General features: G+C 39.9%; 5 protein-coding genes across 18 annotated transcripts in view; 2 read left to right on the top strand and 3 right to left on the bottom strand.

Annotated features, from left to right (window-relative positions):
* The first annotated feature begins 61,090 nt into the window (after window positions 1-61,090).
* arid6 (AT-rich interaction domain 6) lies at window positions 61,091-65,298 on the top strand. 3 transcript variants are annotated; one of them, XM_084935742.1, is made up of 6 exons: window positions 61,091-61,311; window positions 61,756-61,912; window positions 62,579-62,631; window positions 62,870-62,967; window positions 63,055-63,220; window positions 63,694-65,298. In XM_084935742.1, exons 1-6 carry the CDS (start codon window positions 61,300-61,302, stop codon window positions 65,014-65,016), a joined length of 1,809 nt encoding a protein of 602 aa, XP_084791868.1. In that variant the 5' UTR covers window positions 61,091-61,299; the 3' UTR covers window positions 65,017-65,298. The 3 variants fall into 3 exon arrangements, with proteins under 3 accessions (XP_084791868.1, XP_084791867.1, XP_084791869.1); XM_084935741.1 differs by having other exon boundaries at window positions 63,691-65,298; XM_084935743.1 differs by lacking the exon at window positions 61,091-61,311 and having other exon boundaries at window positions 61,747-61,912.
* A 2,240-nt stretch (window positions 65,299-67,538) lies between these two features.
* On the bottom strand, window positions 67,539-84,689 carry LOC146384040 (rhotekin-like). Of its 3 annotated transcripts, XM_084935745.1 has the most exons (13): window positions 84,518-84,685; window positions 82,602-82,801; window positions 82,355-82,401; window positions 82,226-82,279; window positions 81,944-82,061; window positions 81,576-81,818; window positions 81,379-81,473; window positions 81,164-81,270; window positions 80,939-81,073; window positions 79,901-80,063; window positions 75,812-75,910; window positions 70,273-70,360; window positions 67,539-67,647 (listed from the first exon to the last, which is right to left on the bottom strand). In XM_084935745.1, exons 1-13 carry the CDS (start codon window positions 84,614-84,616, stop codon window positions 67,641-67,643), a joined length of 1,455 nt encoding a protein of 484 aa, XP_084791871.1. In that variant the 5' UTR covers window positions 84,617-84,685; the 3' UTR covers window positions 67,539-67,640. The 3 variants fall into 3 exon arrangements, 2 of the variants coding, with proteins under 2 accessions (XP_084791871.1, XP_084791870.1); XM_084935744.1 differs by having other exon boundaries at window positions 80,939-81,270; window positions 84,518-84,687; XR_014800799.1 differs by lacking the exons at window positions 67,539-67,647; window positions 79,901-80,063 and having other exon boundaries at window positions 80,939-81,270; window positions 84,518-84,689.
* Window positions 84,690-85,432: 743 nt separating this feature from the next.
* On the bottom strand, window positions 85,433-101,718 carry LOC146384039 (uncharacterized). Of its 5 annotated transcripts, none has more exons than XM_084935734.1 (27): window positions 101,607-101,718; window positions 100,654-100,847; window positions 99,918-100,560; window positions 99,675-99,778; window positions 99,213-99,278; window positions 97,532-97,687; window positions 97,045-97,178; window positions 96,142-96,236; window positions 95,995-96,049; window positions 95,469-95,603; window positions 95,101-95,346; window positions 94,815-94,878; window positions 94,556-94,727; window positions 94,343-94,455; window positions 93,317-93,701; window positions 93,018-93,152; window positions 91,441-91,477; window positions 91,233-91,346; window positions 88,298-91,134; window positions 88,022-88,076; window positions 87,755-87,908; window positions 87,524-87,662; window positions 87,398-87,431; window positions 87,203-87,304; window positions 86,858-87,089; window positions 86,459-86,768; window positions 85,433-86,360 (listed from the first exon to the last, which is right to left on the bottom strand). In XM_084935734.1, the coding sequence occupies exons 2-27, from the start codon at window positions 100,839-100,841 to the stop codon at window positions 86,265-86,267; spliced, it is 6,801 nt and encodes a 2,266-aa protein (XP_084791860.1). In that variant the 5' UTR covers window positions 100,842-100,847; window positions 101,607-101,718; the 3' UTR covers window positions 85,433-86,264. The 5 variants fall into 5 exon arrangements, with proteins under 5 accessions (XP_084791860.1, XP_084791862.1, XP_084791861.1 ...); XM_084935736.1 differs by having other exon boundaries at window positions 86,867-87,089; XM_084935735.1 differs by having other exon boundaries at window positions 101,654-101,708.
* A 20,453-nt stretch (window positions 101,719-122,171) lies between these two features.
* Window positions 122,172-131,683, bottom strand: dab2 (DAB adaptor protein 2). 6 transcript variants are annotated; one of them, XM_084935729.1, is made up of 15 exons: window positions 131,468-131,683; window positions 128,526-128,784; window positions 128,284-128,423; window positions 127,894-127,992; window positions 127,631-127,762; window positions 126,325-126,408; window positions 126,035-126,061; window positions 125,886-125,933; window positions 125,725-125,787; window positions 124,432-125,055; window positions 123,822-123,948; window positions 123,075-123,683; window positions 122,806-122,981; window positions 122,589-122,678; window positions 122,172-122,509 (listed from the first exon to the last, which is right to left on the bottom strand). In XM_084935729.1, exons 2-14 carry the CDS (start codon window positions 128,662-128,664, stop codon window positions 122,607-122,609), a joined length of 2,340 nt encoding a protein of 779 aa, XP_084791855.1. In that variant the 5' UTR covers window positions 128,665-128,784; window positions 131,468-131,683; the 3' UTR covers window positions 122,172-122,509; window positions 122,589-122,606. The 6 variants fall into 6 exon arrangements, with proteins under 6 accessions (XP_084791855.1, XP_084791858.1, XP_084791854.1 ...); XM_084935732.1 differs by having other exon boundaries at window positions 128,526-128,678; XM_084935728.1 differs by having other exon boundaries at window positions 131,472-131,683.
* A 9,161-nt stretch (window positions 131,684-140,844) lies between these two features.
* c9 (complement component 9) overlaps window positions 140,845-144,179 on the top strand; it is a 10,390-nt gene continuing 7,055 nt past the window's right edge. Inside the window, exons 1-5 of the mRNA XM_084935727.1 lie at window positions 140,845-140,955; window positions 141,059-141,143; window positions 141,362-141,512; window positions 141,592-141,733; window positions 142,503-142,641. Coding sequence (XP_084791853.1) covers window positions 140,879-140,955; window positions 141,059-141,143; window positions 141,362-141,512; window positions 141,592-141,733; window positions 142,503-142,641 — 594 coding nt within the window. The 5' untranslated portion in view covers window positions 140,845-140,878. The remainder of the gene's footprint in view (window positions 140,956-141,058; window positions 141,144-141,361; window positions 141,513-141,591; window positions 141,734-142,502; window positions 142,642-144,179) is intronic.

Here is a 144,179-nt window from a genome sequence, read left to right as displayed (position 1 = left end):
TTCTCTTCTGTCACACATGAAAGTCAGCTTTTCATTTCGTTGTAATAAGTAAGTAAGTAAGTGTGAGTTTCTGATCTAAATCTCGAAGTTTCTGCTGTTCTTGGCAGCGGGTTATTTTTCTTTTTACCGCCTGTAATCTCCGGAAGGACGTTTTGTTTTTGGTAGCACTTCAATGCATGTGTGTCATTCTGTCTGTAAACGAGATAGCTGGAAAAGTTTTGAATTAATTCCGATAAAACTTTGCAGGGGTGTAAGGTGTCGTTACTTAACAATCCATTAAAATTTGGCTTACATCCACCAATGTCTTTATGGTCTTCAGTGATTTGATGGGAGAAAACTGACAAAAAGCCTTATAAACTACAATTGTTACAAGTGTGCTGTCAGCATATAGAAAGTACAGTGTACACATTTGACCCCTGACTTCTCATCAAGGTCAATAGATTGATCTGAAAGTCAAAGTGATAATAATGCTATGGAGAGTTATTTAAAACTATGTTTCTCACTTCCATTGTTTGTACTGACAACATATAGGCATATAGGGAGTGACATATCATGTTAGTTTGGACCTCTGACCTTTTCTTCAAAGTCATATAAGGTCAAATGTTCATAAAATGTCTATTATTATTAACATTTAGGGAATGATACTGGCATATGGGGATTCAAACTAGCACATTATAGTTTCCATCCAAATATCATGTCACACCTGATCTCTGATTTCACTTTTATATTTCACATCTGCCTTTCTTTCCAGTTGACCCCAAAATGTATGATGTATTGCCTAGAGAAAGGGAACGAGCTGCCTAGTTAGTTAGAAATACAATGCAGTATAATATATAATAAGCTCAAGTTATTCCTGTCCAGTTATTTACAAATCAATACCTATTATCCATTACCTTTGTATATCATTTTTATATACAAAATACAATATTATTCCCTTTAAAGTAAATACTGCCCAGAGAGTTAGCTGCCTTGGGGGAGGTTTGCATTCTCTGAGTGCTTCCTCTTTTCTGATATAGATTCTTTTTTTTCCTGGAAATTTTGTTGTCATATGAACCATTTGGCATGGCTCTTTAGAACAAAGCATTGCAGCATTTTCTGCCTTTTCACTAAATTGGACCATAGGTCAAACTGGCTGCATTTGCTGTCTGAATTGGTTTGCTTTGATTCACCTCATTCAGAGCATCCACTCAGAGTGCATTGAATGCCCTGAAGTATTGATTGAATTAGACAAAGAACCCTCATGAGGAGAAAAAAGACAGAATGCAATCATATTCCCATTAGTGGCAGACTGAATGGGAGAAGCGTGTGCTGGCCTTTTCTTCTAGCCTTCCTTGTTCAGCATTAATTACTGTTCATTTCACACATTCTGTTCTTTCTTCCCCACTTTCCTGCAGCCCCCCACCCCACTCATCAGGTTGGTTTCGCTGAGCTACTTTGAATTAAATACTGAATGAGGTGTAAATGGTCAGAATTATTTAATATTGGGCTTCTTGAACCCTTCACTTCAATTTGAAGCAGATTTTAAATTCAAAAGGTTGAGATTAATTTGATGGCTGATGTGCACATAAATCAAGCCATGCAAAATAAGAGTGGCTTCAAAAAGCTACTGTAGAGAACTACGATGAGAATTGTGTTCCATGAGTGCTTACGTAAGGCAAGAGAGAATTGCATCCTTTTATTCTGCCAGTGGCACTTTAAGCTTTTGCCTCAGAGCAAATGTCTTTTTGTGTTTTCATCACTGTCACAAACGCTGCAGATTTCACTTAAGCTTCTGTCTTCCCATTTGACTCATATTCCAAATGTTGTAACAGAAGTCTTTGGTTCTCCAGCGTAACCTTGATCGAGCGCTGATGTGCTTGAGATTTATTTAGCTTAGAGTGTTGAGGTGGAAACCTGCCTGGCAAGGACTAAAGCAGACTGTAAGAAAGTTGCTTATTCCTTGTCTTTAAGGCATTTAAAAAGGAGTCTGTCCACAAATGTGTGGCTTCTATTAAAGAAGAATTTGTGTTGTGTTGCGCACAGCTTGACTCTGAGTAACTCTGGCACTGGGGGGGCGGAGGATAGGTTAGATAACCAGGGAATTTTCATTATGCCAAGTTTGATCCATAAAGGGTTTACATACACTGGTATGTTCTGCCAGCAGGAAATAATGATATGCACGCATATTTAGTCTGAATTGTCAGTGCTTTCATGTACTTGGCTTTTATATATTGCAAAACTAACTGCCAGCTGGCAGCTAGCAAGTACATATAAAGAACCTTAAATAGAAATGTTTAGCTTCCTTTAACAATCAGCACGGTGAATGATACCTGTTTACCATTTATTGCAGCTGTACTTACTGTTATTTTAAAGCAAATAAGTGTAATGCAGTTTTGATAAATTACTACAAAATAAAATTACACCACTAGGTGGCGATATTTTATTAGAAAGTCTGAGATTAGGCCGCTGCAGTGGAAGGCATTGTTAAATTTCAACAAGGTTCTGGGTTCAGATGTATTTCTGTAAAATTTCTCCCACAGTGGCATCCTTATTATCTAACTGTAACCATATTTAATATTCACATACAGAGATGAGTTGGAGAGCAACTTGGGGTTAGTATCCTGCCCAAGGATAATTGACTTGAAGACTGGAGCAGACAGGGATTGAACCACCAACCTTCTAATCAGTACGTCCACCCATCAGAGTATAGCAGGTGGCACTAGCCATGTGACTCTAAATTGGACAAACAGATACAGATCCTACTGTGAGTGGCTCCAGTGAGATTATTGTTTTCACACAACCATGAACTACTCAGATGCTGGTTTAACAAACAGCTTTAAAACCATATATCAAGATCAGTTAGAAAGTAAGACAAACCACACACTGTATACACAGCACAGCCAAAACTAGCTCTCTATAGACATTACTCAAAGGATATAAACTTAAGTCATCTAAACAGAGGCCAAATCATTTCAAACAAAGTACATAAATGGCAGCCTGGTCTCAGACAAAGGAACTGAACTAAACATACCCAGGCACCAGGGCTGGACTGGGACAAAAAATCGGCTCAGGCATTTTGACTAGAGACCTGCCCCCCAGCTATTAAAGCCATAGAGCCTTTGAATGAAAACAAACGCTGTTGTGACAGTGATGCACGCTGTCTTGTTGGTATATGTATGATTTCTATACATTTTACGTCAGATAAAAACTTTGGTTGTAAGATTCAGATAATTATTTAATAAAAGCTAGACATTTTAAATGAGAATAAGAAAGAAAAGTATTTCTTTGTGCCCCCCTCTGCCTGTTAATGCCCTACCTGCCCCCCCCTGGCAAGACTTTGCTAGACCTGCAGCTGCACAGTTACCAGCTGTCAGCTACTTAGAAAAGGATCCTGGTGTTATTTGTCTCTCAGAAACAGTTTATAACTTCCCTTCAACTCATTCATGTCACCTAAAAGGTAAACCTGTTTCTCCATCACCTGTTCAGCTCTGATGATTCAGTAAGGACATCTCCTGGTTTCATCTTCATGTTTCCCTCTCACCACACAACCAAACCAATATCAGGACCATCAGCTTTTACAGCTGTGGCTCCAGCAAACATCAGCTGATACTAAAAATTAATATTAAATAAATTCTAACAACAGCTGATCAAGCTTGAACGTGCTGCTGTTGTTTAGCGCGACATCCGCTGGTTTCCTCTTTCTGGCGCAAAGTGGGCGATAAACAAACAAGAGAGAAAAGCAGATCAGCTGATCATTGATCAGTTTCATGATTGAAGTAGCAACAGGAGAGGGAGGGGGAGAAAATTAGAGAAGAAGCAGCAGCCGTGCGGCGTAAACACAGAATAACTCCAGCTTTGTGTCTTTTTCCATCCTAGCTGAAGTCCGGGACAAACTGTGCTCCTTTTCGTCTCAAACGAAACGCGTAATATTTTCTCTGAATACGGGACGATTCCGTTTTTTGGCAACTCTACTAACTAAACTTATGAATAAAATAAGGTTCACTATCAGTAACATCATAGCACCCACCCAGCTGTATAGAAACTGTACGAGTTATTGTAACTGAGTGTAAAAAGTCAGCACAACGAAAATAAACTCCACCTAAACTTGGTTTCTATCTGACCCAGATAGACTGCAGGTCATAACTTCTTACCTGAAGTTCAGTTCACCTGGCCGCCTCGGGTCTCTCCTCCTCGTGCCTCCCCTTTGCCTCATCCACCTGCTGGCCTCTGTGGAAGCTCCGCCATAGCCACCACCAAACCACTGAGTTATTTTTACACATCAACCAGCATCTGGCCAATCCACCACCTGTCATTGTTTATACTGTTACAAAAACAAACAAACAAAAAAAAACCATCGGCCCATAAAAACGAAAAATCACCATCGGCCCACTGGGCAAATGGCCCGTTCCAGCTATGCCAGGCACTATATGACCTTATGACCTTCCCTCTCTTCACTGCATTGACAGGTGCATGTCTTCTAACTCTCCTGGTCTCATATACTACATGGAATATTTAAAATGAAATAATAGCGTAGGATAGGAATGTTGTACTTTAGGTTGGGACAGATAGAATTAAAAAAAACTAAAAAAGATGCAATCTAACATTGCCAGTTTCTGATTTTTTTCACTCAGTGCACTACTTAAAGTTTTCCGTCACGAGCATACGTGTGTGTAAGGCACTAATGATGTGCAGCACTCTGATACCACATGATGCTAGGAATGTAACTCAACCAGGCACACTAACTTTCATCAAAGTCTTCAAACATCAACACTGCAGCAGCTATGTACACGACTGTGGTGACTGTTGATCATGGTTACTCTCTGAAAATCTTGCTCTTGACAGGTTGCAAAAACAGAACTCCTGATGGACCGCTGCTTGTTATGGTAATTTTGCAAGCACTCAACTCCATCTATAACCCCTCCTCAACAACTAGAAGACGCTAACGCATCCAGAATAGGTTCTTTTTTGACCATCTTTGTGTATCTGTTTTTGTATTTTTGTTTTTAATGAGGATTACCTTCATTATCATTGCCATGAGGCTTTCCATCTCGGGAATGAAACATCTGCTGTTTGGGCTTTTTGTTTAGCTGACAATTATACACGCAAAGCTGTTTTGTACAAACATTTCTCATGCTAATCCTTTTACCCATGATCGCACATGTATCATTCTTAGTCTATTGGTGCAATATTTTTGTCAGACGCCAAAAATGCCAGTAATAAAATATATGCAAGATTTTATGTTGTTTTCTTTGTTTTTTATTTTTTTTGTGTGTGAATTATTTGTCAATCTTCCATAACTTTAACTGTCCGGATGTTTTGTGTGACATTTTTATTGTAAACAACAGCACGATTTGTGACAGACTTTGATAACTGAGGCCTCCATAACAGTAAACTGAGACTTGCATAAGCAAAAGGATGACAGACTTACGATTGCATCATTATTTTGTGCGAGTCGAGAAATGAGAAAAAGCACTAATCTGTGATGTGTCCCGGTTTTACTTTGTTTTCTGTAAGACATGCCACTGATGTTTAAATGAAGATGTACAATATGCTAGAAATGAGAAACACTTTCTAAATAATTTAATGTAGTTGTACATTTTTGAAGCCGTGCCATGATGCTGATCAAGATGCATGAGCAACACACACACACACACCAAGCGTATCTCACAAAAGCAGTCAATAAGTGATATTGAATTTTGGGGTAGGAAACAATTACTTCTGGAACCTTCGATAGAAAGAGAATGTATTTTCTTTTGTCAGTTCATAAGCAAAGAGTGTGACTGGCTCATGAATTCACATAGCTTATGCCCAACACAGCAGGGTGGTATAGGGCAAACAGTCTTTGAAGAGGTTTTTAGTTTTCTTAACTAAAAACCTCAAATGATGCAATGATGCAAGCATCATTGTCTTGCCTACAGCCTGCTAAGCTAATATTAAACACTGAATTCCACGAGAGAGGACAAATAACACACTGGCAAAAAGGAAGATTACTCTTTCCAGCGCTTGAACGTACACTGAGAAACTCAGAAGACAAATGTGTGTCAGGTGGTCTTTAGAAAATGCAACACAAATCAATTCTCTGAACTTGTTTATTCCAATCTGTACTTTAAGTAATTCAGAATTTAAAATATGACTTGCATTTCCACTTTATTAAATGCACCTTGCTAGTACTTTGTTGGACATGTGCTTTGCTACAGATCCATGATGCAAATCTCCAGTTCCGTCACATCTGAAAGGTGCTGTGTTTCACTGAAATCTGGTGAGTGTGTAGGCCATTTGAATACATTGAACTGATGATGATATTCAAACCAGCCTAACTGTTCAAAGTCACTGAAATCACATTTTTATCCTTATTTCGATGCTTGGCTTGAACTTCAGCAGTCATCTTGAACATGTATATAACCCTAAATGCATTCATTTGACTATATATTTGTGTCAATGAGCAGCTGAACAGGTGTACATAGTGAAGCGCCCATTGAGAGTACAGAACTCATTTGGAAGCTGAATCACAGTTAAAATGTACAGGGACACTTAGAGGGTGAACAGAGCCACTGTTAGTTTTATTAGTTACACCTGTGTTTAAACCGATATATATGGTAAAGTGAGTGCAGTTAAAGCTGTGTGATTAACTGCAAGAATAACACAAGCAGTAGGCAGGATGTGTTCACCATTATGAGACAAATACAGTTGGGGAAAATAGAAAATAAAAACATGATCATGCACAGTAGACAAATAACATGGATTAATACAGGATTGAATTGTGATGTGGTCCTACTGGCTTCATTGATTCGTGTCCTGTAGCTTGCTCTTTCTTTAGCACTTTGCAGATGAATTTTAATCAGAAAAGTTAGCATCCAGTTTGAAGCTGTTGTTTCTAACCAGAAATGAGTGGAATTCTTCAAGTGGGTGAGTTCAAGTAACTTGGGATACAAACGCATTGCATGAGCTTTCTCTGAAGGTTTTTTTTTTTTAACTTTTGGTGGTGAGGAAGCTCACCCAAGAGATAGAGGTAAGTTGAGGAACTCAGTCATTTGGGAGGGGCTCAGAGTAGAGTAGCAGGAGTAGCTGAGGAGGTTCTGGCATTTGTCTACAAAGCCTCCGAGGCACATCTTAGTTGAGGAGTTAGGTTCATGTCCCTGGAGCAGACATAATAGTGAGGCAGCTTTAGAGGGAAGTTTTTTCATCTTTATACTACAGATTCTTTAATTTAATTTAACCTGCAGATTTTTAATATATATATATATATGCCTAGTGTCTAGCATTTACTGCCATTGTGCTTCTTATTTGGTAATTTATTATTCAAGGTTTATATTACAAGGACAATGTTCTGTCAGGCTCAGACTTTTCTTCCTTTGAGTCTTTAAGTAATTCCACTACCCAACTCCTATCAGTCACCACCATGACCTGAAAATGTCATATTATAGGAAAATGTGGACCAAGATGCAGACTTCTGAAACAACAAAGAACTAATGCAAACTGAGGGTTTAAAAACACAGAGGTATTAAAGGAGATGGTACAAGATACAGCTAAAACAGATCAAAGAAAAGACAGGGGAAGCAAAACTGGGAACAAGTAACAAAAGATGAAAACTACCAAAACGAAACAGGAAGTGACAAAACGAGGAAACGCCTAACACAGAAAGTGAGAATTAACAACACAGAACACAGGAGTCTGGGAATTAATTGTAAACAATAACTATAATTATGAATTATAAAAGGAGACAGAACTAAAACTGAGAATAAAATCATGGTAAAGAAAACATGAGTAATATGCTAAAATGCAGAACTCAAAATGAGCAGAACAAAGAACAAGCTAAACAGGAAGCAAACACAACAGAACTAAAATAAATAAACAAAACTAAAATGTCAAACTGAAAACGCAGGGTCGAAACACAGGACATAAAAATGTCCAGTGGCACTGTTAGCTGAGTTTTATTGACTAATCATATTTGAGCTGGCTTTCACTGCATGACTATAAACAGTCCCTGTGGAGCACAAAAACCCTAAGCCATCATATGATTTATAATCTGCTATATAATCTGTCCTCACACTGCCCCTCTGCATGTCTTCCTTCACTACATAACATATCTATACATTACAATGTCTAAATAGAGACAGAGACTCTGAAGCTGGCTGAACAGTATGGCAGGGTCACAGTGTCAATTGCAGTTCATCATAGCTTGTTCAGCATCTCTTTCAGGAGTATTCGCTATCCAGTACTGATATGAACTCTATTGAATTCACAAGATAACTGATGAGTAGTTGTAGTTCTCGAGGACATTTGGAACTCTATGGCCATTCACAGTCCAGTAGTCCATATAAACATGGTATTTCTCCTGGTCACATTGTATTATTACATAAATATGCAATTCTGAAACATTTTTGATTCTGTGTAAAATAATAAATACAAATCGAAAGCAATGATTTGTAGATATAATCATTTCAGGATCTGAGGCAGGCTGGGAATTCTTTCTCGCTCTAAAAAGAATTCCCAGCCTTTCTCTGTTTTCTCTCAGATGGGTAGGTGAGTGGATTATCAGGGCCTCCACAAAGTGGAGTGGAGTGAGTGGAGCTGCCCTTATTCCAGGTTTGGTCTCGCACATGTGTAACTCATTTATTCATCAGTGCTGTGTGTCTTCAAGGACAGCTGTCACGGATTGGACTGTTGTCTTCACTGTGGTGGTAAAATGGCTGTGATTATTTGACGTTTGCAAGTTTTACTTAATAGCCCTTGTGTCCTGTCTGCTTCCTAGTTTCCTTCCTGGATTTCTTGCCTCACTATCTGATAAACCTACCTGCTATCTCATGTGGAGTCTAAGACCCACAGCTTGACCAGTACAGCAGCAGCATTCAGGTTTTGTGATTCTCTTTGCAAACATGGACTTACCTGAAGCTCACCTGCGTGCCCACTCTCCACTGAAGCACTCTCTTCTTTTCCAAACTCCTGCTTGCCTGCCAACTACACTTGTCAAGGTTCAATATTCAGTTTTGACAGGTAAGATCTCGAAGCTTCAAACTGAGGAACTGCATTCCACTACCTCTTCCCCTCTAAACAGAGCCTCTCTGGACACCACTATTGCAGTTAGCCATCACCTGAGAAACCACCTGTCCTTTAGTCGCCCAAATCCTGTTGTAAATTAACCTTACAAACTCTTCTGCTTGCACCTTGATTCTGCTCAGTGGATCTGTTTATCTGAAAAGCATGACACAAAAACCCATATTTTATTCACAATAGAACATAAAAAACACATCAAATGTTTAAAATGACACATTTACCTATTTCATGCAAAATATGACCTCATTTTGAATCTGATAGTGGCAACAAACGTTTTGATGGGGAAACAAATAGGCTGGAAACATACTTGATGCAACAAAGATACAGCCAGAGGAGCATTTTGGAAATGTTGTAATCGAGTTACCTGGCAACACATCAGTAACATGATTACGTATTAAAAAGAAATCAAAAGATTCTGGAGAAATCTCTGTGTGCAAAGCACTAGGCTGCAAATCAATATACCTGTGATCTTTGAGCACTCAAGCAGGGCTGCATGATTGTGTCATGGAAACTATCTGTGAATACAGTTTGCTGTGCTATTCACACATGCAGGTTTAAACTTTCATGCAGAGAAACCACATGTGGACAAGATCCAGAAAGACTACTGTCTTCTCTGAGCCAAGTTCATATTAAATAGGCTGACTTATTTTTTGGCCAAAGGAACAAAAATTTGAAATAATTCTTTGAACATATGGATCCTCTGAGCTAAAGAGAAGAACCATCCAACATCTTATCAGTGATCACTTAAAAAAACTATGCAGACAAAGCTCTTGCAATGGTTGTATAAGGATTGAATGGTCCGTATGGGCCAGACACCCCATACTCCCAGAGCACCCCCCACAGGACACCCCGAGGGACACGGTCGAATGCCTTCTCCAAGTCCACAAAATACATGTAGACTGGTTAGGCAAACTCCCATGCACCCTCAAGTATCCTTGAGAGGATAAAGAGCTGATCCAGTGTTTCACGACCAGGACGAGAACCACATTGTTCCTCCTGTATCCGAGGTTCGACTAACGGACAGACACAGAATGTTTCTGTGCTATAGCTGAAGACACAACTATCTGCACCTTCTTGTTTCAGTGCAAAAAATTAAAAAAAATCGAATCTCGCAGTACTCTTCAGTGTGTGAGAGCTGAGTGCTCTACCCCGATGGACCTTATAATGTGACATTATAAAAGCTTATAATGTGTCCTCATATTCACTGAGGTCAATTTAACAAAATAGAGTTTTTCATTTGCTCTGTTTGCTTTCATTAACAGCTTCAGTACTCCACATAATGAGGCCACCTTGAATAGTTTTCAATGCACAGACAATGACTTTGGGTCAGTCTCTTCATTTCAAATGCTTTCTTTTGGTACAAAAGGCTATTTATAGCTTTTCTCTACGTTAAAATACAGGCCACCTAGAACCATAGGAATTATGGAATTTTTTGTCAGTGTGCTGAGAGCTGTCATACTGTGGATACAGTCACATATTTAAATGCATTTGTTTGGACATTTCTCTGTTTATTTTCCTTTTTATGTAGTTTTTCTATTTAAATGGAAATCATTTTGAATGTACTGTAGCAGTGGTGCCCAAAATTAATTAAAGGCAACACCAAGAAGTTGATTTTATCTCATAGTCATACTGTATTTGTAATGGACTGTTTCTGATTATTTAAACCAATTCCCCCATCAATGGTATGCGCACCTTGCTAAATCTTTAAATTATGCTTTAGATAATCATTTCTCCCAAGCTATCAACTTCTCCCATCTCTAGATCCACTCATTAATGAAGGGTTTTATTAATTGAAAAACAAAAAAACCTCTTGACATGACCCTTTTAGACATCTTGAAAAGCGGTTTTACAGCTTAGTTATTTTAAAAAACGCAATTAAAACTGTTATACTTCTTAGAAAAAGTAAGAAATATAATATAACAGTTTTAATTAGTTTTAAGAAGTGAAAAAGTGGATCATTTGCAAAGGCCAATAGTACGTGGGCACAATTATTTTTTATTCTTTTTCCAAGAAATGTGTTACAGAATGCTGCAGTTCTGATCTGAGCTAAATTTGTGTCGTGCTGCTTCCAACACATTTTTGTTTCTGTGCTATTGTTTTCTATCATCCTCCCCTCAGCGCGCGCATGCGACAGTGATGGCTGACAGTGACGGATTGACATGGACAGATTAAACACTGGCTGTCAGACACTTGCTTTGCTCTGCAGTGGAGCATTTATCCAGAGCTCAGTCTTTTTGCCTCACAGTCAACTCCACAGGTTAGAAAGCATCAAACCTCTAATCGACTTCAGTTAGTGCGGGGACATATTCAAACCATGTTTCATCATTAGAAGGCAGACAGAGATCTGAAAATTAGCTTAATAAAATTAGTTGGATGCAGTTCAGAATGAGGTCATTCTCAGGCCCCGTGTCACCGACTGACAGTCAGTCGACCAGATGTTCAAAGAGAATCGTACATTTATTTTACCTCCAGAACTTTTTTCCTATGAAAAAGTGCTGGGAGAATGCTCCACATGAATAAAAATAAAAGGAAATAGAACTGTATGTGGTGGGCACACATCTAGTCTACAGCGAGGAAGCTTTTACAATTTAAAGGATAACAAGCTGTGCAGTTATCAAAAAATAATGGACCATACTACAGCATGCAGGTAAGGATTAACATTTGAGGAGTGGTAGAAAAATCTGTTAAATGATCGTGTTTCTTTGTCTCCAGGAAAGGAAAGTAGCCTGAAAAGTATACATTATGAGTTTAGATTCTCTCTGCAATGGCACATTATGAATATGAATATGTTTAAAATATACATTCCTACCAGCAAATCAAAGAGAAACTTTGCTGTTGATTTGAAGCACCATTAAAATAGAGAAGATTAATATTATTTTCTAACATCTGTGAAAACGTTGGGGAAAACAGAATTGATTAGCTTAGATTGACATAAAGACTAATAGCAAAAACAGCAGCATATGGTTAAAATGAAAACAAATGAATATTCTCAGTAGTCAGTTGATAATGGCACACTATCTCTCTGGACTTAAATAGTCAGATTCTAGAAATGTGTGAAATAATTTTGATACCGACACATATCAAATTGCACAATATGGATATACTGTTGCGTTGTTATGTATTCCAGGCAATGAAAATGTCCATGTGAAGTATCACACAGCACTCTGCTCATCAGCCAATGCAAAATCTCCCATGGAGTAAATGACTTTCCTAATATATAGCTTCAAGGCAGACTAGAGGAAATTCTGTGGCTAATTCAAGATGCCTGCCAAGCAGCAAAACAATATGGTGAGACATTTGGCTAAGCACGAGGATAATATTGAGCCTTGAAAGTGGCCAACTATTACTAGACACAGTAGCTTCTAGACAGCTTAAACAACCCCAAGCAGTAAGCATTCCCAGCCAGAAGGGAAAGCTGCGATACAGTACCAGTCAAACAAGACTTTTGATTGTTTTAGGCAGCTAAGTGGCTGTGAATGTCATTTTGCTGCTCAATGTACTGTCCCAGAGTGTTTTGCTACCTGCAAATGTCATCGTATTCAGGCTGCTGTTTGCTTTTACACAGGTGTCTGTATGACTGCAAGAGTGACATACAGGCATACAGGTATTTAATAATATGACCACTAGTATGATTTGTAGAGCAAACTGTTAAAATGCTACTAAAGAGTCAAATTGATTGGCTGTTTTACCATAAAAGTAAACATACTCCTTTTAATTTACATATTAAAAAGATGATGAGACGAGACCAAAGTGGAGATGTTTGGCCATAATGCACAGCACCACATTTGGCAAAAACCTGAACACACACTGCTGACTGTCAGGCACAGTGGTGGACGGGTGACGATGTGGGTTTGTTTTGCAGCCACAGGACCTGGGCAAATCAGGACCTCAGATGAAATCGGGTCATGTGACAAGATAAACCTGGCAGCGAATCTACAATAGAAAGGCTGAAAAGATAAAAATCAAGGTGCTGCAATGGCATAAAGTCCAAAGCTAAAATGGGAGCTCAGGATTTTTTATTATTATTTCCAAGATTGCAGATTTTATTATCTATGACATGCTGTGACTTACAGATGCATATGTTTGGTCTTCTTGATGTGTGTGTGTGTGTGTGTGTGTGTGTGTGTGTGTGTGTGTGTGTGTGTGTGTGTGTGTGTGTGTGTGTGTGGGTGTGTGTGTGACTGGAACTATCAACTCATCAGTATTTGCTGAGGACACAGATTAAGAAAGCAGTTGGCTTAGTTTCAATCCAGGGTATCTGTCAGAAAATTTACAAATCCCAGCTGCTCGGCAGGGGAGTGATTTTGCCAGCGAGCAAAAAACATAAAATAAAAAAAAACAAAAATAAAGCTAAACTGCTTGTTCACTGCTGGCAGGGATGCACTGGTTAAATCTTGCAATTAGATTTATTCTCAGTCCCTGCTGGTCATAACACAAAATGCAAATTTTAGGCAATTCATTCATTTTTATGTTATCTGATTAAATTAGTTAGAAATTAAATAACTTAATCCCATAACCCTTTCAGTGTCACTAAAGAAAGTTTCTTAGTGACACCACCAAATGTAGTGCTTGATATGTCCAATATATCATTCAGGGCAGGTTAAAGGAAACTTTAGATGCTTTCATGACAACAAATCAATATGCTGGGACACTCAGAACAAGATAATGTACTTTAACTTTTAGAAATTATACAGCTGGACAGTTTTGCAGAAAAATAACGTCATAATTAGTATTTTTTTTATCATAAATGTGCAGCCTTGCAGTGGTATGATGTTGACTAGAGGGAATAGCTTTAAAGATAGGGCTCACAAAAAGACCAGATAGCTGAACACATAGTTCCATCAAAGGAGGAGACACAGAAAATGTAGTTTCCATTATTTTCAGTGTTTTCAACCATGTAATTCTACACCCACATGCATGCAGACTCTCACATTCTCCCACATTCATCTAGCTTTCTTTTTTTTTTACCTCATGCCATTGCGCTTAGCTCTTAAATTTTATAAAATGCATTCATATATTCAACTCGCAGAAATGATCATGAGAAATGTGGGAAAGTGCTGCTTATTTATTCAACTTTTAAATAAAAAAAAAGTCAAGGGAGGTGGAAAAAACGTTAATCACAAAATGGCACCGAAGCCATCTCATATAGCACACATACAGAGCTTCTATTTGTCTAGTTGCTGATGTTCTTCCCTCACATTTTTTTTCTCACAGCAATTTAAAACCATGTGTCTTCAAAGGTTTAACACGTTACAGTATAAGAAAAAGTACGTCTATGTTATAAGAGCCAACCCTCATTTGTTTGGACTTTGCTAGAAAGGTGGGGAAAAGGTGCAAACATTTATTGAAACATTGCAAAAATAAATGTAACTAGAGTATATAAGAAAAAAGATTATACAGTTATAAACAGCCTTGAAAATGTTGTTAAAATTCCCCTTTATTCTTTATTCTTAAATACAGTCAGAAATCTTATAAAAGCGTTCTTGTAATTTCCTCATGTAGTCTTTAGAAAGAGTTCTCCAGTTTTCCTGAAGGATAGTCAAAGCTCTTCTTTGAATTCTCTGTCTGCTTCAATAATATTGAGGTCTGGGCTCTGGGGAGGCCAATCTACGACTGATTATGTACCATTGTGTGCTTTTCTATCCCAGTACATTTTTAATGTATTGTTTGGGATCATTAACATGCTGAAATATGAAGCCTCTGCCAATCAGAAATCATTATGGCTTCCCAGATGGCACTGCCTACTGACAATGATTTGATCAAAAAATTTCAGCTTTGGATCAAAACTGTTGGCACTGATTTTTATTCAGTTTCTTGTGTAATGTGGAAAACCTTAGCCTTTTCTCATTGTTTCCCTTTCTTAAGACTGGCTGCTTGACAGCCACCCTTCCACTGAAAACATTTCTGATGAGGCTTCAGTGAACAGTCGATGGATCAACTGAAGCTTTAGATGCATCTTCTCAGGTCCTGTGCCAGGTCTTTTTTGGATTTCTTTCCTATTTCCAAAATACATGATGTTCCTATACTGTTCACCTGCTGTAGATGATTTGTTAGACCTGCCACTTCTTCTTTTGTCCTCCTCTTATCCAGTTCACTCGAAAGTTTAAGGATACACAGCACGCCAAGTTTTTAGCTCTTTGAGAATTACCCTTTGCCTGTCAAACTGTCTTATCTTTGGCATTTTTTATAGATACGACTAAAGAAATGGGAACAAATGATGTGTTCTTGTAACAGGCTGCTAGCAGCAAAGTACCTGAAGATAAAATTGGTTCTTTGCTAAGTTGTCTCTTATGTGTATACATGCCTTTTTACGCTTTAATAAGTAAATGAAAAATTTAATGATGATAAAAAAAACAAACAAACATTCCTCTGAAAAAGGTCAGATACAAGGACGGGGCTTGTACCTGATAAATGTTGAAAAACCTTCAGAAAGCCCAGAGAACTATTGCTCAAAACAGCTTTAAAATATACAAGAACGTCTAACTGCATGAAAGCAAAATATAAAGAAAAGTAAATCAGAGTAGTTAGAGAATTTTGCTTAATCCTGTATAAATTAAAAAGAGTTCACAGAAGTCTCTCTATCTTGGTTTACCAAGGCTTTTTTAAAAAAAACAAACAAAAAAAAACCATATAAAGTAACCAAATGAGTTCCCTAACGATTAGTTTAAAAGTATAAACTGTATGAATGTTCAGCCGCCTACAAATGTGCCGTTACACCAACAGTACCTACCTGCAGCTTTTAAGATGCCATACTGTAACATACATTATCATCATCCTACTCAAAATAGCAATGAGAATGGGCATACTTGTTAGAGCGCATCAACTTACACAGCCAATGCTTGTTTGTCATTTACCTTGTGGGCAGTGCATTTTCATAGGTTCTTTAACACCATTAGAGGAAGACTGGGAAATGTAATGTAGACATGGTTGAATGGCGATATTACAACACTTGTATATTTTGGATTCTGAGTACCACACTAATGTGACAGTGGGAATACTGATTAGCTCAATCCAGGGTTTTAAGCTTGACATTGATGTTATGCTAATGCAGCGCCACTCTCCTGTGCCCAATCACATGGAGCAGTTTCTACCATTAGCCGCCAGTTTCATGTGATCTGTCGATAATGGAGAGCCATTTTATTCAGAGGAAGTGATGGAGGATACCAGGTATAATCATAGCTGTGAAAATTACACCTATTCATCTTTGTCTCTTACGTTTGTCTCTCGTAACTGCTCCACATAAAGATGCAGGATTCCCCTGCAGGACATAACATGATGTTTAACAAAAACGATATATGACCTCTGTATTCTGTACCCAGAACACAAAACAAGATGGATTATGAAACAAGCTCAGGCCTATGAAACATAAATCATCAGCTTGTGTGTTTAATTTTTAAAGTGAAAATGCAGGATTAACCCTGCCTTCACAGTTTTGGTGGTGGTATGTCAATATCATAGAGACAAACAACTCTAATCAGCATGACAGAAGCCTCCCCGAGGTAACCTGAGTGAGCATCACTGTGATTTTTATTTTAAAAATCAATTTATCATGCACGCATGAGGCATCAGCTAAACAAACCCAGCGTTTTAATAAAAGCGGTGGCCTGCTGGCTGGGACATGTTGCTACTTGCATGTCTTTATGGACGACTGCATGTGTGTCTCTGTGAAAGTGTCTTGATCTGGTAGTAAATCTGATTTCAACACTGAAGGGTGCTCTGCTATGAAAACAAGACAAGGTTTGAATGTACTTATTACGCATGGGTTTTTATTCAACCAATCGTCTTTCTTGTAATGAAAGACAATGCAAGTATTTAGTGTTGTGAGGATATAATTTTGTTTGATGCTGTAGCTTTTTCTCTTTTTCAGCAAAGTAATTCTACAACATAATAACTGCAAAAAGGAAAAATAAATGAAGCAGCTTTATGATTTTTTTTTTGTTAAATTGTTGTCAGGATAAATAAATGTTGGCTAAGTAGATAAAATAAATAGTAAATAAAAATGCTAATTGGGGTTATCTTTGGAGTGCTTTCTGCTTTGTGCAAAAACAGCAAGTCAGTGGGATTTTAACTAACCTCCAAGATAAACCTTCAAAGTTCTCTCCTCTGGCCATTTCCATTGCACTAATATGCTGAACCAAGCAACTGATCTAAATGTCTTAATTACTGTGCAACCTGAGATAATGCTTGCATTAGCCTCCTTGAGCAGGGATGCACAAATGCAAACGCACCCACTTATTATGCCTGAATGTTAAAGCAAGGTTAAAACATACCTTAGCGTAAACACCTTTTGTGTATACATGGTGACTGATTATTTCCTGCTTATGTTAGAGACTGATGCGTGTGTTTATTTATACACGTCCCCTAAAGTCTCAGTGCCGTTGACAGCTGTGAGTATGACTTGTAACGGGCTAGTGAAAAAAGAGCCATTTAGGAAATAGCCTCTCACATCTTATATCCCTCAGGATGCACTGCTTTCCTTGATAAATGTTGGCAATTATGTATAGATGGACTTACGTTTTAATTATAGGTGGAGATTATTTGCAACTAGGGCAAGGTATGTTGAGAAGCAACCACCATTTCTTACATAACATAAGAAATGTTATGTTACCTGACTTTATTTTGACATTTTGGGTGACACTAGCTGAATAAAAGTCAGCACAGTCCAAAACTTTGAGGAGGAGATGGCTAAAAAACTGTGCGTGGGATTGTTATGGTTTATTTCTCATACTAAGAGAAAGATCTTTAGGACACCCTTAAAGCTGATGCTCAGACACATTCATTGCTAGATGAGAAGGCAACATGATTTTTTTTCCAGAAACCGGTAAGGATCTGTTACATTCAGCACGAGCTTTAGTATTTCGAAACAAGTTCTTTTCCATCACCCCTGCAATTTAATTAAACTCAGTATAAAGCACCTATCTCAATTCAAACTGAAGTAAAAAGCAAATGTGCTAGAATAATTTACAATTTTATTTTCTCACTCTCCATTGGACACCCTATCACACTTTTAATCACACTTGATTAAAAAGTAATCCAGTATTTGGTGGCCAGTATTTAAATGTTAAAGGTAATAATTGACTACTATCAATGAAACATGGCAGCTGACCTGGGACCATGGTTCTCTCCATTTACACTAAACTGACTAAACATGCACTTTAATTTAGTTAAACATTTTCAATAAAGGTTATTTGTGTCTGTGTGTGTAACTGCGTCAGATTGACATCATATTTATGTCTTTTGCACTGCAGAAACAAGGGCCACTGATCCCCAGGGGTTCTCAGTTTATGCAGCAGACAACAGAAATGGACCCCACTCTTGCCTTTGTGTGTGTGTGTTTTGTTTTTTTGGGGGGATTGCTGTAGACTTACTTCTCTTTTTAAAAGGCATTTTTGTTTCTAGGTATTCTTTGTGGGCAGGTTAAAATGGGGCACAAACTGTATGCAAAAGATGGATGTAGCCACCACTGCATTATTCACTGAGTGCCAGCAGGAAGCCTAAGCTGATCTGATTGAGGGGTGGACCTGATGCTGCTGGTCACTACTTTAGCCTCGCTCGTTCAATAATATGAATCCATTTTTTCAACCACAGGAGTCCCCCTCTTTCTGAACATTAGAAAAATGTAGCTTTAAGCCATTTTTGCGATCTTCAGGAACTGTTGTCTTCTACTCACAACACATCAGCTCAGTCCTTAGATGTCTAGTAATGTACTCCTGCCAGCTCCAGTACAATGGAACAAAGTGAAAATGTTAGTGAAGAGCATGCAGGTAACTCACTGCAGATAGCTATGTTCAAAATTCAGGAAAGCAACCATAATTATTGCAGGTCACACAGTGTTTGCACCCTTATATTTTGCTGTTGTGTTAAGTGAGTGTACTGACTGTATAGGCTTCGTATCTTGTACCTTCGTGTACTGGGATGGACCCCCTTTGTTTAAAGAGATGCCTCAATTCCTCATGGCATAGATTCAACAAGGTGTTAGAACCAGAGATTTTCGTCCATGTCACATGACAGCATTATGTAGTTGCTGCAGTCAGCGGTGCATTCATGATGCAAATCTCCTGCTCCACCACATCTGAAGGGTGCTCTATTGGAATGAAATCTGGTGAGTGCGTTTGCAAAAAGTAAGCACATTGTCATTTTCAGGCAAAACAGCTAGAGATGGTTTAATCTTTGTGACATGGCATGTTATCCTGCTGGAAGCAGCCATCAAAAGATAGTAAACTGGTTATAAAGTGAAGAACATGCTGAAGAACAAGCAAGAACATTCAGGTAGGCTTTCTGCAGCTCTTGTGCCGTTGTAGCCTATCGCGGTTTGGTGTGTTGTGCATTCAGAGACGCTCTTTTGCATCCCTTTGTTGTAACAAGTGGTTATTTCAGGTATTGTTGCCTTCTTATCAGCTTGAACCAACTAACCTGTTGGGCACCAACAACTATACCACAATAAGTGTCACTTAAATCACTTTTCTTCCCCATTCTGATATGTTAAACTTCAGCAGGTACGTCTACATGCCTTGACGCATTTAGTTGGTGCCGTGTCAATAACCAATTAGATACTTGTATTAACAAGTATGATCAGGTGTACCCAATAATGGATAGTGGTACAGCTAAACACTACCTGTATATTATAGTTTATATTTAAATTATAGAGTGTGCTTTAGGAAAAAGTTTTACTGATCCAATCCCGTTCTCCACACTTGTGTGTCAAAGACTTTGGGGCACATTCCCTCTAAGTGAGCGAGGATTTGAAGGTGTCAACATGTCTAAAAGTTAAGTGCATGGGCTCTGATGTAGATGCATACAATTATACACGCTGTGATTCTAAATATCTGCAGAATTTCTGAAGGGACTTAGCTAGAATTCATATTTAAACTAGTGATGGAATGTATTAATTGTTCTAGTCTCCACAAAACGTACACCACACCAAGCACCGATGGTAGAGAGTTTTTCTGTTACTAACAGCAGCATCTGGTTGCTTACCCCACATTGTTCGTGTAATTTTCATTCAAATCACATGGGCTCCACTTATGTTCATGGCTTCTCTTGCTTTTGCTAGTTTGATAAAAAATAAAATAAAATAAATAGATTTGAAAAAGCTTTGAAAAATTTAATGCTACAAACAGAGAGTGATCAACAAATAAAAAGCTTTTTCGCTCTAATTGCAAAGCTTTGTTTCTAGGTTTGTCGTATTCCTCCTTTTCATGCCGTTTTGAGACTTTATGAACACACACATTCAAGCACTACAGCTGGGCACACATATGACTTCAATTAAGGCAGTGAGAACTTTAGTGATTAGGCCTTAGGGTGGAGGTTGGGGAGGGAACACTGCCTTTAGCTGCTTATTTAACACTGTCTCATTCAGAGTAGAGGTTCAGATCAGAGATAGTTACATTTTATGTAGTCAATCAGGGGTCTTCTTATTAGCATCAGTTAATTTTTTTACATTCAGTGCTGGCAACAAGGAGCCTTGTCACACTATAGATTCTAATACAACACCTGTGAAATGACAAAAAGCTGAAAAATTTGCTTTTTATTCTTCAAGATTTGGAGTTAAACATGAGCACTTGTTGTTTTGTTTTGTTTTGTTTTTTAATGCCTAAGGGATTCAGTATCCTTTTTCAACATGTTTATGCTGAGGTAGTGGTAAAGATCTATCACACAATACAGAAGTTTGCTTGTTTAATGGCAAAATAGTTAGTATATACTGATTCCATCTTTTGAATATCTTCTGGGTCTGTTATGTAAGGTTGATTTGATGTTCAAAGACAACTTTGAAGGAAGTGGTAAAAGGTAAAGAAAGTCTAACTACTGCTCTCTTAAATTGCTATCCAGTGAAGAAAAAACATTTATAAGAACTTTAGGGTTGAAGCACCTCAGCGTCTGACAGTTATTGCCTATGTTTACAGTTACAGTGACAGTTATTTCCTATTTCCTCTTTTAGATTAAACACATAAACCCTCATTACTTCACATCTACATCCTTTACTAATGATACAGGGAAGTCCCACTGATACCTATTTCAGTACACTTGGAAGCCAAAAACATGTTTTACTCCCTTTTTCACTGCAACCCACTGACAGTGAAAATATCAGGAAGCAGCACCTTCGGTGAAACGCCAGGCCATTTATTATTCTGCTCTCCGGCTGTGACGGGTCTTTTAATTCCACGAGACCTTTCACTCTGCTTGCAATCAGGCCTCCTTGGTGGGCAGTGTTGGCCTTCTTTGTGGGGTTGCTCTGCAGGTGGAGTCAGATTGTTGTCAGCATCAATAGTCCCACACAAAGCCCACCCATAACATATACATGGCCTCTGAGGTCAGAGAGACACACCCTGGATGAGACGAAATGGAAGGCTCAGCTAGACAGCTGACTCAAGGTCAAGCCTCCGTGGAGCTTTAATATTCTTTTTGAAGTCTTTCTATGACTGGCTGTCTAGAAAAATAACTTAATTTCAGGGCTGCTTTTTTTTTATTATTACTTCACTGCATCTTCTGGTTGTATCTAAAAATTAGATTAAGGCACTTCCTCTGTTATATATCTGCACAGATGTTGCACCCATGGCACATTCCTTATTTTTAAGTAGTCAAGTCTCAGTTGAGTATTGTATTTCAAGCCGAACAAATGCTTAACCTTTATAATCTGTTTACAATCCAAAACATCCCAAACCCTCTTAAAGAGCTGACATAGCATACTTAACATTGATTGATCAACTTGATACACAGAGTTTTAACATGCTTTCTGTATAAACATGATATTAAAGTGAATTTAGATTTCCTTTTAGTCTTCTTTGTGCTTGTTAGAGCTTAAAGCTGTAGGTTTCCTTTACTGCATTTTTATTTGAGACATCTGACAGTTAATAAAACTGCACAACTAGCCCAACCAGTTCTCACTCAGATACTTCCAAGGGGTTTGCCATTAAGCAAAGGTATAACTAAGCCAGATCTTCCCAAAGTGTGGCAGGGGGGGCGCGGTATGAAAAGGAAAAAAACAAAACGATTGGACACTGCTAGCACTGGGCGCCCACAGAAACGCAAAGCAGGAGATGAAGCATAGCTGAATATGTTTCCAAACCAACCTCATTCTAAGCCAAAGACTAGAAAATATAGCGAAGCATATCTTCCCTTTGGCTTCACCTGCACAAGTGCCAAGGTAGGTCTCCCCTGCAGAATTGGTTTTCCCTGCATCGGGAGCAGCGCTGGGCTCTCCAAATCACGGACAAACAGTATCCCACATTCTTGATTTTTAGTTCACAAACACTTGTTGTAATGACTAACTACTCCTGACATTTTGGAGATGTTAGCTCTTTATACAGTAAAGTTACAGCGGGATACAAATAATATCAGGCTGATCCTGCCACGATTTGTCCCCCGGTTCAAATCACAGACAAACAGTATCCCACAGTTGTTTATGTTTTTAAACCCATTTTGCACAGAGAGGCATTTTTTGAAAAATGTATTGACAGCAATGTTGAATATTATTACACAGGAAAAAAAACAACTACACGTAAAATAATTACACCGTGACGCCTCTGTCTGTGTAAATGGAGGGACAGTAGCTGCGTGTAAAACCTGCAGATAGTCAGATTAACAGTATTTTGTCTCCATCTGCCATTCCACAATTCATCTCATGTAAACAATAACGTGGCGCACAGCGTGACGTGAAAAAAGGCGCATACCTTTGACGTTGTGTGACAAACTCTGTATTCCTCGTCCACACGTAAACGCAAAAAATGAGTTTTAAAAAATCTCAGTTTTCGGTGATTCAAAATGCTGTTTATGTGTGGACGAAACAGCTGCGTTTTCAAAAATACCCGTGTAGGTGTGGACACAGCGTAACAGAGTTAGTAGTTTATTTTATTACTACCTGTAATTTATTGCAGATTACTTGTATTTGCTTAATTGTTTATTAAATGTTTGAGGTGTGAAATAAACCGCAATGGAGCAGAATATGGGTGTGTGTGGTTGGAGGATGTGTTAGTGCGTGTGAGTGGGGGGGGCAACATTTTTCATGTAAAACAAAGGGGGCCCAACAAAAAAAGTTTGGGAACCACTGAACTAAGCATTGGTGATTCTATAGCCTGTTGTGCCTCCCTTACTACTTTCACCATTGTGTTAGCATTTAGTTAGCTTGTTTGGAAACAGCTTTTATCAGTCAACTTGAAAAAAAAACCCATAGTGTTCTGTTAGCTGATTTCCCTGAAATCCCTTCCCTATTCATGTGCTATAAAACAACAGGTAAAACATTACTCCAGAAACTTCAGAGACCATCTTTACTTTGGTAACAATACCTAGTTAGACCTAGCTGACTTCTTTTAGCCTGCTAGCGACACTAACAAATCAACTGGTGGTGTCTTGATTCGGACTCCCAGCCATGGCTAGCCGACCTGGACACACTAGTTATTCAAGTGTATCTCCTCAATACTTAAGGCACAATTTTCAGCATTTAGCTATTAAGTGTTATATTTAATCATCTTTTCTTCGTTCTACTTTCACTCCCACAACGATAACTCCTCTTTGTTTTCATTCAGTGGCTTTAATTGTTGTCATAAGGTTCGCTTCAGGGGAACTCGGTTCTCTCTAACCATCTCTACAAAATTTTCACATTACCACTGGTATAGTTTAAAGTTTTTGAGCCCTATTTGACTCTTGTCTGTTTCCCCAATCAGTTGCTTCCCTTGCAACTGGCAACCGGCTTCAACTACGCATCTGAACTTATTCAGACAGTTTGTGACCAAATCAAAAACCGGTATTTCCAGTAATAGAAACTGATCCATTACCCAAAAGTTTTCCAAGCCTCCTGGTGCATTCCTTAAGAGGCTACCTAGTGCAACAATCATGGAACTGGATGTAGGAATTTTTATTTTCTTTGTATCAGCTGCTTCAGTTTATGACTAAGGATTTTTCAGAACAAGTTTGATAACTTCACTGTGTTCAGACTCGTTATTAGACTAGTCTTTACTTTTTCACCTAATTAGGAGGAAAAAAGGTCATTGTACTGGAGCTTTAAAAGTTTCACTCTGCATAAGGATAAGGGCACCTACAGTATTGTATTGTCCCAAGCAACATAACAAAAAAACTAAATGTTTTTTTGTTATGTTTGTTTTTTGGTGTTGCAGCTGTTACTGGCTAATTTTCCCCTGGTGGTTTGTAAGGTGAAAAAATGTTTCTTAAGCTTCCGATTAAGTGTTTAAAATGGTTAGAAGAAAACATATTTAAAGTAACATTGTTGATTTTGCAGCTGTTGTATATTTATATATTCACAAGAAACGAGAAGAAGTTATAGGAAAAGAAGGAAAACTTTATTATCGTCAATAAAAATCTTGCTTATTCAAGACAGATTTAATTTGCATCCTTGTCATGAAATACCTGTCATTCAATGAATATTTCCACAAGACTAAGCCTTCTTTTAACTTCCATCAGCATAACAGGCAGTCATTATTATTGATGGCTTGACAGGCACTAAATATCAGCAAAAGGTAAACTGGCAGTTATCTGAAGTGCAGTATTTACTACAATGATGTGTTTGTGAGATGAATGATAATTAGAGGCAGCACTGGAAGCCCCACAGAAAGCAGTGGCCGGAAGAATGGAAAGTTTAAAAGAGATGCGCACAGAAGGAGAGGACACTTACCCCTTAACTTGAAACTATGTGGTCTGTAATTGAAAGGATAGTGAGCAAGTCAGCTCTCAATCCCAGTATCTTCTGTCAAAAGGAGCCACACTACAAAGGCTCCCACAGTTCACTCATGCTCACTTCTTCAGTGACTTTATAACGAGGCTGTCCCTCTCTAATACACATTGGAGCTGTGAAAACAAAGCTCTTATAATTAGATATCGCCAACCCTCATACGATTAAGGTGTGAATGCACCCACATAAGCGCGCCATCACAGAAGTTCTTACCCCCTCCAAGGTAGAAAAAAAAAGTTGCTTTTCTAAATCTTTTTTTAAACCCTCCAATTTAATTTGTGTCACAGAGACCCTTCATCCTAAAAGGACTACTGAAACTGCAAGTACTGAACGCTCAGTACACTTCAGTCTCGCTTGTAAAAGGAATGTTGTGCTTTAAACTGCAAGGATGCAGTTCTTGCAGTGAATAGCCTGATCTGATTGCAGATACCTGTATAGATGCTGTATACCAAATTCCTTTATTTTGCATCATCTTAAGGTAGTAATCTGGACCCAGCACTGTAGTTCACAATGACTGAGTTTAAAAGAAAAGAGCCTTTGAGTAACTTAGTGCTCTTTTTTTTTCTTCTTGACTCTTGTGTAACTGTATTTGGCATGTATTTGGTAAGTGAAAAAGAAGAAGAAATATGATTATGATTTAAGCATAATGCTAATACATGAACTCTAAATACTTACAGGACATAATACTTAGGGACCCAGATGATTACCTAACACAACAATTCAGGTTCTGGGAGAAGAAAAAACTTAGATAAACCCAAAATAGGTTTAAGACTTTGATTTCTTTTAGTTTACAGTAGATAGTACGGTACAATATTATCTAGTGTACTATGTCCAAGGAGCCAGAGCTTCTTGTAATTTTAAAGTGGTCTGAGCACTAGCTTTCTGGGCTTTGTGGTGGTATTTAAAAGTTTTTCTTTGGGCATTTGCTGATTCCAAACATTGCCAATGCGGTTAAAGTGCATCTGGCTCGGAAAACACGCAATGGAACACTATCAGTCATAGAATGATAACATAACAAAACAAGCGGTTTGGAATGTGTGAATGTCTTTATCCAAAGACAACCTGTCCAGGGTGTAACCCGCCTCTTGTCCTGTGCTAGGCTCTGGCTCCTGTTCATACTTTTATAGTAGTGGATAGCCTTTTAGTTAGTCTGAGAAAAAAATCCAAAGAACCAGATTTTAGACCATGAAGGGACAAACCAAATCTACAACCATGTTAGCAAACATCCTGTCTTACATCTTACATCTTACAGCCACGTTGCTAGGAATGTCTTTATTTTTTCTGCTGTTATAAATATGTGACAAATTGAATTTTTGCCTGGAATTAAGGCATTAGCAAAGTTCTTATGTGTCAGAGATGTGTTATATTCTTTCCTGTGGTTGTGGTTGTTAAAGTATTTCAGTACTGGACTGTCAGGCCGACTGACATAGCCACCCAGGAGCATGACTGCCAAGTTATGTATGTGTTAACATGTGCTGTCGTTTTACCTTTTAATCATGTTGTTATTGACTGTGCTTATGCAGATAAGATATGTATAAATGCTTAAGTGTGTGCAATAACAGCTGACTGCTGCTATAACCAAGAGGAGATTGTAAAAGAAAACAGAAATTCCAAGCTCTTTTGTTTTGGGAAGTAACTTTCAACTTTCAAGTTCTCTTAAACATACCCTACAGCAACAATTTAATCTAAAGTAGAAGAATCTACTTTAAGAGCCTTTTCACCAAAATGTATTTATCAATTTAAAGCAGCACACATCCAACTGACCAAACTCTGGCTCTAACAGTACTGCAAAAAATTAGTTTTGCATCTATACCCATTGTGAACAATGTTGCAGATTTAGCTAAAAGGGAATGTGAGAAAAGAAACATAGTTTTGAATAGAAGTTTGAGGTCAGTGTAACACACATTCAGTACTAGTGTTCTGGCATATAATGAATCAAATTGTTCTGTACAGCAGCAGGTTTAAAAAGAAAATAAAGCCACCTAAATGTTGTGACTCCTGCACTGCAAAAAAGGAATGAATGGAAAGTTCACACAATGTAAGATCAGTCTGCCTATCTGCTTCATCACTGCTTTTGTGATGAGTTTGCAAAAAAGTTTAGGGTACCAGCTAATGAGCCAGGCAGTAAGTTTTATTTACACATTTAAAGTGAGTTCCAGGCAGGGTAAAAAAATCCTTGATTAAAACAGAAACACATATGCCCTTTCAGGCCTGTTATTAAATAGGTGGAGTCCCATGATTTGGTGTCAGACACTGCTCTATATGCTTTCATATTTGCAAGCTAAATATGCAATATTTAGAATTAGAGAGAATGAAACTCATTAATCTCCTAACACTGTTCAGAATGGTGACTAACATTATTAGTCAGATTACACCCTTCAGGGTCTTATGTAGTACCAACAAAAGGTAATTGAAAGAAACAAGGCAGTGCCGCAAGTAAACCAAATGAAGTCAGAGCAAGCAGGGTCTGAACATCAAAACAAACCTGCAGGTGGTTGGTGTAAAGGAAGTGCAAGAAAGGTACAAGCCATAAAAGATAGACAGATAAGGAAACTTCAAGAAATTCATTTTTTTTAATGAACACAGATCCACTTCTCTATTTTCATTCTCCTCCATTTTATTGTCTCTGAGCAGGGATGTACCCAGAGGAGGAGCAAGGGGTGGCACTGCCCCAGAAACCTGAAATATAATTATATAATTTTATTTTGTACATGAATATTATGTTTTGTACCTTTTATCATTTACTTTAAAGCTATGTTTACTTTTTCTATTATATAAATCTATTAACACATATCATCACCAGTGTAACTAAATAAAGCTACAGCATTTAGGTGATGCTCAAAGAAATGAATCAGTGATCCAAATGAACGTAACGTAATCTCCACCACATCAACTGTCCACATTCAGTATACTATGAACCTGACTGTTGTCAAATGATGCCACGTGCCACGTGAAGGAAACACCCCATCAAACAACTTACTCGAGCTCTAGTTGAATTATTTACACTATCCAAAGAAGTCAGAATATACAGATTTGTGGAGTGTGGGTAAACTGAATGTAGCTGCAGAGCTCTGGTTGAAAGATTATGCCGATGTCTTTTTACACAGCTTATACTCACCAGCCACTTCATTAGGTTCAAATATTTTTCAATGCAAGTATCTAATAAGCCAATCACATTTCAGAAAATCTGTTTGCTATAAGTAGATACAGTATTATGCACAGACATAAATGTTGAGTCAAATCGGCAAAGTGCTGCTTTAAACATATATGTTAAAGCTTAATGTGTGTAATATATTAGAATGTCATCCATTGCTCCAGTTTCTTCGTGCCCATGTGTGACCTTTTCTTGGGTGTAGTGGTGGGTGAGCTGATATACCAGCTAATAATTGAATACTATCTACAAAGAGAAGTGTAAGAGGAGCAGAGGGAAGAGAAAGAAAGTTCAAAGTTTCTAATAGCACAACCAATAAAGATGCCCGTGTGAATTTCGTTCTATAGTTATGTCGCTGTGGAAATTTTGCTCTGCCCTTGGCCTTTTATGTATCACCATAACTAACCACATTTTTTGTTGTTGTTAAAATCTAAGCCTTTGATCAGTGTTCATTTGACTGCACTTAGGTCTTTCATTTCTACTTGAAGCACAAAACTATTTCCTTCATGCTGTGTGTGACAAAACAAATGTATCAGCTCACTGGAAAAAAATAAAACGCAAAAGCAAAAGGCAGTCTGACATGAAGCAATACTTGAAAAGTCCCTTGTTTATTTCCATCTAAGGTGGAAGAAACCTTCAAATCAAGCGTTTTTTACACACCCTTTTTTGCTGCAGTTTCTTTTCCCTGGAACTCTGTCACTTTTGTAGGGTTGCTGAGCTAGATGTAGCTTTTTTCCTTTGCACACACAAATACACACACATAAGCACACTTACAGCATTGTAAAATTTATTATTTGTGTACATTGCGAAACTGTCACTACTTGCCTACACACGTTAGCAACTCGATACAAGTTGTTACCTAATTAATAAACTATGTGTAAATAATTACAGAACACAAAGATTTGGTTTGATCCTGGAAGGAGACACAAATCCCTACAGGCTTGTATCAAGAACGGCATCAAGAGTTTAAAAATCTGGATGCCCTGAGCTCCCTGCTGTATGATCCCTTGTGTGAATAAGGGAAGCAACAGAAAGTTCCTTTAAAAGACTATGTGATAATATTAACTGTGGTATTCTGCTTTGACTCTTCCAGTATCCATGAGCATTCCTTTACTAACTCTGCATGGGATTATGCTTTTATAGGTTCACTGATAGGTAGAACATTTTGCAATTAGTAACCTAGAGATTAAATACAGGACAGGAACAATAAGACCAGCCATTTGTGCCCAATTAAATGACGCCTTATCAATGTGACATGGAGTCCCAATAAAATTTGGCTTGTGGCTCAACTTGTATTTTGTCAGGGGTATATTGTTCCAGATTCCAGGGTAGGCTGAACAGTTACTAGCTATTGTACTAACTGAATTTAATAAAAAAAGTATAACTATATTAATACAATTAATACAAATACAATAATTATTTCAGAGCTTTGCATATGTTGTTGGTATTCATGAAACAGACATGCCATCTAAATTTACAATAAGTCTGAAACAAAGATACTTTACTGTCATGGTCCTGGGTCGGTGACCCAGCGCTTTAAGTTTATTATTATCATTTTCTAGTTTATTATTATGATGATTATTTTTGTTTGAGTTCTCTTCGGTCTGCCTCTGAGTCTGCGTCTGTATCTCTGTCTGTCGATGGTGTCACCCCATCTGTTTGTGAATCTGTCTGTTCAGTTCAGCGTCTTGTCTGGTTCCCTGTGTCTGAGTTTCCTGTTTTATTGTGAAGGTCTGTGTCTTATGTGAGTGTGCTCTGTTTACGTTTCCCCTGTCTCGTCAGCTGTGATTTCTCCCAGGTGTGTTCCCCTCCTGTCTCTCATCCCTTGATTACTACCGTCTGTGTATTTAAGCCCTGTGTTTCTCTGTGTCAGTGTCGCGTCGTACCCTCAACTAGCTGTGTGGTCTGCTTCTATGTTCCTAGTGTTTAGTCTCCTGCTCCAGTTTAGTATTTCTTTTCCAGTGTTTCAGTCCTTGGTTCCTCTGTTCAGACTTTTGTTTTTCTTTTGGTGAGTTTAGTTTGTACGAGGTTTTTCCCAGCAATAAAGCTGCGCTTTAAGTTTCACTTCCGTGTCTGAGTTCTGCATTTTGGGTCCACCACTCCTGCTTGCCTGCCACACAGCGATTCATGACATTTACCAAGTATCTGGAATTAAGAAACAGACATCATCCATCCATCTATTTATTTTCTTAAATGTGTATCCAGCCAGGGTAAAGCCTATTCCAGGTGACAGTGGGCAAGAGGCAGTAAAACTCTTGACCCATCCATTACAGGGCTAAAGCAGAGTACAGATATGATGGATAATCCAGGATTTGTGGGTTGGTGTTTGACTAAGGAGAAAGCATATACCCCAGCTGCAACAGAAGCATACAAAATTAAATGTTGATTAGTGAAAAAGTTAGAGCATAGTTCACGTCAATGAGAAAGAAGCACAAAGAAAATATAGAAGATCAATGGTGCACTCATGAAAAGTATTGGCATTGGCTACAGTAAACAGTTGTTAGCACTCCAGCAAGGTTCGTTGTATGTTATGACTTCTGTCTTCTCCATGGTAGGGGCTAAACTGAAGGAGTGGTTGTGTGGTTCACAGCTGCCCCCCTGGTGAAAGCACATAGCTACATCATGAAAGTATTGATCTGCAAAGCTCCGCTAGTACCTATGGACCACCATCACACCATAGCAAGCATTAACCATTCATGCTCAAACCCAGGGTTCAACAACTAAGACAATGCAGGGGTATAAAAATCCAGAAGTCGGATGATGATTCATCTTATTAGAGTCTTTCTGATGTTAATAATAATCATATTAACATTATGATAATATATAATATTAATGTTCTTAAAACATGGATTCAAAATAAGTGACATTTACCCTTTTCTCATCACACAGTGACCACATTATATAAAAACTCTAAAATCAATTGGGAATGCAAGTTCTCATTCACTGATTTTTTTTAAATGCAGCTGTATTTTGTTTAAACTATTATTTTTAGATCTAAGAATGACTAACATCCAGACCTCTGTCATGTCGTTGCTGGGTACAGTCAAGGCTTTAATTAAATGAAACATTTTCTCCACTCTTAAGGAACATGAACACCCAGAGATTATTTTTCACTTTCAGTTTACACTCTTAGGCACAATAGCAAACCCTTTCGGTCCATATGCCAACATGTTACAAAATGGTTTGTATTTGTAAATTGTACACAGGTATCTCATTTAATAAAGTGTAGTGTGTTAAAGAGAGTGTCTGTTTTTTGTTTTTTTTTTGTTGTAATTAGAAGCATAAACCTCATGCTACAGCTACAATAATGTAGTAATGTCCTGCCACAGTGCAGTAAAGCCAATACATGTTCCTTTTAAGTAACAATAACATGCATATATAGCCACATGGCACAACAGTTGTGACTTCATTATCACTGAATGAAATAAATAAGCGTCCTGTGTTCTTCTTCTAACACAACAGCTGTTACGCACAGATTTCAGGTTTACAGAGTAGAACTGTTTGAAGTAACAGAATCCTATGATCCATCAGATACATCAGCACTTTTTTGTTATTAAGATGCCAGTTATTTGCACACAAAAATTAAGTTTTAGTACTCTTGTACAGTGGAAGAGGATATTACAAAGATTTACTTTTTGGCAAGCTGTACAAGCTCTCTTCCTCATTGGTGCATTTTAAAGGTTGGTACGGCCTCTTTTTTCTCCTCTTATAACTTTATTAGTCTGTCTCCAATAAGACAGAGGATTTTCTATCCAGTAAACGATGACTGTGAGTATCATGATGGACTGTTACCAGTTAGTCACACTACAGAAAACAGCTATTAAAGATCGCAACATAGTGATTTTCTACTTTCTTTTTTGAGAAATATCTCGGTCCACATGAAAAAACAATAAAACAAGGTCAGGGGCTGTCAAAAGCAGGGCAAAGTAATAGGTAATGTTATAATTTTAACCATATAGAAAAAATGGCCTAACAGAAGCACACATACAAAAATACCATGCACGGTCTGGAAAAAAAAAAGACTTTTTTAAGTTATAAGACAAGACTTCCATTTTCCTGAGTTTGTGAAAATCCTTGGAAGGAATTTTTCATTTTTCAGTGGCATAAAAAGCTTTTCACATGCCAAACAGCTTAGAAACAGCCACACTTATCATAATACCTGTGTATAAAAGAACAAGGCCTGTGTGGCCTTTTTTTTCTAACCATCAGCCTGTGATTGATTATGGTGATATGCTGTATATGTACACCACCTCCTCAGTTTTATGGTATCTTGATTCATAGAGATGTACCATGCATCCCTGTGTTTTATTACAAATGCAAAGCCTCTGACTCACCATTGCATTCTTTATGACTTTGTGGGCTTGCCACGACTGACCACTTCCAGAACAGCACTGGTATATAATTCTTTATAAAGTGATAGCAGGTAAACTTCCAATTCACTTTAGTAACCTTTTCTGTTCCAGTACTAATGGTTACCAGATATGATCCTCTTGCCTTTTGATGTGTCTAGTGTTCTAACAGATCTGGGGAAAACTAGTTTTTATTACTATCCACTTTAAATATGTAAATTAAAACATGCTTTTATTTATTGCTGAAGTGAGCAGCACAGTAAAGTAGATGTTGTTGCTGTTTTTAAGAGATCTTGAATTTGTAAGGGTGCTACCTTGGTCAGGTCTCCCTTCTAAGAGAAATTGGATCTCAATGAGACTTCCCGAATTCTTCTTCTTCTTGGTCTTTTAGGGTTTCCACAGCAGATCATCTGTCTCCATCTCATCCTATCCCTAGCATCCTTTTCTGTCACATCAACTCTCTGCATTGTGTCATGATATGCGTGAACAGGAGGGTGGTGTTGTGCGCATAATAAAAAGTGATGGAAAAACCTAAAAGACGGTGTCATGCCTGCTCCCTGAAGCGATATCATAACATGGTGTCAGAAGTGAACTAATAAGGCTATACAAGAGTGTCGCACACATGGAAGGGCTTAAGCCGCCAGCTGGACTTGATTTGCTGCAGGGGAACCTCTCGGAAAATTGGAGACGGTTTCGGCAAAGGTTCGAGCTGTATCTCGCGGCTACAGGAGGTGCTGGCAAGCCACCCAAGGTACAGTCTTCACTATTTCTTCACGTTGCTGGAGAGGAGGCGGTTGAAGTGTACAATACCTTCACGTTTGCGGAAAATGGTGATTTGAAAGCTAACAAAAATAATGGAGAAATCTGAGGAATACAAGATACAAGTTTTTCACGTGTGTAAAGGGATATGCCAATTAGCCAGCACATCATGGAGCTAAAGCTAAGGGCCAAGTCATGTGAATTTGGACAATTGCAAGAATCCCTCATCAGAGATCGAGTAGTGTGTGGAATTACATTGGATGCAATGAGAGAAAGGCTGTTAAGAGAAGATGATATTACTCTCGAAAAAGTAACTCAGCTTTGCATTGCAGCTGAAACCACTAAAGCTCAAATCAAGCAAATGCATGAGGAGGATCCCAATGTTCAAGTCTCTGCTCATGAAAGTAAACACGTAGATGCAGTGAAGCATAAGCAGACATGCAAAAAAGACAGACAATGTAAGATGAAACCGAACGACAAAGACCAAGCAAGCATGTTTAATTGCAAACGATGTGGGACTAAGCATGCCTCACGCCAATGCCCTGCTTATGGCAAACAGTACAAGAACTGCGGGAAAATGAATCACTTCGCCAGAATGTGTAGATCGAGAAAAGTGCACACTGTCGCCGATGAAGCCACGGATTAGCAGGCAAGTCTGTTCATTGGGGCTGTAAATGTAAAAACACAGACACAGGCAGATGAATGGACTGTAGAAATAAAAGTGGGCCACAAACCTGTCAAATTCAAACTTGATACTGGTGCACAAGCCAATGTGGTTCCATACAGTCTACTGCGAAGAATAGGAAATAAGCAAATACTTAAACCCACAAATGTCAGGTTGTCAACATACACCGGAGACAAAATAGTAGTTAAAGGAAAGTGCACATAGGGAGTGAAATACAAAAAGAAAAGTTTTGTTTTGGAGTTCATTGTCGTAAAATCAGAAACCAAGCCAATTCTGGAAATTCAAACGTGAAGAAATGGGATTCATCAAGAGAGTGATGGCACTGAATAAAAGTGATGAAATGGACATCTTCAAAGAATTTGCTGATGTGTTTGAGGGCATAGGTTGCCTGGAGGGAGAGCACACCATTCAAATTAATGAGAGTGTGGCACCAAAAGTTCATACACCTAGAAAAATCCCTGTCACTTTGAGAGAAAAACTCAAAGTAGAACTAGACAGAATGGAAAAAATGGAGGTGATTTCAAAAATTTAAGAGCCTACCCAGTGGGTGAATCCAATTGTCATTGTGGAAAAGGCTACTGGACGACTGATAGTCTGCCTAGATCCACGTGATCTCAACACAGCAGTCATGAGAGAGCACTACCAGTTGCCAACAGTTGAAGAAATAACGAGCCGACTGTCAAAGGCCAGATACTTCACTGTGCTGGACGCAAGCTCAGGATTTTGGCAACTTAAATTGGTTGAAGCCAGCTCTCGTCTCTGTACATTCAACACACCTTTTGGTCATTCCAGAAAGACCCTGGCAGAAGATAGGTGTGGACCTATTCACCTTTGACCAGCAGGAATACCTCCTCTTAGTGGATTACTATTCCAAGTTCATTGAGGCTGAGTGGCTGAAGTCAGGCACAAGAAGTGCAACAGTCATCACTCATCTTAAGCCACAATTTGCCAGACACGGAATTCCTGAAACAGTGATTTCAGACAACGGACCACAGTTCAGCTCCCGTGAATTCCAAGACTTTGCAAAAAGAGTGGAAGTTTTGTCACAACACAACAAGCCCCCACAATGCACAGTCAAACATGATGGCAGAGAGAGGAGTCAAAGGAGCTTGCAAAGAAGCTCTTGTTAAAAAAGGAAAAAGCCGAGAGGAAAGACCCTTATCTGTTGTTAATGAATCCAGTACACCGTCGGAGGCCATTGGAGCGTCACCAGCCCAGCTGCTAATGGGTCGACGCATAAGGACAAGACTCCCAACAACATCACAAAGATTGAAACCCCAAATGGTCACTAAGACAGTGGAGCAGTTGTTGGAAACAAGACAACAGAAACAGAGAGAATACTTTAACCAAGGAACCAGAGTACTTCAGCAACTGCAGGTTGGTGACACTGTCAGAATGTGGCAACACGGTGTATGGAATCCAGCCCAGGTGACAGGTTTATCTGAACATCCAAGATCTTATATCGTTCAGGTGCCTAATGGACAGACGTTTAGGAGGAACAGAAGGTTTCTAAGGCGGTCAAGGGACAATGAAAACGTGACACAGCAAAACATTGCTTGTCTTTTATTGTCTCTGTGTGATAAAACACAGAGACAAAGTGAGATGGACATGCAAAGTAAAAATGTCACTCCCACTGAGTTTCCAGGTTCCCCACCCAAAACAGCAAGTGGACGTATTGTTTCCAAGCCCAGAAGGCTTATAGAGAAATAAAATGAACATTATGTTTGAACCTAAGAAAGAAAACAAAACATGGGGAAAAAAATTGTGTTCACCAGAGATGGGCAGTAACGCGTAATCCGATTACTTTTTTCAAGTAACGAGTAAAGTAAGGGATTATTATTGCAAAAAAGGTAATTAGATTACTGTTACTTTCCCGTAAGCATGCTGCGCTACTGCGTTACCGTGATTTTTTTTTTGCGAGAGTGTCTCATGACAATGATGTAAGCGAGTGCGACGTTCGTGGCAACAGCTGTGTGCAGATCAGCAATGGACAGTGTTGGGACTAACGCGTTATTAAGTAACGCGTTACAGTAATTACGTTATTATTGTGGTAACGAGCACGGTAACTAGTTATTATGCCAAAATCAGGAACGCGTTACTCGTTACTGGGATTTAGATAGGCTCGTTACTCGTTACTTCGTGTGGTGGCATCGGGGAGCTTCCACAGATTCAGTAACATTAGCAAGTGGTGGAGGCCAGCAGGTGGATGAAGGAAAGTGGAGGCAAGAGGAGAGACCCGAAGCGGCCGCCCGTCCGAGTGTCAGGTGAACTGAACTTCAGGTAAGAAGTTATAACCTGCAGTCCATCTGGGTCAGATATAAACCAAGTTTAGGTGGAGTCTATTTTCGTTATGCTGACTTTTTCGTACTGCGTACTAGCTAGCATGACGGGGTTTCTATACAGCTGGGTGGGTGCTATGTTACTGATGTTGAACTTTATTTTGTTCATAAGGTTAATTATTAGAGTTGCCAACCGTTCCCTAAAAACGGAATCGTCTCATATTCAGAGAAAATATTACGCGTTTGCTGGAGCCACAGCTGTAAAGCTGCTGGTCATGATGTCGGTTTGGTTATCTGGTGAGAGGGAAACATGAGGATGAAACCAGGAGATGTCCTTACTGAACCATCAGAGCTGAACAGGTGATGGAGAAACAGGTTTACCTTTTAGGTGACATGAATGAGTTGAAGGGAAGTTATGAACTGTTTCTGAGAGACAAATAACACCAGGATCCTTTTCTAAGTAGCTGACAGCTGGTAAATGTGCAGGGGCGGGTCTAGCAAAGTGTTGCCAGGGGGCCAGGTAGGGCATTAACAGGGAGAGGGGGACACAAAGAAATACTTTTTTTTCTTATTCTCATTTAAAATGACTAGCTTTTAAAAAAATAATTATCTGAGTCTTACCACAAACGATTGATAGATTGATACATGTATACCATCAAGACAGTGAACATCACTGTCACAACAGTGTTTGTTTTCATTCAAAGGCTTTATGATTTTTCCTATAATGGTGGGCCGGTCTCTAGTCAAAATGCCCGGGCTGATTGTTTTGTCCCAGTCCAGCTCTGTATGCAGCTCATCTGCAGTCTGGTGTTGCCTACATCTTCCTATTCAGAAGGCAGAATTTCCGAGTTCTGAGTACAATCAAAGCACCACGACTGCAGTTTTTGTGTTGGATGTAAAAAGTGCACATGACGCTGTGACGTAGGCTAGAATCATGGTGGCGGTCAACGACAGTCCAGGCGTGGGATTTCTCTCGTGGAAATATGCACATTATCTTTTCCTTTCTATTGGTAGGTGGCACAGTGCACTGTGGCAAGTAAGGAAGCTAGAAGACTGGCAATCTTGCTGGCTATCCAGTTACGGAAGCAACACATTAACAAGAGAAGTCTGAGTAAAACCAAAGTTACTTTCCCTAGTAACTAGTTACTTTGAAAGTAACGAGTAACTTGAAGTAACTGAGTTACTTTTGATGGAAGTAACTAGTAATGTAACTAAGTTACTAATTTAAAGTAACTTACCCAACACTGGCAATGGATAATATAACGAGTGCGGCAGAGAGTATGAGCGTGCAGCGTTTAAAGCGTGGAAGTACTGACCTTACTTTGAGTTTGATTCCTTAAAAAGTGACAAAAACATTAGCGTCCGCTGTTCACTGCGTGGGAAGAAAACTTCTTTTTACAGCGAAGAAAAAACCCTAAACTTCCGAGCAAGCACAGACAGTACGCTGCCACAGGAATGTGAAACTCCAGGATCCTTCCACTGACCGCTACGACACACCTGCACCAGGGCAAACCTCCGCCTGCCCCACTCCTGCTATACAGGTGAAAATAGAGCAACAGGGCTGCTGAGTCTTTGATTTTATTTATTTTCTGCTGTGTTTTACGTGCATCTATTTGAAAGACTGAGTGTAAACACAAAAAACTATTTTATTTTATATGCTGGAATGTGCAGAAAATAGGTTTAAATGTTAAACAAATTTCTTCCAGTCAGAGAATGTTGCATATAATTAAATTTTTGCTTGATGCATAAAGTTAAAAGATTAAAGCTAATAAAACTAGTTTCAAAAAGAGACTTTTTCATTTGATTACATTTTATATGGTGGATTATGCAGAAAAAATAGAATTGGGCTGAAAGATCTATTGTTTTATTACCTATTCAGGTTGTAAATCATTTTTTAAAAAGTAACTAAGTTACTAATTACTTTTGAAAATAAGTAATCAGTAAAGTAATGGGATTACTTTTTGGGGGAAGTAATCAGTAATTAGTTACTGATTACTTTTTTCAAGTAACTTGACCAACACTGGTGTTCACAAGAGAGAAATGTGAGTATGCCTTGGGTCGTGTTGTGAGTTACTTTGTTGTTTACACCTGTTGTTCGAAAAAAAAAAAAGAAAAAAAAGTGATTTAAGATTTGCTCCATCTGGCCCCTAGCTAGAATGACATCATCATAACAGATGGTTTAAAAATGAGTTATGATGGTCAGCACCTTTTCATGTGTGTTTAGTCATCTGTTTCTTATGGATGCGACTGTATCATTACCCCAATTAGGCATTATTACCCACAGATAGTGGGATTGTTATTGTAGTGGGTCAGGGCTGTTCGGGGTTCTGTTTGTACAGTTATGTTTTGTTTATGTTGCCATAATGACAGGTGACGCCCTCTCGCTGCGACGGTGTGTCCTTCCGGGGTCAGAGGGCGCCCTGTGTTGTTGTTGCCGCGCTGAGCAGTTAGCTAGCGGCAGTGTTCTTCTGCAAATGTAAATAAACGGCTGTGCTCCCTGGCTAGCTCACGGGAAGCAAGACCAAACAATACCTCCGTCTCCTCCTTGTCTGAGCTCGCCACATTGGTGTCAGAAGTGGGATAGCTCACCCTCGCCGTAATGGAGAGAGACATTCAGAGGCTGGAGCAAGCCGTCGAGGAGAACATTCCCCGCTTGGGAAACTGGCGATGGAAGAGAGAGGATGTGAGCGGCCATGTAAGTCCCCCGACGGGTCCCGATGGTGCGAGCGCACCGCGGTGGCGGCCCGTCGCGACAGATGCTAGGGCAATGCTTCATGGGCTACCTCTGTCGACCCACACGCCGAGCCCCCAACCGCGAGCAGTTATGCCTACCACGCCAGTTAAGGTACCGAAATACAACGGGCTAACCCAGTTAGAGCCCTACCTCTCACAAGTGCGGCTAGCCGCCAGACATAGTGGCTGGAGCGAAGAGGAGACTGCTACACACCTAGCACTAGCATTAGAGGGAGATGCACTGCAGATACTCCTTGACCTAGCCCCGGCAGAGCAGCATGAGCTCCAGGCCCTCACCGCGGCACTCGAGAGGCGATTCGGGCAGCGGCACTCCACTGATCAGAGCAGAGAGCAGCTAACCAACCGGAGCCGTCGACCAGGGGAGAGCCTGGGCACCTTTGCAGCAGACGTGTTGCTGTATGCTCGTCGTGGCTACCCGGAGTTTCCAGCAGCGGCCCGTGAGGAGCTTAGCCTGCATGCTTTTCTGCGAGGACTTTTCCCAGAGCGACTACGCCAACACGTCCGCCTGGCCATGCCTCAGACCCTCTGTGAGGCGCTCCTTGAGGCTGAAAGGGCAGAGCCGGTGCTCACCTCGCGACCTAACCAGCAGGTGCCCCCCCCAAACTACCCCCAAATCAGAGCCGCAGACTGCGACGGGGAGGTCGCCGAGATGTCCCAGCTGCAACCCTCGGTGCCCCGGAGGCGTCCTCGTCGACCAACCGACCGCTGCTACCGGTGCGATGAGCCTGGCCACAGCAGCGCAGCAGCGTAGGCCTCAACGTCGACCAGCGCCAGCGGTTGAGGTGCCTCCTGGACGAGAATGTGGACATCTTTGCCGCCAGTGACAAAGACTGCAGGCAGACGAGTCTGGTCCAGCACACCATCGACACCGGCTCTGCCCACACCGGCTGCCCCTCTCAAAACTGCAGGTAGCGGAAGAGAAGATCCGTGAGATGGCTGCGGCTGGGGTGATCGAGCCGTCCAATAGCCCATGGGCGGCACCCGTGGTTCTGGTGGGGAAGAAGGATGGCAGCCCGAGGTTCTGCGTGGACTTTCGCCGTCTCAATGCAGTCACCAAGAAAGACTCGTACCCGCTGCCGCGGATCGACGAGGCCCTAGATTACGTTACCGGCTCCAGTTGGTTCAGCTCCCTCGACCTACGCAGCGGTTACTGGCAGGTGGAGCTAGCCCCCGACGCAAGGCCTAAGACTGCATTCACCATTGGACAGGGGCTGTGGCAGTTCAGGGTCATGCCATTTGGGCTCTGCAATGCGCCAGCGACGTTTGAGAGGCTGATGGAGAGGGTGCTCGTGGATATCCCTCGTAGCCGCTGTGTTGTGTACCTGGATGACCTGTTGGTGCACGGTGGCGACTTCGACAGTGCACTGTCTCACCTGAGCGAGGTCTTGAGTGCCATCCGACGAGCTGGGCTGCGGCTCAACCCCGCGAAATGCCGCCTGTTGGCGAGAGAGACCACGTTCTTGGACCATGTGATCAGCGCTCGAGGTGTCGCCACTGACCCCGCAAAAGTGGCTGCGGTCCGGGACTGGCCGACTCCCTCGAACGTCCAAGAACTGCGGAGCTTCCTGGGCCTAGCCTCCTACTACCGTCGGTTCATCAAAGGGTTCGCGACAATGGCCAGCACCCTCCACCGCCTGACTGACAAGGGACAGCTGTTTGGCTGGGGGGATGCCTGTGCTGCGGCTTTTGAACAGCTGAAGGAGGCCCTCACCAGAGCCCCAGTCCTGGCCTACCCCGACGCCCGGCAACCTTTCATTGTGGACACTGATGCTAGCAATGTAGGGGTCGGGGCGGTCCTTTCCCAGCAGGACGAGGCTGGAGAACGGGTGGTGGCGTACTTCAGTCGTGCCTTGGGGTGAGCCGAGAGGAACTACTGCGTGACCCGGCGGGAGCTGCTGGCCGTAGTGCTAGCGGTGCGGCACTTCCAGCCATATCTGCACGGCTGCCGGTTCCTCCTGCGCACTGACCATGCATCTCTGACTTGGCTCCTGAACTTCAAACACCCAGAAGGGCAGGTGGCCCGCTGGCTGGAGGTCCTTCAGGGCTATGACTTCGAGATCCAGCATCGGCCAGGTCGACAGCATGGCAACGCTGATGCCCTCTCCAGACGGCCCTGCGTAGCCGTCAAGTGCCGCTACTGCCTGCGACAGGAAGAGCGGGCCCAGGAGGTGCTGGGGGTGGCTACTGCTCAGGCCACAGCCGGCGGAGGGGGGTGGCTCCCATTGACAACGCAGCAGCTGAAGCGGGAGCAGGAGGCCGACGCGACGTTGGTTCAGGTGGGGGCCTGGCTGTAGGCGGCGCAACGCCCCGCCTGGACGGGGGTGTCGGGACAGGAGCCCGAGGTGAAGGCCTACTACTCCCAGCACAACAATCTGGAGACCCACGACGGCCTCCTGTACCGGAGATGGCGGGCCCCCGGTCAGGGCAGAGATCTCCTGCAGCTGTTGGTGCCTCGGTCGCTGCGGTCGCAGGTGCTTGAGCTGGTCCATGGCTTGGTGGGGGCAGGACACTATGGGAACGCCAAAACTCTCCGCCGCGTCAGGGGATGGTTCTACTGGCCTGGCTGTCGACGGGATGTGGAACTTCATGTTGCACTGCTGTGACACCTGCACGGCACAGAAGGGCCCAACTCAACGCTCCACTGCCCCCCTTCAGCAGTACCTGGTGGGGGCCCCAATGGAAAGAGTGGGAGTGGACGTCCTAGGGCCTTTCCCCGTCACAGAGTCAGGGAACTGGTATGTGTTGGTGGCTATGGACTATTTCACGAAGTGGCCAGAGGCCTACGCGGTGCCGGACCAGAGCGCAACGACGACGGCCGAGAAGCTGGTGGAGGAGATGTTCACCCGTTTTGGGGTCCCGGCTGAGCTCCACAGTGACCAGGGGCGTAACTTTGAATCGAAGGTCTTCGGGGAGATCTGCCGGCGACTGGGGGTGGAGAAGACGAGAACCACACCGCTCCACCCACAAAGCGATGGCTTGGTTGAGCGCTTCAACCGCACGCTGGCCACCCAGCTCGCCATTCTCACCAGCCGCCACCAGCGAGATTGGGACCGACATCTGCCCCTGGTCCTTTGGTCGTATCGGACTGCGGGGCAGGAGTCCAGCCAGTGCACACCTGCCGCTCTGATGTTTGGACGGGAGCTCCGGACGCCTGTGGATCTGGTGTTCGGGTCCCCCCCCGAGCCGGAGATTGATGGTGGGCCAGAGATGGACTACTACAGGAGGCTCAGGGAGCGGCTGCAGGTGGTTCATGGCTACACCCGCCAGGCCCAGGCCAGCGCCGGAGTACAACAGAAAAGAGCCTACGACACCAAGTGCCGAGGGGGGGTTTTCATGCCTGGCGACAAGGTTTGGGTGTACTGCCCGGTTCGCAAGAGAGGAGTGTCCCCCAAACTCTGCAGTCACTGGCAAGGGCCGGCAGAGGTCGTGGAGCGGCTAACAGACGTGGTGTACCGTATCCGCATGCCGGGCCCGGGGCGCATGGTGGTGTTGCACCGGGACAGGCTCTCACCGTACCGACCGCTCGCTCCAGCAGACGCCGGAGCAGGGGATGATGGTGGCACCCCATGTTCTGACCCAAGTGACTTTTCCCCCGCCGGTCGTGACCGGCCGGTGCGCCAAAAGAAGGCACCTGGACATTTGCAGGACTTTGTGTGGGGTAATGGGGTCGTCGGGGACGACTGACCCCTTAGGTGGTGGCTATGTAGTGGGTCAGGGCTGTTCGGGGTTCTGTTTGTACAGTTATGTTTTGTTTATGTTGCCATAGTGACAGGTGACGCCCTCTCGCTGCGACGGTGTGTCCTTCCGGGATCAGAGGGCGCCCTGTGTTGTTGTTGTTGTTGCCGCGCTGAGCAGTTAGCTAGCGGCAGTGTTCTTCTGCAAATGTAAATAAACGGCTGTGCTCCCTGGCTAGCTCACGGGAAGCAAGACCAAACGATACCTCCGTCTCCTCCTTGTCTGAGCTCGCCACATTATATAAACCTTGTAATGTCTCGGGTGGTTACCATTGTGAGAATTTTTAGTTTGAAAGAACTCCAAGGACAATAAAGGTTAGAGCTCTTTATTCAAAATAATACTCCTACAGCTGTTTCACAGATATGTGTATACACACATGCACATGCTCAGGTTAAGTTGTTGAACCAGTGATGTCTATCAGCGCTCAATTACCATCGCTGAAAAAAAAAGCATATTCTGCATGAAAATATCAGTAATGACATTTTTGAAGCCCGGAGAAGAATATCAATGCATCAGATCTTACAAAGGCTTAAACTTCAGAGACGGGTGTTTGACATTTGGACTCCCTCTTTGGCATGACCTTTGCAGCAGTTCACCAAACATATCTAGTGTCAATCTAACCGTTTGCCTCTGAAATTTGAATTCATATTCCTGCTGACTAGCGTGACTGGGAGGAAGCAGCAGAGCAGACAGCAGTTTTATAAAGGATGTGACAGCAGAACAAATGCAAGGCTCATCAGTGTAAAAAGTGCAACTGTAGATATAGTAAGGTCTGATGTTATGAAATGGTACTCCAGAGGAAAATTGAATTTTTCCTAAACATTGGTGTCTGTCATGTGTTGATAATGAGGAAGAAACTACAGGCAGAAATGAAAGAAAAAAAATGTTAATTATGATATATAAGATCAGAAAAAGATAGATCCATCCATCTATTTGTATATGTATCAAATATTATATGCTATATTCCACTGGTTACTTAATGTTGAATGACTGTTGTAGTGCAGGAAAAGTAAAATGAAATGTTGAGCCACAGCTCCACTGTGTGGTGAAATAATAAACCTCCTGTAGTTTTAACTATGCCTTGACAAGACTCCTAAGGAGTAAGCAAAACCTCTGAGAGAGAAAAAAGGTTGAGGTGGATAACAAGCTTCACTTTGCACTTCAGCTAAACTAAACTGTTTGTTAAAGAAGATCAGAAGAAAAGAGGATTTAGCCTGAGGTTCACATCACTTTCAAATCAACTTCTATCCAAACAAACATCTTTCTTACAGAGCTATTTACCTTCAGATAAAATCATATTGCATTCTTGGGGAACAGGTTTGTTTGGGGTTATTCCAGCAGCCAAATGCATTGGTGGATGCTCAGACAGGTTAAATACCCATCTTCACAAAATCTTACACAATCTTACTCATTGTCTTCATATCACCATTCAATATGACTTTTAGTTGGCATATGTCACCTTAGTTGCCTGTGCAATGTGATAGTTCTGTTGCATCATCATCAGAGGCTATTAGTAAACATGTTTTCATTCCTTAAGTGTACAACAAGTTCTTCAAATGGAATATTGCTGTGCTAAAACCACTGAGTAATTATGTGTTGTGTGCGCCTGATTATAATCCTCTGTTTTATTGTCACACTCAATCATGACTCAGAAAATTCCATTTGTCACACCTCTTTCAGCCCAGAGTGGCAGTAAACAACAGCATGAACGTCTCGTTTTTTTGGGTTTTTTTTTTTTCAATTTTAATGATTCATTTTAATATGTCAGATCTTCTTAAATCTAACTCATTTGAATAACTCATTTTGACAATAGGGACATGTGTTTTTAAGTCCTTTGCTGCACACCAACATTCAAGCTGTACTGTGCATAGTCGTTTTACGGTATTCCAGTAATCCGCAGGTCTTGCCAATATTCTGAAAATGCACCAGGAAGTAAGTCTCTCAGTAAATCAAAAATTCAAGCACATAGTTAAAACGTTGTTGGAAAATTAATACCTTTCATAACTTTCTACTAAGTAACACCAAAATGAAAACAAAAACCTAAAGTGGTTTCATGTTACAACTGTCTCAATTTCCATGAGATTATACACACATAAAAACAAGATTTGCACTCGATGAGTTCAACTTCTCCCCTCACCCACAGCCAGTTGATAGCTGCCCCTCAGTGAACCTGGTTATGCCACATGTTTCTTCCACTTTAAAGGGAGATTTCTCTCTCACTGTTGCCAAGTGCTTGCTCATAGGGTGTCATCTGAATGTTGGCCTTTTCTCTCTATTTTTGTAGGGCCTTCACCTTACAATATCAAGTGCACTGAGGTGACTGCTGTTGAGATTTGGCAACATGTAAATAAAATTGAATTAATTTGAATTGAGATACCCACATTTTACAACACCAACACAAAAAAAGTCCCAAAAGAGAATCGACATTTTGGGATTTACTTACCTGGATGATTGAGCATGCATCAAGACATTTAAAAATCATGCAGAAAATGCACAAGCCCAATTCTGAAAAAGCTGAAATGACATGTAAAATCTAAATAAAAAAAACAGATTGCAATGATTTGCAAATCCCTGGGTCCATATTTTATTCACAAAAAAAAACCCATATAAAATGTTTAAACTGAAAATGTTTTAATTTGATCGCAGCAATACATTTCAAAAATGTTTTCCACTCTGTAGCATTCCCTCTTCTTTAGACAACAGTTCATAAACATCTGGGAACTGAGGAGGAAGTTGCTGGACCTTTGGCAGAGGAAAGTTGCCCCAGTCTCCTCATCCATTCCAATGTATAGGACTCTGGGTGTTCTTTGTCATATTATTTTCCTCGAGATTTGCCAAACTTGGTGGAAGGTCTAGAGAGTATGCGAGCCAGTTGAGCAACCACACAACAAAGATGTGATGTTCTAATACACATTTCGGTTGTGCCTGTACTACCCCACATGCACCCATACGCATTTAAAAATGACAGCTATGCACTGTGACAAGTGTCATCTTTATTACAGGTCAAAAGGTTCAGGACACAATGAAAAACTGATAAGAGCAGGTTAAGAGGACGAAAATGACGCAATCATGACACAGCAATATTTGAACATTTCTTGCACTAATGCAGGCATGCTTAAAGCATCATTGTTTTATGTGAGAACATTTGTTTGGGAAAAAAAAGTTTCTCAGTAGAGCTGCAATTAGGTCAGCAGGTCATCATTCCATTAGACACTGAGAAACTTTAGCAATCATCACACCGCTCAGGGGTATCGTATGAAGCAAGTTCTGCTTCAGCCAGAGACATTGTCAGAGGAACAGGTAATAGAGATATGGAAAGTACGTAAAGACTGCATCAGCAATATCTAGTATCCCAAGTTTCTACATTGCTTTGTTTCTTAGTTCATTCTTGATTCTGCAGTTCATTTCAATTGCATTAGAGCTCTGAAGCTTTAAACGGGAAGATCTAAGGGGTATATTATGAAGCATGATGATGAATGGATTAGTGAGAAATGCTGAGCTTAAAGTCAGATGTTTCCATTTTGCGAAGGGGCTCCCTTTTTACTCAGCTGAATCCAGTTCAATTCAGTTTTGTTTATGCTAAACCAATTCACAATAGTCAAACTACAGGTCTCTCAATATTAGAGAGAAAACCCCAACAATCAGACAATTGCCTTTGAGGAAGCACTTGGCGTCAGTGGGAAGGAAAAACTTCCTGTTAACAGGAAGAAACCTCCAGCAGAACTAGGCTCAGGGAGAGGCAGCCATCTGGAACTGGTTGGGGGGAATGAGGGGAAAGAAAAAAGAAAAACAGGAGCATAGGGAGACTGGACAAAAAAAGGAGACACAATTTAATGAAATGTAGTAGGACTATATAAGCACATGCAGAGTGAAAAGATGAGAGTGGATCATGGAAAGTTCTCCAGCGGCCTAGTCCTATTGCAGCATAACTAAGAGACAATTCAGGGTCACCTGATCCAGCCCTAACTGCAAGCTTTATCAAAAAGCAAGTTTTAAGCCTATAATCTTAAAAGTAGAGAGGGTGACTGCCTTCTGACTCAAAAGTAAATGGTCTGTATTTGTATAGCGCTTTACTTGGTCCTAAGGACCCCAAAGCGCTTTACACTATACACAATCATCCACCCATTCACACACACATTCACACACTGGTGATGGCAAGCTACAGTGTAGCCACAGCCACCCTGGGGCGCACTGACAGAGGCGAGAAAAGGACACAAATAACCCGAGGTAAGTAGTTTAACTGGAGATGGGCCGATAACTGAAAGCTCTCTTCCCTTTGTACTAAGAGAAATTCCACAAGTAAGGCTAAGCACTGTACCAGGATGATGCGGTCCTATGAGGTCTCAAAAATATGATGGGGCATGATTATTCAAGATCTTGCATGGGAGGAGAAGGAAGTTCAATTCAATCCTAAATTTGACAACAAGCCAGTGAAGAGAAGCTGATATGTGAGAATTATGGCCTCTCTTTCTAGTCTCAATACTCCTACTGTTGTGTTTTGGATCAGGTAACTATTAGGGCATCCTCACAATATGACATTGCAAAAATCCACACTAGAAGTAATGGTTGCACTTACTACTCACCGAAACTCTTCAAATAAACTATTCCGCTGTCAAAGGAGCTTGCAAAGAAAAGCGTCTGGACTTCTTTAAGTTTCTTCTTTAAGTAAACTTAAAGAAGTCCAGACGCTTTTCTTTGCAAGCTCCTTTGACTACGATGACCTGGATGACTGAGAACCTTCACAGACAAACTATTCCGCTGTAAATAATTCGAACCACTCTTTCTGGGGAAAAAAAGGAATATTGTAAATGAGTATATAATCAGCTAAAGCAGCTGGTTCAAGTAAAGAATATTTAGGTGATGGTTTAATTACAGAAACCTTAAAAGCCTTAAAAACAAAGATAAAGTGATGATCATATTTAAAATCAGTAGTTTAAAGGAAATAATGACTTTAACTTAGCCCATAGAGATCAATATGAGAAAAGTCCAAATAAATATAGGATGCCTTATGATTGCTCTGTGTGATGACAAACTCCAGTGGTTACATTTTTTTATAACTACATTTGTTAAGTCATTACTACTTTGAACTAAGGAAATACAAGTTTCAACAGAGCTGTGGTTCTTTGTCAGCTTGGTTGCACTGCTGAAAACAAGCCTCGGGTTATTTGTGTCCTTTTCTGTCTTTCATATTAGTGGAATGCTATTCACCTCCAGCCTATGTGTTCTTTGCTTTAAGATATATTATATTAGTGGTTCAAACTTGTCGGATAAGTTACTCTTTTTCAGAGGAGCCTGTTGTTCCTCTATGTTGTCATACGCAGTGAGCACGCTGCACTATATGCTATATACTGGACCCTAACCAGATCAAGGATGTGATTACAACAGTTAGTACCCTCATTTACATTTTAAGAGAAGCCACATTAATCTAACAGTCAAATCAAAGCACCTTTAGAATCAGAATCAGAATCAGAATACTTTATTGATCCCTGGGGGAAATAATTTTTTTGTTACAGTGCTCCATTACAAACCAACAGAAACCAACATTAACAAGACAGACAATACGCTAAGAATAGTACAATATATACATATATATATATATACATAAGTCACTCATTAATAAATAGCTGGAAAAGAAACATGTGTAGTTGTAGTTGTAGCAGTAACCAGTGTGTTAAGTGGATGAGTTGTACAGGGAGATGGCCACAGGCAGGAAAGATTTCCTGTGTCGTTCAGTGGTGCTTTTCGGTACTCTCAGTCTCTCACTGAACGAGCTCCTGTGACTGACCAGCATGTCATGGAGTGGGTGGGAGGTGTTATCCAACATTGTCTTTATCTTGGACAACATCCGCCTCTCCGACACCACCTTGAGGGAGTCCAGCTCCATTCCCACAACATTACTGGCCTTACGAATCAGTTTATCGAGTCTGTTGGCATCTGCAACCCTCAGCCTGCTCCCCCAGCATGCAACAGCATAGAGGATCGCACTGGCCACAACAGACTCATAGAAAATCCTGAGCATTTTCTGGCAGATGTTGAAGGACCTCAGTCGCCTCAAAAAATAGAGACGACTCTGGCCCTTCCTGTAAAGTGCTGTGGTGTTTTTAGCCCAGTCCAGTTTATTGTCAATGTGTACTCCAAGGTATTTATAGTCCTCCACAATGTCAACACTGACCCCCTGGATTGAAACAGGGGTCAAGTGTTTCCTGGTCTTCCTGAAGTCCACGATCAGTTCCTTGGTCTTTGCCACATGATTCTGCTCACACCACGTGACAAAGGAGTCGACCACAGCCCGGTACTCTGTCTCATCATCCCTGTTGATGCATCCAACCACCGCAGAGTCATCAGAAAACTTCTGAAGATGGCAGGTCTCTGTGCAGTGGCTGAAGTCTGTGGTGTAGAGGGTGAAGAGGAAGGGGGAGAGGACAGTCCCCTGTGGTGCCCCTGTGTTGCTGATTACCTTGTCAGACACACACTGTGGGAGACGTACATATTGTGGTCTTCCTGTCAGGTAATCAACAATCCAGGACACCAGAGAAGCATCCACCTGCATCGCTGCTAACTTATCACCCAGGAGGGTCGGCCTGATGGTATTGAAAGCACTAGAAAAGTCAAAAAACATGACCCTCACAGTGCTCGCCGGCTGGTCCAGATGGGTGTAGACACGATTGAGCAGGTAGATGATGGCGTCCCCAGTTCCGAGACGAGGCTGATAAGCGAACTGAAGGGGATCCAGATGTGGTCTTACTATGGGTCGCAGCTGGTCCAGGATGAGCCTTTACAGGGTCTTCATGATGTGGGAGGTCAGTGCAACGGGCCTGTAATCCTGGGGGCCACTGGGACGTGGCGTCATTGGTACAGGGACGAGGCATGATGTCTTCCACATCACTGGGACCCTCTGCAGACTCAGCATAAACAGTTTATGAAAGACTCCACACAGCTGGGGGGCACAGGTCTTGAGGACGAGGGGACTCACTCCGTCTGGTCCAGCAGACTTGCCTGAGTGAAGTCTCCTCATTTGCATCTCAACCTGGTATTGAGTGAAGGTGATGGGTGGGGGAGGGGTGTCAGGAATCTCACAGGAGGCAACAGCGCCATGTGAAGAGAGAGGCTGGCACAGTGGTGTGGCTCTGGATTCCAGGCTGACTACAGGTGAGGTTGTGGGGGTGGGAGCAGACACTGTGGTGTCGAATCTATTGAAAAACAGATTCAACTTGTTAGCTCTATTCTCACCTCCCTCAGCTCCCCTGCTGTTGGTTGGCCTGAATCCAGTGATGGTCTTCATGCCCCTCCACACCTCTCTCATGCTGTTCTGCTGGAGTTTCCACTCCAGCTTCCTCCTGTAATTGTCCTTAGCCTCTCTGATCTTGTCCTTTAGTAACACCTGGACCTTCCTCACCTCCTCTTTATTGCCCCCTCTGAAAGCCCTCTTCTTGTTGTTGAGGAGGGCTTTGATGTCCTTAGTCACCCACGGCTTGTTATTTGGGTAACAATGAACAGTCTGAGCTGGAACAATGGAGTCGGTGCAGAAAGTTATGTAGTCTGTGATACACTCAGTAAGCCCATTGATGTCCTCGGCGTGAGGCTCACAGAGTGTTTCCCAGTTGGTCACCTCGAAACAGCCCTGTAGTTCCGCTGAGGCCTCCTCTGACCACCTCCTAACCGTCCTCGTGGTCACAGGTTCCCTCCTCACAATTGGCACATAGCGGGGGGTGAGGTGAATCAGATTATGATCTGACCTACCAAGTGGGGGGAGGGAGGAGGAGCTGTATGCATCCTTGACATTAGCATACAGTAGGTCTAGAATTTTTTCTCCCCTGGTGGGACAGTCCACATATTGTTCCGTTTTTGCAGAAGTGGTGCAGTCTAATGAAGCAGTCTAGTGACAAAAGTTACAAATAGTTGTTTGAAAGATGTTTGTTTAAAACAAAAATTACTGAAGGATTCATTGTGGATTCATTGTGAATGAATGTATCTAAATAAAGTTGCAGCCAGGCTTTTCTGTCATTGTTTTGTTTATATGGGGCGTGAAAATATTTCTTCGTGCCATGTGGGGAATGATGTAAAAAGTTTGAGAACCACTGACTTAAACAGTGTGTGTACTTTTTTTCCAGAATTGGCTGCAGCAACTGTAGTACTTTTAAATTGTTGATATTTATTGGCTCTTCTTGTGGAGAAATGCAGGCTTAGATCTGTTCATTGTAACTGGTTATGTGTCGCCAACAACGCCTATTACTCACTGGTGTGGTAGCATGTAGATTAGTGGTTCTGGTTTTGTTTCATTATGCAAATATACTTTTCATGAGGTTGGGGAAACCTGCAGTAAGAAGAGTCTGAAAAAGTCACTTGGATGAGTGAAATGTGAAATGTTTCTCGCACTGAAAATACTACATTCAAATGAAGAGAATCAGCTTTCCTTGCCTGGATGACTTAGCATGCATGATGAGGCTAAAACAGTTTTACACATCATAAGGAAACATTTAAGCAACACTTTCATTTAATAGTATCTGATCTATTTCTATTCTAATAGGAGAACCTATTAACTTACACAGTGCATGTTCTTTTTTCTAGAATTGGCTATAGCAACTGTAGTACTTTTATATTGCTAATTTATTGGCTATTGTGGAGAAATGCATGCCTGGACCTGTACATGTTTGCAATTGGTCATGTGTCGCCAACAACTCCTATTACATACGTGTGCACACCTCCTACTTTATTAGAGCAAGCCTAAATTCCAGTTGAGTTACCAGCTAACCAACATCTTACTCACTGTTGTGTCCGTATGCAAATTTGCAATCAGTTGAGGGAGGTGTGGCAGATTTGAGGCCTGAGACACTGGTTGCTTTCTTTCATTTGTATTTTCAAAATATTGCAGGAGATGAGCCAACGGCAAAAATATGGAGGCAAAATATTCTAAGAGAAAGTGAGCCTTTATTACCTGAAAAAAGTCCAATGAGGTAAATACGTAGAAATCCAACAGTTTGATGGTCCTGGACGCAACAGGAAGTTAAAAAACGAAAGAATAACTCATGCTAAACAAAACAGAAACAGATAGTAGGAGAAAGATAAGACAGAAAGACTATAATAATAATGTCAATTACAATTATTTATACCAATAATAATAATATCACATGAAATAAAACTCAATGTATACTAGAAAGACAAGTCTAAGACCTGCTAAATAAAAACTTGATGCACTGTATACAGCAACTGGGTTTAATGTAAAGAGAAGATGTAGTTTTCAGTAAACATATTCTTCTCTGATAAAGTTGTTGGAGTCTTGTGCTTGAAAAATAAGAATTATTATTTTTAAAAACTATTTTTGTTATTTTTTGTTGTGTTCTCAGTTATGTTGTTACTTTCCTTTGTTAAAATTCCTGCTTGACAAAAAAATGAAATGAGTCATTGAGTATTTGCTGAGTAGGGATCATTTTATCCTCTTAAATATGTGCTGTACAAATTCGCACCCTTTCAGAATGAATTGCATTTTAGTTCTATGTTGTGAAACCCCGAAAGGAGTAAAAATGTCAGGATTCATTTGGGTCTGTTCCCATGACCACCCTACACATTATTCAATCTCTTGCAGGTTCATGTAATAAAATTACATTTTTTGGTAACACAGCAATGCCACGCATTACTGTATTAAATCCAGTAAGAACATTAAAGTTATAATTATGTTATTACTTGCTTTACAAAGGCTCTTCATCTGCACCTTAGGCAGATAGAGGAAGACAAAAGAGAGTGACAAAATCTGCAGCATCAGAATCTGTGAGATGCTTTCAGCACTGACGAACGTGTACGTACTATATACGTGCCATCAGGTGAACGATCCACATCTTTGTGCAGAATCCATTTACCTGCTTTCATTTGCTGTTTTAGCTGTTTGGTGGTTGTTGAAATTATTTTTATTTTTTTTTAGCTTTGACCTGAGATTCTGGCGTTTCTGGCAAAATACCTTTATATTTAAAAATTGATTCAGGATTCAACAAATCGATATCCCATTATTCAAGCTTGAATCGGAAAACTAAATTTTTAAACCTACCCCTAGATCTGAGGAGTAGAAATTTAGCCAGTACTTTTATTTTTACTGTATGAAAGGACAAGCGCTTGTTGGTGAAATGCAAACTCCACCCAGCACAGAAATAGTTGTATTATGCTGCTAACACATTGTCTCTTTACCAATATGTTAGCCAATGTGTTTGCCATTGGCTCAGAGCACATGCTAACACAAAGCTAGTGAAGAAATCAGAATGATGGTAAAGCCAGTGCACGCAGACCCCAGCCCAGCAAAGGCAGCGATGGGGAGTCAGGCTTGCAGCGCTTTAGCTTTCATTTCTATCTTTATATGTTTCTACAACAGTTGAATCACTATGGCAATCGCATTAAAGTCTCTTTGGGCTGGTTTCATCGTTGCATTGTGTTGTTGGCTTTGTGTTCATACTTAAAAACTAAAAGAAAGATCATCTGTTATCATTAGGATAGGGATTTGTGTTGGTATATAGACTGTTACATAGTAGGGTTTGCCCTCTTTGTATTTGTCCACATTTTTTACCAAGAAGACAGATTTGTTTGAAAGAGGGATAGTAGGCCATCTATGTCCACTGTGGACAGAGGTGGTGGTTTATGACATCAGTTATCAGCCACCTACAATGCAGTGTTGAAAATCTTTCGCAGGGGGGTTGGGCAATGTCTCAGAGGTTTCATTCTGAAACGCCCAGCGATGGTGATGACCATCTGTTACACCGCCTTTTTTTCACATTTTGACTTACATGAAATATTTAGTAACATATTGAACTGCTTTGAAAACACATGTATGTATTACACATAACAAGTAATGTGTAATACATACACATACAATAACTGGTATGTGTAACAGCCCCAGGTGGTAACCGACATTGGTTACCAGTTGTTAATTATAAACAGAACCCTTTTGTGTGTTATTCTGTCAATAGTTAAAAAAGCTTTGAATGAATTCCGATAAAACTTTGTAAGGGTGTAGACAGGGCTCATGTTAACAACCCTTTAAAATATGGCTTACATCCATTTGGGTCTTCAAGGTGAACTCAATGGTTTATTGTGCAACAACAAACCATTGAGCCTTATAACTTTGATTTTGAAACTATGATTCTTACAAATGTGTGTGTCTTATCTACATATAAAAAGCACTGCATAAAGATTTTAAAAATGATGTCACCTCTGATGTCTGGCCTCTCCTTTAACATCAATAGATTGATCTGAAGATGTTAGTGATAACAGTGATATATAGAGCTATTTAAAACTATGTTTCTTGTTTGTATTGACAACATATGGGCATTTAGAGAATGATATATGGGGATTCTAAATATTACATTATAGTTTGCATCCAAATGCCATGCCACATCTAATCTGTGATCGTACTTTTACATCTGCCTTTCTTTCAAGTTGACCCAAAATGCTTTGTATCTACAACAAAAGTGTCAAGAGAAAGAGAACGAGCTGGTGAGAAGTTAGAAATATACCAATCAAAATATAGTGCTATATAATAACCTCAAGTTATTCATGTCCAGTTTTTACTCCTTCATAATGATGTAATCAAAGTAAACATCTGTCATGCTACCATCACCTGTTTTTTACTGCACTACAACCATCTTAAAATGCATTTAAAAATAACAATTAAAACAAAACAAATATATACAAAATATTGTATATATTTGTTAATAAATTCTATCCTATTATAAGTAAATACTAAAGTGTGAGGTACGTTGGCAGGAGCTTTGCACTGTTTGAGTGCTTCTTTTTGTTATTATTATTGAGGAAAGAAGACAAAAACCCTAAAGTTGAGCCTTTAAAGTGTAAAGACACATCCAACCTTTATATGCAAAACATAAAGTGAAATAAATCCTCATGCACATGAAATGCAGAGAGAAATGGATATTGGCCAACACCTTGAGATCTTGCTTAACTGCATTTACAGTTGAACGATTGTTCTGTGGAATCATTCTTTTAGATCTGCCAGATAATCATCTCTGGAGTATCTCCAACTGACCTTCTTTTTCTTTTACCTATCTTGACATGCCCTGGCAAAAAAATAAAAAAATTAATTTACAGGTTGTGTTTTTAAGGGAAGCCACTGTTAATTAAATTAATGGTGTAATCATAACCTACTGTTCTTGCTGGAACAAGACAATATGAATATGTCCTCAGAATCATGCAGCTGAAGCAATATCTCTAGAAAAAATGCCAGTTGTTGGCTTTAAAGATAAATGTCATCTTTTTTTCTTGAATTCTTGTCCAATTTGTCTTTTTATAAACAAGTTCTATTAGCTGTCAGACACCAAGGACCTTACACAACGGAGGAGATGTGAGACATCTAATATTTAAGGCTCTTTCTGTCATGGTCCCTGTGCCTCCCCGGCCAGCCCAGTGTGGCCACAAGTGTTTGTTGTTTTACTCTCTCTCTGCTCCCCTCGCCTTGCTCTCTCTCTCTCTCTCCTACCTGTCTGCCTGGGCGGAGCTCTGATTGGGCTCCTGCCCTTGGCCCACGCACCTGCAGCTGATCTCCGGTGATTTGCAGCTCTTCTTAAGGCAGGGGCTCTGAGCTACTCGTTGCTGGAATATTGAGTAACTCTTGTTAGTATTGCCTGGCTTCACTGCGATTCTGTTGTTCCCGTGCTTGCCTCCGACTTACCCTCATCTGTGTTAATAGGTTTACCTGGATCAGCCCTTTTGTGGCCCCTGGACCCCGTGAGTGTGAGTGGGCTGCTTGTGTGGAGATTGTTTAGACAAGGAGCGGAGCAAGTGCTAAGAAGTGTGTTTCCCCAGCCTATTGATCCCCGGAACCCTGGTGTTTCCTCCCCTTCACGTGTACATATCGCACCAGTGTGATTAATAAAGTATTGTTGAACCGTGCTTTCTCAGTCTGCGCCTGAGTCCGTTCCACCACCGTGACACTTTCAAGATAGAGTTGGACATTAATTGCTTGAAACTGAAATAAAAAGTAGCGGTCAAAATAATCCACAGAAATTAATGTACACAAAAGGTTTATTAATCTGTTTGGGATCGGCATAATAAGGCTGCTGCAATTATAGCAAGGATTATGGCCCAGACTGGATTCACAGCAGCACCACCTACATGACTAAAAAGAAAAGCAAGCCTTGCTATGTCATCACCATCTTGAAATACCTCCAGGCCCTCATTTGCAAAGTTATTTTGAATGTGTTAGAATGTTAACTTTAATTTCAGTGGTCAATGAGGCATAAAAACAACATGTATGGAGTCTATACATTTAAAATATTGTGGCGGGGCGTGGTTTACGGTGCTGCTGCAGGGGAGATGGACGCACCTGCACGTGTTCTGCAATCTCACCTCGCTGGCATAAAAGGCTGTGCTGTCTGTCTGTGGGTTGTTGTTGGTAATGTATGTGGCTGAGCTGGATAGCTGCAGCCACGAATTGTGTGTAAAGCAAGCGAGTGCAAAATAAAGATGCTGAAAAGCATGCAAACATTGTCAGATCTGCTGTAGTATTATTACAAATATATAGATAGATAGATAGATAAAGGACCTCAGATGTACACAAACTCCTACATACATGCATACACCTGCAATTTGCCTGTTTTGTGTCTCTGGAATGAGTACACTGTTGACAAATCCCTAGTCTATGAAGCACAATTTCAACAAATAATATTCTGAAGAGGAACGGAAGAGGATTAAAACTTTCACCCATATTCCTTCTTCCAGTATTGCATCGTTATTTAATTTATGCTTTGTGAAAGTGCAGTGTTTTGATAAGGGCAGTCACCACACCCCAACGCTGAACAACGCACAAAGACTGGGAGGCGTCATTTCAGACAGATGATATAATGCTGCATTCCTCTGCGCAAATTCTGAGAAGACATTCGTTATACCTTGTGGTATTCATGCTACATATTTGATTTTAAAGCTCCACCCTTGAGTCCAATGGTCAATATCCATTTTTTACATTCACCTACATCTTTAGTTTCTTTAGGACTTTTTTTTTTTTTTTTTTTTTACATCTTTAGGACTTTTTTTTAAATCATTTGGTAAGTTTCAATACCTGTCAGCTTTGAACTGAGAATGAAATAACTGTCCCTGAATTGAAACAAATGCTTTTTTCTATTTCAAATAAGATTCATTTAAAAAAAGAAAATATCGTAAATACTTACTACTTTGAAAATATTTATGTTAAACATATTCTGAATCATATCCAACACCTGCTATTGATCAATTTATCATCTTCGCACTTACTTTATACTCCCACAGAGTAAATAGAAGCCCGAGGGAATTTCTTTTTTTTTTGTCAACTCAACAGGTTTAGACTACTTCTCCAAATTTCACAACACCAAATATAAAATGATGTGTTGAAATAGTATTTGGAAACCCTCCAGAAGTCTCTGATGTTCACTTATGTAGGGATACTGAAAAAAAAAATGAAAGGGACACTTTTTAATTTCAGGACAGCATTGAGTCAGTTCTAGTGATGTGTCGGTCGCGAACGAAATGGCTCTTAGAGCCGGATCTTTGACGTGAACGACGTGAGCTGACTCCTTATCGCAAGCCGTGTTTTTTTTTTTTTCTCTCACTCTCTCTCGCACTGTTTTTCGCTTCACTCCGCATGCGAGCCTTGTGCTTTACGCTGGGAAGAGGGGGGAGAGCCAGGGACAACAAGGTCACATTAGAAAGGTATAGTAAGCATCCACAACTATTTTCAGTTGCAGATGATAAAGGATTCAGAAAGTTTAGTCATGCAGGCCCATATGACAGAGAATATGCATGATCTTTTAGTTTTCATATTTTAATTTATATTTAATTGTGTTGTGGTTTGCAGTGTTTTGTGTTGTTTCACTTTAAATTTGTTTAAAAGGAAAAAGCTGAACATTTAAATAGTTAAAAGTTGAAATGTGAATAGTTGGTTTTTGTATTATATGATTTATTTATTACATTTTCTGTGGAGAGAATAAATAAAAGTATATTTACGGTGCCCCCTAGAGACAAAGCACGTACAAACACGTACGAACTCCAAAGGACGTACAAACTTCGAAGCACGTACAAACTCTAAAACACGTAAAAACTCAGAAGCACATAAAAACTCAAAACACGTACAAAACACAACAGAAGTGCTCCAGGATGCTAGGGGCAGTGTTGAGCTTTTGTTACCTGGTGGCTACACAAGCCAGCAAGTACCAACGACCGGATTTGGTGTGTGGTAGTAACAGGTAAATGAACTTTTTTTTAAAATTATTTGAATATATATGAGTGCTTGTGTATAAATACACAAACAATACACATGCTTTTAATTGTGTAATTTAAGTGATCTAGGTAGCTCTGTTTTGGAAGTTCAGTTAACGCTAGAAATGTGTTTTGGAGTTTGTACGTGCTTTGTCTCTAGGGGCCACCGCATATATTTATATATAAACATATATAAATAAAACCACTTTTTTTTTTTTACATTAGTAGCTCCTTTTGTGCATAATTTTATATTATTGTTAATAATAAATTAATTAAAGCAACAAAACAACCTGAAGAGCCGGTTCGGAGCCGAAAGAGCCGGCTCTTTTTAGTGAGCCGAGCCGAAAGAGCCGGTTCTCTAAAAAGAGCCGGAAATCCCATCACTAGTCAGTTCAACTTCTGAAACACTGATCTGGCCAGTTAAGTAATAGAGGGGGTTGTTAATCAGTTTCAGTTGCTTTGGTGTTAATGAAATTCACAACAGGTGCGCTAGAGGGGCAACAATGAGACAGTTCCCAAAAGCCGGAATGGTTTTACAGATGGAGGTCACTGAAGTTTTTTTCCTCTTCATCTTTTCGGGCTGTTTTTTCAGTAGTTTTGCATTTGGCTAGGGTCAGTGTCACTACTAGTACACTGTTCCAAAAAATAGTAATGTCAAAGTATCTTACTGTATATTTTACAGTTTTGTACTGTCTTTCTAGAATATCATTAAATTTACATAAGTAGACTGTGATTTTACATGTCAAAGGTAAAATAACATAACATCACTGTAAATACAGTAAAACACAATTTACTTGTTTTTTTAAATATATTTTTTTGTACATATGCATATTTAGATTGTAAAAATACATTCAAAAATGTATCATAATTTCACAAATATTTGTCTGTTATGTGAGAGAATAATCTGTTAAATTCAAATGTAATACTATGGAAAAATATATAAAATGATCAAAAATTAATGAGAATAATCAATAATTAAAGGAGTATTTGAATTATAATTTTGCTGAAAATTTCATGTCATCTAGGTCTGATTCAATAATTCAGAGGTAACAAGTGAAAATATAATTAATAGGAATAAAAACTAAAAAAAAAACATATAAAACATTGCACGGCTAATTATATATTTTAAAAAATAAAAAATAAATGTAGAGGTAGGAATTGCAATTAATATAAATCTCAAAGTGTTCACAACATTCCTGAACAGAAATAGGCCTCTGTGGCCATGAAAACAATGTGACATGTCATTGGATGTTGGTACACATAATAACATGACGCTAAGCATCGGCCAATGAATGTGAACTAACAACCACAAGGTCGCGGGTATGGCTGTACTGTAGGAAAATCCTAACATAAAATTATTTTACTGTGCATTTTACAGTTTTGTTCTGTTCTTCTAGAATATCATCAACTTACGTAAATAGACTGTGATTTCACATTTCAAATGTAAATTAACGTTAAATCACTGTAATGTAAGAAAACATAATTTTCATGATTATTAAATGTATCTGTCTGTACATATGCATATTTAGATACAGATTCACAAATATATCACGATTTCACAAATATCTGTCCGTTATTTGAAAGATTGAACTGTTGAATTCAAATGTAATGCTATGGAAAAGTATATAACATGATTCCTATAAGCTTGTGTTACATCACATAAGTATTATTATCATTGCTATTTAGGGCGATCGTGGCTCAAGAGTTGGCAGTTCGCCTTGTGATCAGAAGGTTGCCAGTTCGAGCCCCGGCTCGGACACTCTCGGTATTGTGTCCGTGGTCAAGACTCTTCACCTACTGCTGAGGGGCTGATGGTGCGATATGGCAGCCTCACCTCTGTCAGTCTGTCCCAGGGCATGCAATCCATTATTATTTAAACCAACTGTTAACTGTATATTTCTGTACATTTACGTATTATGATTCATATTGCCACATTCATTGACATTGTTTTTAGGTAATTTTATTGTTTGGTCACGTTAAAATGTTCCTAATTTAATGTCTAAAAGCACTTGGAAAAGGCAGAATTCCATGTAAAATTAGCGCAACAAACTGTATTGTCATTACTGGAAATAACCGTATTTTTATGAGAAAGTTATTTTCTGTTATTTTACGGTAGTATTTTGGCGACCCAGCTGCCAGAATATTACCGTTTTTTTAAGATGTTTTTTTCAACAGTGTAGCATGAAGCGATGCCTGGACCCTACAGAGGTTGCACAGGTAGTCCAACTCCTCCAAGATACCACATCAATATGTTGTATTACAGGGTTTGTAAGAGAGCTGGACAAGGACTGTAGAGGGTACTTAACCCATCTGCTCCTTTGTGCAAGAGGGAACAGGATGAGCTCTGTCAGAGCAAAAAAAAAAGATCTGATGAGCAGAACGGTGGGGTGAATCTCTCTGACAAAACAATCAAAAACAGTCTTCATGAGGGTGGCCTGAGAGCCCATTTCTTCTGCCGGGCACTGTGTTCACTGCCGGGCACCATGAAGTCTAACTGGCATTTACCACAGAATACCAGAATTGGCAGGTTCACCACTGGTGCCCTGTGCTTTTTACAGATGAGAGCAGGTTCTCCCTGAGCACATGTGACAAACCTGAAAGGGTCTGGTGAAGTCATGGAGAACGTTATGCTGTCTGTAACATTGTTCAGGATGACCGGGTTGGTGGTGTGATCTGTGATTGTCTAGAGATTGTCTGGCTTTGTAAGCATTTTTTATTTGGAGATTATGTCTCCATTATCCCAAAGAGATTATTATCTCTTTGGGATGGGCATAATGACGCTGCTGCAATCAGAGGCATATCCACGGAACGACGCACAGAGCTGATTTCAAGTTGAAATCCTTGAAGCCATTGTCAGTCTTTTCATTGGGGCAGTGGGTGCTTTAAATTTACACCACTAATGAGCCCCCACACTCATCTGGCCTATATCCAACACATCTGGGACACTATGTTTCGGTCCATCTGACGTTGCACCTCAGATTGTCCAGGACCTCAGTGATGTCCTGGACAGACCTGGGAGGAGATCCCATGGGACACCATCATCGTCTCATTAGGAGCATGCACAAACACTATCAAACATGCATACAAGGCACGTGGGGGCTAGAAAAACTACTGAGTACTATTTTGAGTTGCTGCAGTGATATTTTTGCAAAACGGACTAGCCTGCTGCATCCTTTTTTTTTATATCCCCCACCCCCCACCACCACCACCGTTTTTTTTTGGTTTTTTTTACTTTAAATTATTAATTTAGTTTCTTTACATTTTTTGAGCAGTGTGTTATTGTTCAGGGACCTTTTTATAATTTCCAATAATTTCCACTGGTTTCCTCATTATTCTACCAATATGTGAGGCATTTGACAGGAGTACACAGTTTTCAGGCGCATGCTGAAGAGCAAGTTGAACTGGTTTGACGATAGAAATCTCAGCACAAAGACGTTAGAGTAAACACCCTCACTGCTAGTTTCTCACATTGTCACACAGATACTGGAGATAAGTTCATGACTGACACGACAACAGACTAGCAGCAGCGATCTTTGTTTGTTTCAAATCATCTGGAGAGAGTACAAACCACTATATTCGAGTAGTAGCAGACAGCTTTTTCTCTGGTCTATTTGGCCAATGAAATAATCTTACCTATCCTTGTTCTCTTAATGGAAACACAGGTGAGTAACAATATTTCTGATAGAATCCTAAAAATAGTCACCCTATAACTGCATTTAAAAAATCATTTTAAAAAGTATTCATCATTTAGTATTTCTCAGTCTCTAGTCCCCTTTGTTGTAGAGCTGTTGTGTAGTTGTCAGAGAAAACAAGCAATGCGACGATATAGTAGAAGGGCACTGGCAACCCTTTAGATCGCATATCAATGGGACAAAAATAGCAAATCTGAGGGGACGAGTTTTATTTTACTGAGTTAAGTGCAAACATAATTAACCTCTGATATATAATCAGAAATTGGAATGTATTTGGGGATCATTAGTCCTGATGATTCGGCATTGTCACTCAGGAACCTCACATAGAGGTGTTTATCATATTTCACACAAATAACACACAAATAACAAAAGTTCACAGCATAAAATATTTTCTCCTGTTAACTGCATTTCCAGGTACAAGTGAACATGGCACACAATGAATTCAAAGAGGAGCAAACCAAAGAACTGGTGGAGGAGATCACAGAGGAACAATTTCTCAAAGATCTCTACCTTTTTATGAAGAAGAGAGAAACACCAATAGAAAGGATCCCACATCTGGGCTTCAAACAAAGTAAATATTATCTATTACAGCACATTTGGATTCACAGCTCAAGAATGTGTTAATTCACTGTTGTTTAATGTGAGAAAAAATGATGTATAAACACTTTAGAAAGTATGTTATATTCTCATTAGAAATATTTTTAATATTTCAAAAAGGAAATGTGTCTGTACAACATGTTTTGATAGAGAACCTACCAATAAATCAGTAGTAGCGACAAGAGTAAAGGAAACATCTGTAAAACTATGCTTGATTTGCAATTTGCTTCTCTTTGCTAATGTTTGTAGATGTAACTTTGGGTTAAATTTTGAGCTAGTAATCAAGATATAAATATTTGTTAAATTATTCATCGGGTCATTGAACAAAGATGAATTATTACAATTATCGAATCCAGTTTCTTTAAAATTCATCCATCATGAATGCCTTTTCTTTAAATGCTATGAAGATGCCATGAAGAACATGTTCTTCTTGCTACAGTTTCTTCATTCTGTTTTAAAACAAGTGCTAAAGCAAACCACTGCTATTAGCTTCAGCTCAGAGAGACTGTGATATTTAGTTCTCAGTTATTAAATGTTTTGTGAAAGTAATTTTTTTAAAAGGGTTTCTAGTGAAATTAATATTCCTAAATTTGCAACTGTGTCAATTTTATTTTAACATGTATGTCTCTCCTTTTTTCAGTTGATTTATTTGTCATGTTCAAAACTGTCAATGACTTGGGCGGCTACCACCAGGTAATAATCGAATAATCTCGTTATTATGAGAATAATTTTGATGATCATGATGGCTATTATTATTATCATTAATAATAATAATAATAATAATAATAATAATAGTAATATTGTCATTGTAATAGTAAGTTAGTATTATAGTATAGTAGTATTATATTAAAGGTATTTTCAATTAAGCTTGCAGTAAAAATAATATTGCTAAGATGTCAAAACTCACAGTCACACTTTTGTATTACTCTAGGTGACTGCTCAGCAATTGTGGAAACAGGTTTACAATACACTTGGTGGAAACCCTCGAAGTACAAGCGCAGCCACCTGCACCCGCAGACACTACGAGAAGTAAGTTCAAATTATGCCTGTCCGTCCATCTGGCTGTGAATGGGTGTTATATTGTCTTTATCTGATCCTTTTTTTTTATTTGTGTAGGCTGCTGCTGCCCTATGAATGCCACGTGAAAGGCATTTCCATGAGGTCCATGATGCCTCATCATCAGCCAAAGCCATTCCACTTTGTTGCCGGCTACAGTAAAGAAGAAGACGACGGTGTCCAGAGACCAGCGAAACGCAGGCTGGTATCCATACCAGTGTATCAGGTTGGTATTGTTTTTTACTGACATACACACAAAAAAAATTATAACAAAATTGATTTATTGCTTTGCATTGATTAAAATTATAGAAATATTATTTATTATATTAAATGAAAAATTATTCCATATTGAACAATTTACTCTTGTGGCTATTTAGAAAACCTTTCATTGTTAGTTAAATATTTTATCTTTAAAACACAATAAATAAATTATTACATTGAAGGAAATTTATGGGGTTTTTTGTTTTGTTTTTTTGAAGAATGGGTTACGCAGGAAGTTAAGAACCTCATGGATTGTACTGAAAATATGTAACAGGTGCCAAAGCCTTGTTAAAGTCATAAAGAAAATAATGAACAACTATCAGGCTAACAGCAACACTGTGTAATTTTTATCAAGCAGGAATGAGAGTGGAATTACTTTCTTATGTAGCTCCATAACTACTCTTCAAACCCTGATGAACCGTTGTGTTTCTCCAGCAGAACCCTCATAACCTCCAGACAGACCAACACGGAAATCTCTTCCCTCTGTCTGTCCACTACCCTCCCTACTATCAGTCAAGCCCCACAGTTCTGCCTCCCTACATCCCTATGCCCCCCTCAATATTGGCCACACAACACCCCCCTGCTCCCAAGCCCCAATTCCCTTACAGTCAACCTTGTGTAAACTCAACAGAGAGGGTGAAGGAACCATTAGAGCACTTGCGTTACCTGGCTGAGCAGTACAAGACCTCATCCGGACTGGCTGAGCCCCTGAACCTCAGCGTTAAATCATCAGCCCGGGACATCAGCAACAACCCTGTTTCGTCATTTGCTCCACCTTCAGCCAGCAAGAACCCAAAGTTTTTGAACAAACCATCCACTCTATATGCCCATCATCATACTGGGGCTCTGACAAATGAAGGCTCTGAGACACAAGATGGGGAGTCAAGTGATGGAGTTGCACCCTCTCCTTATACCATGAAAGCACAGGAGGAACAAGTTATTGATGTCGATATTACGGCACCCTCAAGCAGCCCCATATATGACTCTGCTCTGCCACTGGGAACAGAGGCTGCTGCAGTGGTACAAAAACCCTGTTCTCCAAACACAGACCTTGCAGTCACGCCAAAAGAAGAGACAAAAGTGATTCCAGAAGTGATGGGGCTCAATCTTAGCCAAATACTGTCCAGTCTCCCTCAAGAGAAGGATGGCAAAATGGAAATTGAGTTACCCCTGTCAGTGTTTCATCAATTGCTCAAGATGTGCAAGTCCTCAGCAATGATGCATCAAAGTAAGGTTCCTCAGCCTACTCAGGAAGGACACCCTGCAGAAAAGAATTGGCCTAACGCAAACACTTTCCCTACCAACCTGACATTTCACACAAATCCCCAACGCCAGAGTTCTGCTGACGATCTAACATTCAGAAATGTGCCAAACCTCAGTCACAACAATAAAATCCAAAACCAATTCATGAGTTACAAGCCTTTACCTTCAGGTGCCATTTTGAAAAATGCAGTAAACCAGGATGTCTTGTCAGTTGATCAGCAGGATATTAATAAGTCATACAACTCCAAGTCACCCAATTTCTGGGGTGCCCATAAGAGAGAGACCCAGTCATCCATTGAAGTGGAGAGCGACCCTAGTCCCCCCAGGACTCAGCAAGACTTTGCTTATAAATTCTACGCAGGTGTCCAGGGAGGGAAGCAGCAGGCGGAGACGGAGCCTTCAGCTATGCTCATGGTCAATTCCAGCTCTGCTCCTCTCTTTCAGCTCACCACTGAAGAAGTCATGAAGCTGAAAAAAATCATCTCAAACTCATTGTAGAGACCAGTTAAGACAATACCACAAACACACCAACACCATGTTAAAGCTGGCTCATGCTCATATTATGGCTCTATATTTTGAATATACTTCAGGTTAATTTTCAATCAATTTGTATCAGCTGAACACAAAAAAGGAATACAAGCAACCATTCAAATCTGCTTGATTTAAAGATAATCTGCACTATTTTTGTGTTCTGCACTGAAATGTTGATTGCATTTAACACTTCAGTCTCATTGTTGTGCAATCTTGCTTAAAGCACATGAAGTAGATTATTTTTTCTATTTGTTAATAGTGGGGTTTTTTTTACACCAGTTATATTGTGAAATTAATCTGTTGAAACAATAAATTCTTTTTGTAAACCTTTCCCATCTGGAGACAGTTTTATTTTTGTAAGCTATAACTGCAACGCTCTACACATTTACATGTAGTGAACACTATTTTATCCTTTCATTTTGTGAATCATTTCTCTTAATCCTCTTTTTTCACTTGTTTTTAAAGCATGACGCTATATCTGAACTTTACTATCCAAATGTGACATTTACTTGTTCCTTTTTTTTTTAACATTTTCGTAGTTGCAGTAGAATAAAAGACGTGTTTTCACTTTAGTGAAAAGAAGATACGTCAGTTGTCCTTTAGTGAGCATTGTTTTTAATTACTACTCTTTGAAAGCGTGGAATTTTAAGGTGTGACAACCACATTGAGAAAGAAGCGACACTCCCACTGCAGTAAACTTAGACGTTAATTTATTACGTGCAAATTGCTAATTAACATCACAAAAGTGCTGCGAAATCTATTATGATTAAATTGTATTTATTTTATTCTTTTTTTTGAATAGTGCTTTAAACCATTAACAGTGGGAACAATACTGAGTAGATCAAAGTTGATCCTAATGTTTCCTGGGTTTGTTTTTTTCTTTTTATTTCCCCTAAATGCATTTTTGACATTTCAAAATGCTTGAAAAAAAAAAAACCCAACGGTGCCTGAGAGACATGTGACATGTTCAGACAGGAATTTGACTGTCACTACACAGCACAGTATTGCTTAACCCGGGCCTTTGTATGGGTTAAAATAATCATATAATACTCGTGTGTTGTCTATCCATTTATCCATTTTCTTCCAATTACCCAGGGTCAGAGACTAGCCCAGCTGTCATAGGCCAAGAGGCAGAGTACACCCTGGACAGGTTGATCAAAAATAGCTTTTTTCTTATGTAAAAGCTGTTGACAGGAGTACTAGCCCAGGAAACCCTCGAGCCAAATGTAATTTAGTGCTTCCGTGTTACACATATTCTATTTAAAGAGTGGAACGCAGTGTGCTTCACATCCTCAAACGTGCGCACTGGCATCAAGGACCAACTACTACAAACCTAAGTTATCTGAAAAGTTCACTTTCAGATTCATAATTTATAAGGAAATTTGTATTAATTCAAATAAAGCACACAGTGTATTTTTAGCTTTACATTTACAAATTGTTTAAAAGTCCTTTATGATAACATACAGAGCTCAACAAATTTATTAGACCACCATCCAGTGTAAGGTTCATGTCACAATTGCCATAAATAAACATTACCAAAATAATGTCTTATCTCTAATTGTTATCTACCAGTATGCTCAAGCTCTGTAATCAAAATTATATTTTTTTAATAATGAAATGTAATTGTTGTTGTCATCCATGAATTTTCAAGTTTCTTTTTTCACAAAGCAAGGCGAAAACAAAATACTAAAACACAATACATAACATAAGATAAGATTTTAGCAATTCCTGATCATGACGTGAGGCCTCGAAGGATTCTGTGCATCCTTGGCATCTCCAGATACCAGATTAGATTAGCGCTAATCGCTTATTGCATTCTCACACGTCCTCTTTAGCATTAAGGCACACCCAGTGACAAACTTCTGAGAAACCCTTCTCTGATTCCTACCTGCTTTCTCCACGAATAGTAATAACCTTTTTCTTGTTCCACAGGATGTTGACTGGAAGTATAGAGTTTTATATGCTTCCAAGAGGTGTGGCCAAAACAATCATAACATCAGTGAAAATATTTGTAGACAATGCAAGGTGTGCTCTTGATTACAGTAAAAAGATTTTCCTCCTAGGGTATTTGCCTTATGACTCAGTAGAAATATGCCAGACTACTTCTGCTATTTTCTATAATAGCACGATGCTATTGTTAATCCACATTAGTACAACTAAAATTTAACGCATGTCTTCCTGTGTAACAATAAAACCAGGCGAAAATATAAATGCACATGTTGCTGCACATGATACTCAAATTAGCGAGACATGATTTTATCCCAGTGGGTGCCTAATAAATGGATGTTTTCATGTTTATCACAGTAACTAAAGATAAGGGGCCAAGGTAAATGGAATCAAAATTAGAGTGGAATCTCATTATATCACCTCGACTCCAAAAATTGCTAGCTATTGTTGTTGGATAAACAGTTTGGATTCATTCAGGAGTAGCATGAAAAAGTAAGCACAGTTGAGTAATTCTGGTGACCTTCCAAATCATGAAAGACCACCAATTATCATGTCCTTCTCCAACTCCTTGACCGGGCAAGGTAACCAGAATTGGGCTGCTGAGAAGTGTGTTTCGCTCTTTCCCAGTGTCCTTGGCAGGGTGATCAATAACTGTAAAAAATGGGACAACACAAAAAAAAGAATCAATCAAAGAATCAAAGAAAACAAAACAGTAGCTTAAAATGTCATCAAATGCACCTTATCTCTGTTGGGTAATATAGGTGTCTGGATGATAAATTGACATGAAAAATCATCCTCCCTCTCCCTCACCCATTAATATTTCCATTATGTACCAAAGCATCACACCCTCTTGGCAGCTGAAGTGATTTCAACAAATGGGTCTCGAAACCACAACTCCAACTGCAAGTTTCTTATCAGATGATCTGCTGGTATGAGGATATGGTTGCTTCACTTACAAGAATAAGCACATGTTATTTGCTAGATTACTGTCACAAGGATGTCAGTTTGTCTTGTTTTCCAAGTAAGTCCAAGAGGGTTTTTTTTTTGTTTTTTTTTGTATGTGTGTTTGTCTGTTACATTTTTGGTATAGTTTGTGTGCATGTCATTCTGTTTGTAAGAACGATAGCTCAAAAAGATTTGAACGAATTCTGATCAAACTGATCAAACTTTAAAGGGGTGCAGAGTGGGGTCCGGTTAACAAGCCATTAAAATTTCTATTACATCCACCGAGTTCTTTAAGGTTAACTTGTTGTGTATTGTCAACGCAATGCACAAATTTGCACACAAATCACTAAAGTTGTATATTTGTATTATTGTGATCGTAATGCAGTACAGGTCTCTAAAGTTGCACATTTTGATGAAAAATGACAATAACTTTTCATATTAAAAAGAACATGTTGCCATGGGGTACTTTTGGAGTATAGTTGAAAATTTTTGAATTTTATGTACATTGCAGTAACAGGTTATAACCACTTAAAAACGTAGCAATTTGAGTGCATGTGCAGTGTTCCTGAATATCTATTTTTCTGGAAAACAAAAATAAACTTATGTTCAAATGTTTCTCATTTAATATGTATTACAAAAATCCAAATTAATTCTTTTAAACAATGACATGAATGTTACATATTTACGATACGCCACAAAATAAATTAAAGAAATAATAATTCTGCTCAAGTATATTAAAATGGGTTTCAGTGGTGCAAATAAAAAATGCCTGCACTTTGCACATGTTTATACTGCAAACTTCTTAAAGTATCTTTGAAAGAACAAAGAAGAATAAATTAATATATAGAAAATACCATGCTATTTGTTTAAAAGTAAACACAGAGTGTCTGGTGGAAGTCCATGCTTTTTTGTGTTTTGTTATTTAAAAAAGATACATCTACCTTATACGTATATTACCTAACTGATTAAATTGTTATGCAACCTCATTAGGTGCAGAATATTTCAGAATTGCAGAATTTGTCTTTGGCCATTTAAAGGCCTCGAGTCCAAAATTGTATTATTTTTTGAGATGTGAGTTTATTTCATATTCTCTCTGCCAAGCATCTTTCTCTTAATGCAAAGTTGGAAATCTGTCAGGTATATTCTCTATCCCACAGCTATGCAAAGTATGTTTATGCATGCAGTGTAACAATCTGACTCACTAGTGGAATTCTGTTAAAAGAAACATGGTTGAACCACAAATACAAAGCATCTGAAAACTAAACAAAGCCAGCACTGTGAAAGCCTGTCTAGTTGTCGTCTCCGGTTATTACCTTGCATATATCAACTATCAAACTGTAAAACCTGTTCTTTGAGACATCTTTTGACTGATCTCTGGCCTTAGCTCTGTACACAAATCACCACACTCCTGAACACAGTATGTTCCTTTTGACAAGGTCTATTATGTGCATACTTGAACTTGTAAGTTTTGTTTGCTAAGAAGTTTAATTATCAGCTAGTGTTTGGCTTCTGTATGCCACTGAATTTTTGCACGCTTTGTCTATGTGCATGTTTGCTGTAAGCTTCAGTACAGTATGAAAATCACACCTTTCATTTTAATTATTCTTACAGTAATATATTATTCCCAACTCGAAGAGTTCAAGAAATCCAAGACAGTTGCCAATCTTCCCAGGAGCAGACATCCCAGCAAATTCACCACAAGGTCAGACTGTGCAATGCTCAGAACACAAGAGCTACATCTCAGGCTCTACAGGCCTCAGTTAGCATGTTAAATGTTTACGTTAATGACAGTAAAGTGAGACAAAGACTTGTTTGGAAACTTTCTTCTCGTGCATTGCATTTAACCAAAGCGCAGTACAGCTGGAACAATGTCCTTTAGAAAGATGACAGAGAAAGACACAATTATGGCCTGCTATACACAACTTTGTGCATGCTTTTTATATGACAGAGAATAAACTTGACACTCAAATAGGTTTAATGTGCAACTTGTGACTGTAAGTTTCCGCTTACAGTTAGGTATATTGTTAGCTATATTGTAGCCACATCTGGCCCACAAAATATACCTAAGTCCTGGGCCTTGCCTACGGAAAACTTACCAGGGTCATAACAAATATTAATTTTAAAGTGTAATGTTTCATTGCTTGTAGTTACGAGGTAAGCTGTGCTGGAATGTCATAATACAACAAGTGATTATGCGTGTGGTGGTGAGCATTAGGAGTGGATTTACTATTTAATATGACTAAAGAGAAAGCAAATCCTGCTGGCAAATACATACAGGTGTATTTGGCAGGCTTTAAAAACACTGCACGCACAGAGGTGTAGAAAACCTACCTTTCCTTGTAGTATGTAGAGAGCAAAGAGCGGATATCAGTAGATAAATCTGGAACCTCAGTTTGCTTTCTGGGCGAGGAGGGTGTTGCTGAAAATATTGAGGAAAGAAAAAAAATAGAAGGAACAAAGGAAACAATCATTTGAAATTTTTCAGTTGTAAAACTCTTGACTGATTATCTTAACTCAATTTCTTACTGGAGATGTTTCAAACTGATAAGTAGTCAACTAGAAGGAACTAAAAGACTGAACAGCATTTTCTTTTTCCTTTTAGAGACATTTTCTTTCTGTGTGACTTGTTTTAGTGATAGGGACGTAGTTTCGAAGAGAACATTTTGTTATTTAAACACACCCGTATTTAAGGTGCTTCATTTATAACATGTTGTCATTTGGTCTGACTGACATGTTTGTCAGCAGGTGTCTGAGATAATGCAGCTATTCACGTCAACAGTATCTGGTTTGTTCTTTTGTGTCATTGTTCCGTAGTATTATTTGTCTTTTAGATCTTGCTATTTACTCAAACTCGTTTGTCAAGGTGTTACTCCAGCTTTTTACAGATGAAGACTGTCTGAATTCCTGTTATGGAGAGACAGACAAAAAAAACCTGTTCCCTAGTGCGTACTCTTTGAATTCATTGTGTGCCATGTTCACTTGTACCTGGAAATGCAGTTAACAGGAGAAAATATTTTATGCTGTGAACTTTTGTTATTTGTGTGTTATTTGTGTGAAATATGATAAACACCTCTATGTGAGTGCGAAGTCAAAGTCTCTTAAACGTGCATGCTTTCTAATTACCAGCACAGGGCGACTTCTCTGGTTGCAAAAAAGAGATGAATGAATAGATTTCTATGTGTAAATGATTCTCTTCTTACTTGATTTAAATCCATTAACACCTTTTATAGTCACAGTCTTATTCAATATAGTATGATCATTTTATAAATCCCAAAAGGTTGATTCTGTTCATCTGGAGAAAGTGTTTTCAGTGGGAGAAACGTATTGTCACTCATCCAAGTGACCAACCTTATAAAGAGTACATTGCACAATGACTGAAACTAGCACCACCGAATGAACAATGTGCTGGGAGGTCAGTTCCTTGATGCAAATTCTCATGACCATTGATTAACAACTACTGATCGAAGTCCATTGATTAAAGACCATTGATCAATGGCCATGAGTACCATTCACAGAGACATCGCTACTAGGAGTGGGTTTCAATAATCTAGTTATTGATTAAAATTGATTTTAGCTTTAATAAAGCGATATTGATTCATTAAAATCCTGCATCGATTTTTAAATATACATGTATTTTGCCATAAACGGCAGAATCTCAGGTTAAAGCTCAGAAAACTATTTCAAACACCATCAAACAGCTAAAACAGCAAACCAGAACAGGTAAATGGATTCTGCAAAAAGAGGTAGACACAAAGCGCGGACCCGCCGACGCATCAGAATCAGTGAGATGTCAGCTTTCTCACCCTACGTGCCGTCAGGTTAAATGGACGCAGACACGCCGTCGGGTCTGAAAGCCGACAGCTCACTCATTTTGTTGCGTCGGCAGGTCTGCACTTTGTCATTTTTTTGTGCTAGATTCTGAAGCTGCAGGTTTTGTCTCTACCCAACCAAAATTGACTGAACCAGCAGCAAAAGAAGATCCTAAGCTTCACATTTCGCTTCACATAAACATTGTCATGAATTCTCTTGTTTTTGCTGTTTTGCTTCCACCACAATAACATCACACTTCCTGCACAGCTCTCTCTCTCTCTCTCTCTCTCTCAGCGTACCTTAAGAACAGTTTCCCATCCAAAAAAACCCAAATTTTTCTGCATTATTTTCTTGCTTATTACCAGTGATGGGAATAACGGCGTTACAAGTAACGGCATTACTAACGGCGTTACTTTTTTTAGTAACGAGTAATCTAACTAATTACTATTCCTATCGTTACAACACCGTTACCGTTACTAACAAGAAAATGCGGTCGCATTACTATTTTTCAACAAACAGACGGTTGAAGCTGTGTTCAGCTTACTGCACCTTATATCAGTTGCATGGAAGTAGCTGTATAATAGTAATAGTAATATAATAGTAATCTGGGCACTACAGCTTTAAGCAGCTGCGACGGCAATCACTGTCTGGTAGACGATCAGTTTTTGGCACAACACCTGGAGCTAAGGGGGCAAAACAATCGCATGAATGCTGCTGTTTGACTGAGGAGGAATAAAGTAGTGGCGGTAAGCCAATTACATAACCACTTCAAGATGACAAAGCAACAAAGTGATATTTACCAGTTTTTAAATTGTGTTGATAGGCGACGTAAAACCAGAGTCATGATAAACAATATATATGCGGTGTTTTTTCCTCAATAGTTTCATCACATTTACGTTCATGCTAGCAAGAACTCTCTGCTTATGACCAAAAAATAAAAAAACAAAACAAAAAACAGCCCTTACTGACTAACACTGTTTTGCAGTGTTAGTCAGTAAGTGACTGGCTGCTCCCGTATGGGATTAGAACAATGCCACCTTATCCCATAGTCCAGCCAATAATGCGATTCACATTCTTATATACACAGCTAATCAACCTGGTTGACAGGCTATGACAGCGTCCTTATGTGCTGACACCGGTGTTTTAGCTAGCAAAGCGGCGTGGCTGATGTGGAGTGAAGCCACGTTAATGACAACCATTGGAGATGTGAGCAGGATCAGATGGAACAATTGATGGAAAAAGTGTGGACTTTATACCAGTTTTTAAATTGTGTTGATAGGCCACGTAAAACCAGAGTTATGATAAAAATATGCAATGTTTGGTTTTCTTCCTGAATACTTTCGTTGTTTGTATTTACTGCAGGAAGAAACGGTAAAAATGGGGTTTTATAAGGAAAACGCTGGCAAGCACTCTCCGCCTGTGAGCAAAACCAAAACCAAAAAAACCCCACGTCGACCAATCAAAAAATGATATGGCAACATGACATTTAGTTGTTTAAGAAGGGGGGAAGTTTTAGGAGTGACGGTGGTGTTTTGAGAAGTGAGAGATTTGCAACGTTTAGCGCAAATCTTGTGTAGTTAGTGTGTAGTATAGTCAATAGTTTTGTTGTGTGTGTCAGGGTTTTCGGGAAGAGCCGTGCTGCTCTCTGGCAAGAAGCACCATGCCCTCCCTTTGTTTTAAATGCACTTTACAACAACACGCAGCAACACTACATATGAGTGGGCGGGGCCTCCCTGCTACTGCAGATAAGGAGGTGGTCTGCTTTCCTCCAGCCCAGAGAGAAGGGTTACATCTCCTGGATCCGGGTACGGTTTGCCCCTCTGGGGGCAGGGGTACCCGGACTTGGGATATAGACTATATTCGGGGAGTGTGAATGTGTGTACAGTGTCTATTTGTGTCTGTCTCCACGTCAGGTGAGTGCCGAGTATTTGTTTGTGTATATGGGGGTGGGAATGTACGTTTGTGTCTCCGTGCTCCTGTTCGTCTGTGTCTATATGTCAGCTTGGGTCTTAGACTCCACCTCTCTGGGAACATCTCAGGCTCTCCAAGGTATGGAGGCCTATCTCCCCTCACCACACTCCCTGCCATTGGCTGATGCCCTCAGACGTTGGTGTGTTGGTGGTTCTTGGTGTCTGGGGCTGGGCACTCTTGTATGTACCGACTCACTCCTGGTGGCCGATTGGCGGGGCCTGGCGCCTGTGGCCCGGCTGGGCTCCTTCCGGGGGATGGGGTGCTATTAGGCCTCTGGCCTCTGACCCCCCCCCCCCCCCCTAAAAAAAAGGGGGGGGGTAAAAGGTAAATGGCTGCAAATAACTTTGTTGTTTGCAAAACTTGTGCATAGGATTTTAAAATTGACAATTTATATTTTCATTTAAAGTTATGAAATATGATTCAATAAACATGTTTGTGGTTGTTACAGCAAAAAATATAACTTTTTCTACTCAGATTTTATGTTTTTTGTCTGTTTTTGGATCAATTGTGTTAATACAGTATGTCAAAATGAAAACATAACTATAAATTCAGACACGCGAGGTTGTGCTGAAAAGAATGATACCAAACAAGGCAAAGTAAATAGTTTTTAAATGGTAAATGGCCTCTATATGTATAGCGCTTTACTTAGTCCCTAAGGACCCCAAAGCGCTTTACACTACATTCAGTCATTCACCCATTCACACACTGATGATGGCAAGCTACATTGTAGCCACAGCTGCCCTGGGGCGCACTTAAAGGTGAAATGTAGCGGGAAAATCAAAAGTAATCAAAAATGGACAATTATACCCTGGACCCCAGAGGGTTAAACATTTTTTTTTAAGTAACGCAATAGTTACTTTTCTAGTAATTAATTACTTTTAGAATCTAGTAACTCAGTTACTAACGCAGTTACTTTTTTTGAAGAAATAACTAGTAACTATAATAAATTACTTTTTCAAAGTAACTTGCCCAACACTGCTTATTACCCACCAGTCTACTGTTGTGTACAGCGCTGTTGGCCGCTGGTTTTTTAAATGACTTCAGACAAGAAAGCCTAATTTCTGCAGTTCAATACCAAAGAAATGTAAACTTTTTAAAATTACCACAAATCTATGGAGCACCGCAAGGGACTCCATGCGCAAATCTTACGTCACTTTCTCTCTTCACCATACCAAGACATTTGGACAACTTCATGCTCCCAACTTTATGGGAGCAGTTTGGGGATGGCCCCTTCTTGTTCCAACATGACTGCGCACCAGTGCACAAAGAAAGGTTATAGCTGGAAAAGGGTGGACTGATATTATAATAAACCCTATGGATTAAGAATCATATTCATATGCGTGTAATGACAGACAAGTGAATACTTTTGACAATATAGTGTAGGTGTTATATGCCAGTGGCATTTGGCTTGGGCTGAGCTATTAAGCTTATTTGTTTTGCATCACTCTTATGCAACATCATTGTTTTTTAACCTCAAACAACCCTCTGAATATGCTCTTCACAAATAGTAGCGAACCAAAGTCAGAAGTAGATCAGATTGGAGTGGATCCTCAACTCTAGCCAGTCGCAACAAAAATATCAACGCTAGCGATATTAGAGACAAATATTTCACCTGTAAGTTGGCAACAAACCAAACACTGGTAAGGAACAGTGCATACTTAATTCATACGTCAGGGTGTAGAAATGTAAGTCTAAATGCTTATGGAGTTCAGCATCTGAGGATGTGCAACCAGGCAACACCAGATCAGGCTACTGCTAAATTCCTCTTATGCCATGTGGTCAAACAAATTCAGTAAATGTAGCTTCAATCTGTTTTTGATATTAAGTCAAAGTGAAAAAGTCTGTTTTAAAGTCAATTTAAAATAAACATTCAATGATAAAAATTAAAGCTGTCAGATGTAGAAATTAAAATCAGTTACTTTTTTGTTGTTGTTGTTTAACCAGGAAGTGAAACACTTGAGAATGAGACTGTCCTTGGCCAAGTCAGGCAAACCAAATGACTGGTAAGATAGTTTAAGGTTTTAGTTGAACACCATCTCTGGGGCTGCGGCATAAGCTGGCATCACTCAGTCATTACTTGTTACTCTACCTATTTCATGGTATAGAGATCCCTGCTTCGTCATTACTGATTTCCTGGAGCTCGGCATTTGTATCTTCATGAGGTTGTCACAGCACTGTTTCCAATGGCCTGCAAAAATAATAATACAAATATTATACAATTATGTAGCAGATGTATAGAAAATTGACATCAGCAATTATCTTGTCAAATTATTTTGAAATTAGCTGGCAAGCATGTTTGTTATTGCCCTGAATGGGTGTTTAAAAGCATATCAGTAGTATAATTGTTTGCATTGGCTAAAAAGCAATATTTCAGTATTGACCAATATTAAACCAGATTTACACTGTACAGTAATTTCAGTATTCTTGAGCAATGAAAGACATTCTCATCTGATGACACGGTCTTGATTTACCTGCTGGACAAGAGGCAGCGCAGACTGAAGCCACTACACAGCAAAATCTCCAGTGTTAAATTAACACTAGAGAGTGTCTATATGGGTCCACACCTCTGAGTGTTAAATACAACACTGTTGAGTGTTAAATTAACACTTTTGACAGTGTTATATGTTTAAAAGTAACCTAGTCAGTTTTGAAGATTAACAATGGCTAACACTGAGCAGTGCTGATTTTCTAACACTGGAAAATAACTCAAAATGTTAGAAATATTCCAGTGTTAGAAAATCAGCACTGCTCAGTGTTAGCCATTGTTAATCTTCAAAACCGACTAGGTTACTTTTAAACATATAACACTGTCAAAAGTGTTAATTTAACACTCAACAGTGTTGTATTTAACACTCAGAGGTGTGGACCCATATAGACACTCTCTAGTGTTAATTTAACACTGGAGATTTTGCTGTGTAGAAAAACAAAAACTCTTAAAACTGCAAGGCATCATCAATCAAGCTTATCTAGACAAAGAGGCCTTTTTTTCATGACGGTGTTGCACTCAGATTTGGCTTGTGTGCTCACTGTCTGTATGCAATTAGAATTAAATAAGCTTATGCTTATTTTCCCTATTTAACATTATTTATTATGTTCATGATTGTTTAACATAAGAGATCTAATATGTAATTTAATCACAATTACATATTAGATGTACAAGGTGCTCTGACGTTGCATCTTTTTTTGCACGTTGCAGCCCACATGATGGTTCTCTGAATACTTTCTTTCAAAACTCGATAAAATTTATAAATAAATCCACACTGACAGATCACTGACAAACAAGAACTCCCTTGTTCACATCAACACGTGACGTAATGTCACATTCTCCTACTCACAATATCACTGCAGCAATATGTTCTGCAGTTGCCTTATTAAAAGAAGATTACAATGAAGATTAACAGTAATAGCCCTGAGGTATGCAGAATGTATTTTTATTTAGAGACACACCTTTTTTAATGATCATGATTTCTACATGCATGACCTTTCCAAAGAAAGACAGACAGGACTCTCCCTGTGTATGTGGGATTAGTCAAATAAATGTGCTGATGACCCTCCCTGCTTGGTTAATCTGTGAACAAGGCCACATGGACACCTCTAGAAAGAACCCGGGTGACTCCAGGCCTCGTCATTTAATCCAATTAAGCCCTAGACACATCTCATGGAAAATCACCTGATCGCATGTGGAGTTCAATGTTGCATCTCTCTTTTGGCTTCTAATTATATATGCAGAACAATTTAGTTGTCTTTTAAGTTTAAGTATAGGTTATTGAGTGTACACTGATGGCAGTCTAAAATGAAATAATACAACAAAGTATGTGAACTGTTTACTACTTCCTCTGTCTACTGATGTGTGAAGAGGCACATACCAAACGGCGTCTATAAACTCAGCTAGCGCACTCACTTTGCACGTGAACAAAACCCTTTCAGTTTGACACCAGGAAGAGAGACAAGATAAATCGGAGGGTTATGTCAAGAAGGGCATTTGGTGTAAAATCTATCCCGATTCACCGTGGGGACCCGTTTGGGAAATACCAGCGTAATGCGTTAAACATCTCACGATGTACAATATTACAAATACACGTCAGCTGGTCTCTTGACTTTCTATAATGTCACCTGCAGCATTGTGGGTACAGGTGGAACGATATGTTGATGCAGTAGATAACCCTTACATTCGTCCCCGTGTATAGATAAATATGTTATTGCATTTTTTCCCTTTTTTTCCAGATAAGAAACAAACTGAAACACCTTATCAGATTTCAGTTCAACATAAGAGAGATTTTTTCTCCGTAACACAAAGTACAAAAAATGTCACGCAAATTTATCTGATTCTATGAACAGTATTAATAAATGCAGGTAAGTAGCAGGTATCAGCATGTTATATAGAATAATGCTATGTACAGTCGGGTCCATAAATATTGGGACATCGACACAATTCTAACATTTTTGGCTCTATACACCACCACAATGGATTTCAAATGAAACGAACAAGATGTGCTTTAACTGCAGACTGTCAGCTTTTATTTGAGGGTATTTACATCCAAATAAGGTGTAGGAATTACAACAGTTTGCATATGTGCCTCCCACTTGTTAAGGGACCAAAAGTAATGGGACAATTGGCTTCTCAGCTGTTCCTTGGCCAGGTGTGTGTTATTCCCTCATTATCCCAATTACAATGAGCAGATAAAAGGTCCAGAGTTCATTTCAAGTGAGCTATTTGCATTTGGAATCTGTTGCTGTCAACTGTCAAGATGAGATCCAAACATCTTGTTCGTTTCATTTGAAATCCATTGTGGTGGTGTATAGAGCCCAAAATGTTAGAATTGTGTCGATGTCCCAATATTTATGGACCTGACTGTAAACCTGATATGTAGCCTCCATCCAGTCATAAGAATGGAGACTGAGTTTGATTCAATTTCACTTTGTTTGTCTAGCTCTATTGTATTAAAACGCAGGTGTGACTGCAACTATGTTAATCTGTATTTTCTTTGTCAGTCATGCAAAGAAATATGCGGAGGTGGCATACTGTATGTGTTGCATATTTACTGTATGAATCTGCACCCACTGATACAGCAAACCTTGTAATGTGTTAGTTAACCACCAGCTTAAATGCAGAGGCCTGGCTTTGCCTTGAAGCAGCCATTTAGTCTTTCTCCCAGCTTTCCTGTCTTCTCCCCATTGTCCTATCAAAATAAAAGCTAAAAAGCACCGCCCAAAAATAAGAATGAAGTTAGAATGAAGCTAGTTATGAGTTACTTGATTTCCACGCTGCTACTTTCTGATTTTATTTTCTTTTTGTGCTCCTGGAACCTTATCAAAAACAAGATTGTGCATCTTAGAATAATACTTTTACGTTTTGGCAAAGGCCTGCTAGGAACTAGGCATGAAAACCTACAACATTCTCAGTAATCAGGGATCAACACGATACTGCAAGCAACTATCAACTATCTTATGTATGCAGACTGAAAAAAAAGTGGGGAAAACAACTACCGTGGCTCCGCCCAAAGACGATAAAAGTTAATGAAATCATATCGTCACTTTTTCCGAACATCCAATTGAAACAAGACGTTTTTACAGCCGAGATACACGTGAATGCTAATAAACTGATTGTGATATGAGGCTATTTCACCTACCGGTTGCACCTTCTTTGTTTAATGAAGATATAAATGCTGTCTTTTTGTTTTTAATCTCCTTATGTTTCGAAAAAGCATCATAAAAAATCCAAAGTTGCAACAGAACAACAAATCGTGTGATCAGTTTCAAATGTCTATGGGCTTGTGAACTGTGCTGCACGTGTGCTTTTTGGTGCACGCACACCTCCAAAACATTTCATTACAATCATCCTGCAAGTTTGATATCGTATTTTGGGGGATTATGCAAGCTTGGCAGAAGTGTGAACTTTCTTTGTTCAAAGAGTGTTCACACTTGTTGGTTTAGTTTTGTGCACACCCTGTTCTTGTATAAACGTACTCATAATTTCGTTGAGGTAAAAACTGGACAGACCAAACTTCCCTGTAACGTCTCCCTTGCAAATCAAACGTCATTCTGTGTAAAGATTGTGTAAGAAGTTCTGCTAGTAGGTCATGCCAGGGATTTGACTGTCAGTGCTTGTAAAGCCCAAAGAACGTAAAAAAAAAAAAAAAAACAAGCAAAAGAAACAAAGAGTTCATTCAGGCCTCACTCATGCTATAGATGTGCTGACAGAGGGCCTTCCTCCAGTGCTGTGTGTCTTCAAGTGTGTATGTGGTAAGCACGTAAGTTATGTCCTCCCCTTGATGTTGTGTATTGATGTATATTTTCTGGCAATTGGCAGGATCTCTGTCAGACATACAGACAACGGTATCCTGGGAGGAAAAACAAAGAATAAGTTTTGATTTTATTATGAAAAAGTACAAAACGAGAGCTTTCCTGGAGGTATGCAAAAAGCTGAGACACTGCAGGTAGCCTCAACGCTACAGCTGATCTACTGAAATACCTTTTGTATTACCTAAATGGCTTCATCACAGGCAATAAACTGCTCATCGCTGCATTCCATACTGCATTAAAAAAGCTGAATGGTCATTGTTAGCTAATAGAGAGAAATTCCATGGTATGTTTCCATGATGCTCACCTGCAAAAGCTGCCAAGCTTCATGTTGTGGGTATGCTGCTCTGAGCATACCCACAACATGAAGCCACCATTTAACTGTATCACATGTTAAAATTGAGCTGCTCAAAAACAAGGCTCCCTGAAAATCTCACACTTAAAGAGAAAATCTATACTCAAGTGTTTGCAGTTCAGATTTTCTTCAGTTGAACTTAGTCTGTCTTGTGGTGAGTCTATCCTTGCAACAGTGGTAATTCTGATACACCAACATCTTTTTAAAAAGAGCTCGTAATCTCAGTGTTGTTCCCTGCCGAAACAGAAAATTATTTTTGGTTTTAAAAGGGTAGAAATAAGAGGGGATTATAGGAGATGCTATCTTCTTTTCTTTTTTTTTATCTCTAGCTTTGAACATACATGACTGATTTTAATTAGAGCTATCTATATAATTTAAAAAAAAGCTGTTTTGAACTGCGCGAAATATTTCAGTCTCCTCACCCTTACAACACTTTTCCTCTCCACTAAATAATTCGTCAGTGCACTCTAGTGGCCTTGGTGTGTAATTATAATCAACACTGGCAAAATGCTAAATGAATCACTGCCTTTATTCATCAGACTTTGCTTGTTTAGAACCAACCTTTGTGATTGGAATCTCAAGCAAGGGATTGTCCTCAGACTCCAGGTCTTCTTGACTTTGATAACAGAGAAGGGCTTGCCTCTTGAGGACACCATAGACAGTTTCAGAATAATTACAGTCCTCTTCTGAGCTGAGCTGAGCAAGAGCAGTGAGAAAAGTCATAATGTGAACAATAATGATAAATGAATAACAATATTGAACAATTAAAAAAAAAAGTTCTGTCACCTTGATTTTGATTTGGCCACTTATCACTGGCTGAATCATGCACAGAGGCTGAGCAACTAAGCAACAACACATACTTCCGTACAAAGGCAACCAGAATGGATTATCCTCTGGCAAAACATTTAAAAGGATTAGGAATTTTAAAAAGATTCATTATTTATGTATATTTAGATTTTAAGGAGGAGAGAGGAGAGGAAATGACAGGACAGGAGACTCACCTGTCGCTGAAAGTGATAAATCGTGCGTTTTGAAACCTTCCCGGACATGCTCAATTCTCAGGGTTGTGTGAGCCAAAAGGTTGTACTTAGGTCCCCTTGAGAAAGAAAGAACTTTGCACAATCATTCTTTTTTTTTGTTGTTGCTTTTTTTTTTCCAAGCGACACCATAAAATGTTTCCTTGTAGTGTCATGCTCACAGTGTCAACAGGTCAGGTGATAATGTTGGTGGCACGCTTCCGGATCTTACATCTCCACTGGAAATGGATCCGCAAACAGCTGCAGACTCGAATGCAGCACGGATCTTTTTCCCAGAGGAGCATCCCAAAGAGCCCCCCAGACGGCTCACTCTCCAGGATCCTATGGCCCCAGGGGAGAATTCATCGACCACGCAACTGCTGTACAGCTCAACGCGAAGCTGAAACCCTGGACTTACCTCGTTGCTGCTCACACAGAGAAAATGCATTTACTTTTTTTTTTTTCAACAAAAGCTTGCGAATGTGTTTTTAAAGAGGATGAGAAAGCAGAAACTTAGCTTTCAAACTGAAATAAAAAACACTTGACTCACAATATTATAGTGTCTTCAAAACAGATGTCAGTTAATGTCCTGTCTACCATCACCAGGTCAGTGTCATGGATCTCTGTGCCACACTGGATCAGGCAGAATACGGCACAGCGATGTAGTTCTGAAAGTAAGAACTTTAGGTAAACACTTGTTATATATTGGGAATGAAGAATATTTTGTGTGTTTAGCCAGTACATAGGGATTTAGTGCACATAGTGTAAACCAAAAAATGCACCAGATGCTATCACATGCTCTTTTTTTTTTTTTTTTTACATTTTGACTTACCTCCTTTGTTTTTGAAGTACTCTGAGTCTTTCCACATGAGGGGGATTCGCAGGTCTAGAGAGTGCACATCATGGTGTTAGAAATGTAAAAGGCTAGTTGAAGTACTTTTAGAAATCTTTTAAAACACACCTGAAAGTGCTACTTTTCCTGTACATGGCACCAGATCGTCAGATGGCCTGCAGTAAATTACGTAGTATGTCAATCAACCACTCAGAATAAGGTTAGGTTTGGGGTTGGGGTCCATTTAAACAGTCAGCTTAACTGAACTCTAATTGCTAGCTAGAGGCATGGATTTTTGCACAAACATGATTTGTTTCTATTCTATGATACAAGTGTATATTTACATCATCCTCAGTATATAGTTCAATTATCTGACCTGCATCCCACACTTTGTAGGATTTGTACTTTCCTCATCCTCTGTAGTTGGCTGAGCAAGGCCAGAATGCGGGTATTGCAGGTTAGGAGGCTCTTGGAGGCCTCCAGGGCCTGCTCTCTTTGGGAACATGCTGCCAGTAGCTTGCAAGCTCCTTCACGCATGCGTACCTCCCTCTCAATGTGCTGAAGCACTGCAGTATCCTGCCACAGATTTGTGTAAAAGAAAAGACAATGATATCAGAATTCAAAGGGCTACATCTTACATCATTTTAGAACTACGATCTTATGTACATTGTCGAAGATTTTGTGCTATTGACTTTAATTACCAGCTGTTACATAAGAGCTCAGAAGATGTTGGTGCATCACTTTAATCCTTGGATATATAAGCAGTGCCAAGGTTCTTGTTAAAGGTTTGTGTTAACAAGGATGTTTTTGAGAAGTATAAATATAGTAGTGTGTTTCAAGCACAAAGTCCATGTGCAGCAGATTGAATTCCTTCAAGGAATTCTTTATGCACCATCCACTTAGAAGCACATTTCCTAATGAGCTTTTCTCTGTTTGAGAGTACTGGTTTATTACTCCACAATGTGGGCATTACAATATAAAGATCTAAAGTGCACGTGAGTAGACACACATCAGGTAGCATGACTATCAACAGTAAATTTCCAATCATTATGTACTTATTGCTGTTAACTATCAGACCTGTTTGACAAAGAACTCTTATTCACACTCCTCTGAAGTGATTAACAAGTCATCATTTGAGGTGAAGTACAGCTTTAGTGATCAGAGGACTGTTGCATAATTCGGTCATGTTTTCGGAGTCTAAGCCTTGTTGGTATGTGTAATTCACTATGAACAGAGCTCAAATAATTAAACAAACTCTAGTTTTACAGTTGTTTTTCTCCCAGATCTAGAAATATGTTTTAGCAAATAAATTTTTCTTTCACATATAGTACAGTGGCAAATGTGTGCATGGAAAATGGAAAATAGGTTAAGCAATTAATTGAAACTTGCAAACATTAATTGAAATATATTATAAAGGCAAAATCATAGTTTGTGTTATTCTATTGAGCTTGAAAGCCAATATTCGGTATGACCACTTTTATCCTTGATCACAGCCTCGGTTCTCTTAGACAAGCGTCTAAGAGACAAGCTCTCCGGGCTTCTTGAAGAACAATCAAAGCTTTTCTTTGGATGTGGGCTGCTTTTTGTTCTGTATCAAGATGATCCCACACTGCTTCAAGGATCTTGAAGTCTGGGTTCAGAGGAGGCCAATCCATGACTGACAGCATATCATTATTTGTTTTTGTAAACTAAACTAAACTAACTAAAAATGTCAATAAAAATGTAAATGTCACAGGCCAGTTTTTGCATTGTTTGGCATAGCTACGGCTTTTCTTCCTGTATTCTCTTCCTTAAGAATTGGTGATTCTTACTCTTTATTTCTGATTAAGTTTCAGTGAGCAGTAGATGGATCATCTGAAGGGCCACCTGCATGTCTCAGGTCCTGTGTCAAGTCTTTGCTTTATTTTATTCCCCCTTTCTTAATGAATGCTGTTTTCTGCTGTAGATACTTTTTAGGCCTGCAACATCTTCTTTTATGCTCAGCTGGTCCAGTTTCCTCAATTTCTTTGAGGTCACACTTCACACCATGCTAGCTAAATAGTTTTGGCATTCTGATGTGTTTTTGCAACAAGGTGCTAAAAATACCATTTAAAATTGTTTTGGTTTTTTTGATAGGCTGTCTGTTATGCATGGACATCATTCCTTGTTCAGATATTTACAGATCTATGAAGTTAACAATTAAGGTTACATTTTACACCTAGATTTTTAGATATCATCAAAAGTAATGTATCAAATCACTATTTACATTAATCTAAAAGTCAGTTAATATTAAAATAATATGGTTTTACTAACCTGCGTATTATTATTCATCTTCCTTGTGTGCAGGACGTAAGAGGACTGTTCCACCACCGCTGAGTCAGGAAGTACACTGAGCGAACTGGATAATCTCATAGCTGAGTGAAACGGCGTTAAGAGTGGACCTGCAGACGGAGCAGTCAGTTGCTCAACAGAGAGATCAAAACAGTCTTAAGCCTCCCTACAAGAGGTTGCAGCATGAGGGATTAAAGTCTCAAACGTTTTAGTCTTTTAGCCATCAGCTCCAGCATAAGTACCACGAACACCTAAATATAGAGGAATTCAAACACGGGCAAACCATAAAATATAAGATAACTATTTTTGTTCAGAACAATGATACTGTTAGGGAACAATAAACAAGGGAACATTGTAAATATGCATCCAGTATCCAAAACTACATGACATATTTGCCAACCTGTTATAGATTATCATGAAATTAATGACGACGCTCAAAATAAACCAGGGCTTGTCAATTAAACACATTTTCATGCTCATTTTTGGCTACCTTTGTGGCAAACTAGGGAGAATTACTGCATAGCAATGAGGTGATCCTGAAGTAGTGTGCAGGGCTTCACTCTTATTAAAGTTTACAAAGAACTGGTAAGTAATGGTGAAGCGGTACTTGAGTAATAAGAACTAATCAGCAGCACATGTTGGGGTAACATATAATACATGATTAGCAGTTTTAATGCCACAAATTATGATTACTTGGGTTTAGCAACTTGTCATTATCTAGTTAGCACAAGGTGCCTGGATCAGCAGTTGTAAGGGAAGTGATGCTCAACATGTTAGCTTACAGTTAGGTCCTAACTCATTCGCATCTTTGTTATTATTTGTTTTGTTTCATCAGCAGGCTGTAAACCCATTTTCAACAGCAAACTAGCATGCATGTACATTAAGACAAGACAAATCTAGGTGTAATACTTTTTATTCAGATCTTACAGAATTACATCTTTCACTTTCAGTGAGCCAATGTAACCCTTAGGGTAGAAAACACAATGTGTTTTTATGAAACAAGAAGTCAAACGGTGCATAACTGTGTGGTACAGTCAGTGACTACTATTTCAACACTATATATAAACATATTAACATACAGCAGAAACTCTGATAGTTTGATTATTCTGTTTTGAATGGGTTCCTTTTTTTTTTTTTTAAACAGAATTTCTGTCTATTTTCCACATATGTTACATTTCTAAAGTACACAGAAGAGACATTAAAAAAGGCTTTACACTGAAATGTACAACTGTACATGGTCTTAATCTACCGAACTGTGTTTTTCTTCCTGAGGTCAAAGTCATCTGAAAATTAATCAAGAACGGACAAAAAAATATAAAAAAAAAGAAGTTGCTACCATGTACAGTATTTACAAATTCACAGTTGTATCAAAAAGAAGAAAAAAAATAGGTAAGACATCTGAGGTTTGAAGTATTTTTTATGAAAAATTCAGCAAAAGCTGCCACCACTTCAGTCAAACTATGAGTCACAAATGTTTTGTTATCCATTTGTACAGTGCTTTAATATTTAAACTAACGGAGGTTTAAAATGTTATTTCAACAAACTGATACTCTAGTAAATGTTTGCAAATGTGAAACTGCATTTATCAGTATGGTGAATAAAGAATTAAAACTAAAAGCAAAAACAACAACAACAACAACAACTTTTCAGTTATAAATTATTATTTACAGAAATAAAAATTTGAAAAGCCAACAAATTCCATTTCTTAATCCAACTACGTAGGTGGCTTTTACCCCTCATCCACTTCTGTGAAAATGTTGGTTAAGAAGTACTGAGACACACTGGTGGGCTCCTCTTCAAGAACACAGCTGTCCACACAGTCATCCTGCAAAGAAGGAACAAAACAAAGAGCACATCTCCATGTGAGCGTGTATGAATTACACTGAATGAAAAACAGCTTCAATCCACCTGTACCTTTCTTACCTCTGTGCACTGTGAAGTGCTAGGATCTGGGCTCCTGGGACTTTGATCACAGGTCTCTCTGATGTTCACTGCTGTTTGTGTTAGCAGTGTAATCGATGCTGGACGGGTTTCTTTTAGTGGCTGTGTCAAACTTTGTGTGGAAGGGACATCATGTGATGTGGAGGCTACAGGCTCTGGCAAAGATTGTCGTCCTTCAGTCAGTGGCGTTTTAAGCTTAGATCGCTTGGAAACTGGTTTGCTAGGTGGAAGATTTTGTGGAGGGCTGGTTTTCTTTGTTACAGAAAGCGAGGAAAGAGAGCCTTTGGGTTTTCTGTTAGATATTAGAAAAAATTAAACATTTCTCAATAATTGATAGAAGCCAATGTGAAATTTTTCAAAATGAAACCGTTCTTCACCCACCTCACACACCTCTGTGAAGTTTGAGCTTCTAAGCTGCTGGTAGTGCCTTTTCCATCTGTCACAATCTCCTCATCACGGCTGCAGCTTCCCCTTTGTGCTTCCGTGACAGCATCACTGGCTTTTGGCTCCTGGGTGGTGTTTGTTTGGGTAGGCGCTGACTCCGCTGCTTTCATTGACTTGGTCTTGCTGGTTTGTTTTCTCCTCGCTGCATTAGGTTTAACTTGCAGTTTGGCTGGTTGAAAGATTCATACAGGGTGAAAAAGCAACATTTAATGTTCACATTTAAAAAATGTTCACACATTTTTTAAAGTGCATTTGGTGAGTATGTATTTATCCTCTGCATACCTCTTCTTCCAATACTTGTTTGTCTCTGCTTGTTAAGTGCTGCTTCAGGCTCATTATTGTCCACTGCATCTGGAAACTTTGGTGGATTGTCTGTAGTATGTTCTGCTCAATTAAAGCACACAATTAAAGTTACACAGCATGAATCAGCATGACAATCAGTAGCTTGAAAGTGACAGAATAATGCAGTCACTCTACCCTGTGGATCCACTGTTTTCTGAATGTTATGATCCTGATGGATGGAAAAACACAGCATGTGAAAAAGATAAAAAAAAAAAAATCACATTCTGACCGCCAACAGTTCTTCTTTACAGCTTTACTTACAATCAGTGTAGATGGGTCCAGCACAGTCTCTTCCACACTGATGAGGCCTGTCACACTCTTTATCTCTTTGAACATGGGCATGGGGACATTAGACAGAGACCCCTCTCCTGCCGCTGCCACACTCTCTCCAGAAACACCACTAAAGGATGAAGTAAGGCACAGAATTAGACACCAAACTAAACAGACTACATGCTTGCTCACACAGCTAGTTGATTAAAAGCAGACACAAACCTTGGTTGAGGTATTGATGACTCTGCTACAGAAAGACAAGAGGGGTTCTCAATTGCACTGTTCACCACCTCCCCTGATGAGGACAGCGGGATCTCAGTCAGAGAGAGGATGAAAAATGGTTCGTCGGGATCTGAAGGCACCTTCTCTGGCAGCACTGAAATTTAAAAAAAGAAAAAACCAATAAATAAGCAAATCAAGAAGAACATTATATAAAGTTTACACAAAACTTAAGTGATATGACTGGAACATAATATATGATTGACTTACTCTCTTGAAATATTGGAAAACTTTGGATGTCGTTTGTACTTAATGTTGATGTATTCTAGGATTAGGAGAATTAGAGAAACATTTAAGGAAACTCAAGAGAGACTTTTTCACTTTAAAACTACCAGAGAATACCTCTAACTACCCCTGTTAGGATTGGATATATAATATTAACTTATATTATATATTAGCAAGTCTTGACACAACATTAACAGATTTGATTGCAAAGCTTGTAAAAGGATTAAAGACCAGACAAAACAGAGTCATTATTGAGCTTACCTGGGTAGAAGACACTTGGTTCACAGGAACCAGAGGGACTTCAGAAATACTTGAATGATGGTCATGTTCACTTTGTTGTTCATTAACTTGTGCCAAACATCCAAGAGGAGAGCTGGGATCATTTGGATGGGGATCCTTACTGTCTAAGGTGCCCAGTACTTTCTCCAAGTCTACAGGTTGAGATGTTACTGTACAGACTTCTACATTTATTGAACAATGTCCTGATGTTAGGTTTTTCTCTGGCAATTTCACAGATTTCTGTGCATCATTATTGTCCCCAGGGTCTTGTGCTGGTGCTATATTTGAGATTGTATCAACATGTTCTGCAGATTTACTGATATCAGCTGGCTGTAGTTTTGTCTGTGTAATTCTAGAGGATGATCCCAAATTAGGTTTCGGTTTGACCTTGGGAAACCGCCGCAATCTTTGTGGGATATTTTGTTCCAAGCTCACTGAGCTTGACATTGGGCCACATACACCATCTGTCTTTTCCCTCTCTGATGAAGATATTTCCTCTCGGCATTTATTAGAAGAGCCAGATTCCAGTGATGGTTCAGAAACTGAATAAGCATCAGGACTTTTAAATTCATTTGATTTTTCTGGAGAGGTAGGACTGCAAGGTGGCTGGGCTTCTGCATCTTTCATTCTGTAGTCACTTGATTCAGACACACAAGTCTGGCTACAGGGTTTTTCCACAACCTGCGTGTGTATAACAGGGTCTTTTGTGGATTGCGAGTTTGACTGCATAGTTCTTGGTGTTTGCGGCAGGTTTGGTTTGGGTTTGATTTTTTGCAATCGACGACTCCTCAACTGAGAAGCAGATTCAGCTTCACTCTTTTCTTGATTAAGCGGTGACTCTTGAACAGGTGCAACAAGAACAGCCTGGTGGACGCTGCTCTCTTGGAGTGAGGCTGATTCTGCATCACCTGCTTCCCCAGCTTGTGAGACTGTGACTGCTGAGTCAGGTGCTACCACATTTTTACAACTACTCACAGATGTGGTAATACAAGGCATATTTTTTTCTGGATCAGATGCTGACTTTGTCTCACTGCTGACCTGATCCCTGCTGGGTTCAAATTGTGATGCAGAGAGTTTCACGTTTTCTGAGGCACTCTGATCTGAAGTTGCTGCACCCAAGTCTAGTCTAACATTTGTTAAACTAGACTCCTCATTTGTTGATAGCTCCTCCGAGAGTGTAGATGTAGAAACTATATTTATTGATGGTTTTAAAACTGAAGCAGGGTCAGTGTTTTCACTCAGTTTTTCAGAGGACAGGGTGCATACTGGTTGTGGTTCCACCTTTGCTGTTGTTTTTTCAGGTGATCTCATGTTTGAAGTTGGGCTTAAGTCCTTCTCTAAAACCGGTTTTACAGTTTGAGGTTTAAACCTTGAAATTCTTGAGGACTGTGCTAAATTTGGTTTAGGTTTGACCTTTTGCATTCGACTCCTTCTAGATGGTGATGGAGTTGTGTCTTTGTTCACTTCTTTTTGCCTGACAGGTAAATCTTCTGGATGTGAAACACATGAAGGAGGTTTCTCGGCGCTCTCTTGACCTGGTTCTGATTCTGTGCATGGCTCCTGTTCAGCCTTTGAGATCGCCAAGTCTGATGTTGCTGAATTATTGAAAACACTCTTGGCTGTTTCAACACAGGACTGAACTTTTTCCTCTGTGGGCTCAGATGACGACTTTGTGTCATTAGTGACTTGATTCCCTTTGAGATCTAACTCAGATTCCAAGTTCTGGCATTGTGAGGGACCGCAATCCGTTATTACTGCACCTAAGTCCGGTCTACCATCTGTGGTTGTTGGTAAAAGAGTATCTACACTTTCTACATGTTTTTCAGGAGAAGCGGAGCATGATGATCGTGGTTGTTCATCCTCTGTGGTTAAGCATCTTGATTGTTTGCGAGATTTGGGGTCTTGCGTTGGGATGGGGTCTCTCTCTTCAGGCTGCTTTGTGGTTTGGGATTTAGATCTTGCAGTTCTTGATGTCTGTAGCAGATTTGGCTTGGGTTTGAATTTTGGTAATCGACTCCTTCTAGATTGACAAGTATTTGAGACTTCACTTTCTCCTTTTTCAGTGATAGATAATTCTCCTGCGTGTGTTTCACCCGTAGGTTTATCACTGCTCTCCTTGGCTGGGGACACAATTGAACATAACTCCTCTTCAACCTCTGTGATGAGTGAGTCAGAGTTTGGCGGATCCTTAAAACCAGTCTCAAAAGGTTCAACATGGGAAGTAAGTTTTTCATCTGTGGGCTCAGATAATGACTTTGTCTCTCTCGTGGCCTGATCCCTATGTGGTTCAAATGTAGATTCAGAAAAGCTGTGACTCTGGAACTGGATTTCTGCAACTGACTCAACCCCAACAATATCTGGTTGACTCTCAGATGGCTTTGCTGTTAGTTTAACTTCAGTAGAGGAAATGTCAGCTTTTAGCAATGCTGGAGAACAGTCTTTAATGTTAGCAGACTCTGTGTGGCTTTCTTCAGCTGTCCTTGCTGCAGATATATCTGGTTGGGATTTGGATTGTACAGTCCTGGAGACTCGGCTAAGGTTAGGTTTAGGTTTTATTTTGGAAAAGTGACCTCTCTTAGTTTGTAGAGTATTTTTGTTTGAACTCTCTGGATGTGGCTCATCACTGGTTTTAACTGCCATTTCATCACTGACTGTTTTGCTAACTTGTTGTTCCACAGTGGCCACAGTCTCCGATGTCTGTGTGACATCATGATCAAATGTAGACATGGAAGGAGTGGCACTTTCCTCCTGTACAGCAGCATCGGAAACAAGCTCTTTTTCTAGGTGGGTGGTTTCATTCACATCAGCTGATGCCGTCCCTGCAGTTAAATATAATGGCACATTTTACATTGACTGTTGCTCAGTCTAACAACAAATGAAACTGTCCATTATAAGGACTCTTTTCTGTCTTTCTAACCTGTTACATGATCTCGTATGTCTACTTGATTCTGTTCCGACTGAGAGACGTGACTCAGGTTTCCGATGGTCAGCAGGGTTTGAGCAGCCTCGTTGTAGCTCTGATCTTCAGACACTGAAATAAAAAGACAAACAAAAAATATGAACTTTAAATCTAAAACTATATATAAAATTCATAAGCAAATAATCATAAAACATCTTCAACATACCTTCTGCATGTTCTGAAGAAATAAATTCTATAACATCCTGCAAAGCAAACACACATATCATAAATAACACCAAAAGCTCTCCTTTCTATTCACAAAAGCTGTTTTACAAAAACATGAAGTACAGTACACTGCTTCATTTACAATATCTTTTCTACATCTGTACACATCTGTACAGATATGTACATCTACAGCTGACTGTATAGCAAATAAAGATGACATTTTAGGCACCTTTCTAATCTTATTGAACACTGAACTGGTTTACTACAAACCACATTGTTATTTATGCATGTTATAATTTTCATCGATCAGGCATAACATTATAACCACAGGCCTAATATTGTGTTAATCCTGCTTTTGCTGCTAAAACAGCCCTGGTCTGTCGAGGCTTGGACTCCAATAGAACCCCTCTAGCTGTACTGTGGTATCTGGCACCAAGATATTAGCAACTTTTAAGTCCTATAAGTTGCAAAGTGGGGCTGTCCATGGATCAGACTTGTTTGTCCAGTACATTCCACAGCTGCTTAATTGGACTGCAGTCTGGGGAATCTGGGAGTCAGTCAACACCTCAAACTCCTTGTTGTGCTCCTCGAACCATTCCTGAACCATTTTAGTTTTGTGGCGGGGCGCATTATCATTCCAAATGAGGCCAAATGAAGGTGGTCTGAAACAGTGCTTAGTGAGGTGGTGCATGACAAAGTGACATCCATATGGTTGGCAGGACGCAAGGTTTCCCAGCAGAGTATTGCTCAAAACATCACACTGCCACTGGCGGCTTGCCTTCCCCCCATCGCACATCCTGGTGTTCCCTAAGTAAGAGGCGCAAATGCACCCAACCACGTGACATTAAAAAAAATGTGATTATTTGGACCAGGCCACCTTCTTCTATCAATGCTCCATGGTCCAGTTCTGATGCTCAAGTGGCACTTTCGGTGAAGGACAGGGGTCAGTATGCACTGTTTGTTCTGACACCTTTCAATCAGAACCAGCATTAACTTGTTGATATGAGATACTCTAGCTCATCTGTCGGATCGGACCACACAAGCCAGCCTTGGTCATTGGTGGCCAAGGCTCACTGATGCACGTTCCCCACATGCAGCAGTGAGCCTATCAGGACCCTATCGCTGGTTCACCATTCTTCCTTCATTGACAGATACTGCAGACCGAGAAAGTCCCAAAAGAGTCTTGTCAAACTCAAATCCTTTTACATTTTGCCCTCAATTTTTTTTAACTTTGAGGACAAAATGTTCACTTACTGCTTAACATAACCCACCCAGTAACAGGTGCAATGATGAGATAATGAATGTTATTTACTTCACCTGTCTGTGGCCATAATGTTTTGCCTGATTGCTGTGTAAGTAATTCAACCACATACTGAATACATGTATTCAAAACAAAAATGGAAAGACACTGCAGAAAAAAATAAAAGGTTGAACTTACTCAGTTTTGAGCCTTTAATAATAGATAAAATTGTGTTTTCAAGATTAGTGCTCTGGAATGATAATCATTAACCCCAGATCTTTTATTGGGGTTAATGATTTAATTAACTTGGTACTACTTCTTAAGCATAGGTCACTTACAATCAACAGGTCCAACTGATGTTCACATGGTTCAGCTGACCCTGTCTCATGTTGTGCCTGCTCACAAGCAGAATCGGGGCAAAGTGCATCTTGGGAAATGCCCAAAACATCAGGCATAGTGGCCAAGATATCAAGCTACAGGTGGCATAGGAGGAGTCAGAGGAAGATTGGAATGTAAAACCATGCGCAAATAAAAAGTAAAGCAAAACATAAAAATGTTTGTCATGGGAATTATTTCAAAATAAAAAGAATGATTGGTGTTTTAGTGAGGCATGTGATGGAGAAAATGTTTATCATACCTCAGCAATTGTCTCATCCACTTCTTTAATCTCAGGACGAGGAGTGTGCAGGCCGGCAGGCACAAACACAGGTGCACTGCTGTCTTTACTGGGGCTACCTGCGAGTTCCACCTCCTCCACTTCTTCATCCTGCCATTGATGACTGTCCTCGTCACTAAATTCTGTCTGAGAAGCCGTGAGAGTGACAAGTGTACACTTTTTGGATTTTGGGGCCAAATCATGCTGTGGTAGGATTCTCTTCTTGGCTGCCTGTTTGGATTTTGGTTTAGCAGCAGATGCAGTGGACCCAGCTGCTGAGGCTGGTGTCGTTTCAGATGCAGAGGAGTGTACTTCATCTTTGGCTGGATAAGTCAAGGGCTTGATGGGTTTAGGCACTCTACCACATCTACAAAACAAAATGAAACACTAATAAAAACACTTTATTCATGATCAATAGGAATATTGTTCGGAAATCTATCAGCCCACCAGACAATGTTAGATGACAAGCAACCCTGTATTAACAGTATTGATAATTACAAAATACATTTTCATATGTTTCTGTAATGGTGAATCCATCAGTATGTGTAAACTCTTTAATCAAAGTCATTTTTTAAATGCCAAGGAATAATTTTTATTGTAATTCATCAATTTTCAAATTTACCATCTTTACAAAATTGCTGAAAAAAAATAGTAAAGAACATTATTATTTTTTTATTAAGATGTCAAATTACAGCTATTTGCTTGCTTCGTGAACAGAAACATTTGTTTGATTGAATTAATTGATTAATTGTTTTGATTAATTGCTAATTTCTCAAAAAAGTCTAGTGTGCCGGCTGAAATCTGGGAATACAAACATGAATTCGGTTTGAAATCCTTCACTCCTGGACAAATATGCTGAACAAATATTTAATTTTTAGTTTTAAAAACGTTTATGAGAGATTTCTAAAATATTTGTGTTTTCTTATTTTTATGAAAGGTGGTCTAACAAATTTGTTAAGCGCTGGATACAGTGGATACAGTGTTTTTCAGTAAATTAAATTCATGTACCTGGTAGGTCTTGGAGGTTTAACGATGGCATCCTCCTCCTCCCCTTCTGAGGAAATATCATCACCGACTGGCTCCCTGCTGGCTTGGCTTAAAGATGATGGATCTTTATTTACCTACAGTAAGTTTCAGTAAAGCAAAGCCAGTATTCATAAAAAGGTTTCAAGGCTTATAAACAGAAAATGAAATAACCTTATTACAAGTTCAACCACTTACACTCTCATCTTCTTCATCCAATGAAGTACTTTTAGCTGTCGTACAAGGTGAAGGCTTTTTACTCCATTTGCGGCCTAAAGGCAGTAGTGGTTTTGATGCTCTGCCTCGTGAGAGTTTAGCTGGCTTGATTGCAGTGTCCTTAGCTGTATTTGCATTTTGAGTTTTCTCTGACCTAAACATTTGAAAGAAACTGATTTTAATCGCAGAGATATGTACAAAAAAAAGAATATTCACAGCAATATGATTTTAGTGTCATTACGTGTCTGAGTCTTTGTGGTTGTCAGGAAGCTCTGCCTCAGGTTCTTCACATACGCCGTCCTCATCTGAGAATTTAAAAGCAAAATAAAAATGGCGTGGCACTTTAACAAAAGCCAAGAAAACATGGGGAAACGAGTACTGATTTGGAAAAAAAATGTTATTACCCTTAATTTTCAGGAAACATTAAAAAAAAAAGTTAGAGAAAAGGTAGTTACCACGAAGTCACCACATACATGTAGGTATGTGGTGATTTTTTGTAACAACAAAACCGCTCACAGTCCCTGTACCTTGCTCAGTGCTCACTCGTTTGGTTCTCTTGTCATTTGGTTCCTCATCCAGAGCAACTTGTCTGTTCTTTCTTTTGCCTCTTTTTGTCTTAGCGTCAGAAACAGGAATTTCTCCATCATTACAGAGATCCTCATTCTCTTTCTCCCCTTCCTCTTCCTCCTCTTCCAACCCCAGGATCTCTTTCCCATCCTCATCCTCCTCATCTTCCTCCTCCACATCACTCAGTTTCCTTCCCGATTTTTTGGCTGTAGAGGGAATAAGAGCACATAGACTTTTGAATTGGGAAAAGCTAAAGGAGAATTCCCAAATATTCACATACACCCTACAATGATCACACGAGAAAAGAAATCATGTTGACGTATCTTACCTTTTGTCTTTCTCTTGCCCTTTTGGGACGATTTCTTCTCAGCCACTGATCTCAGTTTCTTCTTACTTCTCTGATATTCCAAAATCTTTTCTAACAGCTTAGAGAAGTACTCTATGTCCAGTTTGCGCCTCTCTCCTACAAAACAATCATCAGCCAACTTAAATTAAATTTAAGAATGTACACACAGAACGTTAATCATTCGGTTATTTTGATTCCAAAACGTTTGGCAACTGTGTAAAATGTGAAGGGAAAAAAAGGGAAAAACATACAATACTGTGAACACTTTGGATTCTATAATTAACTAAACAAAAACACAGAACTTTGTGCGCGTGTGTATTTCCCACTATGCTGCATAATCTCCTCTCTCTCTAGTTATATTACTAATTAATATTATATTACTTTTGATGCTTCTCCAGGTTCTTTTTTTGAAATTTGATATAGTGTCTTTTTACCATTTTCAATTAAATATAACCTTTAAATGACATACTTGAATAATTACATTTGAAGATTATTACTAAATACTTACTGATAGCTTTGTCAATCCTCCAAACATTCTCTCGTTCTTCTTTCTTGAATTTGTTCTGAAAGATCAAATTCAAAATTGCAGTTCTGTGTATTTAGTTCAACTTTAAACTCTTTCTTCTTATCATGCACATTTGTATTTATCGCTGACCTTTATCTCTGATCGAGCTCTGTGTGGAAACAGTTGACAAATCATAGAAAAATCTGTCCCCACCATGCTAACTGCCAGGAAGAACATGTCTGTCTCTGATGAAAACAAATTTAAGAAGAAAAGTCACAAAAAAGGCATCAAAACAAAATAATAAAAACACTTAATATGTTACCATATATGTGGCTTATCTTACCTGATAAGCCACTGTATTATAACCATTCACATGTGAAGTGCACAGCATCGTCTGTGGTTATAATTTTCTGCATTCAATTTTACACATGCCACACTCTTAACTATTACTGCAGACTGTATATAAAAGATGGCTTCAGGACCTGAAAAGACGAGTCTGTGCAGACGAGCCTTTACCTGCAATATTTCTAATAGCAAGTAAATTAAAATGTCTTTACTGCTGCTCTCTTGTTCTTTGTTTTATGGTCCCCACTGGTCAGAAAGGAGGATACAACAAGCTATAGTTTAGCGCAGGCAAACTTGTAATTAACCAGTCATTACCATATAAACGTGGCGTGTCTCGGATTAACTTTGCCTATCACATTTGGTGAAAATGCTCTGCATGAGGCTTCAAAACAGGACTTTGCTAATCACCAAATTATATACAGTATCTATGTTGCAACAGTCCCTGATAGCAATAGCCTCCTCAGAAGAACAATGCTGCCTGCAACACAACAAAAACTGCTCAAGCAGGAGTCAAGGAAAATAACAACAAGCACAAGGAATTGATCCAACCTAAGAACTCCTGAGATCCCAATCTGACAAAGTATCCGTGGGATGGGGAAACAAGACCCATCACACAACTCACAGATTTGCTTCCAATGTCTCGTTCTTTTGCTCTGCAAGGCCAGTGCTGCTTTGCATAAGGTTACTTTAATATTGTGGCTGTCTCACCTTCGCTGGTCCAGCGTTTTGCATGGTTCAGTTTCCTGAAACTTGAGTAAGTTGTAGTGGAGCCTCGTTCAAAGATGGGGTCTCGATTCTCTGCTGGGTTTGGCCCTTTGGCTCGCTGGACTTCCACAGTTAAGCTGAGAGATAAGATGAAAGGGTTTTAAAAAGCCTATAAATGGTTCAAACGTTCTACAATATCATAATAGGAAAGCAATTATTTTATATGGATGGGGCAAAATAATAAAAATAATAATAATGCATACTTTATTAATCCCCTATAGGGCGATTACTCTCTGCATTTAACCCATTGACTCAGTGAAGCAGTGAGCAGCCACCAATCCATCACAACGGTACTTTGCTTAGGGGTACCTCAGAGTAACAGTTCAGTGGATTCGAACCACCGACCTTCCAATCATGGCGCGACCACTTTACCTAATGAGCTATCCCTGCCTGGGGATACAGATCAAATGGTCTACAAATCTCTGCTAACCTCTCTTCGTCAATAATCAGTGAGCCATCTTCTGCAACTTTGACTTGAGGAACCATAAGTGCTTCTTCCTGCTCTTCCTCTGCCTCCTCTGCTTCTTCCTCTGTGTTGCCCATAGTATTAGGGGGGATTTCAGGTTCCTGTGCCTGCTCTGGAGACCTTCAAACATTAAAAAAAGAAGAAAGAAAATAAAGAAAAATCTATTAATTACAAGCAACTGGTATACAAACTTTCTACACATTCTGAAACGTGCAGCAAGCCACAGCTTTTGAAAGACAAACTGTTTAAAATGCACTGCTGCCTCCACATTTAAGTGCGCCAAAAAGTTCAAACACTTAAACCAAGTTCTCTGTTGTATCAGATGTGCAGTCACTTTGCAGTGATTCAAACAGACTGTGAATTAACACGTTAAAAGAATAATGTTTGGCTTGGGACAAACTCAATTCTAGTGTTCAACTTTGTTTTGTTTGATTTTTTTTTCATAATACTTTTTGTGATGAAAAACTGTGTTTATGACTCTTTCTTTGAGGAACAACAGATGATCAGCAATTGCACACAGTGAGAACTAGGGCTGCCATGATTAGTCGACTAGTCACGATTACATCGACTATCAAAATCGTCGACGACTGATTTAATAGTCGACGCATCATTTGAAGCTTTGTAAGATCCCAAAAGACGCAGGAATAAGTAGTAGGATTTAAGAGTGTAATAACGGACTGAAACAGAAGAGGGCAGCACTGCATGTACAAGGATGCCAGCTGACGTTAAACCCCGAAGAAGAAGAAGTAGCTCTGTCCCAGAATTCATAGCGCAGCCCAGCTCAGTTTCCAACAATGGCGGCAGCTAGTTAGTTTTAATGTTACTCTTATTATTCTTTCTGGGTCACAAAATAAACGTTTAACATATTTTCAGGCGAGAATGTAGCTGTGTAAACCTCAAATATCTGCTCAGTTTATCAAGACACCACATATTTTCAAAAGCGCTCCGACGTTTTCGGAGACGTCTGTTAGCCACTAGCTCGATAGCTAGCCGAGGGCAAGGCTCACTAGAGCCGTGAGAACACCGGACTCCCAGCAAATCGTTTTCAAACCCACCGCCGTCTTTCGCTACTCAGGTTAAATATATATAAGTCACTTGATAACTTAAAAATGTTATTGTTTGGCTTTTTTTTAGTATTTTATTTGTTCCTGAGTAAATCTGTTTGGCTGAGATTAAAGTTATAGTTTTTACACAGCTGAATAAATGTCAAGGAGACAACTGATTATCAGAAGTGTGAGATGCTGGAGAATATACTCCGGTGTCCTGTTATATTTTAGATAGCAAGGAGTTTATTAAACTTCACCGAAACAATCTGCAAATTTCATTAAAATTTAATAAACTATCGTCTTTATTTTTAGTTAGCACATACCTTAAACACTTAAAGCTGTAAGCTAATGATAGTTATATAAGAGCAGATGCGTGCTGGTGCAATAATCTATATGTTTTACGTCCAATGGATGCATGATCTGATTAGTCGACTAATCGCAAAAATAATCGGTGACTAGTCGACTATCAAAATAATCGTTTGTGGCAGCCCTAGTGAGAACATGATTCACATTGAAGTAATTTCCATTTGAATTACAGGCTTAACATAGACAAACCATTAAAAAAAAATGATTTAAAGAATATGACAGCACAAACATACGCTTCTCTTCCTGGTGAAGGTGGGAGCACAGTCTCATTCTCTTGAGTCAATTCTTCTACACCAGATCTGGAAGAATTTCAAAATTCAGTTTTCTCAAGTAAAATCAGTGTTCATCAATATAAAACATCATAAGTGAAATATACGGTACATGGACTGGACTGTTCTACAGGAGCGCACTTTATGCAACATATCTCATTCACCCATTTACACACACATTCATAAAAGCACATTTTTGCATCTAAGTGCTTTCTACCTAACATTAACACCGATGAACACATCGGAAGCAACTTGTAGCTGCTTGCCAAGGATACTTTGGCGTGCACAACGGAGCAGTCGAGCATCAAACCACCAACCTTCTGAATAGTAGACAACGTGCCTCCTGCCTGCCTCCCGAACAATGGCCTCCCCCACACTTTAACATCACATAATTACATGAGTTTCACAACTTTGCAAGATACTCACGTCATGGGGTTAGACGTTGGAAGATAATGGATAAGGTCCCGCATGGTCATTTTGGCAGGATCTAAATTAAATACCTTCGAAACGGCCTTAGCTTTCTTAAGTTTCTGCAGAATCAAATGATATCACACCTTTCAGTTAACAAATCATGATAAAGCTAACAGTTTATATCTGATTAATACATTAATTAACTCAGACAGCTGAGAAAAGATGGCTAAAAATGCTTAGTTAATGACAAGGACTCACTTTTTCTTTGCGTCTCTCCTCTCTGAGCAAATCTCTGAGCTTCTGAGCCTTCACAAGCCTTTGTACATCTGATGGGTCATTTAGAAGTCTACTCAGGGAGAGTGCCGATGGTGTCAGTGAAGGCACAGTCTTTGATGATGCAAGTGTTTTGGCTTTCTCTGATAGTTCAGTGGATTCTTTGTCTGGTATGGAGGGTCTATCTGGTGGTCTGGGATGAGCTTCCTTAACTTGTCTGTCTGAAATGTTCTCTGACTGTTTGCTACTGTCTGCTGGAAGATGGGTTTGTTCTACTGACTGTACAGCTGGGGAAACAGCTGAAGGTTCTGAAGCGTCCAAAGTAATGGAGGTGGGTTTAGGTTGAATTTTAGGCAGCTTGCTGTCTTCTGAAGGCCTGCGTTGCCTTGGAGACTGGAGTCCCTTTGGAGTTGCTGTTGTTCCCGTTTGACTGGATGCTTTTGCCTTGTCAAGGCCCGCACCAGAGCAATCAACAGATGTTTGAGAGACTGCTTTGATGGGAGACTTTGGTGTCCGAGAGAGAGCGGAGGGGCGGCCAGGGGCCACTTTAGGCTTAACAGAAAATCGTTTCCTTCTTTGGACAGCCGCTGAAGAGCTGGTACCATCCACATTTTGCTCACTGCCATCCCTAAACGGTAGCAAGGAAAGTTATTGTTGTCAAACATAACAAATAGTCTTAAGGCTTCTAAAATAATTCAAAGACACTTTACTTTAAACTCACCCTGAAGCTGCAGCTTTTTCTGACAGGGTAATGTCGGACTTATCCGTCAGAGCACTAGCATTGTTGCTGTCCCCGACCTCTCTCGGGGCCTCACTGGCCTCCTGATTTGCTGGAGTTGCTTCCTGAGGTGCTGATCGCCCTGCTGTACTTACATTGGGACGCACACTAAATCTTGACCGACGGAACATTTTGACCTGAAAGCAAAGCTGCATCAGTACTGAACAAATAGCCATGACATCAATCTGCAAATGAAATACTGTTAAACTCCATCTAACGCCCTAATACGCCATCAAAATGTATTCAGGTATTGTAAAGGTGCTCTGGAAATCAACCAAGAAAAGATGCCCTTACAGAACAGCAGTCACAGGTGGGGATCTTTTTCTGCACCAAATCTCGTCTTTACATAAAGCTTTTCAATAAATTATTTGCTAAATAGAAATGAACACATAAACATCTCTCCATGAATGGAGTTTGACACTAATATGCATTTGCTTCGTCTCAGTGTTGACAAAAAGCAGCTTACTCTACTGCAGCTTAGGCATATTCCGCCTACAAAACAATAAACTTCACCTGCACAAAAAGTATTTAAATGATCTCTTCTTTTACTGAAAAATGCAAAACTCAGCTACTTTGTTGACAGGGCTGGTGACGTCGACAGTCGAGAGGCCGTTAAGTTTGATGACAAACGCTTTAAAATCACTCGGAAACACCGCCAGACGTGGAATAAGCCAACAAACACAATTTAAACCAGTGAAAATTACGCAAAATGCAATCTTAATGGTGGAGAAAGATTGGGAAAGTGCACAAGCTGGACTCAAACTCGGGTAAAAACAGTTTTAAGCGTGACGCTCTGCATGCGTTGGGTCGCCCTTTTCATGAAGTTTTGGAGCTAAGACCGCTTCACTGATATTTTTATCGCGTCCACATCTTTTACTTTACTTGTATTAACGTACCTGGCTAAGAATATGTCGTTTTGTGGAAGAAATAAGCCTTCATTTACCGACGAGGAGTGGTAAGTAGCGGACCCAAAGCACACGCTAATCCGCCATGTTTTAGTGACGTAATAGTTTCTTCTTCTTCTTCTTTGTGTTTAACGGCGGTTGGCAACCAACGTAAAGGAGCATTGCCGCCTCCTACTGTTCCGGAGTATGGGTCAGACAGTGAGTTTACAAGCTGTATCAAAAAAATAAAACAAACAAAAAAAAAAAACCCTACACTCTTTCATAAACACCTATAGCCTTCAGAAACCCCACCAGTTCCCTCACCTGTGCCCTACTACCCTCCAACACACTCTTCAGATTAAATCCCCCAATTCCCCGCTCCTTCAACCTATTCTGCAGAACTGTCCTCTCCACATCATAACCCTTGCACCGCAGTATGCTCTACTGTCTCCACCTCCTCCTGGCACACTCCACAAAGCCCCGTCTCATGTTCTCCTATCATCTGTAGTGTTTTATTTAATGCACAATGTCCCAGTCTAAGCCTGGTAATGACCACCTCATCTCTCCTATTACCCCTATACAACCTACTCACTGCCACCTCCTTCTTAAGATGATACAATTGCCTGCCCGTACTCCCTGAATCCCACCGCTTCTGCCACTCCTGAACAACCTGCCTCCAAACAATACCTTTCGCTTCAGATCCACTGCTTGTAATTTCCATTTCAGTCCTATTTTTAGTCAACGCTCTTTTCGCCAACCTATCCACCTTTTCATTTCCACTGATCCCTACATGAGCTGGCACCCAAAGAAAGTGAATATTGCCACCAAAACACCTTATTCTGCTGATAGTCTCCAGAATAGCATACAGCATGCCCTGCCTTGTCTTCGAACAAAATGATTGTAGACTTGAAAGAACAGCTGCCGAGTCAGAACACACTACCACCTGCCTGATTTTCGAACACTCTACCCATTTCAGTGCTACCAAAATTGCTACCATTTCAACCGTGTATACTGCCAGTCCATCCGAAGTGCGTCTGTGTATTCCAATATTTTGTGACGGAACTGCTATTCCAAACCCTGTACTTCCAGTAACTGGACTTTTAGCACCATCCGTGAACACATGAATACACTCAGGGTATTCAGTCAAGCTGTGAAAATGAAATGCTGAAACAAGATCGACTCTGCCTTTCAATTTTCTCTTCAGATCCAGCAAGTACCAGTCCACAGGAGGGGTCTCCAATAACCATGGGGGAACCACAGAGAACACTACTGCAGGACATATTTTAAGTTCATACACCTGACACTCCTTAGCCCACTGATTCCCCACCTTTCCAAAATGATCCTTCTGACTTCTTCCATACTCCCAGCATTCCAAAAGTACCTCCTTTGTGGGATGTGCGTCACCATGACCACCAAGATGAACCCAGTAATTCACAGACACTTGCTTCCTCCTAAGATCTAGGGGCATTTGACGTAATATTTTCCTGAGTGAAGGGGGTTATGGGAAATGTAGTTGGGTTCAAAAGAGTTGGATGAGGTAAGACCGCGATCTCTGTAAGCAATCCTGTCTGCGCTTTACTAATAATAGTAACAACAACAACAACAACAAAGAAAAAATAAAAAAGCTTTAGTGTAAAGTATAAAATATGTCTGTATAAAATGTAAGTGTAAGAAAATATGTGATTTTAAATTGTGCCTTCCCTCCACCATGTTTTATCTCCTGAAAATAACCCATTTCTTTTCATTTCTTTGAGAAACAAACTAATATGCATATTTAAGTAGCACGGAAATACTTGATTTTCATGGTGGTTTATCAGGTTATGTTTACATGTAAATGTAGTCTTTAAAAAAAGAAACCAAGAGTCCAGAGTACTAACTATTATATAACTATAACTATTAACTGGTTTAGCGCTACCCATTACTATAAACTAATTAAACCGATAGGATAATAACTGGTCAGCCCCATGACTGACTCTAAATCTGTGTAGGATTTATCTGTTTGGTTTAGGTAAACAGGACCTCATACACAGTGCCCAGCAATTTCTATCAAAAGAATTAATCCTTATATAAAAAATATATTGATTCTCATTCAGTATCCTCTAATTAATCTGATTTAGCTCACTGTTTTCAGAAAGATCTTCTTTTGGTGACTTCTGGTGACAGATTATCCACCTCCACCTTACCCTAGCATCCTCTTTAGCCACGTGGACCAAAAATGTCAGGGCCATTTTTTTGTCCCAGTCCAGCCCTGCCTCCATCTCTCCCTTCCACCTGCTCTCAATATAGAGCACAATGTCATCTGCAAACATTATAGTCCACAGAAACTCCTGCCTGAACTCATCTGTCTGCCTGTCCATCACCACTGCAAACAAGAAGGGGCTCAGAGTGGATCCCTAATTTAATCCCCCCAACTTTGAATGCATCTGTCACTCCAGCTGCACACCTCACCTCTGTCTTGCTGTCCTCATACATCTCCTGCACCAACTTCCCTTCACTTCCTTATGTAGAAGTGAAACACCACAGTGCTTTCTCTAGACCTACAAGGACACAATGCAACATCTTCTGACCTTCACTATCAACACTCTGAAAGCTGTAACTCTCTTTCTTGGCATGATGGCAGGCATACCACTGCTTGCTGATCGTCAACTCTCTTTTTAACAATTCTTTTCCATAGCTTTATTTTATGACCCATTAACGTTACCTTCTGTAGATGCTACAGCTCTGCACATCACACTTTTTCAAAAGTTAAAACTTGTACCAGTACACTTCCTCTCACTCTTCAGGATTGTGTAAAACAATTTATTCAGTAAGTCCACAGTTCTCTCAAATTGGCATCTCTATACTTCCACAGGTAGGTCATCTGGACCACCTGTCTTTCAAATCTTCATCCACTTCATAGCTTCCCTCACGTACTCCCCACTAATCTTCAAAAAAACAAAAAAAAACACACACAGCTGTGAAGTCAGCTGCACATGAATAACATTAGTGCAATGACAACTTTAATCAGAGTGAGTTCAGAAGATCCAAAAGTGGGACACTAAAAACAAACTAGTGAAAGCAAAAAGTGACTTTGAAAAATTTATTTCAAGGAATTAAAACACTGATAGGAAAAAAAACTAAACATGAGAAGAATGGCAATCCTGCAGCAACCAATCAAAGAAGACTGTAATGGCTGCATTGTAAAGTGAAGAAAGCTGATTTTTTTTTTTTTTTAGTTTTTCTGAGATATGCAGAGTTTTAACGAACAATTTGAACACTATTATTCATTTACATTATTTGTTCTCAACAGAGATGGGCAGTAATGCGTTACAAGTAACGTGTTACTGTAAACCGATTACAGGCACTTGCCCTGGTGGCCATTCTTTCAGTGGGCATTTCTCAACAACAACTACAAACACTAGTGAAGTGAATGGGCATTTAATTAAATAATGAAAGATTTAATTCAATAATTAATGGAATATTTAATTAATTCATTTTGTCACTCCTGGCCCTCCACACCTCACTGCCATGATTGTTTGTGTAGTTATTGGATTCTAAAACTACTAGAATAGAATAGAAAACACATAAGATGCAGTCTCTGTTTTTTCTTCACCTTATTGATTTGAACTGAACTGAAATAAATCCGTTCTTTTCTGTATGGTAATGACCAGGACCTGTCCCAGCTGTCTCTAATGGATTCAGTATTGTCTCCAATGTTTCTGATAACTTCCAGTTTGGGAAGTTTCCCATGCAGGTGAGGAATGCAGTGACTGACAGACTACCCCTCCTTGATTTAGGACCCATGCCAAACACTGAGTAAAGACTTCCTTGCATTAAACCTGCATAGCTGTTTTCACATTTATAACAAATCACCTAAGTGACCGGCAGTGATCGTATAGTTAGTGCTCTGAGTTGTTGCCTAAACAACCCCTCTTCAAATCGGAGTTACAGCAGAGAGAATATGGCACTGAAGCAATGATGACAGCTTTAATAACCTATTTCATCTTCAAATATTCTTGTATGAAATTCTCTTAAAGTAGCAACTGAATTTCAACCAACTCAGCTAGCTCTGCATATTTTATTTCCTCTGTTAAAATAAAATGTGGCGGAGCCCAGCTGTAATTGTACCTTGCATTAATATGGTGTATTATTGATGGTGACACAGCACTGCTTAGCATGTCGTCCTGAATCTCACAGGTGTGCCAATGACCTGTGCAGTATATGAGGCACTAAAATCCTGGTGGATTTCTGGGATACGAACAGGAGGGAGTCATGTGAGCTCTATCAATATTGCCCCACTTACGTCTCAGACCTGTATTTATGTATTTATGCACTGAAATCGCGCTGTAATATCCAGTTAACTGTCCACATTTGTACTCTGTTTTTCCATTTATTATATTTTTTTCATTAATTTGTCTGAAAAAAGATCCACGTAGTAACCAAAGAGAGCCTAAATCAATGGTCTCTAATAGCAGCCAAATTATAAGAGCTTTCATTAGTGATGGTGAGATGAAGCCTTGTGATGAACTGAAGCTTTCCATCCAACTGGTCGACTCATGGTTCGAAGCATTGTGACGATTCATTGGCTCTACTGCGCCATCAAGTGGACGATTAAAGTCAGATAGGCTCAATGATTATAATGATGTGATGTGTAAACCTCTAAACTTAATAAATAAATTGTTTTCATGGTTATTTATCCCGAATATTGTCTCAGTATGTCTGATACAAAAGAGAAAGTGGAAACTATCAGGACAGAGTTTTGGTATGATTGTGTAACTGTGTAATCATGCTTATGTACATCTGGACAATGACACAAACTAGTGTGTGGTGCTTCACTTTTTAATAAACTAAAAGACGTTTAAACATATTGGCACCCAATTAGCCTTTATTACAGGTGCAGTTATAACCACTTTAAACTGTTGAGTTGAATTCATAATCTTAAATGCTTTTCAATGCTTTTTATAATCTTAAATGTTTATATGCTGGTTATGTTGGTCTGTATGGGAGAGGCCCCAGACTTCAGTGTGTGAAAGACTAGGTTGCAGGCTGACAGGAAACGTAGGCTTTTGGATGATGCTATTTGAATAACTAGGCTATTCATTATTATCTTTTATTCATTTATAATCTTAATATTAAGCTTTGAGTAGTGGCATTCATTTAAAGCATTTATTCAATATATTACATATATAGTTTAGAGATCGATGCTGTCTGCGTACAATGTTCATCTCCCACACGTGTGTTCATTAAAATCATCGTTTGACCGACTCTCCTGGACCGGTGTTGTGATTTTGAATCCCTCCTGTATCCCTCCTCAATATTTGAATATTAGAAGAGATGAGATCTAAATGTTGTCAGACAAATATTCTCTTCCTTGCTGGTTCCATCGAAGGAGAAATGTTCAAGTAAGTATGTAACTGGGACGTAATCCAATTCCACAACACAATGTGACGGGGAATCAGCTGTGTTTTGCTGCCCAATTTATTTTGAATCTGGTGCAAACCGGCGAGCCAGTTCCTGAATCAGTCACGTGGTACGGACTGCCTGCGAGGCCTCGAACATCACTGCATACGTAATCAAAGCAAGCCTCGATACGCGCTTTACAAAACTACCACGAGATTACCCGACACACGCTTCAAAGCTTCGACACACAGGAGACATCACTACTGCACACAGCCTTCACACGACAACAGGTGCACCACACTGCTAAGTGTGTTTTGTGTTTAGAGTTTTGCTAAATGGGAGACTGAGCTTTGCAAATGGTGTCCTAACCAAATGAATAGTGTTTAAGATTTTGGCAACAGTGGGACTGATTTGATGAAAGAGTTTTCATAGTTGACAGTTTAGTTTTTACAATGGGGTTTAGTGTTTTAGCAATTCAGAAAAACTGTAATACACCTGTGCTTTTCCCAGCAACTGAGGCTTTTACCCTGCACAGTTTAAGGTATGATAAAGCACTGACCTTATAAATGGCACAAAATACACATTTTAGCTGGGAGCTGGTCATTCACAGGGGAAAGGCCCCATTGTACAACAACAACAACAACAACAACAACAGTAGTAATAGTAATAATAAATTATTATTAGTCAGGCAAGTATATCATATATTTTGAATGTAAAATGACATTTTGGCACAGTTTTAGTGTTTTCCAGGCATCGCTGGTTTACACATTCGCCTGCAAAGTGAGAGGTCACTGGTTAAATTCCATTTGGTTACTTCAGGAACTTTTTGGGGTTACTTCAGAAAGGGACATCTTCGTCAAAGCCATGTTTGTGGTGGAATTTTGATCATTTACCACTGGACATAAGATTTTCATCTCTAAAAATGTATTTTGTCCAGTCTGTCCCAAACTTCACACGTTTGATGACAGTCTGGCGACGACTACATGCCAATATCTGGTCACACATGGTGCCACAGTTCTCATATAACATTTTAATCAAGACTACCCCACTGTGATTGAAGTATTTCTTGCAAAACAATCATAACCAAACAAAACCTTTCCTGTTCTGTAAATGAACAGTAGGACAAAAAGATTACTAGTCATTGCGGAAAGCACAATTAATGTTTTTGTTTACATCGTTGGAACGAGGAAAAATTCCCCCACCACAAAAACAGAAATATTCATGAAAGCAACCTGTAGTGCAAACACGAGGGCTGACTTTATGACTTCCTGCACTAGAAACCTGCCGATGTTGCTGATATGGATAGATCACCAGTCTTCCTTGTCTTTATCTTATTATCTCCTGTTGAGATGTTGCAGCAGAAAATACAGCCCTCCCTGTTTAAACTTTTTTTTTTTCAGTGTTTCAACTGAAAAAATAGAATGCCTTTGATCCAAAATAGAACACCTTTGATCCAAAATAGAATGCCTTTGATCCTTTGTTATGTCATCATCTTGCTGAGAGAAAAAACCCTTAAGTACGAGGAACTTTGCTCTGTTAAACTTTGTTGCTCAACGGACCTTGACCTGACAGCAAGCAAACCCTTTTGGAGAGTTTTGATTGAATTTCGCGTTACTTAGCAATTCACTGATCAAGCCGACACATTTCACCATGTCAGCTAACCCATCCTTCCGCTCAAATGAGCTTGGAATAGTTAAAGGGAGCATTTTGGGAAACCACTACAAGGTAGAGGCTTTCCTCGGAGAAGGGGGCTTTGGTATTGTAGCCAAATGTCGTGATACCATGACCAACCGAGCTGTGGCTATTAAAGTGAACAAGAGCCGCCCTGATATTCTGCAACAGGCGAAACTGGAAATTTTCATCCTGGAGCAGCTGCGAAGGTTGGATCCAGATGCCGCCAACATTGTTCAATGGAACGGCTTTTTCCACGACGGAGAGCGGGTTTGCCTGAAATTTGAACTCCTTGATCAATGCCTGTGGGACTACATACGGGACCGGAAAAACCAGGGTCTCCCCATAAGCGAAGTCAGGCCAATTTTAGGTCAACTGACAAATGCTCTGTCCCACCTGGGTTCTGTGGGAATAGTGCACGCTGACCTCAAACCTGGAAACATCATGGTTGTAAACCGCCATGAGTCTCCCATCAAAGTCAAACTTATAGACTTTGGCCTCGCATGTCCTGCGTCTGCAGTGATGCCTGGTGACCGTGTGGGGACGGTTGGTTATTGTGCACCTGAGGTTATGCTTGGCCTTCCTTACAATGAAGCAATTGACATGTGGTCTCTGGGGCTGGTAGCTGTGGAGCTTGCTACAGGGGTGCCACTCTACCCTGGAAATGAAGACTATGATTATCTGAAATTCATCATAGAGACTCAGGGTCAGCCACCAGATCATGTGCTAGACTCTGGCGTGTACACTGAAGACTATTTCATTGAAGACAAAGACAAGCAACAGCGCTGGACATTTAAGACTGACCAACAATTTCAGTATGAGACAGGATATGAGTCCCTGGAGACAAGACACATAATACTTACACGTCTGGATGACCTCGAACAGCTAATGATGTTTAGACGAGGACCAGAAGCTGGCCAACGTTTATTTGTCAGCCTAATTAAAGAGATGTTGGCCTTGGATGCACACCAGCGGATAACACCCTCTCAGGTTCTCCGGCATCCCTTTTTCAACCCTAAGAGTTCCCTGTGCATTGACATGAGTGCTGAAATATCACAAAACCCTGTGGTCTTTCAGCACCCTTCAAACTTGCAAAGCAAGAGATCACAGAAAATCAACTGCAGTTTTCAAAACTCAGTTGAATTTTCTCAGCAAGTATTCGTCCGCACGTCAGCCAGTCCATCATTCAGCTCAGATGAGGTTGAAATCGTTAAAGGGAGCATTTTGGGAAAGCACTACAAGGTAGAGGCTTTCCTCGGAGAAGGGGGCTTTGGTATTGTAGCCAAATGTCGCGACACAACAACCAACCAAGCTGTTGCCATTAAAGTCAACAAGAGCGACCCTGATATTCTGCAACAGGCACATGTGGAAATTTTCATCCTGGAGCAGCTGCGAAGGTTGGATCCAGATGCCGCCAACATTGTTCAATGGAACGGCTTTTTCCACGACGGAGAGCGGGTTTGCCTGAAATTTGAACTCCTTGATCAATGCCTGTGGGACTACATAGGGGACCGGAATAAACAGGGTCTCCCCATAAGCGAAGTCAGGCCAATTTTAGGTCAACTGACAAATGCTCTGTCCCACCTGGGTTCTGTGGGAATAGTGCACGCTGACCTCAAACCTGGAAACATCATGGTTGTAAACCGCTATGAGTCTCCCATCAAAGTCAAACTTATAGACTTTGGCCTCGCATGTCCTGCATCTGCAGTGATACCTGGTGACTTTGTGGGGACGGTTGGTTATTGTGCACCTGAGGTTATGCTTGGCCTTCCTTACAATGAAGCAAGTGACATGTGGTCTCTGGGGCTGGTGGCTGTGGAGCTTGCTACAGGGGTGCCACTCTACCCTTCGGAGAATGACTATGATTATCTGAAATTCATCATAGAGACTCAGGGTCAGCCACCAGATCATGTGCTAGACTCTGGCGTGTACACTGAAAACTATTTCATTGGAGACAAATACAAACAACAGCGCTGGACATTTAAGACGGAAGAACAATATAAAGGCTCTGTTCCAGGGACAGGACATGAATCCCTGGAGACAAGATACATAATACTTACACGTCTGGATGACCTCGAACAGCTAATGATGTTTAGACGAGGACCAGAAGCTGGCCAACGCTTATTTGTCAGCCTAATTAAAGAGATGTTGGCCTTGGATGCACACCAGCGGATAACACCCTCTCAGGTTCTCCGGCATCCCTTTTTCAGCCCTGGCCTCTCTAACAGGATCCCATGTATCAACATTGAAGGACCATACTGAATCAGTCTCCAGCATGGCATCTTCCACCCTGGACAAAAGTGATAAAAACACAAACTGGGATTGGAAAATGATATTAACAGCAAATTACAATGCAAAAATTAATTAAGCTGCTTCAATAATGATCACTTTGGCTTTTTTATTTTTTTTTAATTTTCACTCCCCCCACCCCAACCAGTCATGGCAGAGGGCTGTCCCTTCCTGAGCCTGGCTCTGTTGAAGGTTTCTTCCTTTTTAAAGGGAGTTTTTCCTTCCCACTGTCGCTAAATGCTTGCTCATAGGGAAATCTTCTGATTGTTGGAGTGGCCAAAACTCTAGGGGAAGTAGCAATTCTTGTGAAAATTAAAAAAAAAAAAAAGCCTACCAATCTTCAAAGCGCAGCAGCGGACACCTTACCATCACATCAGTCCTTCAATCAGACCTAAAATACCACCTTTACAGAAATAAATTCCATACAAATTGGAAATAATTGTTGTTTTTGATTGTTTATAAATATATAGTGCTACCCTTCAGCCTCCTAGTAGACATAACTGTGTTATAAATGTGAAACTCCTCTGATTTTCAGAAAAGTTGACCTCTGACCTTGAAGTCAAGGTCACTGAGATTTAAGCTTCACAGAGATTTTCAGTAGATACAACCATGGTATTGACTTGAAAATTCTACACTATCACAGACTTAGGTGCCCACAGCACCTCGCCATATACAAAAGATTTTTCTATTCATATATGTATTATTAGTTTATTTATTTCTTTATCCCGCTCTCTCTCTTTTTTTTAATTCACCTTTCTGTTGCGATGCTCTGGACATTTCTAAACCCCACAAGTTCCGTCTCAATTTTCAACCCAATTTTCCTATACATTCACTTGAACACGTCCAGCCTTCACCTCTCACCGGTCCTCGTCCCCTCTTCTCACAGCTTCCTGTGTGGCCTCCCAAATCAAACACAGGCCCAAATCAGCCGTTTCTTCTTCTCTGTTCATTCTCTCTTCATCTTTTCAGTCTTTTCTTGGCGGTTAACTCCCAGCATGGCAAATATGAACTCAGACAGTCCAATGCAGTGCTTTCACACAGTCATGTCACTGGTACACTTTCCAGCTTGTAATTCAGAGCGCATGTTCCATTAACATACATGCTGCTGGACCCTTCAGTGTTTTAGGTCAGTTGTACAGTCATCTGCCTGCTGTTAATTCTTCAAATCTACGGTGTTGTTCTGTCTGTCTTCTGTCTTCATCAGGAGATTGACTGTCCTTTAAGCTTCTCCTCAGGATAAGGGCAGGATGAGAGGTGAAGCTGTAAAATTTCAGCTAAAGCCTGGCCTGTTTGTCGTTCCAATTATGTTAATCTATCATTTTGCCACTGTACTCATCTGAGGTTGAGCCAAGTCCATGGGCACCTGTATTAACACACTAAGACATTTATTTAATATCATTTTCATTACTATTTCTTAGCACTTTCATTCTCTAATTCCTCTGTTTTCATTTTGAAACGTCTCTCACAAGCTATATTCAGACTTCCTGCTTCACTTCCTGCCAGACACACACACACCCACACTCTTCACTTTACTGGATTTTCATCCGTTTCTACAGCCTAATCAAGCTCTTATTTTATGTTCACACTCTATATACCCTCTGTAACTCTACTAATTCTAATATAAAAAGAATGCACCCTCAGCACAGAAAAACAGAAAAGTCAGTGATGTACTAATGTAGCAAAAATAGGTGTAAGAGCCAAAGTCAATGTTTATGTTTTGCTTATTTGTTATGGTGGCACAGGTGTATAGCTTTACCTGCGTCTCAGGTGATGGCATGTGGGTGTGGTCACAGTCTATTTACCTGATATCGGTGTTCGCAGCAGGTGTGTTGGGTGAGTGGTTTGTGGGCAAACTTTTCTGTTGACCGTCATTTTTTGGCACACCAGTTAATCTATGCGCTATTTGTAAATTGATTGAAAGCGCAAACGTTTGTTTTTGTTTTGTTCTTAAAATAAATGCGCAAAGTACAAGTACGACTCATTATGGATTATTGGAGGCGCGTCACAGGGACACAACCAACTCAGGCGGCCGCGGCTTTATTTATGGATGAAAGTCGCAACATTTAGTCAACAGAAAATTGTTGCACGTGTCATAGGAGGATTCACAGGTGGTAAGTTTAACACAGAAGGGAAACCCTTTTGACGGGAAGAGCAGTGGAGCAGCCAAGGGAAGTAGTAAATATAAACACAAATTGCTAAAACTATAATTTATTTTTAAAGAAAGCACTAAAATACTCTGGCCAGGCAGGAACATGAAGTTAAAAACATTAAAAGTAATTAAAACTATACAGCCAAAATGCAATGGCCTCAGCCATGAAGGTCAAGTCCCATAAAAGTCCAAACGGTGCAGAAACCAACAGGATCGTCGCCGTCCTGTCTGCCTCTTCATGCTGGTGCCAACTAAGAAAGGAGAGAGGGCCAGCGGCAGTCACCATTCTTAGATTCCACTGGAGGTACGTCTTACACAGGATTGATCGGGACTTACCCCCAGCGGCAGTCACCATTCTTAGATTCCACTGGAGGTACGTCTTACACAGGATTGATCGGGACTTACCCCGGATGGGCAGAGCTCCTAACTCCGCCCGCCACTGTGTTGTGCTTTCACACGCGTAGCCATAATCTCGCCGTCCCGGGGACATAAGGCGCCATCCCGCTGCCTCTCAATCTCCTGCCGTGGGCCTCTCTCGGCAAGGAGCTACCTCCCGTCAACACCAACACAGACCTCTATGCTCAGCCCCGATCACTCTCTCCAGTGCGCGGTCGTCCGCGATCTCCGGTCTCGTTCTCCTTTGCCGCACGCCTCGGCCAGCTGCCTATAGCCGGGCCTCTGTGCCGCTCTGCGCGGCCGTCGCCCACACCGGTTACCACGCCATGTCTCTCCTCCTCCTCCCCTCTCACGTTCTCTCTTATTAAATAGCTATCGCCAACCCCAGGTGTGCCAGGCAGGCACTTTGAAGCTGTGGAATATAATGTTGTTTTGATGCATGTGAAAAAGTGACGATGAGTGAAATAAAAGAAGCCGAACATGAACTGGAAGAAAAAAGATCTGCAAAACTGACGGCTAAAGCGCTTGCTTTTAAAATGGAAACTTTGCAGAAAGAGCGAAAGGCTCATGTTAACAAGATTAAAGGGTTAACACGTGATATTAAAGAATTGATGAAAAATGATGACAATGCAAAAACTGTGCAGCTTAACTTGGAAAAACTGAATGATTTGTATAAAAATGCCAAAGCAGTTGATGATGCATTCATTTTATTGATTCCTAAAGATGAACAAGACGCTCATATTGATTGGTTTGGACGCATAACAAAATGTAATGATGGTTTTGTTGAAGATGTGAAACAGTGGCTTCTTGAAGCTGGACGACCTTTTATGGAAAAAGGCAATGAAGCTGAGAATGTGCCTACTGCTGTTACTTTAGATGTGCCTGTTTCTGCTGAGACTGTTTTATCAAAGGAGACGGTTTCTTCCACAAACAATAAACATAACATCTTAACATCTCCAAAGCAGGTTAAAACAAATTCTGACATACAAGATGAAATACAGCCAGGTGACAGTGTTTCAAACGTAGGAAGCAAAAAGAGTAAAATCAGTTCTTCAAGCTCAAACTCCAGAGCCTCAAGTACAACATCAGCACGAATAATGGCTGAAGCTGAAGCAGCTGCACTGATTGTAAGGCAAAAACCGCTTAAGGATAAACACGCCTTGGAGGAACATGAAGCACAGTTAAGGAGACAGCGGGAGCAACTGGAGCTGGAAACAAATATAGCTGCCACGGTTGCAAAAATGAAAGTACTGGCAGGCTCAAAAGGATCCAGTATTAAAAGTAAACTGTCAAAAATATCAGATGGTATGGAGTCATATTTTGAAAAGGGACAAAAAGTAACTCAAGTATTGAATACTCGTCCTGATAATCCTGTACATGAAAGGCAACATGTGCATATCTTTAGGAAGCATAAGGTTGCAGACTCACAATCGCTCAACCACAGGCAGAGTTCCAACACAACCTCAGACTCTTTCTGAAGATCCCTTGACATATCAGCCAAACATTAGAAATTCACGTGAAAATAAATGTGTATCTTCTCAAATTTCTAGTCATGAAGAAGACTGTAACATCTTATCTGTCATGAGTAAGCAAAATGAACTCACTGCTTTATTAATCCAACAACATAGTCTTTCTTCATTACCTAAAAAGGAGATGCCAGTTTTTGATGGAGATCCACTTCAGTACCAGACTTTTATTAAATCGTTTGAACACAACATTGAAAGCAGAAATGAAAACCCTGGAGATTGTCTTTATTATTTGGAACAACACACAAAGGGTCAACCAAGAGAACTTGTAAGGAGTTACCTACACATGACTTCAGAAGCAGGATTCAGAAAGGCAAAGTCTTTATTACGGCAGCATTTTGGTAATGAACATAAACTTGCCACGGCTTACATGAGCAAAGCACTTGCTTGGTCTTCAATAAAAGCAGAGGACATGAAAGCTCTTCAAGCTTACACAATATTCCTAAGAGGCTGTTGCAATGCTATGGAAGATCTCAGTTATATGCAGGAGCTTGACATGCCTGCCAACATGTTAGCTATAACAAAGAAACTTCCCTACAAGCAGAGAGATAAGTGGAGAACTGCAGTCAGTGATTTCCATGAGAAGTGTAATCGACAAGCTACATTTAAGGATCTTGTGGAGTTTCTAGAAAAACAAGTGAAGATCGCATCTGACCCAGTGTTTGGGGACATCAAGGATATCTGCACAAAAACCAGAGACACAAGAAAACGTAAGTCTCAAACTCACACAAGATTCAAAGAAAGTTCTTTTGCTACCTCTGTGATGGCATCTGAAAAAGAAAATGACAAAGTTAAGGAAAAAGAAAGAGCCACACAAATAAGGAGTTGCTTGTTTTGCAAAGGTGAACATACCTTAGAAAATTGTCAAGAGCTGGAAAGAAAAACGCAAAAAGACAAAATCACTTTTCTAAAAGAGAATGGAGTCTGTTTCGGATGTCTTTGTAAAGGACACATTAGTAGAGACTGCAAAAAGCGCCTCAGTTGCAAGACGTGTGGTTTAAAGCATCCTCAAAGGTTACACATTTATCAAAAGACAATGAGTAAAGAACAAGAATCAAAGGAACAAACTCAAGATCGTGCCATAGTCTCTATTCAGACCAGTGCTCTTACTGGGGCCGGTAAAGATGAATTCAAACTTTCAATCGTGCCTGTGAAAGTTAAGGCCAAGAAAGGAAATGTAACATTGTACACCTATGCATTTCTTGACCCAGGCAGCACTGCATCATTTTGCACAGTGAAGCTGATGAATAAGCTGAAAATTCATGGAAGAAGATCCAACATTCTGCTGAGAACTATGGGACAAAATAAAGTTATTATGTAACGGAGCGAAGGTGATTTTATTTCCACAGTGTTTTTTTTAAAGGAGGGAAACCTTCCTCCAAACGGACAGGGCAGTGGAGCCGCCAAGGGAAAGCACACGAATAAAAACTGTATAGTTAAAATATAATTTATTATATTTAAATAGTTAAAAATATAAAATGAATTAAAACAACCCTGGCCAGGGGACAACACAATAAAAATCAATAGAACACAACATTAAAAGTCCAGTGGCGTATAAGAGTCACTAAGAATTAAAAATCCAGTGAAGCGGTGCAGGAGGGAAACCCGGCGGCGTCCTCGCCTTCCTCTCCGCGTTCTGCGCCCCGGTGCGCTAAAGAAAGGGAGGCAGCGGCAGTCACTACTCTTTTAGGCAGCTTTCATTCATTAAAAGGGGACAAGTCAAAAGACTTACCCCGGGTGGGCAGGGCTCTTAACTCCGCCCGCCGCTTCTTTGTAACCGCCAATCGGCACCGGCCTGCCTCGCCGCCTCTAATCTCCCGCAGTGCGTAATCTGGCCTTCTGTTGCTGCAGCAGTCGGGCCGCTCGCTCCGCGTCCCTGGTCGCTGGCGCTGTATCCTCCTCTCTCTTGCTGCTGCAGCAGTCGGACCACTCGCTCCGCGTCCCTGTTCGCTGACGCTTTCTCCTCCTGCCCTGCTTGACACCAAGCTCCACCAGTGCCCCGGGCTTGCAGGCGCCACCGCCTGACACCACTCACTCCTGCCCGTCTCTCAAGCCTCCCCTCAAGCCTCTTCTCTGTGGTCTGCCAGGCCCTCTTATTGGCCTCTGGGACCTCCCAGGTGTGATCAGGTTTATAATCAGGTAGGGGCAGAGTCTTTCCAGGACAAGTCACCAAATAAATACCATAAAAACATGCAGTAAAACTCATAAAAATAAACCAGTGTACAATATTAAAATATTAAAAAAGTAAAACACAGCAAAACATGCATAGTAAAAAACCCTAGATAACTTGTCCCTTTCCACCCCGTGACAGTTGAAACGGATATTATTGCAGATTTAGAAGTTGCTGGACTAGACGGGAATGAGTTTTGTGATCTTCCCATTCTTTATACTCAGTTCACTATGCCTGTGCATAAAGGAAACGTTCCTCACCAGAACGATATAATCCGGTGGCCATATTTGAAGTCTGTACATCTGCCAGAAATTGACTCTGAAATTGATTTGCTAATTGGCTCGAATGTGCCAAAGGCTCTGGAACCACTGGATGTCATTAGAAGTGTTGGAGACGGACTGTATGCTGTTAAAACTGTCCTTGGCTGGATAGTAAACAGACCTTTGGGTGAGACTCAAACTGAAGCCCACAATCAGCCACAGATAAGTGTCAATAGAGTTTCAGTGGTGAAACTTGATGAGCTGTGGAATCAGCAGTTTAAAACTGATTTTCCAGAGTGTGCCAGAGATGAGAAAGAACCTTCTAAGGAAGACCAACAGTTTTTGGATAAAGTTTCCAATACTGCTAAGCTACATAATGGTCATTATTATATTGGACTCCCATTGAAAGACTTAAAGGTCTGCATGCCAGATAATAAAAGTGTTGCTGAACAACGCCTTCAGAATCTGAAGAAAAGACTTATGAAGAACTCTTCTTTTCTGCAGGACTATAACAGCTTTATGGCAGATATGATCTCTGAAGGTTATGCAGAAAAGGTACCAGAGGACAACTTAGAACGGACGGATGGCAGGAAATGGTATTTGCCGCACCATGGTGTTCTGCATCCGCAGAAGAAAACCCTTAGAGTGGTGTTTGACTGTGGAGCCAAGTATCAAGGAGTGTCGCTAAATAGCAAGCTCTTACAAGGTCCAGACTTGACCAGCACGTTAATTGGAGTTCTGACAAGATTTCGTAAAGAACCTGTTGTCATTGCAGCAGACATTAAAGCCATGTTTCATCAGGTTAAAATACCAGAGGAGGATCGAGATATGTTGAGATTCCTTTGGTGGCCCAACGGAGATTACACTCAAGCCATGGTTGAATATAGGATGACAGTGCATGTGTTTGGAGCAACATCATCTCCCAGTTGTGCAAATTTTGCACTAAGGAAATGTGCTGAAGATCATAAACAACAGTTTAGCCTTCAAGCCGTGGATACAATCTTGAACAACTTTTACGTTGACGATTGTCTCGTCTCAGCAGCCACAGAAGAGGATGCGATAGATCTCTATCGTGAACTCTGTGCCATATGCTTGAAAGGAGGCTTTCCACTGAACAAATGGATAAGTAACAGTCGTAATGTGTTGGCTGTAATACCTGAAAGTAACAGAGCAAACAAAATAAAGGATCTAGACTTGATCAGTGATGAGCTTCCAGTGGAAAGAGTTTTGGGCATTCAATGGTGTGTTGAATCTGACGTTTTCAAGTTCAGAATCACTCTAAGAGATCAACCTTTGACAAGACGTGGCATCCTTTCTGTAGTCAGCTCTGTTTATGACCCCTTAGGAATGTTGGCACCAGTAATCTTAAATGCTAAAAAGAGTCTGCAAAATCTGTGTCGTAAAAAGATTGGATGGGATGATGCATTACCTGGTGCAGTTATAAAGGAATGGACTATTTGGATGCAAGAGCTCTACAAGCTGGAGGAGTTTAAGGTTGATCGTTGTTTTAAAATCAACAGTTTTGGAACTGTAAAAACTGCTCAGTTACATCATTTTGCAGATGCATCTGAGGACAGCTATGGAACAGTGACTTATTTGTTACTAGAGAACGAACGAGACCAGGCACACTGTGCATTCATTATGGGAAAGGCACGTGTTGCTCCTTTAAAACCAGTTACAATCCCTCGAATGGAGTTAACTGCTGCCACCTTAGCAAGCAGAATGGATGCAATGTGGAAGAAAGAGCTGCAGATGGAACTGAAGGACTCAGTATTTTGGACTGATAGCACATCTGTACTAAAATATATCAACAATAAAACAACAAGGTTCCGCACCTTCATCGCCAACAGAGTTTCTGAGATTGTCAAAGTTTCAAATGCTCAACAATGGAGATATGTGGACAAGGATAACAATCCAGCAGATATGGCTTCTCGAGGTTTAACGGTACAATCCTTTTTGAAAAATAAACAAACTTGGCTCTCTGGACCTCCATTTCTTCTACTACCACAAGAGGAGTGGCCTCAGAATCCTGATGAAGTGAAACAAATATCATCAAGCGATGCAGAAATTAAAACAACAGTGAATGCTGTTCAGACGTCACAAGAAATGGATCCGATTTCTCACTTCATTCAATATTTTTCATCCTGGACTCGGCTGAAGCGTGCAGTAGCATGGATTCTGAGAGTTAAAAAACTGCTTCTGCATTACAGTAGAAGAAAACTACAGATTAAACATGATCCTGAACAAAATCTTGAACTTCAAATGAAGAAACACTGTCTGGACACCAGCAGTCTCAAAGTTAAGGAGCTGATTAGCGCTGAAATGGCTATAATCTCCTTTTGTCAAAGGAAGCGGTTTGCTGATGAAATCTCCTGTTTAACAAAAGGATCGAATGTTAAGAGAACCAGTCACATTTATAAACTTACTCCCATCCTGGAAGAAGGTGTGTTGAGAGTTGGTGGACGACTCAGTAGAACTGCAATGCCAGAAGAGAGAAAACATCCTGTTATTCTGGCCAAAGACTTCCACATTTCTAATCTAATCCTTCAACATGTCCATGAAGTGGTGGGTCATGGAGGTCGTAACCACATGTTATCTAAACTGCGTCAAAAATACTGGATTTCAGGTGTCACAGTACCTATAAGAAAAATTGTGGCTAAATGCGTTGTGTGTCGGCGCGTAAATGCCCCACCAGGACAACAGCAAATGGCAGACCTGCTCCTACACAGAGTAACTCCTGATGAACCACTATTTACGTACGTTGGAGTAGACTATTTTGGACCATTTCTAGTGAAACGTGGAAGGACTACTGTAAAATGCTATGGTGTGATATTTACATGTTTAGCGTCAAGAGCCATTCATATTGAAATGGCATAATCACTGGACACAGACTCTTTTATCAATGCCCTTCGTCACTTTATTGCCAGACGTGGTCAAGTAAAAGAACTGCGATCTGACAACGGCACCAACTTTGTGGGAGCCCATCGTGAGCTGAAGGAAATGATAGCAGATTGGAATCAATGTCGTATACACAATACCCTTCTTCAAAAGGGCATTAAATGGACTTTCCATCCCCCAGCTGGCTCACATCATGGAGGTGTATGGGAAAGACTTATAAGATCTGTGAGAAAGATTCTTAATTCCACTTTAAATGTATAAAGTCTTGATGAAGAGAGCCTCAGGACTGTTTTATGTGAAGCTGAAGCCATTTTGAATGCTCGTCCTATTACAAAGGCTTCTGCAGATCCAAATGACCTTGAAGCACTTACTCCAAACCACCTGTTGGTTCCTGGATAACTGGAAAAATTGAAGAGACAATCCAGGACAAAAGGGGATTTGTTCGTCATCTTCGGATCAAGGCAAAGACCGGGTTCCTAAACAGACCTATAAATAAAGTCTGTCTTTTGCAGGAAGCAGAGAATATTTAACACATTGGACTGACTGGATAATCTTTAAGTGACCTACTCCTTTTACTTATGGGTTATTAACTTTACAGATGGTGAACCACAAGTAGTAGTACTGATGCATGTTGCACTAAAGGGCGATTGAAATACTTTATGAATTATTATTACCTGACTCCCTTTTTCTTTGTCAACCTCTTCTTTTGAATACTTTCCTGTACTTCCTCACTCCACCACTAAGTTTTCTTGTTCTCTTTCCAGAGAATACATCAAACACCTTCTTGGCAGTTTCCTTTACGCCTACTCCATTTTTCTTCCATCTACCATGGTAGAACAGTTTGAATCCACCTCCAATACTCCTGGCTTTGCCTTCCATCTTGGTGCTTCCTAACACCCCCCCCCCTCTTGTCTTCCGGCCAACAGTAGCGCAGTTTCCACTAACACACAGCTAGCTAACAGTACCAGATTGAGTCACTGTTAACCCAGGCCATTACTGATCTAGTATGAAAATCTCCTTCCTGATGTTTGCTTTGGCAATGCTGGATTCCCTAGCTGATGCAGCCCTCACCAATTATCTGGGCTTGGGACTGGGACACTGGCACTAAGAGTACACTGGCTTGTGGCCCCCTTATGGCTGGGAGAGAAGCAAAAACCTGAGCTTGCACTGTTATTTTGGTTAGATGACCAACATCATTCTGTCCCTCATCGGGTTTACTGGTTTTTGAGATACCAATTTGTGCTGCTCTTGACAGAATTCTAGTTAATATTCAGTGGTTTGCACTGTTAATAGATCACCCTGCGACTGGTATTACAGTAATTTGCCCCACTTAGGAAATCTATCCTAAAAAAAAAAAACAAAAAACCCATACATACTTTATTTTGCTATAGTCACCAGATGATAGTGAGCAGTGCAACTTTCATCCTCATTTAGGATTTCTATGACTGCAGTAAAATTCTCTTCATCCCTCACTTTTCCCAGCTGACACAAGACCAAGTGATAGGTAGAAAAATCAATAGATGGAACTCAATGGCAAGAATTCACAGGGTAACTGAATGCACCTTAAGCAGACCTTTGACTGGCGATAGGATCAGTGGATTCCAGATCTAAGATGCAAAAGAACTGCACAGCTCTGCCTGATGAATGTAGATGTTCCCCTATTAATACAGGAAATATGCCTTGCAAAACAGGAAATACCAGCAAGTGGCAGAAATGTATCAAAGTTACCTATAGATATAATTTCAGTTTGTTAAAAAGGATGTTTTAAAAACCATTATCAGAACCAAAGGGGAAAAAACAAAAAAAACAAAAAAAAACAACAACAACACATTTGTCAAATACCTTGCAACTTGATGAATGATTCATTTTATTTCCTTAACAAAGACAGCATCAGCAATGAACCACTTTGGACATCCTCTCTCACACAGCACATCTTTCTTCAGCAGATTTTGACATAACATTTACTTTGTAGATCAGTGGTCGTCAAAAATGAGGGAACTACTGATTGGAAAGGGGAGGACCCCCCCCCCCCAGAAAACAAAACACCATCAGAGGTGGAGATCTAATAGAAGGGTGGGTCTGGGATAATAGTTCATTTCCGGATTGTCGTGCACCGAGCAGCTTCTCCCAAACATCATGATGGTAGTGGAAATCTTCATTTGTTCCATTTACTCCAACTATGAGGACAAATGAGAAAAACTGTGACAAATGTCTTCACTCTAAATTCAGAGGAGCATCATAAAAACATGAACTTACTTATGGACAAAGTTGTGGTCAAGCAAAAGGATTTCCAAAAGGATCCTCAAAGGCAGCTGTTGAACCAGAGCTCTGACCGACAGATGTATTCTGTTAAAAATATTGAGGGGAAAAAAAACAAAACAAAAAACTCAAGTATAACAATATCCTTGTTATCAAAAGGATCATTGGGATTAGGATGATAAAGTAAAAGGTGGTCATAAATAAAACTCTGTACCATAGCTACAGGTGGCACTCCAAATGGACTGGAGTCAGGGGCTCCAAATGCTTTGTCAAACATGTCCTGACCAAGTTCTGATCCCTGGGGTGGTGCTGAACTGTTTTGGATGGGAGCAGAGGAGAAGGCAACATCCAAGAGCCCTGGAACTGGAGCAGCAGCTGGTTTAGAGGCATCTAAATTTGAACATTACAAACACAGGACACAGTTACCAACAGGTCACAGTCACCAGATTATGACATAAGCCATTTCAGCTAGTTTAGCATTACCAATTGACGGCATCTTATTGATTTCAAAGTCATCGTGATCTGCAGCATCCTGCACGAGGCCCACTTTAGTGGAGAAGTATTGATCAAATGCCCCCGGTTGTTTGCCACTGGAAGCTGGATCTGACCCTGCTGCAAGCTCTCCTTTCCTGGCTGGGATGGCAGGAGGCTTGGCGAGCTGGAAGTCCTTGAACATGTCTTTCCCAGTCTTCTTCTCTTTCTCTCCGAGGGGATCCAAAGCTGTGAAGGCACTGTTCTCTACTTTTGGAGGGCCCTCTTTAGCAGGTGCTCTTGGAGGCGGGCGTGACGGACCCTGTGGATCACCCATACCTGGGAATGCATTAGGCTGGAAAGGATTGGTAGAGGCAGGCTGACCCCAAGAAAGGTGGGGTGGAGAGAGAGGAGCGCCAGCAAACTGTGGTGGCATCTGCTGACCCCAACCTGTTGGTGGTATGGGTAGACCACCAAAGGCAGATGGCTGTGGGAAGGCAGGCCTGGGCCCTGGAACTGTCCCTCCTGGCATGGGGAACATGTTGGGTGCAGCACTGGAGGCTCCCCACATGGTTACAGCAGGGACACTTGTTGTAGCTGGTGGACCCAACTGGAGATTCCCTAAATATATCAAAAAAAAAAAAAAAAAAAAAAAAAAAAAGTTTACAGACACAACAGGTTTTTTTTTTTTTTTTTTAAAAAACAAAAACACAAAACAAAGATGTGTGTGAAATACAAATTCCCCCTCTTGTGTATTACCCAGAGCAGCTATGGCAGAGGGAGCAGAGTTTGCCGGTGTACTGTTGAAGAGGTCTGGAGCAGATGACCCCTCAGACTGACTGGAAGCAGCGAACAGTTCTGCTCCAAACAGATCACTTGATGTAGACTAGTCACAAAACAAATAAATAATAAAATGAATAATGCAACACATTTTGTAAGCAAGTCACAACTATGTGGCAGTTAAGATTTAACAAATGCTTAAGAGAAACTAATAATTAACTATAGTTAAGCATACGATTGCATGCTTTGCCACTTACCCCTGCTCTTTTCACTGAAGCGTGAACATTAGGAAAATAGATTATGAGCAGCTGATTGTTAAAGTCATTCATTCAAGCCAGTTTGAGAAGCATGCGAACACCAGTGCATGCATAAAGAAAAGAAGTTATCCAAACAACAAGACCATGACCAGAGTTCCAAAATTAAAGTCCCTAACCCAGTGCATTCTCGGTGCCTTATCCTGTCAAACACCAATGCATAACCCAAAAGCTCAAGAAGGGAGATGTTAGCTCCAAATGTATAGTAAACCTTTTTTATTAAAACGCATAACACATGCAAGCCTACTACCATTGGCGTAGCCGTGTTATTTCACCTTTGCGCTCCTTCGACCTCGTCCAGACTTAGAGTTGTGCGGAGGCGGGCTTATGAGAACTGAATCCTTGCTATGAGTCACTGGCAGCTCTGGGCGATGGGTCATTTCATTAGAGACAGGGGAAGTTTTCAAAGAGTCAAAAAATGGATTTTTGTTTGAGAGAACTTGTCCAGATTCATTTCCATCCATCATGGTAGTCGTGTTTCCCTGAGTTATTTTCCCCCCCAGCGGCCACTGTCCGTTACTGAGCGCGAGGATCATGGTTTCCCTGGATAACCCATTTATTTGCTGACTGAGATGTTCAGAGTCTCCATTTAAACCACCATTAATAATTGTCTTACTAGTGCTGCCAACAGTGCCGTTTAGGTGATTGGTGGTGGTGTTGACGGGAATCTGTGCATTATCAGCTGCCAATAGAGTGGGTGATTTAGAAAGGGGGTCATCTCTGAAAGGGTCACTGTCTGGGGTTGGGAAATAGCCAAAAGTTGAGGAAAATGGATTCTCTGTCTGGGGATATGCCCTATAGTCAGGGGCACAGGAAGTTACAAAGGAATTTCCCTTTATGCAATTTTGATTGCTGTCAACTTCAGCAGAAAAGTCCAGTAAGAGAATATCATTAGAGTCCTGGTTAACACGAGAGGGGACAGTGAGAAAAAGAGAAAAGGATAAATCATTTCTGCAGAAGGGAGGTAATGATGTGTTAACAAGATGAACAATGAATCACATGGTGTGAAAGAGGAATGCCTTTTTAAAACTGCTACTTGCTGATTATGAAGAGTCACTGTCAATTTAATGCTGACAACTTGAAGGTCTAGGGGCCACTTCTAGCTCGCTTACTGTAATCCTACTTGCTCTGAACAACAAGTTGGACTACAAGTCAACGCCGGCGCTTGCTACTTACCCATAAATTCAGGTTAATGAGACATTTCAGCAGCACCGACGTAAAAGATTTGCCACAACTCTAAGTCTAACAGATTCTACTTGTAGCAGTTTTAAAGTTAACAACAACAACGAGACTAGTAAAACACAAAGCATAAACTCAATTCCTAAAAGACTCTTCATAGATTCTTAAAATGAACAGAATCTGATGACTTCACAAGTCTTTTCAGAATGGAGTTCGCAGAGGGCGTTGAGATTTTACTATAGAGTCATTTTTCTTACAAATACGTTCATTACATAAGATAGTGATAATAATTAGCAGGTACACAATTGTGTAAACACAGTAATAATACACTTCACCAATTACAATTCCCATATTAAAAGAAATATTTACCATCATGGTGTGACACTTACATTTGGAGCCTGAATGTCTGGAGGGGTTGACATATCTCCAAAAAGGTCATGCTGCTCTACTGGCTGGATGTGAAAATGAAACAGAAACATGCCATTTAAGAAAAAGCACTCCAACATTTCATTCACTGTTAAGATGGACACATCATTACAATAACTCTTACTTGAGCTGATTTTACGTCATTGCCCATAGATAGCAAGGCATTTCCATTCTAGAGACAGAAAGTAAAAATGTACAAAAATAAATTTAAAAAAAAGCCAGTAACTGCTTTAAGAAAAAAAACAAACAAAAAAAAAAAACTTAATTGCTTACCTCAACTATATCACTGCCATTTTCAACCTGTAAACAGAGGCATACTGTTAACGAACAGACTTTCCATTGAAATGACGCATTCATCACTAAAATGAAAAATGGCTGAGGATGTGATTCACTGAAAGAACACAGAGAGGCAGTGTTGACTTTCAAGCAGTACATACAGTGTGTACCCTGTCAGCACTCCCAGAGGACCACATGAAAGTGTTTTTCTTTCACAAAGAAAATGCTGCCATTCACTTGGAGAAAATTTTTTCCAGTCTGAAGTTAAATGCTTCTGCTTCAATTACCTTCTGTTTTCCCTCGGCCTCTTTCTTCCTCAGGTTGAAGATGACTTGGAATAGATCCTTCAAATCGATTACCAGTGGCTCTGCCTGTATGGAAACAAACACCAAAAATCTTTGGAAATTGGAATCAGTTTGTCTTTGGTGCCTGTGGCCGTACCACTTAAAGCAGTTATCAAAAGAAGGTAGGCTCAAATGTTAAAATCTCCAGCTTCTCAGTTAAAAAAAAAAAAAAAAAAAAAGGTTACTTAAGTAAACCTTTTACCTTCATGACAACCATAAAGGGGTGAACTGCCGTTTTATGACATCAAGTTATACATTATTAGACACATGGCTGGTTGACAGTTACATCCCAACTAGGTAGCGAGCTGTTAAGCTTTCCCCTGAGCAAATTTGAGTCATCAACTTGACCTCTCAACCTTTAAGCTTTAAGGTTGTCTAAAACAACATGACGTGTATACTGACCAAAATTTATGCTTTTAGTTTACGTAAGTAAAATTCTACCATTTTATTTGCTTGCTAGCATTAGCTAGCAAACAAATATATTTGAATGAATAAGCACTCATTCATACATAATGTTAAAACTCAGGTTTGACAGGCAAAGTTCACAAGCCAGTAGGTGGCACTGTAGTGCCTAGGCTTCTTTATAAAATGGAGAGTCTATGGCAGGGATGGCATTTTATATCATGAGCCACATAACAGCAACCTTTAATTTTAAGTGATACGGACCAGTGAAATTCCCCTTTCTGTCAGTGTACAGAAGTTTAACTACACATTTAATCCCTCATATCTTAATGTAAGAAAAAACGAAGTGCAATTATAACAAGTTTATGGTGTTTGACACGATAAGGAAATGCTACTGTAGTAAATGATAGAAATCCATCAGGATGATTCTTTGGGCCCAAATTGTAACAAATTAATGTGTAAAATTACAGAAAGTGTTCTGGTAGCTCATTGCCTTGACTGTCCTACAATCATAAAAAAAAACAAAAAAACAAAGTGTGTGTTAATTTGCAGAAAATGTACTATTTTTTTCTATAGTGGATCCGCTTTAAAAAGCAAAAACAATTCTTTAGTTAGAATTAGAAAAACAGGAACTTTCCTGTCATTTAATTGTTTATCTAGTACCTAATTACTTTGGCTTGGTATGAATGAATGTGTGTGTGGTCATTATCTGTAAGGAGAAAAAAAAAAAAAAAAAAAAAAAAAAGTAAAACTTATGAAAAACAAAGTCTATGCTCTACTTCACATTTTCCAACCTGTCCAATGGACCAGATTGACACACTTTGTCTATGGCAGTTCTGTGTGTTACCTGTTGTGCAGTCTTTATGGCAAAGAACTGATGCTGTCCTTCAGCTCCACACACATATCCAAAAGCCCTGTTATCCGTTACATCTCTGGCAATGAAGGAGATCTTATTCACCACATGCTCGTGTTCGATCACCTGAGAAATGTGGACAAGGATTTTCGGTTTTGTTTGCTTGTCTTTTTTTTTTTTTTTTTTTTTTTTTTTTTAAGCACTGCAAATAAATTCTGTGAAGTCCAGATTATATTGCAACAGTAATCAGAACTCACGCCCGATTTCTCATCAATGATCTTGATGCCCGACATGGAAATGTTGACCCAGATCCTCTGCTTGTGCTTGCCTTGCGACCGAGCAGCTGCTGCCATACCCTGGAGAGAATATGAAAATAATATATATATATATATATATATATATATATATATATATATATATATATATATATATATATATATATATATATATATATATATATATATATATATATATATATATATATATATATATATATATACACACACTACTCTATTGAAGGCAAATGATACCCACCAAACAGATGTATATACACCAAAGCTCTACTTAACAGCTTTAAGAAACAGTTTTGATATTTTCTTCATGAAAATCAGCGATAGAAGAAAAGAGTTTCTGATCCCACGTTGTACCTTAAGTTTCATCATGGAATCTTGGCACATCTTGTCTCCACGAGCCTCTGGAACATCGTCAATGCCGATCAGTTTGGCCTTGTACCTGACACCATCCCCTTGAAACCTGCCCAGCAGGTATTCATCTGTCTTCTCTGTTACTGGATTAAAAAGACAAAGAAAGAAAGTAGTAAAATTATAATCTCTGCCACATCTTAATAGCTGATTAAAGCAGTATTGGCACCATTTTCTTCTCCACTCACCTTTCTTTTTCTCTTTCCTGAATGGGACTTTGGATGCCTGTGTTATAGGAGAGTTGGGAGGGGTGTTGGAGGTTGAGACTGTAGAGGTGAGGCTGGGATCGGCAGAAGATGCGTGCGCTCGGTCTACCTCTGCAGACATGGTGTGGTGTCAGTCTGTGGACAAGTGGGCAATCAGAGGTAAAGCAGCTCCGTATTCAGGGGCAATGAGGTCGTCCAAGCATATGACTTAACACCCACACATGCTTCTCTTGGCGTTGATCTGAGGCAGAAAAAGTGAAGTTGGACACCAAGTGCGTGTTGAGAAATGGAAAGAAAGAAGATGATAAGTTAAATAAAGCACACTACAGTCTTTTCTGGTAAACCCGTTTGTTTGGGGGGGGGGGGGGAAGAAAAAAAAAAGTGGGTGGGGGGAGACTTGCTCTGTTCTAGTCTGCCACTGAAACAATTTTTTCCACATCATAAGCAATTATTACACACAGTAAACATTTACAACGAGAGGGACACATAGGGGAAGCATAAAACATATGACCAATAAAAATAGGCAGCTCATAAGAAGGCATGAGACACTTTAACACTGCTTTAAAAGCATGCTGTGTCAGTTGATTGGCTCAATAAAGAAGTAAACTGTCCTAAACCTTAAGAACCTCCTGCTTAAAGAGACATATTGGCATATCTATCATAATACCAGTCAACTCTGAGTTAGCAGTATCATGCTGGTAAACTGCTTTAGAGAATATTAACATATAGAAAACATGTCTTTTAAAAAAAAGAAAAAAATAAAAATAAAATAAAGTTTATCTTCCATGCTACATGAAATCAATGAATTCCTTTACATGGTATTGTCATAAGTGTGTGCATTTCCTACAAGAGGCACAAACAACATCACAAAGGATTATAGATGAAGCCACAGCATCACCTTACTCTTATCATGTTAGAGGTACCAAACTGCTGTTACTTGGAACACATCCATTATCACTTAGACACATTATGAGTTAAAAAGATGTGTGCAACTCATGCGTGTTCTGACAAAAAAAAAAAAAAAAAACCCACAAAGAAGAGAAAGACCCCCCCCCCCCCAAAAAAAAAAACCCCAAAACAAACAATTCCTGCTCTATACGTGTAGGAACGTACATACCTTTAGGTCCGGCTCCAGAGGCTCACTGGCTAGAATATCAGGGCAAAAAGCCTGTGAGTACCGTAGGACAGTCCAAAGGTTGAAAAAGAGCAAAGGTTGAGCAATTACCTGAAGTTAATCTTACGCTAGAAAAGCAAAAGATCTCGTGATGTTGAGCTAAGCAAGAACAAACGGAAATTGGAGCCTTTAACAAGAGTTTACCTACACAGTTCTGACTTTCAAGGAAAAGTTACACTTGACCTTCTGATACTCCAGAATAACAAGGAATAAACCATCTGCAAGACAAGTGAAAACAGAGCTGCACCATGAGATCACGCAAAAAACGTAAAGAACAATATCTACTCTAAAAATAACTGCCTAGGCTCAAACCAGTTAATCAGACAACTGTCCAAAAGCCATAAAGGAAGTGAGAGGTATTCAGGATAAGATAAGAGAACTTTATCTAGCTTTGTGGCAGCTTTTACACTTTTTTTTTTTTGCCTAACACCTGACCACAACAGAGACAGACAGAAAAAAAATTTCTGTAAAGTATCATTTTATTTCCCCTCAAAAGTGTGTGTGTGTGTGTGTGTGTGTGTGTGTGTGTGTGTGTGTGTGTGTGTGTGTGTGTGTATATATATATATATATATATAAATTTTGATACCATGAGAGATGTCCCACAGGTGCTACTGCAGAACTGTAAAACAATAAAAACCAGAACAAAACTCTTCATCTGCCTGTACCAGTTTTGGAGGCAGAGAAACAAGCGCAGTAAGCCCTTGTTTGCTTGGTTCACCATGCTGTCATGCAAGTTACCACAAATCGTACTGACAGACATGCTGTTTGGGCTGCACTGCTTGGAAGCATAGAACGAGCAAACCCTTAACACTTGCTGCACAACACATTAAGCCTTCACGAGCATGACACATGATTGCACTTGTGCACTAACAAGAGTGGTGTCATAGTCCCAGTACCTGGCAGTTAGTCTTATAAAAAGGGTAAAATGTCAGCAGTTGATTGAAGATTTAAGTTAAAGGATTACATTTTAACAGCTCTTTAACAGCCACAAAAACTGGCAGATAAGTGCGGGGCGGGGGGGGGAATGTGTAGCATCCAGCCATGTCACAACACAAACACTCGGCCTCAGACAGCAAGCATAAATTTATGTTTGTCAGCAGAATCACAGCACTGCAAAAGGCAGAAATGTCACAATCCTGGCCCCGTCAGGAAACGTAAACTGCTGCACATCTGGAGGAAATCAGGGAATGACTCAGTCTGCAAGTGTATGAGATGGTGAAATACCACAGGCCCACTGTGAACACACGGCACTGAACACAGAACACTTTCATACTAAAGGGTTCTGCACTCAAACACAGGAGTGACACAGGGGTGATAGAAGGTACAGAATTGTGAATGCTTAATAAAAAATTATGTGAAATATCTCAAGATTCAAATACAATTTTCCAAGTCAGGGTTAAAGCTGAAAAAAATTGAGAATTGAGTTCACAAAGAAACCTAGGGAGAGTGTTGGACTCCCACTACAGACGGAAAAAAGAATCTCAAAGTAGGCAGCAGAGGGGGGGGGGGGGATCATTATGACGAAGTTTTCTTCCAAATTTGGAACATTTAAAGTAAGACAGTTCAGCCTTTGACTAAAACTGAACTTTGGCTTTGCCTGCCTTTAGCTTTTATTAAGCTTATAAAACATTTCAGGCTAACATTCCTATAAATACCCGCAGCTTTTTAAATGACTACCTGTAGGATAGTCCTCTTGCGGAATCTTAATTCATGCAGGGATGTGAAAACAAAGTTAAACACCACACTTACCTACCTGTGTTTGGAAACGCGCAGTAATACGCCTTCTGGGAAAGAGAGCGGGTTTTTCTCTGCCGTGATGCCTCCGCGATTCGGCTGCGAAATGAGTTGAATCAAACACAGCTTGGCAAAAACGAGCGAGAGTGTGATGTTTTCCGCCGACTGCCTTGGACAGAACGGAGAGACTGCTGCAAACTCCTCGTTTAACCCTTGACTGACTGACAGGGCTAACTCGCTGCAGATTTCAATTGGTAGGGGGGCGGGCTCTTTACATGCAGGCCAACAAAATATCGCCATCGGCTATAGTAAGTGGGTCATAAAAATGAAGTGCGTGATGTACAGTATGTATGTATGTATGTATGCGTGCGTGTATTTATATCAAATTTGCTTACCCAGACGTGGATTTTTTTGTTTTCTTTGAAAAAAAACAACACAAACTTTTAAATAATTTTTAAAAAATGCCAGAAAGAGGCAATTAATATAGTATTTATTTATTTATTCAGTCATTCATTTCAACTTAATGCTACACCTATAGTCTACATGCATGTCACAGGTAGCAGTGGTGCAGGAATTAGTCAGATTCTAAACAAATAATGTGTAAAGTAAAAAATATGTTGGCCTAAGATTGAGCAGGAACAACTTGAATATCTTGCTGTTATAAATTGAGGCATAAAACTGATATTTTTTATGTGTTTTTCTGTACATTTGTATTTGGTTAAGGTTGAGCTATTTTCTAAGTGAAACTGCTGTTAAAACATGGTGGAAGAAGCCTGTGGGCTCCAGCCGCCATTCATTAGTGAATTTCTTGCATTACCCCTCCCATAGCCACTGACGTCACTGTTTTCATGCATGGACCATCTATTTTTGGTAGAAATATGTGGGACCTATTCTAGATTTGGGACTGGCACTGGTGGATTGTGCTAATACCAGCTATTATACAATGTTTTGAGAAGCTGGTCCAGCAATACACGGTGCATTTGGAAAGTATTCACAATGCTTCACTTGTTCTACATTTTGTCAGGTTACAATATTATTCCAGAATGCATGAAAAAAAATGTTTACCTCAAAATTCGAAACACAGTACCCCATAATGAGAAAGTGAAAAGGTTTTTGCAGATTTATTAAAAAAAAAAAAAAAAATAGAGTTCAGGCGCATCCTGTTTCAACTGTTCAGATGTTTCTACAATTTGATTGGAGTCCACCTGTGGTAAATTCAGTTGATTGGACATAATTTGGAAAGGTGCACCTTTCTATATCAGGTCCCATAGTTGACAGTGCATGTCAGAGCACAACCCAAGTCATGAAGTACAAGAATTTGTGTGTAGACCTCTGAGACAGGGTTGTATCAAGGCACAGATCTGGGAAAGGGTACAGGAACATTTCAGTAGCCTTTCCCACTGTGCTCACTGGGACCTTAATTGAAGATCCCAGTGAGCACAATGGCCTCCATCATTTGTAAATGGGGCAAGATTTGGTGAAGATTCAATGGTTGCGCTGACAGAGCTCCAGTGTTGCTCTCTGGAAAGAGGAGAACCTTCCAGAAGGATAACCATTTCTCCACCACTCCACCAATCAGGCCTGTATGGTAGAGTGACCAGACAGAAGCCACTTCTCAGTACAAGGGACATGACAGTCCAAAGGACTCTCAGACCATGAGAAACAAAATTCTCTGGTCTGATGAAACATAGATTGAACTCTTTGCCCCAAATGCCGACTGAAACCAGGCACTGCTCAGCACCTGGCCAGTACCATTCTTGCAGGAAAGCATGGGGGTGGCAGCATCATGCTGTGGGGATGTTTTTTGGCAGCAGAGACTCGGAGACTAGTCAGGGTTGAGAAAGGTAAATGGAGCAATGTATAGAGAATTGCTAATAACCTGCTCCAGAGCACTCTACACCTTGGACTGGGGCTTCACCTTCCCACAGTACAACGGCCCTAAGCACACAGGCAAGATAATAAAGAGCGGTTTTGGGACCACTCTGTGAATGTCCATGATTGGCCCAGCCAGAGCCCAGAATGAAACCTGATTGAACATCCCTGGGGAGATCCAAAACTGGCTGTGCTTGAGGCTAATTGCTCCCAAACCTTTTTTCACTTTGTCATTGTGGGGGTTTTGTGCGTAGAATTGAGGTGAAAAATGAATTAAAGTCACTCTGCAATAAGGCTGTAAAATGACAAAATGTAGAACAAGTGATTTGCTGTGGATATTTTCCATATGCAATGCACCCTATACCCTGTACCTATTTTTGATTAATATCAGTGTGAGTTAACAGATCTTCATAGGACACCGTCACAGCCATTCACATTGCAGTGTGCCATCTTGAATGCCAGGGGCGCTATGTGAAGTGCGCTTTGTAGGTTTCAGGGAGAATGTTTACTACATTAGCAGTTTTAGGGTTTTTGCTGATCAACTGATTCTTAATTCAAGAATATTCATGTTGTGTGCTCATCCTGAGCTCCACTCAGGCTGCCTTTTGAGCCTCCTACTTTGCAAACTCTATAGATCTGACTGCACCTCTAAAAGTGCTATCATCACGGTCATGGATGGTACGTTGATGGTGGGGCTCTTCTCAAAGAAAGGTGAGACAGAATTTGCGAGGCTGGCTAGTTGGTGCTTAAAGAATAATCCAGATCTGACACCTCTAAGCCCAAAGAACTCCTCACAGACTATAGGAGGGCAATATCACCAGTGTTTGTTACCATTCAGTGGATCAACAATGCCATCATGGTAGTCAGGAATGCTCAGCAGCAACTCTGTCCTCTGAGAATTCTTTGAAAGACCCAATAAACAAAAAAAATCCCCCACAGGTTTTCTTCTGCTGACGTTCCTTTGAGAGCATTCTGAAGGTTGCATCTCTGCATAGTTAACCAGCTGCACCTCAGGAGAAACAGGAGAGTTCTCAGAGGGTCATTTACACTGTCAAAAATGTTTCAACTGCCCACTTCCCCTCTTGAGACATCTACAGCCCCCACTGCCTCAACAGACTCATCCAACTCAGTATAACAACTCTTTGAACTGATGCCATCTGTATCTAAACAGAGGATGTATCGGAACAGGAACAAACACAATTCAAAACAGATTTTATCATTCTATATATTACTGTATATATATTACTGTTTACTATTACCTATACATGGGTTCATTTGTGTATGTACAGTTAGACCCATAAACATTTGGACAGACAACGTTTTTCTTTACATTACCACAATGAATTTTAAATGAAACAACTCAGGTGCAGTTTAAGTGCAGACTTTCAGCTTTAATTCAGTGGGTTGGACAAAAAGATTGAATAAAAATGTGAGTAACTAAAGCATTTTTAACACAATCTCTTCATTTCAGGTGCTCAAAACTAATTAGACAAATTAAATAACTGAAAATAAAATGTTCATTTCTGATACTTGGTTGAAAACCCTTTACTGACAATGACAGCCTGAAGTCTTGAACTCGTGAATATCACCAGATGCTGGGTTTCCTCTTTAATACTCTGCCAGGCATTTACTGCAGCAGCTTTCAGTTGCTATTTGTTTGTGGGCCCTTATCTGTCCGAGGTTTAGTCTTTAACGAGTGAAGTGCATGCTCAGTTGGGTTAAGATTAGGTGACTAACTTGGCCATTCAAGAATTTTCCTGACTCTAAATGTTCAGAAGACTAAGAGATGGTTGTTAACTCCAGGAAGAGCTCAATGGCCCACACCCCACTGCACATCAACGGATCAACAGTATGAAGTTCCTGGGTGTGCACATATCAGATGACCTCTCCTGGAACCTGAACACCACCACCATCATGCAGAAAGCCCAACAACGACTTCACTTTCTCAGGAAACTGAAGAAGGCCAGTCTCCCTCCTCCCATCCTCACATCATTTTACCAGGGAACCATTGAGAGCGTCCTCTGCTGCTACATCACTATCTGGTACGGGGACTGCACTTTTGCTGAAAAGAAGCCTCTGCAGCGGATAGTGAGGACAGCAGAGAGGATCATTGGAGGCCCTCTCCCAACTCTACGACAAACACATTATCCGACGTGCAAACAGCATATTGAAGGACACTTTCCACCCCTCACATTGGAAAGTGAGGGGTGGCAGACGGCTTTCCATCTGGCAGACGGTTTCGCAGCATCAAAACCGTAACGGCCCGACACTGCAAGAGCTTCTTCCCCCAAGCAGTCAGAGCCCTCAACTCACTACCACCAAAGGACTGACAAACACTTTTACAAACCTTACAATACACTACTCACCAAAAGACTCAAAAACAACACAAACTTCCACAAATGCACTACAAACTCGACCTAGGAACAATATGCTTATTTTGCATACTCAGTCACATAGTTACTGAACACATCTACATTATACAATATTTGCACATTTTGCATCTTGCACATGTCTTCGTCCTGTCTTATCTACAATATCCTGACCATAACTTGAACCTGGTATACAATAACTACTGCACAATCATCTCATTTTACTGTAATTGCACATGACCAATTCATATTGTCTCTGTCCTCTCTTTGTTTATTGTACATAGATATAGTTAGTAGTAGTACATTTTTATTGCTTAATTTTACCCAAATTTAACGAGTTAATATTTATTTGTAGTTTCTAGTTTTATATCTCTTGGAGATATATTTTTTATATTCTTATAAATGGCCCACGGGGGGCTTGGGGTGAAACGGCATTTGACAATAAAGACCTTGAATCTTGAATCTTGAACTGAATCAAGAATATTCCACTTCTTTATTTTTATAATGTCCTGAGTTGCTTTGGCTTTATGTTTTGGTTTATCATCAATCTGTATTATGAAAACTGTAAATATAATGAAAAGGAAAGGTATTACAGCCTAGATTTAAAATGATGTAATGAAATGCGTGGTTCCAAGAAAACAACTTACCCAGTTACAAAAATTAACCCTGCCTCACAGTTGGTACAAGTAATCGGACAGTTGGCTTTACACTTCACCTAGCAGATATGAGCTGAGCATTTACTGTATGAAGTTTAAACAAACTATTTATTAGCCCGCTAGAGATGTCTGTTGAAAAGGGATTTGTCAATGTTGTGTTTACAACTTTACAACGTGGTTAAAAAAAATGAGTTGACTGAAGATTTTCTAGTTCTCTCAGACAGTCAATTATGTTGAATGTTCTTGAATTTTGTAATTAAATCTCTTTCTGAGTAGTGTGCATCACAGCATCACAGCTTATTTAAAGCTGTACTTTCATCATTAGTATTTTTCCCCCAAAACATGTGACATGAAACAGAACAGATTTCTTATTGCTAAGCTAAGCTACATCAACCATTGATCTCCGCCACTGTGGGTCTACAGTACATACTGACTATTGAATTTAAAAATTAATAATAATACAGGATATAAGAACTGCATACACTATATGTAGGCTGATCATCGTATTATTAAATGGAGGAATGAGAGGGAACTGGGGAACGTCAGCCAGAGTGGCAAAGCTCAACTGTTGCTAACGCAGCAAAATTTCTAAAAGTGCAGGCCTAACATTTTCTCTGCTATGCACTAATCTCACCACAATTACAGTAAGCTGAAGGTTGAAAATGGGTCACAAACTTCCTTTGTCTGTTTTGCTTTTGATGCCATATGGTGATTTAGCCATGTAATAACCGTTTTTACATTTGCTGCTTTTAAGTGGCAGGTGTGGCGTTCCCAGGAGGAAAATATTCAAGTAACATAGAAAGTGTGTTTGTTTCATGTTTGCAGAGGCATCAATAGATGTTTGTTTGGGATAATTAAAAGATGGAGTGTATGTATAAGCAGAGATGGTTACAATTACACAGACCAAGGACTCCAATTTATTCAGCAGAAGCAAGCTGTTGGGAAAGGAAAGCAAGTATGTGTAACTATTACAGAACTAATAAATGCCAGCTTTGACATCCGCAGTGACATGAGTAGTGATGTCAATGTGGTTCTCAATTGAGAAATGGTTAGTTTCACTTCTGCAAATGTATTTTATTTTCTTCATTTCATTTCATGTTATTTATTTTTTAATTAATGTGAATTAATGTGAACCTGATAATGAAATAGAAATTATAGGAAGTGATGGCAGTATAAACAGAGGGTTAACAGCCCAGTGCTGGTACCATGCTGCAGAACTGCAAATATTAGCCAACTGAAACCCCCCTGTTTTTATAATCAGTTGAAGAAACCGCCACATATTTTCTGATTTCACATTTTTTCCAGTGCGAAAGATACTGCTTTTCTTTTGCTTGATATGATCGTTGACACATTTGGGTTTTGCAAAAAAACAAAACAAGACAGTTTTCATATTTTCCTTTCAGTTTTATCCAGTGAAAATGATTGACTCATTAAAAAGTAAATAAAATAGTTTTGCAATGATAATAATTTTTAGTTTCTATTTATCCCCCAATTGCATTCATTGTAAATGTAAAATAAAAAGGAGACACAATCTCGGCATACCTCAGCAAATTCACCAAATTCTGCATGAGGACTTCAAACCTGATACGGTGCAGATTTCTCAAAAAGTGCAAGCGTGATGTGTTGTTGATGTTAACAGACGTACAGTATAGTGTGTTTTGTGGGTTTAGAGCTGAGAAATGAGAGAGAAAAGGACAGAGGAAGGATGTCTTTCCTGACTCTGTATCCTGTGTTCTGCTGACGGAGGCTGGTTTTTAGGAGATGAGCCCCACGGAAGCCAGATTACTGTCTCGCTGAGAGTCTGTTTTCCCCTTTGGTCGCCAGCCGCTGGAATGGTCTTTTTCTGAACCTCTTATTAAACACTTTGATGTTATCAGATATTTGCCTTTATTTGCAGATCATCTGGAAAGAATATGCATGTGACAACATGCTGTATTCAGACGGATGTTGGTAGTGTCTATTATTATGTATGGTTAGTTGTTTTGTGTTTTTTCTTCCATGCATATCAGTACAAGAATCATGTTTTCCTGCCATGACGTGTCTTTCCAATTCAGAACCACTGTCCAGTGACTTATGATAAAAGATATGGTTCCTTGTTCTTCTAAATGTTACTCATTCTCAGTTGAGGTCAGCGGCACACCCAGTGTTACTAGCACTTGCACACAGAAGTACATGTTTGATGCTACTGTCTGTACTTAAAAACTACATTTTTTTAAGAAACTCGTTGCAAAAAAAGAAAAAAAAAACGAGTACAGATGGCAAAAGTCAGCACTGGCACATTCGAGCCTTTATTTCACGATAGAATGCTGACAGAGAAAGTCTAATGGGAAGTGTCCTTCCCTTAGTTTATGACAGGAAGGCCACAATCCAAACATCAAGCATTTTAGGGCGTGAATCCTGGAACTGCCTGCCACCACAGCCAGAACCAAAGATAGCCACTTATCTCCAAGCCATAATTGAGGTAGATTTTTTTTGTCTATGTCCCTCTTTGTTCTTTAACCCTCAAGTGTCTTTAGCAGCTAGTTCTTAAAGAACAACACACAGCAGTGGGGCAAATGGCAGTGCAGGAAGCACCATCATGGTATTCTGATAAATACGATGACAGCATTCTACTGGTAGTAGAGCGACTGTGTAGTATGCTGTTCCACAAGTGTTTCCACACAGTTTCAGCCCCCCCTCAAAAAACAGGAAGTCTTTCTAGTCAGGAGATTTGCCAAGCACCTTAACTACCCTCTGGTTTCCTGGGAAAGCAGGGAGGAAACTGTGGAACCTCATAAAAGTGGTGACTTCAGCACATATTTGTGCCTCTCCATTAGGCCACGACCACACTGCCCCTAGAATACCCCAGCTTTGTTTGCAGATACAGGGAAAGAACCAGCACAGAGCAGCCCCCAAGTTAAAGATCAGTGTTACTCCCTCAGAGCAACAAAAGCAAAAACTTGTCAGCCCTTCACCTCCCAGCACTTTACAAACGTTCTCTCTGCTCTGTTAATAATAATTGCCCTAATCGTGACTAATCAACTTTTCAAACTTTTATTGCAGTTTAATTATTGCTTAGCCTACATTTAAGGACTACTTTCAGCATTCTTCACTGAGAACTAATCTATTTTGCCTTAAAAAAATTATACAAACTGCACTCCCTCCACTTGAAGAACAAAGTTCTGCAGACTCAGCAAAAGTCTCCCCGATCACATGACAGATTGGGTGCAACAGTTCAAACCTCACTGTGCATTGTGCAAGACTTTATTTATTTTTAAAGGTATATTTAACAAAGAAAATAGATACTCTAAAACTTCTTGAATTCATGTGTATGCATTACACATTGCTTTCCAAACTCTACAACTGCAGAGTAAAAAATGTTCCTTCCACCTAAATCCAAAAACAGTGACTGAGTGAAACAAGAGGACAAAACTAACACTGCCGTTATCTGTTCAGCGTTGCCATCTTGTGGACAAAGAGCTCTACTTCAGCACACCAACTATGCTAAATTCAACCTTTTTTCAGCAGTGGGATTGAATGAAAATTCATTTTCATATTTAGTGTTGTCATTCCATTTCCCAATCTTAGACGATGACCTAAATGCACCGTGGATGCATCATGCCAATGTATTACAACAGTCAAGAACTGAGTCTTTAAATATTTGTTCTGCTTTGCTGCTGACTTGTTTGCCTGGTTGCGTAATCCTGGAAACACGAACATGAACAAATGGTCTTAAAAAAAATGTCTCAAAAGAAGAAATCTGAAAATAAACAGAAAAAAGAATAAATATAATTTCTAAATGTGTGTATCTGCTTTAAACCCAGTGCTTAGGATCATTTGCACCTTCCCATAGTTTTAAAAACCATTTTTTTATATTTATATTTTTATATTTTTGTTGTATATTAGGCTAAAGATGAAATACGTGATTCTTAATAAATCCATATATTTTCAATTAGATCAAATTGTGATTAAATTGTTTGTTAGAAATATCCAAATATCCATTGAGTGTAGCCCTTGTTCGTCCAAATAAATTTAATAGGGTGTCCAATTTGCACTTTTATCATTTCAATGTATATTTTTCATTTGTTATATTTTGGTGGCATTTAGCAGGAAGTTGTAATACTTAGAAACACAATCTTTCTCTGTTATTGTAGTAAATCATGGCTTTCTTTACCAACACACTAGCTCATAACTAATCAAACAAATGAATGTAATGTAAACAATAACCGCTCTCTATAGATTATGAAAGGAGAGGATTTAATACTTACTTTTATAGTAGTTATTGTGTTTTTGTGGGTGCTTTGCTCGCATTGTGAAGAATAAAGATTGAGGCTGTCTGAGTAAGATGTTTATATGCAGACAAACACTGTAAACTCTGCTTTGGGAGTTTCCGAGCACTGAATTGATTTTTGCTGCGCCTGAAATCCAAATTATTGACTGTGACAACAACAAAAACACAGTCCGTTTGCAGATGGATAATCATTAACAAGGTGGTAGCTTAAAGGACTAAAGGAGAACAGGCACGGTATCATTTGTGCTGTCAAAGGTTTATGATGAGGCTTGAAATCGCTCTCCAGTTGGCCCTCGCTGGCCTCTGTCTAGCTCTGGCACTTCTTGGGGAAGGCATGTATGTATATTTCCTGCTTCACTTACACAACATTAAGGATGTTTGTTTAATCATTTACTATTATTATTTGGAGAGTTTATTGTGTCTAATTTGTGTATTTTAGGGCTAATCCTGATCCGCCAGCTGTGGACTGTGCATGGAGTCGTTGGTCAGGGTGGAGTTCTTGTGATCCTTGCACAAAAACCAGAGTGAGTCAATTAGGATTTTGGTCAGTGTCAGAGACTGTGAACTTTAGTGCCCAAGCTAGAATGCTTTTAACTTTTTAAGTCTATAATAATAAATAATCAGACTAAACAGGGTGAAGTAGTGGTCTACTACCTATGCACAGTGCGGCTCACAGCCAATCTTCTTTTGCAGTGCTGCTCTCTGTCTTTATCTTTAATGTGACTCTATGTATTATCCTCAGAGGCGTTCTCAAAGTATAGAAACATTTGGCCAGTTTGGAGGTAGAGCCTGCCTGGAATCGATAGGAGACAGGGAGTTCTGTGTACCTGATGGTCAATGCGAGCTACCGCCTCCCCATGCGTGCTCAGACTCAGAGTTCCAGTGCGAGTCAGGTACCACAGTATTAGTACCTCAGTCTTTATCGCTTTGTTTTTGGGGAGCAGTATCATGCAATTCTCTGTCTCTACACAGGGTCTTGCATTAAAAAGAGATTAATGTGCAACGGAGACTATGACTGTGAAGATGGATCAGATGAAGACTGTGAGACAGAGCGTAAACCCTGTGGCTCGGCAGTCCTTGACAGCAATGAGCAAGGCAGGACAGCAGGATATGGGTAAGTTATTAAAGAGCTCAATCAGTGGGAAATAAAGAGTCACTATAAATTAGCATGACAGTAAAATGAATACTTGGTAGAAAGAGTAAATCATTTACATTGGGGAGACACATAAAAATCTATTGGTGACAATGTTTACAGAAAACCAGCTTCCTAGCAGAGTTGGCATTTTAAATGTGAGCTGCTTTTAAGCAAAAAATTCACAGATTTTTTTCTTAATATTTTTAACAATAGCTGGTCTGTTATGAAATTTTTCACCAAAAGACTGATGAACACCTTAATTTCACTGATAGGTGTCATAAATGAGGCAGGAAACAAACCTACAAAAAGATATCGGCTTATAAAAATGCAGAATCTTCAGGCAAGGGATGGACTTTTTTGTACTGGGAGCTTGCTGTGCGTACTTAATTTGGTGCCACTAACCAACCATGCTTGGCCAGGCTTGAACTTTATCCTATTAAACAGACAATTAATCTTTTTATGGCTTTTTATATTTAACTGAAATCATAAAGGATGACCAGCTCACATAAGAGGAAATCTTTGTCTGGATGGAAGTACTGGCTATTTTACCCAGAGTCTAAGCCATTTAACCTGGATCTTCCGACTTTAACGTCCTGTTTAATGGATAGATAGAGTGCACGAGTGGTATCAGTCTTTTCACCTGACTCTCACAAAGAAGGAGAATGAGGATGCCTTCTATAATATTAAAACTCTTGAACTGGGATAACACTGTAAAAGTCTTAAAGTGGCCTCTATGTTCATCCACCAGAATCAACATCTTGGGTGCAGATCCTCGAATGAACCCGTTCAACAATGATTACTTCAATGGGAGATGTGATCGAGTGAGGAATCCAAACACTGGGACGTTTGACAGGGTGCCCTGGAACGTTGGCGTGCTTAACTATCAGGTAAACCATGGCAACAAAAAAAATTTCAGTATTATTTTTTATTTTTTTCCCTTTTTTTTTTTATTAAAGTTTCTGCATCCATTTTTACAAAAGACAAATTGAACAATATGCCGTTTTCTTTTTGAAGAACATAAAACAATATGAAACATACACTCCCACCTCATAATTATAGGAGTACCAGTGGGTGTACAAAAAGAAAAAAGAAAGGGTCCAATCTAATAATACGAATAGTAAACCCTGGAGTACAAGATAACAGTTCCTGAGTGTACAAGAGAGATGTGGAGAGTTTCAGAGCCCACACCCCCACACAGACACGGAAAAAACAAAACACACAAACCAAGAAAAAAAAACAAACAAAAAAAAAAACAAAACACAGACATAATGAGTGGTCAGCTTAGTTGCAGAGATAAGTCAAATCTGTAAGAGAAAAGAAATATGTATAAAGTAGGTAAGTAAATGCCATCATAAGGCGCAGGCACAATAGAGTCCATATACTTAAACTTAAACATCTTACTTAAACATAAGATAAAATAAAATAGAATAAAGTCTGAGCTGGCTAATTGGGAGCGTTGCGAGACCGCAAAGTCTGAACATGGTCAAAAAAGGGTTGCCAGGTCTTAAAAAGTTTGGCCATAGACCCACGCAGGGTGAATTTAATCTTTTCGAGTTTGCTAAAATGCAAAGCATCTCTGATCCAGATTTCCCAGGATGGGGGAGAAGGGGACTTCCAACATAACAATATTCTGCGTCTTGCCAATAAGGTGAGAAATGCTACCAGATCCGCTTGGGGCGTCGGCAGGACAACTGTATCAGGAAGAACCCCAAACAAAGCAGTTAAGGGCACAGGTTGGAGGGTTAGCTGGATGATCTTTGATAAAATCAGAAAAATATTAATCCAGTATTGTTTGAGGGATGGACATGACCAAAACATATGTATTAGAGAGGCAGGTGTTTGATGACAACGGTCGCAATCAGGGCTAAGGTTGGGGTATATTTGAGCTAGTCTGGCTTTAGTCCAGTGTACACGGTGCAAAATCTTACATTGAATCAGCCCGTGTTTGGCACATAATGAGGAGCCATGGACCCGGTAAAGAATTTTATCCCAAGAGTCATCCTGAATCACACACCCCAAAACCTGCTCCCATGCCATTTTAATAGCCGAGGTTGAGGAGTTGCCAAAGGAACATATTCTCCCATACAGACAAGAGATCAGGCCCTGTGATGAAGGGGGAGGTGATAGAAGGTTATCAAAGTCATGACAAAGAGGTCTAGATGGGAACTGAGAGGATTTCTCCTTAACAAAACTCCGGATTTGTAAGTAGCGAAAAAAGTGACTTTTTGGAAGGCCAAATTTCAATGAGAGCTGTTCAAAGGAGGCAAATGTATTCTGAATATACAGATCAGAAAAAGACCTGATACCCAAGGAGGCCCACAAATAAAAAGCACCATCAACTAACGAAGGCTGAAAAGAGGGATTTTTCAAAATGGGTGACTGAAGGGGAAAAAAGGTCAACTTAAAATAACGACGAAATTGATAC

The sequence above is a fragment of the Perissodus microlepis genome, chromosome 7, assembly GCF_051167445.1.
Source record: "Perissodus microlepis isolate ML-2025 ecotype Zambia chromosome 7, ASM5116744v1, whole genome shotgun sequence".
Lineage (NCBI taxonomy): Eukaryota > Metazoa > Chordata > Actinopteri > Cichliformes > Cichlidae > Perissodus > Perissodus microlepis.
This window is presented reverse-complemented; position numbering and strand designations above follow the sequence as displayed.

Bases quoted from the DNA above. Each gene is read 5' to 3' on its own strand.
- LOC146384040 (XM_084935744.1), bottom strand. From the start codon at position 84,616: ATGAGATTATCCAGTTCGCTCAGTGTACTTCCTGACTCAGCGGTGGTG. The intron at 82,402-82,601 runs GTCAGATAATTG...AATTTACTGCAG, and splicing joins CTACAAAGTGTGGGATGCAG to GCCATCTGACGATCTGGTGC. The intron at 70,361-75,811 runs GTAGAGTAACAA...CAATATTTTCAG, and splicing joins ATCTCTATACCATGAAATAG to CAACACCCTCCTCGCCCAGA.
- arid6 (XM_084935741.1), top strand. The intron at 62,632-62,869 runs GTAATAATCGAA...GTATTACTCTAG, and splicing joins ACTTGGGCGGCTACCACCAG to GTGACTGCTCAGCAATTGTG. The intron at 62,968-63,054 runs GTAAGTTCAAAT...TTATTTGTGTAG, and splicing joins ACCCGCAGACACTACGAGAA to GCTGCTGCTGCCCTATGAAT.
- dab2 (XM_084935729.1), bottom strand. From the start codon at position 128,664: ATGTCTGCAGAGGTAGACCGAGCGCACGCATCTTCTGCCGATCCCAGC. The intron at 127,763-127,893 runs GTGAGTTCTGAT...CACATTTCTCAG, and splicing joins TCATTGATGAGAAATCGGGC to GTGATCGAACACGAGCATGT. The intron at 126,409-127,630 runs GTAACACACAGA...GTTTCCATACAG, and splicing joins CCATAAAGACTGCACAACAG to GCAGAGCCACTGGTAATCGA.
- LOC146384039 (XM_084935734.1), bottom strand. From the start codon at position 100,841: ATGTTCCGTCGGTCAAGATTTAGTGTGCGTCCCAATGTAAGTACAGCA. The intron at 95,347-95,468 runs GTAAGATACGTC...TTCCCTCTACAG, and splicing joins GGGCAAGAGAAAGACAAAAG to CCAAAAAATCGGGAAGGAAA. The intron at 94,728-94,814 runs GTAATGACACTA...TCAAATGTTTAG, and splicing joins AACCACAAAGACTCAGACAC to GTCAGAGAAAACTCAAAATG.